At 39.7% G+C, this 144179-nt stretch overlaps 2 protein-coding genes across 6 annotated transcripts in view; both read right to left on the bottom strand.

Moving 5' to 3' along the window:
* Window positions 1-1585: 1585 nt before the first annotated feature.
* On the bottom strand, window positions 1586-53409 carry NR2C2 (nuclear receptor subfamily 2 group C member 2). 2 transcript variants are annotated; one of them, XM_070738321.1, is made up of 15 exons: window positions 52949-53409; window positions 42510-42590; window positions 30033-30143; window positions 28921-29121; window positions 28280-28382; window positions 24717-24896; window positions 22116-22263; window positions 21302-21395; window positions 20109-20242; window positions 16751-16928; window positions 14484-14605; window positions 13110-13249; window positions 9393-9530; window positions 8026-8131; window positions 1586-7670 (listed from the first exon to the last, which is right to left on the bottom strand). In XM_070738321.1, the coding sequence occupies exons 2-15, from the start codon at window positions 42567-42569 to the stop codon at window positions 7496-7498; spliced, it is 1890 nt and encodes a 629-aa protein (XP_070594422.1). In that variant the 5' UTR covers window positions 42570-42590; window positions 52949-53409; the 3' UTR covers window positions 1586-7495. The 2 variants fall into 2 exon arrangements, with proteins under 2 accessions (XP_070594422.1, XP_070594423.1); XM_070738322.1 differs by lacking the exon at window positions 42510-42590 and having other exon boundaries at window positions 52949-53292.
* A 17832-nt stretch (window positions 53410-71241) lies between these two features.
* The window catches only part of FGD5 (FYVE, RhoGEF and PH domain containing 5), a 171998-nt gene continuing 99060 nt past the window's right edge, over window positions 71242-144179 (bottom strand). For 2 of the 4 annotated variants that reach the window (XM_070738319.1, XM_070738317.1), the window contains exons 4-21: window positions 138017-138075; window positions 137483-137513; window positions 122793-122944; window positions 121553-121709; window positions 114312-114399; window positions 107901-107951; window positions 106804-106862; window positions 101551-101622; window positions 101032-101100; window positions 90552-90635; window positions 88793-88872; window positions 86577-86676; window positions 84146-84283; window positions 82112-82214; window positions 79807-79937; window positions 76969-77097; window positions 76091-76239; window positions 71242-75132 (exon numbers count right to left, since the gene is read on the bottom strand). In XM_070738319.1, the coding sequence (XP_070594420.1) occupies window positions 75096-75132; window positions 76091-76239; window positions 76969-77097; window positions 79807-79937; window positions 82112-82214; window positions 84146-84283; window positions 86577-86676; window positions 88793-88872; window positions 90552-90635; window positions 101032-101100; window positions 101551-101622; window positions 106804-106862; window positions 107901-107951; window positions 114312-114399; window positions 121553-121709; window positions 122793-122944; window positions 137483-137513; window positions 138017-138075 (1689 nt within the window). In that variant the 3' untranslated portion in view covers window positions 71242-75095. The remainder of the gene's footprint in view (window positions 75133-76090; window positions 76240-76968; window positions 77098-79806; window positions 79938-82111; window positions 82215-84145; window positions 84284-86576; window positions 86677-88792; window positions 88873-90551; window positions 90636-101031; window positions 101101-101550; window positions 101623-106803; window positions 106863-107900; window positions 107952-114311; window positions 114400-121552; window positions 121710-122792; window positions 122945-137482; window positions 137514-138016; window positions 138076-144179) is intronic. The other 2 variants (XM_070738318.1, XM_070738320.1) reach the window with 2 other exon arrangements.

Here is a 144179-nt window from a genome sequence, read left to right on the forward strand (position 1 = left end):
CTACATGGCATCAGATGAGATTACTTACGTGACCGCCTTCTGCCACATACATCCCAGCAGCCGATTAGGTCCCACAGAGTTAGCCTTCTCCTGGTCCTGTCGACCAGACAATGTTGTCTGGCGGGGCCTAGGGCAAGAGCCTTCTCTGTGGCGACCCGGCCCTCTGGAATCAGCTCCCTCCAGATATTCGAATTGCCCCCAGCTTGCCTCGCCTTTCACAAGATCCTTAAGACCCATCTATGTTGCCAGGCATAGGGCAGCTAGCACATGCCTCCCCCCTTCTGACCATTAAATGTTATGTGTGGATAGGATTGTGAAATATTGTTTTTTAAGATAATGGGATTTTAGTCAGTTTTAATTATTAGATTTGTACATATATTGTTTTGTATTGTATGTGGTGAGCCACCTCAGGAGAGGGGCAGCATACAAGTCTAATAAATAATAATAAAAAATAATAATTTATCTTGGTTTTCTCCCAAGATGTTTCTTAATTTCCAATGCAGAATAGAATTCCTAATATCTTTTATAGGAGTCAGCCCATGCCAAACAGAGCTGGTTCTACTGAGTTTCTAAGCCCAGTTAAAGCCAAATGCCATTTTGTAAGATAGTATTTCTCAACTATGGCAAATTTAAGATATGTGGACTCCAACTCCCAGAATTCCCTAGCTAGCAAGGTATTAAGTATCTTTTTATAAATATAGTATTTTTAAAAACGATCATTTTATTGGCAGTTATTAGTTAAAAAGCAAAATTGAGCATCCCAAGGACTATTCCAGTATCTGCCATGTGCAGGTGTGGCAGAGAATAGATTTAAAATACATGTATGTGTTTTCATTGCTATGCACTTGAATCAATGCCCTGATATTTGCCCAAAATTTAAAGACTTATACCAACAGAGTTGGTTTGACTTTTCAAAGCTGCTGTTCCCTTATTCCCAACTCACGCATTTTCTCAAACAAACTTTTCTACTGCCTCCAGTTTTGGTCACCACACTACAAAGACATTGAAACCCTAGAGAAAGTGCAGAAGAGATCAACCAGGATGATAAAGGATCTGGAAAATAAAACATGAAGAGCAGCTGCAGAAATTGAGTTTGGCCAGTCTGGCGAAGAGGACCAGGGATGACATGATAACAATGTTCCAATGCTTGAGGGGCTGCCATAGAGAGCAGGGGGTCAGGCTGTTTACCAAAGTACCAGAAAGCCAGACAAGAATTAATGGATAGAAACTGACCAAAGGGAGATTCAATCAACCTGGAAATAAGGAGGAACTTTCTGATGGTGAAAACGATCAACCAGTGGAACAGCTTGCCTGCGGAGGTTGAGAGCTCCAACACTTTCAAAGAGAAACTGGACTGTCATTTGTCTGAAATGGTGTAGGGTTTCCTGCTTGAGTGGTATGTGTGTGTGTCTGTATGATGGTGGACTCGATGACCTACAAGGTCCCTTCCAACTCTAATAGATAAATAAACATGCAAGTTTTGTTCAAGGAACTCTGAGGGTTGCAGAACGCTACTTTGGAGAACTTACACTGTCATCATTAACTGCCATGTTAACAAAAAAATATTAAAAAGAGGAAGTCAAAACCTGCATAAGAGTATTTATTATAATGGTATAAATTTCTTGTAGACTGCAACATTAAGCCACAACAATGTAAGGATACATTTAGACAGCATTTAATAAAATGCATAAGCATGCACTGCAATTCTCTATATATACACACACAACAATGCAAATTTTTCTTCCAAACTGAAGACATTGATTGGATCCAAAAGTTAAGATAAAGAAAAAGAAAGAAAAATTAAAATGAAATTTCCAAAGCAAAAGAAACTGAGAGAAAGCAGGTTTAAACCTGAACTAAAAAAGTAGACTTTTTAATAAACAGTACAAAGCACAGAGCTATGAAATATAACTCTGAATATTATCACAATTCTTTTTATGTCAAGTACATTAGTTTTCATACAAGCTTAATGCTTGAGGGAGTTTTCAAATGCTTACAATTGTAAACATAAGTACTACTATTCAACTATAAAACTGTTGAGAACATTGGCTTTACATTATACTTAGTACATAATTATGGAAGCCTTTTTAGAATATAAATTCTGTGGATACAAAAAAAAGGGTACTGTATGCTGTTATCTTTTGAACAATACACAAGTAAAATGTATCTAGTTGTTAGTTTTGTTTTGTAAACCGAATAGAACATGAAATCAGTATCATACTTCTAAGTACCAAGTTACTTTAAGTCTTCTAACAATATTTGACTTTGCTACTAGGTTTGGCAAAAAGTAAAGCTATCATGTCTGAGCAGCAATATCAGGAGGATTCCCTACAATTCTTGGATTCTTTCTGCTTCCAGCAAATGAGAAATTCTGCCTCTTACACATATTTCAAGCAAGCTTTTCAAATAAGCAAAAACTCTTTAATATTTTTCTCAAACCTTCCAGAGAACTAGAAATGGAAAAGTTCTATTCAATTTTAAACGGAATGGCTGATGAATTGTTCTAACTATGAAACAAAGCATTTCAGTTTTAGTCAAATGCTTTAAAAAGAAAAAATGATTAAAAGATTAGAAAACAGAAAAATATAAATTCAAAAATATTAGGAATTCTTCAGAATTGCATCCCATTTCATTTGATATTTTTAAAGTGTTTCAGTTACAACTCAAGTCTTTTAAGTGCCTGATTAGGCAAGTGCTACACTATATCTAACTTTATCAGGAGCATTCATTTTCATAATCTTTCTCTATATAAAAATTGATCCTCAAATGCCCGACATCAGGATTTTAACATTCTTCTTTAACCACACTTGAAAGTAGTTGTCAAGGCATGGAGAAAAAAAGCTGTTTTAAAAGGGAAAAAGAGAGCAAGTTTTCCATCAAGCTCTGCCTTTCCATGCACTGCAAACTACCTGTATTTTCCAGAAAGACAGAAATAATGCAGTTTTTCATATAATACAATTTTCCACTATAGACCTTCTATATGTGTCCTTATATATAGGAGTACTTCTATTTTAGTATAGCACCCCTGAATGTTTTACATGCAACTTCTGGCCCAATGATATGATGATTTCCCCCACCTTCCAAATTTTACAGAAATGAATCAAGGTAATAGAAAGTGAGCCACAAAATTTGGGATGCACTAGTTCCGTTCAGAGCTTACTTGAAACATCCTCCAAGACTTCACTGGTAGCACGAAGTGGTACGAGATGTTACCACAGTGGTCAAATCTCATTTCTTAAATTTCAAAACTTAAATTTAAGATGGTTATTTTGGAAGTTTCTCAGCAAGAAAGAAAACTATTTCTTTTCAAGATATATCTGAATCAGTTAGTGACATTCATGACACAGAATTTTGCCTTATGCTTATTAAATAAGACAGATAACAATATAAAATTAGATTCATCAGTTGTGACAGCCTTGTCCATTTTTATCAGGAATTGGATGTACTGATAACATTAAAATACACAATGATCAAAATGTATATGTCGAAAAAGACGACTACACTAAAGAAAAGCTCAGGAGAAATACCAAAAGCCTGTTTTGCAGGCATTGAGAATATACAGAAAGTTTTATGGTCCACAGTTCACCACCATCACTGCACAATCTCCATAATTTCAGCTGGCCTTCAGCATATTAACAAATAAAATTGGAACTATTAGATAGTTTCGTTCAGTATTTAAGACAAAGTGCAATTACATCCTAGGTTTAAAAACAATAGCTCACCCTACTGAGAAAAAGGAGAGGGAGCCATATGTTCATATCAAGCTTTGAACAAAATATAAAATGTAGGAAGCTCAAGCTTTGCAATGCAATTATAAATCTTTTTTAACATATAGAAATTTGGTATATATGAGTATGACTGTACATAATTTTACATAATACATACACATTTTATATTACACTGTACATGTACTGAACAGTTAGAAACTAACACACAAACATCATATCAACAAATAAATATGGCCAGCACCAAAGCACTATTTTGATTGTGCTTAAGAGCTTGGTTAAATCCTAAGATATTTTTTTTTTAAAAAAACCTCTTTCTGTTATATGGCATATTCGAACTGAACTCTAAATGACACATCTAATTATTTTCTATAATAAAATCCACCTGTGGATACATACTTAAAATTACAATTTTTACTTTTATTTAATTCATTTTACTTATATTTAATTACAATTTACTTTTATTTAATTAAATCTTTAAGGAAACTCTATTATTTAATGGTTTATCAGTTGCCATAGAAGTTCTCCCATAGCAAGGAGATTTTAGTCTTATTGCCATGCATGGCCAAGTCCACTGAAATAAATTAAAATTTGTAAGTTCAATTTATCAACAGACCACCCATTCAGGACATGTTTTAAATGTAGATCCTCAAATGGATATTTAAATTTTAGTAATCTCAGACAACATGCTTTCAAATAAGTGTGCTTTGCAACAGTAATCATCTCAAATGTCCACCTTCAAAGTAATAGATATTACAGTTTCCACTTATTGACAATTTTTAAAAGTGCTATGACTTTTTGATAAAACATCCTTCAATAATTATTTTACGCTCAAATTACAAAGGGTTAGGTTTATATGATACAAACTAGGCAAACCTCCATTGCTTTCACTGATAATAGGCGCATGACCCAAGGATAATTACACACTGAGCATTCATTCTATTCAAAGCAGCTCTGCAAATCGGCAAATGATGTAAATTGCTGTTTTGTTCAACTTAATACAAGAGAACAAAATTAATACGATTAATGGTTTGTGGAGGATTTAACCTGGTACAGAATTCAGCAAGTACTTCTTTTTGCACTGAATTATTTTCAAAACTACTGTTTTTATATTATTCAAATTGCATATATTTTAATTAGATATGCATAATTAAATATTATATATACTCTAATAGTTTTAAAAAATGAGTCAATCAGGGTTGCATGTAAAACAATACCTATTAATATATATTAGTGTTATGTTAGCACAATAAAAATAGTGTACATAATTTGTTCTGCAGATTTTATAAAAATTGAGCTAAAACATAATTTCCATTGTTTAATATTTCCTCATCCAATTTTTAAAAGAATTATAAATTTGGCATGTAATTAGTTTTTAAGTTTTATGATCTGTGATCCAGGACAGACTCAATTCTATTTCCAACTGATCTTGCTATTTTTAAAATATAGTATTTCATATATTATATAACACATACAACTAACTTTCCAGTACTTCCCAATGCATCTATAGTCATACTGAATGTATTTCCTACTGAATGTATTTCCAATGCAAATTATATTAAGCTGTCCAAGCAAAACCAATTTGACTAGGGATTTGTTGAATGAATTATAATTATGCAGTATAAACACATATTGGAAGTAAGCACCACTGAGTTCAGTAGTATTTTCTGGGGAAAGAGACCTGTAAAACTATATTACTTATGTAATGTATTACTCTGTTCAATTATTAAACTGTACTAACCTTTCTTATTCTTCATTGGTACCTGCATCTATTAACATCTATAAAATACTCACTATAAAATGCCTCTACTAAAATGCTCACTGAAACCACCCATATATGTAACAAAGAGTATAAATGACATATTTGTTGAAATATGTTTTCATATAAAAGTCCATTTGAAAAAAGTGATACATGTATGAAATAAAAATTACAACTATGATTTGAAATACAGAAGTATTGTGCAATATAATATGAAATCTAAAAGCAGTACTGGATAGGAGTAGAATTGGCCAGCCTTAATATTTTGACAGATAATTGTACATGGCAGTTTTAGTACCATGACTCCAGGTAAGATTATCAGATTCTGAATAATAACATATTCAATATTGGGAAAACAGATACAACATAATATAAATAAATAGATGGTTATTCTTTTTATACAATGGACATCGTTTCTATAGAAATTATGACATATGTTTCAGAACTTAAGTTGGATTGCAGGTTGAGAAAATGAATGAATCTAGGATACACTTTTATAGTTCCATGGAATCCCACTGCAGGGACTATAAGACGTTTCCCCGCTGTCATATCATTCTCTGATGAGCAGGCTAGGCAGAACCCAGGATCTGTTGTACTCGAACCCTCTGCCACATTGCCAAATACATAGCAAAAACTCAGAAGTTAGTCTGTGTGTATTCTCTTTCACTGAGAATAAGTGTTTGTTGTGATTGATTGTTTTGGCCGATCATTAGGAACATTGAACCACTTTGTTACTGGAGTGTTCCAAACTGATTGTAGGACTGTTTTGCCAGAGAGAAGCAACATCTCAATAATCAATAGATTCCTCACTAATTCAGTGATCTCAGAACTATGCCAAAGCCAGTCTTCCCAGAAGGAATGAGTCATTCTCAGAAGGAATGAGTTTGAAATTTGTTTTTTACGTTGATCTGTCCATAAAAAGCAGGTGATTCTTATTTAAACTTACTTCTTATTAATGATGTGTTCCAGTTTCTTTAAAAAAAAATCTATTGGCAAACAAGCATAAAACATCTTAAAATTCTCAGAAGTGCCTCACTATAAGTAGTGTGCTATTTTTCGATGTAAATAACTTCTGTAAAGTCTATTAAGTTTACAGTTGAGCCATAAACATTATGCTTTTCCCATGCTATAAACATTTCTATTCATTTAGTAGAATTTAATTCAAACATCCTTAAAAGAACCACGTTATTTAATAAATAAACAAAATTAAAATTTTTGTAGCATAATGATTGTCTGCCATGGCTGTAAGTTTTCATAGAAATCATTAGTATACATCTGTAATTAAAATGCTATTCATTTACCCTATTCAAGGAAGCAGGATTATGAATGTATGTCTTACTTTCATAAAACATTCTTTGGAAGTGCTGACCATTCCTATATCTTGCTAATTTTAAGTGAACATGTATGCACACAATATAGACTGGATTCAAAGCACATTTCAGCAAAGCCCTCTTTTTGCTCAAAATAATCTTGTAAACATTTTTTTCTCCAACAAGCTAGTATGCTATGCTTCATGCTGTCCTGGAGTGGCATTTCATTTTGGGAGAGAACAAGGGCTGCAACTGGGGTTAGGGCAGTCCCTTTGCAGAAGACATCTTGGAGCCTTTTGAATTCAAGCTAAAGTTCTCAATATACTTCTTTTTAATGCACATTCTGTCATAAGAGAAGCTATAGTGTACCCATCAATAAAGCTTAAATAAAAAGACATACTGCAGATATATTTATCAATTCACTGTAGCCTTTCAGGAAAAGAAATTTAAATATTTGTTCTGGCAGAAACAGGTCCTAGAAAAAAGTACTGTAGGGTTTTTTTTAACCTAGCTTTTGAATAAAAGATTTTTTAACAAGAAAATGAAAAGTGTTGAAAACATTTTGTACACCTTATTTAGATTTAATTGGATTTGTATGCCGCTCCTCTCCAAGGACTCGGGGCGGTAACTTGGGACTCGGTAACTTATCCCAAGGAATCAGTAAATTAGCATTCAGGTCCACCACAATGAGCTAATTCCTTCTAAGATGATGATCCTGTTATTTGACCATTGTACTCTGCTGTTTCCATCTTCAGGATGTAGGGAATGATGCTGTCAATTGGAACATTTCCAATGAGGCCAGTAAAAAAGAGTTCTTCCGTAATGCTGGAACTCATCAGTCTAAGAGCTGGCAGGCGAACTAGAACTCGAGCTAGCCTGAAATAAGAAAATCAGTGATACATGTAAAAAATGTAACTCTATCACACACACACACACACACACACACACAGAGAGAAATTATTTTCATTGAATTTAACGGAACTCACTTCTGAATAGTAAAGTTTGTCCAATAATTCAATAACATAAAAATGGTGTATAAGGTTAAGCACTTTGACTTGTCATCGTTTTTTGACTGAAAGTAAATTTATCATTTATAACTCAACCCAATGGAAGTCTATTTCAAACATTATCCAGGAACTGAAAACAAAATCACATGAAAGCAAGTAAACGAAACCTGTAGAACTAAACAAAGTAAATAAATAATTAAATAACCAACCACATACTATTATACCTATAAGTATCTTCAGGATATGTTTTTTGAATATAGTCTTGCAACTCCATTTGAGCTTTCTCCTGGAATTTCTCGATTTGGCTGGAACTTGTAAGACCAGGGTGATCTATTAAAAATTAAACAAACATTATTTAATTGTTTGTTTAATTTTACTGAAAAAATATAAAAAATATACTATACATTTTTTTAAAAAAAACCCTTTATTCCAAAATTTCCAAAAACAATATATTGTTATTGTTGTTGTTATTATTATTATTAATAATAATATTTCTATGCTGCCCTTCTCGAGATGACTCATCTACCAACAATTCTGTTTTGTTTTCTAGTGAGAACATATGGACTACGCAAAAAAATACACAAATCAGAAATTACATTTGGTAATTAGCAGGTCATTTCAATACTTCAGGATCCACTCTTGTTGACCATATATTATCATTCCTCAAAAACAATTTTAGTGTAATTAAGTATTAAAGTATTTAGTAGCTCAATTACAATTTATAAAGAAAGCATTTGAATCTATTTAAAAATGTATAGAAATATTTAAATGCTAGTTTGTAGAACATTTGTGTGTGTTTTGAGACATATCTGGTTTAATAAATGTCATGTTGATCAGTTATGGAGGCTAGGGAATGCTATTTACCTTTGGCTTTCTCACTGCTTCTTGGAAAGTAGTTATTCATTTCCCATTTGGGAGTGATTGTTTTATTTAACAAAAGTTAAGAAAATGAATCTTATGGTTATATTGACTATTCTTTGACAAGCAAAACATAAACAGGCAAAAAAAGAATAGTGTCTCTAAATTCCAGATAGGGTGAAATCAATATAACTTCCAGATGTTCTCTAGCACAGGATGATAATCTGAAAATTATATCCATGTCAAGTGCAGAAATCAGGAAACTCGGGCAGTTCAAACGTATACAAGGGTTTATTCAAGAATCTGCACTACTAATGATAGGCAATTGGCAGTTAGGTCTTTGTGGGCGCAAAGGGACTCAAGACTGATGATGCACTTAACCCCTCCCTCAAATTCAGCCTGACTACAATCCTCTTTATTGTGACAGTCTATTTGGGACTGCAGTTGGAAAATATTATTAACAGGTCTTCCATATTTTGCTGTAACCACAGAAGCTACTTGCCAAATCATTTAAAGAAAAATAAAAGGAAACACTTGAGGTAGAACTCTTAAGAAAGTTTTTCACAAACATATCAAATTTAAGTATCACATTTAAGTCTCACTGAAATGAGGAGTTAAAAGGTCATTTTAATCCCAAATTAAAAGTATTAGAAAATGTGATGTGTCAGAGTATTAAAGCATCTGAACAGTATTAAAGACACACACTGAAATAAAATCATTATTAAATGCTTACCAGGACTAAAGAGGACTATAGCTTTAAGATAAGCATATTCATATCCATCAATATCAAGTTTAGCCATACTGTTACAAAACTCCTGAAGTTTCCAAATATGCTCCATCACTTGTTTTATCCGATCTCCAGAAAGTTTATCTAGAAGTAAACATTATATATTCTCTTAAAATAAAGTATGAAAATCCACCAAAAATAAAACCTTCTTCAGGACATAATCATTTCTGCTCCACGGTTTGAATTACATATTCTTATAATTCTCAATTGCAGTGAACAAAGCAGAAGTAGAAACTTACCCTTTTGTTAAGAATGAATGAAGACAAATCAAGCAGAAGGCAAGGGTAAAAGGAAGGAATTGGCATAGAAATAAAACTGAAAGTAAACCAAAAGCTGTAGAGAAATATGCAGTGTCTAATAATGATCAAATAGGAGAAGTTGGAATTGCCATGAGATATCTTTTAGTCAGAGAAAGAATTAACCCCTTTTGTGGAAAGCAGAGTGCTGCTGAAATAATTTCATTGCTCTTGGAAACAGCAGTATGAGTGTAGTACACTTCCAAACATCTGAATTTGACCGATTAAATGGGCACAGCTGATCCTATATACTCTTTATGGGTCGAACCAGTTTTTTCATTTCAGTAAACAAGGGACTGGAGAAGGCAAGAAATTGATGTCTAAAACAACATTCAATATATCTGCTATATTAATTCAAACTAGGCCTTGAAGGGCAAGCTCATCAATATTTAGTAAGGAATAAAGTTGGAACACTTGCCAAGGCACCTTACTCTTAAGTGTTCTCTAAAAACAACATTAGTAAAAGTGTTTCATTCAAATTAGTAAAGATTGTACAAGGAATTTGGAGCATTGTCTATGCTGAACTTATAATGTGTGTTGCATGTGTAAATATAATGTAACAGATACTAACTTTCTTTCTAAAGCACTGCAAATAGGTGGAAGGTGCTTGTGCAGAAAAGATGTGTCATGCCCTCTTCCGAGTGTGAATCTGTGGGGAAAGATGAGCTAGAACAAGAACTGACAGAGATGGAGATGGTGCTCCGTTGGCCTTGGAAGAAACTAGGGAAAAGGAGAGATCAAGGCTTTTCTGAATTAGTAAGGCCTGCAGACAAGGATAGCTCAGAGAAAAGCAAGGATTACCCCCCACTCCTGAGCCAAGAGCAAGGAGGGAAGCGACGGCAGATTGAGCCAGCTACGAGAGAGTAGAGTACCCCACCCTCTTTCATAAGGCATACCTAAGGATTGAGATGTAGGAGGTGCTGGTAGGAGGGCATTTGTTGGTAACAAGCACTGAATCTGAGAAGCCTTATGTGCATTTTTCAAAGCCGGGAGATTGGTGTACTATCTTGTGGGGCTTACCAGTTGTCTGCTTCATTGAACTTCTTGCTCTGGTTACTGGTTACTTAACCTGGCTTATTGGATTGCTGGCCCTGATTGCTGTTTGATTAACCTGGCTTATTGGACTACTTGCAGTCAGAGGCTCCTGAAGGTGCATGTGAGAACTTTGCTCTAGGACTTGTAGTGAATGTGGGAATGTTTGGGGGCACAGTTGGAGCAATAAAGGGGAGTTAGACCTGTTGCTTTTTGCCACAACCTGGGTCATCACAAGATGCGAAGGATGGTACTAAAACCATTGAGACGACTCACAGGAAAATTAGACTTCTACAAAGCAAGAAGCAAGTTTGTTATGTCTCCTATCTAAGAGACAATGAGTCAGAAAAGACCGAACTGACAATAATAATGATAATAAACTATCTGTCCTCTTGAACTAGCATGGAAATTATATTCAGCCAATATTCACAGCACAGGAAAAGTGAACTAGAATTACTCAGAAAGGCCTTAATTCTTCTGATTTTGATCTTTCCATCCATAATACAGACTTATTTTTGTGTGTGTCTGTGTGTGTGTGTGTGTGTGCTTGCTTCACTCCATTATTGAGAAATTGCCCTTTCAATTCTTTTTTAAAATGATTTGAGAAGTAAAACATAACTTCCATAAATTTAAGATCTTTGATATTTCTCTATTATAAGACAGATAATTCTGAAATACTATGAAATGCTTTTCTCTTGTTCTTCTGTTTTGTGATATTTGCATTTCCATATGTCCTATGTGGCCAATCCAGTCTTCAAATGTATTTTAATATTTTCATGGAACCTCTGAAAATCTTATCTATTTCCGCCCAAAACTAGTAGTAAAGTGGAAAATAATCAATAGTTTTATACTTCAAAGCAAAATAGAAACAGACATCTGTAGGAATGTTGCAGGGAAGAAAGATGAAGATAAAGTTTTTTCCTGTCTTCTTTGATTCTGTGATATATGATAGTGCACATCAATAAGGGAGAAAGAACATTTGTGGCAGATGGCCTATCTGGCATACATGTAGCTTTTGGGACTGTAAAAGTTACTCTCTAAACTTATGTTTAAAATATTTTACCTCTGTCTTATTATTCTGCATGTCTTTTCAGCCACCGTATTTTAGAAATTCCTTTTGTTTACAAATTAAGTATTCTGCAAACAGCAAGATGTAAAACATTCATTTCTCTTAATTAGGAAGTAGTAATAACAACATTGCTTATTTTATCAGGCTTTAATTTCTACTAAAGGCAATAGAACTACTATTTTAATTATTGTATCCTACTCCTGCTGCTAAAAAGTATCATTAAAAGAAAACTAACTACACTGCAATTAGATCAAACAGCTTCTCTCTATTTTCAATAAGGATAACAGTTCTACTATTTTTTGTTTCCATATACAAATCTGTTTTGAATACCCTTCAGCTTTGGATGATGGAAAATCTTAAGAGCCCTACATTTAATCAAACGTAGGGCACCTACCTCTCCATGGCATCTGAATATCCTGTCTCTTTCCTTGACCAGAGGAACTACATCAGTAGTGTTGTTTTTGAGGGCCTGGCTGTGGGGGTGGAACCTGTCTATTATAATTAAGTTTGAAAGGATTTAACAAATTAAATAAAATTAACTGCTATTGTATTCTTCTAAACCTAAAACAACAAAGTACATTAGGCAGCAATAGACTCCCCTATATTTTTATAAAAGAAAAAAAAGATACTTTGAAGTTAAATGATAATATAGCATTACAGTTTTAGCATGCAGGATTTTTATTAGTCATGAAAAATTATGTAATATCCTAATTCCAGATATGAGATGAAATGAGAATAAAATAGGGAATACTGAGCAAATTTTTGTTGCTATTGTACCCCAATCCTCTATTTCCAGCGCTTTATCCAGGTCTTGTGTGTGTGTGTGTGTGAGAGAGAGAGAGAGAGAGAGAGACAGAGAGACAGACAGAGACAGAGAGAGAGAGACAGAGAGAGAGAGACAGAGAGAGAGACTTTGATTCATGGTATTTGGCCTGTCACATTTGCCATGCTTTATTGATTTTACTGAAATTTCTTTATTATGAGCTTCCCAGAATCACTGGGAAGCTACAGTTTAGTAAATTATTCTTGTATTATATTCTAATGGAATATGATTGGCCATCCCTCTGCCAAGAATGGGACCAGTCCTTTGAAGACAACTGACTTTAAGATATGTATACTCAAAGAAGGAAATGCAACATTATGAATGGAATTAAAAGTGGACATCACTATTGCCCTATTAACACAGAAAAAATTATGTACGAGTGATACATACAATTATGAATCCTTTAATTTATAACAATTAGAGCCTTTAAAAATAATACATACCTTCCTGTATACTGTTCTGCAAATGGTTGACAATTGCTGCTAAGATGGTTGACAAGCTCATCACCTGTGCACACTGGGCTAAGCCTAGAGTAAAGAGCTCATTCCAACAGGCACGCACAAGGCTTGTATTACAGTCTTGCCTATGAGTTATAAAAACAAATGGTAAGGTTCAGGATAATTTTTTGTGTATATACAAGTTTCAGTGATAAAACTTCAAAAATCTAATACATTTGGAACGTTGTGAGAATTAGGACATATGTTTCCTGATGTTTAGCACTGAAAAGATCACGGTGTGACGCAGTTGCCAACAGACAGAGATCTAAATGTTATTTATAATGAAATTTTAACTAGTCCATTTTTTAAAGTTATAAGAACATTACAAAAAAGCAAAGTATCAAAATGCAAAAGAATTAAGAGATAAGGACTATGCAATATTGAAAACAATTAATAAATAACAACAAACTAAACCAAGACCCCCAACTTTTAAAAAACTCAATATACTGTATACTAAACATCTAGAATATTTGTTAAACATATAATTGTCATTAGTTTACAAAACACACCTCCTAAATCTACATTATCAAATGAAAAAGTATATTACCTAAAACACTACTGCATTACTTTAAAACAATAAGAGTTTTAGAGTACTCTAAATATTTGGGGCTTCAGCTTTAGGTGGCGGCAAAATGCCCCCATAAATGCAAAAGGATAAAGAGTAAAATACCTAATCCTGCTTTCTCAATAAAGCTAACAAAGCTTACTTCTTTCTTCCTACTGTATTTCCTAGACCTAGACTGTTTTCAGTCTGAATGTATTGTAGGTGCCAAAATTACTAATACAGAACTTTAGTTGTTTAATCCAATACAAATCATTCTACCAACTAGCTTTTCATATGTTATATAACTAAAATGTGAAGCTTCAATACAGGTAGTCCTCAATTCACAACCATTTGTTTAGCCGTTGTTCAAAGATACAATGGCACTGAAAACTGATGTATGGCCAGTTCTCACACTTATGATGCTTGTAGCATCCTTACAATTATGTGATCAAAATTCAGGTGCTTAGTAACTGGCATGTTTTTATGATGTCTACATTCTCCAAGGGTTGTAAACTTCCTAGGAAGCTTCTGACAAGCAAAGTAAATAGATGAAGCCAGATTTACCTATTGACTACATGATTTGTTTAACAACTCAGGGAAAAAGATTATAAAATGGGTACAACTCACTTAGCAACTGTTTTTCTAACAGTGGAAATTGTGGTCGCAAATCTGCTTTAATACAGCAAATGAAATATTTTTTATTTTTGAGAATCATTATACATTGTGGATTCCATTCAACGTGTATTTATCAATGGAAAAAGAATGCAGATTCTTACCCTAGCGCTTGAAAAGCAGGAATGGACCTGGCCCAATGCATGGAAAGAAAAAGTAACCGTGATGCAGACTCACAAATGTAATGCACATTCAGGTACTCTGGCATTGGGCTAGGCATGGTTAACTGAAAGAGAACAACATGAAGTTTATTACAAATATATATACAGTGATCCCTCGATTTTCGCAGTCTCGATTTTCGCAAAACGCTATACCACGGTTTTTCACAAAATAATAATTTAAAAATACTCCACGGTTTTTTTGCTATACCACGGTTTTTCCCACCCGATGACGTCATACGTCATCACCAAGAGTCACTTCTCTGTCTCTTTTTCTTTCCTGTCATTCTCTGCTTCAATCATTTTCTCATTTCTCTTTTTTTCTCCCCCTTTTTCTATCATTTCTCTCTCTCTTCCTTCCACTCTTCTCTCTCTCTCTTTCTTCCTCTCTCTCACTCTCTTCCTTCCTTTCTCATCTTTCTTTCTCTCTCTTTCTCTATCTTGCTTCTTCCTCTCTCACACTCTCTTCCTCCCTCTCTCATCTCTTTCTTTCCTTCTCTCTCTTTCTCTATCTCTCCCCCTCTTGCTCTCGAGCGGCGGGTGAGCGGGCGAGCAGGAGGACTCGGCGGTGAAAGGGGCGGTAGCGGCGAGCGGGCGAGCGCTTACGGGGAACGGTGGCCGCCAGCGCTGCTGCAGGAGGACTCGGCGGTGAGAGGGGCGGTACCGGCGAGCGGGCGACCGGCGGGCGGGTGCTTACGGGGAACGGTGGCCGCCAGCGCTGCTGCAGGAGGACTCGCCGGTGAGAGGGGCGGTAGCGGCGAGCGGGCGACCGGCGGGTGCTTACGGGGAATGGTGGCCGCCAGCGCTGCTGCAGGAGGACTCGGCGGTGAGAGGGGCGGTAGCGGTGAGCGGGCGACCGGCGGGCGGGCGCTTACGGGGAACGGTGGCCGCCAGCGCTGCTGCAGGAGGACTCGGCGGTGAGAGGGGCGGTAGCGGCGGGCGGGTGAGCGGCGGGCGGTAGCGGCGAGGGCGCCGGAGGGGCGGGGGCAGCCGACATTCAAAGCAATCTTTGTCGTCTTCCGCACTTTCGTCGCTCCCTGCCCCCAACTTCAAGCCCTTGCGCGGCCTTGCGCATGCGCAGATGGTATTTTACTTCTGCGCCGCTATATCGCGGAAAATCGATTTTCGCGGGAGGTCTTGGAACGTAACCCCCGTGAAAATCGAGGGATCACTGTATATTTAAAAATCACTGCTATATTAATCAATATAATATAAACCAGAAAAAAACACATCCATTTTATACTGAATGAACATTTCTTTAAACATTCACATAGTTTATCAATATTTTTGATAATTTAAAAAATGTTTTTCACTCTAATGGTCGTTGAAAAAACCATGTATTATTGAAAATATTGAATGAATGCAAATGAACGTTTTAAAGTTAGAATTTTTAAGAATCTTTTTAGTATATTAAGTGGATAAACTGTATTGTTATGTTTTTGGTATATGCTGTGAGCTGCCCCGAGTCCACGGAGAGGGGCAGCATACAAGTCCAATTAATAAAATAAATAAATAAATAAATAAATAAATAAGAATTATTTGTATTTTAAATAACAACTGCAGTGCTTCTATGTAATTAGGGATCACAATTTATAATGATAAGGTATAATACAGGTATCCTTCACGTACAACAGTTCATTTAGTGACCGTTTGAAGTTCTAATGGCACTGAAGTTACAGTGGTGAGTTTTGAGCATTTTTCACACTTACAACCATAGCAGTAACCCATGGTCACATGATCAAAATTCAGACACTTGGCAACTGACTCATATTTATGACGGTTGCAGTGTCCCGGGTCATGTGATCACCTTTTGACACTGTCAATGGGGAGACCAGATTCATTTAACAACTGTGTTACTAACTTAACAACTGCAGAGATTCACTTAACTGTGGCAAGAAAGGTTATAAAATGGGCAAAATTCACTTAACAAATGTGTCGCTTAGCAAGAGAACTTTAGGGCTCAATTGTGATTGTAAGTTGAAGACTACCTATAATTAAACGTAATGGTTCAACATTATAAAAAAAATTTACAGAATGGTCACCTCTGGTACAGTAGTGTAATATTTTATCCATTTAATAAGCAAACACTGTTTCAAACAGCATGTTAACAATGTAATGTGATTTGATCTTATACATTATGAGAACTCATTTTTTATAAGGAAGTACAGTAGTTAATGATAAGCTCTGCCAAAACAAATCAAGGAAAGACAGACCTTAAATGTCACATGAGTATCTGTAAGAAGAGGTCCTTCAACTTCAATTATTGGAGTGGACTGATCCCTGCTGATGACATGAATATTTCCACCACCTGCAGGATCCATCCCATCGACTAGATTCTGTGCTGTGGCACCATCTGTAGTATTAAGTGCTTTAGCCAAAGTATCAAATGCCCTGCAAATAAGAGTAATATATCATATATATGTACATCATATATGCTCTTGTATTACATGTCACCTGGTGGGGCCTAGGGGAAGGGCCTTCTCTGTGGCAGCTCCGGTCCTTTGGAATCAACTCCCCCCTGAGATTTGTACTGCCCCCACCCTCCTGGCTTTCCAAAAGGTTTTAAAAACACACCTTTGCCGACAGGCCTGGGGCCGTTGAGCACTGGCAGTCTGCTCCGGCTGCTAGTATGACTGTGATTGGGATGAATTTGGTTGAAATGCTTTTAAATATCTGGGGTTTACAATTTACCGTATTTTTCGCTCTATAAGACGCACCTGCTGATAAGACGCACCTAGATTTTAGAGGAGGAAAATAGAAAAAAATATTTTGAGCCAAAAAGGAGAGAGGAAGAGAGGAAGGAGTGAAAGAAGGGAGTGAGGGAGGAAAGAAGGGAGGAAGGAAAAGGAAAGCAAGAAATGGAGGGAGGAAAGGAAGGAAGGAAAGAAAGAAAGAAAGAAAGAAAGGGGGAAGGAACAGGAACAGAGGAAGGAAGCAAGGAAACTTATGAAAGGGGAGAGTAAGAGAGGAAGGACTGAAGGGAGGGAGGGAGGGAAGAAGGTAGGAAGGAGAAAGAAAAGAAGAAATAGAGGAAGGGAAGGTAAAAGAGAGAAAGAAGAAGAGCAAGAAAGAAAGCAAGAAAGAAAATGAAAGAGAAATAAAAATAGAGAGGGGGAATGAAAGAAATGGAAGGAGGGAAGGAAGGAAGGAGAGGAAGAAAGAGAAAGAAAGAAAGCAAGAGAAAGAAAAAAGAATGAAAGAGCAAGAGAGCAAGAGAAAGAAAGAAAGAAAGAAAGAAAGGCAACTTCAAAGAAAGGCTCACTGAGCATCTCTCACTCTCTCTCTCTTTCTATCCCTCTTTCTTTCTTTCTCTTCCTTTCTCTCTCTCCTCTTCCTTTATCTCCTCTCTCTCCCTCACTCTCTCTTTCTCTCCCCCCTCTCTCCCCCTTTCCCTCTCTTTCTCTCTCTCGCTCTCTTGCTATCTCTCCCCCCTCTCCCTCTCTCTTTCTCTCCCCCCTTTCCCTCTCTCTTTCTCTTGCTATCTCTCCCCCCTGTCCCACTCTTTCTCCCTCTCCCTCTCTTTCTCTCTCTCCCCCTCTCTCTTTCTCTCTCTCCCCCCCTTTCTCTCACTCTCTCTTTCTCACTATCTTGCTGTCTGTTGCTCTCACTCACTCTCGTTCTCTCTCCGTTCTTCTCAGCGGTGACGCGCGCACGCCCTGCCCGCCTCACCTTTGCCGAGAGCACTTTCGTCCCGGGCTCTCAGCAAGGGGGTTGTAGGAGAGGCGGGGCCGGCGGCAAAGGTGATATTCAATGTCGGGGGTGCACGGGCGGTTGCACGCGCTCCCTATCTCCCTGCTAGCCCACTCGGAATATTCAAAATAAGAAAAACCTTCACCGGCAAAGGCTTTTCTTATTTTGAATATTCCGAGTGGGCTAGCAGGGAGATAGGGAGCGCGCGCAACCGCCCATGCGCCCCCGACATTGAATATTGCCTTCGCCGGCCTCCGCTGAGAAAAGCCTTTGCCGGCATTTCCTCTCGGCGTCAAGGAGGCGCAGCGGCGGGCGGAGAGAGGGAAGGGGGGGCAGCGGCGTCCCTCCTGGCCTTGGCGGGCCGCCCGACCCTCCCCACCTCCTGCAAACGCGGCGGGCGGCGGGGGGAGAGCGAGGAGCCGGTTCCGGCGGGCGCGGGGCTTGGCTGGCTGGCTGGCTGGCGGGGGGAGCGCCGCTGGTGGTGCGGAGGGAGACCCTCCTCCGGGAGGGAGGGGGCCAGGCAGCAGCTAGCCAGCCAGCCGGCGGGATGGCGCTTCCGAGTTCGCAGCCTCCCCCCCCCCCCTCCCTGCATCTTCGCTCCATAAGACGGGGCTGATTTTTCATCCTACTTTGGGAGGAAAAAAACTGCGTCTTATGGAGCGAAAAATACGGTAGGTTTTATGCTTGGGTTTCATAAATTTATCCTATAAGCCGCCCTGAATCCTCTGGAGAAAGGGGGCCTAGAAATCCAAATGAATGAATGAATGAAAAATAAAATAAAACCAGTGAAATCTCATCCCTCAATCAATAACATCACAAATAACCCCCAAATAGAAAGTTATTTGCAGCTCTAGGGAAATTATCAGGATTTCCAGGCATACTTTACTGATTATTTGATGGGAATAAATAAATAAATAAATAAACAAATAAACAAACGTAAAATAATGAAATGGATTCAAATGTGAACAGGATTCTTTGACATTGCAATACTATAGGTACACCTGTATGTATCATAAATTTGGATACATTTTGCATAAGAATACCAAAATCAGTTGCCAATTATTTAAAAAGAAGTGAAATTATAATTGCAAATGGCAACTTATTGTATTTTTCAGAGTATAAGATGCCCTTTCTCCCTCCTAAAAGAGGCTGCAAATTTGGGTGCGCCTTATATACCAAATATAGCCCCTGTCCACCCTACCCTTCAGCCTTTGTGCATTCTCTTCCTGGCTGGAAAGACCACCACTGGCAATGGCTTTTACTTTTGGGCTCCTTGCCTTGTGTTTTCAGCCTCCAAACACTCGATGCACGGTGCCCCAAATGGTTACCCGGAACAGCTGCTGCCTTCTTTTATCCCTTCCTCGCATTGCCTGCTTTAGTCACTGGAGCTTCCTCCAAGGATCAGCTGTGCTTTTGAAGCTGTTTTTCAGCCCAAACACAAATTAAACGATCTTCTGTGCTTTGCTTGCTTTTCTTATTGCTGCTCTCCAACAATCAGCTGTGCTTTAGAAGCATAGCACCAATCATCTGCAACCTCAAAATCAGTAAGCGAACTAATGGGCTGAAGCTGACTAGTAGGCTAAGGAGTGGTAGGTAGACAGATGAATACCTGGTAGACAGAATTTATTTTCCTCCCCCAAAACTAAGGTGTATATTTTATAATCTGAAAAATACAGAATTTTTACACAGCATACAGTCAATACTTGTACTGTTTTTGTACTGTTCTTCTTAACTACTTTTCAATATTCAAGTGTGTTAAGAAATATCAGTTCACTTGATTCTTAAGTCTAACAAGAGAATGAAATTCATTTTTTTAAAAATTATCAATATTTTAGTTTCATCAGAGACCAATTAGAAAAATTTCTAATACGAAGCACCCACCTAGTAATCTCACTTGCAGATTGGTCTTCTTGTGAAATTTCTGAAGTATCCCCATTATTAAGAGATTCGGTAAGGCTGGCAAGTGATGTTACCACATTTGCTAGTGTTCCCAAAGCACCTTGGCTTGTCTCAGCCTACAAAATAAATAAATAAATAAAAATAACACTGCATTAAATGGCTGAGATTCTTTAAATATAATCTGTGCCTCTTTCCTAATACAGATACAAAAATAATTAAAATGAAGAGGATAAAATTACAATGAATGGTTTAAGAAATGTAAATAATATCAACCAAATAATATAATACACATCAGGGGGTTGATAAAGCCAGGCCTGTTTTTCATTACTATAGTCTATTCTATAGTCGAGCAAGTAGCACTCAGCTTACAAACGTTGTTCAGAAACCATTCAAACATATGATGGTGGGGAACAAATGATGTTTATGACCAGTCCTCAGAGTTCTTACTATCCCAGTACCCTTGCACCCATATGGTTGCAATCTTGGCAAATAAGTCATACTAATGACTAGTTACACTATTCCATGATCATGTGATCATTGTTGGCAATTTTCCCTGTCGACATACCCAGAAAGTCAGTGGGGAAGTCAACAGGGGAGGCTGCAATTCTCTCGTATAACTCTTCCAGTTCCTCTGCATTTATTTCCTATCAGTCACTTGCACCATCCGTGTACACCCTCTCCAGGCCTGGGGTGCACCTGTGTGCAATCGCCTCACAGCCTTCCAGATGTCTATGCACCCTTCCCAAGTCTCACCATACCTCCCTTTCCCTCTCATAAATCCTCCAAACTATACTCGTTGCCTGCTGCTAAGCTGCTAAATAGCTATCTGGGACTTGAACCTTCCTGCTGGCTTCCTCACTGAGCTGATTGTAGGGAGCCAGAAAGAAGTTGCCTCTCTTAATGGCCATGAGATTTGGTTAACAACAACTAGGATAGCAGAGATTGCCATTGCTAAACAATGTGGTCAAGCTTTATGAACACATTGCTTAGCTATGGAAATTCGGGTCCCAAATAACATCAATCAAAGATCTGAATATTAAATATATTTCTCAGCAGAAAGTATCTATGTATAAATTCTTCATATACAGCAATCAGGAAATTCTTCATATACAGCAAACAGCAATCAGGAAAAGTAGGAAAACATGAGTTGTGCAATTAAATCTAAGGAAGGCTACCTTGGTATCTGTAGCAAGTAGCACTGTACCATCATCCCGTATTAAAGGCTGCTGAATATTTACAAGCATCCCTGAATCAAGAAGATTGGCTGATCTGTTTAAGAGGATGAAAATAACAAAACAACATTATGTTACTAAAGACCACAATATTTATTTGTTACATCATTAACATTAACATCCATATTTTTTGTGATTTCTGAAATTGTTGATCAAAATACTTTCTGTTTTTGCTTTTGCAGAAATTATATTGAAATATCAGAAGGACTAGGGCAGGGGTAGGCAAAGTTGGCTCTTCTATGACTTGTGGACTTCAACTCCCAGAAGGGCCACCTTCTGCCATATGAATCCCAGCAACTGGTTAGGACCCACAGAGTCGGCCTTCTCCAAGTCCCGTCAACTAGACAATGTTGTTTGGCGGGACCTAGGGAAAGAGCCTTCTCTGTGGGGGGCCCGGTCCTCTGGAATCAGATCCCCCCGGAGATTCGTGCTGCCCCCATCCTCCTCGCCTTCTGTAAAAGCTTAAAGACCTATGTGTGCCGCCAGCCTTGGGGCCATTAGACCCTTGATACCTGGCTGACAAATGTAGTATGTTTTGCAATGTGAATGGGAATGGATAATTTTACATGTTAGTAGAGTTTTAAAATTTGTCTAGTAAAATTAATTGGATTTTTAGATTTGTACATTGTATATTGTTTGCTATGTTGTGAGCCACTCCGAGTACTCGGAGAGGGGTGGCCTACAAATCCAATTAATAAATAATAAAAGAAAATAAACTGAACTCTAAAAGGGCTTTAAAGACACATTCATTACTTACCTAGCCCCATCTTTATCTGCAACAAATGTTGGGGTTGCTATCAGGGGACTTCTTAAATCCTTTCTAATATATATTTTTTCTGTTGAAGCAGCACAGTTGGTTGGTTTCTCACGCTGTACATCAAAAGGCTTCCTTTCACTCTGTACAGCTATATCACAACACAACAAATACACAGGTATAAAACTCTATGCAACACATAGATTCTTAAAAGCTATTAGCTCACATTTAAGCTTCATTTAACCATAGGTTGGTCTATATCAGTGATAGCAAACCTTTTTTTCCTTGGATGCCAAAGGAGTGTGCGCGTGTGCTATCACGCATGTGCAAGTGCCCACACCAGTGATGGCAAACCTATGGCACGGGTGCCACGGGTGGCACGTGGAGCCAAATCTACTGGCACACGAGTCATTGTCCTAGCTCAGCTCCAACGTGCATGTGTGTGCCGGCCAGCTGATTTTTGGGTTGCACAGAGGCTCTGTGAGGGCGTTTTTAGCTTCCAGAGAGCCTCCGGTGGGATGAAGGAGGGCATTTTTACTCTCCCCTGGCTCCAGGGAAGCCTTTGAAGACTGGGGAGGGGGAAATGAGTCTAGTGGGCACACCAGAAGTTGGGAAACAGGCCATTTCTGGCCTCCAGAGGGCTTCCAGGGGTTGGGGAAAGCTGTTTTTGCCATCCCCAGGCACTGAATTATGAGTGTGGGCACTTGGGCATACTCGATAGCATGCATGCACGCTCTTTCGGCACCCAAGGAAAAAAAGGTTTGCCATCACTCACCCACACCCATAATTCAATGCCTGGAGAAAGCGAAAACAGCCCCCCCCCCCCCCCGGAGGCCAGAAGCAGCCTATTTCCCAAGTTTTGATGGGCCCAGTAGGCTCATGTTTCGCCCTCCCCAAGCTCCAAAGGCTTGCCTGGAGCAGGGGGAGGGTAAAAATGCCCTCCCCTACCCCCCCCCCCCCCGAGGCTTTCTGGAAGCCAAAAACACCCTCCCATAGCCTCTGTGCAAGCCAAAAATTATCTGGCTGGCACACATATGCACATTGGAACTGAGCTAGGGCAACGGTTCGGATCCTGGCAGATATGGGTCCACGTGCCACCTCTGGCACCTGTGCCATAGGTTCACCATTACTGGTCTATATACTGACTATTTCATCCTGTATCCATGTATCATGTTCTGATACATAGGATAAAGTTGTCTGGAGATGTTTTCTATAATACTAATGGCACTAAGCTATTTAGAACTTTTTTTTATTTTAACAGATATTTAAAAACACAACTAAGAAGAAAAGGAACAATGAAATAAACAGTAATAACAAAAAAGTAGAAATTTACAGATTGTGTCAAATTAATCATCAATTTTCAAATATGCGACACTACATACAAAAATAATTGTAAGTCTTTTTCCACGTTATTTGTGGTCTGAGAAAAATAAAGCACAAATACAACTTTTTAAATACAGGGGGAAAGCCCTATAACAATTAAAATGATACTAATTGTAATCTTGTATCAATTGTAATACCAATATCAGTTAACTAGTGAACCATTGTGAACCAGCTTGAACAGTGTATCACACTAGATAAGACATTTATGAAATATAGCTAAATTCAAAGGACATAGAAACAGCCACTTTTCCAAAGAATCCCAATTTGTAGTAGAGTAAGATGAAACTGACAAAAGTATAAGTAATCCCAGTTATATTTTGTGATGGTTGGAAAATGGTTGGAAAATGGTCATTTACATCACCAGCCCAATTTTTTTTAAAATAGCAGTTGAAAAGTGAATCACTGTGGTTATGAAACTGATCTACAGTTGTTAAACAAACCAATGGTTTGCTATGGCCACGGCTTTGCCAAAAAACCAGAAATGCTGGTTTTCAGCCAAGCTGTTGTAAAATACATTCACATGACCATGGAACACTGCAGACAACTGTAAATGTGGCCCAATTATCAAGTGCCTGAAATGTAGTAATATCACCGTGTGGTAGAGGAAACGCCTGAAACTTCAAATTTGGGGTTATGTCTATGGAGATTCTCAATAATCCAGGTCATGATTTTCTCAAGAGATGCTTTTCCAAAACCAACTGACTTTCTTAGTTAGACATTGCACATCCTGTCTTGGTTCTTGATCTGAACAACCAAGATGTTAGTGATTTATTTAACACCAGAGACTATTTTACCCTGAACTGCAGATACATTCCCCAGTTCTGCTATCAGAATTGATCCCTTCAACTTGCCCTTTAGTTTAAAAAAAAATAAACTATCATATTCAAGATAAACTCTCCCAAAATCAGAATAATCATTTTGGTTTTGAATATCATCACATTTCCATCAATCAATATACCAGTTAAAACATTTTACTCTTTCATTTATAGCACAAACCTCTGAATGTTTGAAGATTTAAATGTAAAGCTCAGCCAAAGATTGATGTCAAACAATTTGACTAGGACTACACAAACAGTGCAATAATAGAAACAATAAGAATAAGAACAGTGCAATAATAGAAACAATAGAAATAATAGAAGCAACTTTTATTCACAGAAATGTCCAAACTCTTATCCATTATTTTTTGTTAGAAACCAAATATGTTATAGACTTTAGACTCACATTCCATTTTCATTCCCATCTCAAGGCATTTTTTGAGCCGACAAAACTGGCAACGATTCCTGTGGTGTTTATTGATGATACAATCCTGGTTGCTACGGCAACTATAGGTCAGATTTTTCCTCACACTTCTTTTAAAAAAACCTTTGCATCCTTCACAACTGACAGCACCATAATGACGACCTTGAAAAAGAGGGGGGAAATCTAAGAAATCTATGATGATTACAAAAAGTACATTTTAAAACTCACTGCAATACTCACTATTCAATGGGTCTGTCAGTTAGCTTTTAAAAATTGAATTTTTATAACTCAAAGGGCTTTTCTAGATTTTTTTGAAGTTCTACTTCATAGTAGTACTGTCTTATATTATTACAGTAATTAAATTAAGATGTATTTGGTGTGAAAGCCAGTTAGACGCCACATAAATATTCTGTACTTCAGTTAGGATGGCAACTGGGGCTGGGATTGCAGTCATTAAATGATAAAGTTGTAAAGAGTGATGTGACAACATGCTATCCCTTAGCAACAGCAATTCAGGTGGTCCCAGATGTTATCATAACTCTAACATAATTCCACCTCTCTTTAAGAAACAGGAAGCAGAAGGAGGGGCGGCAAATGAGTTGGGGATGTGCTATAATGCAGTATATGCGCAGGGAGGTCAGGAAAGAAAGGTGCTGGTGGCTGTATGTCTATGTGTGATCTCAAGGAGGACAGGGAAGGAGGGTGGGAGTGAGCAAGTGAGGGGGAGGGAGAACATGTGTGTGTGTGTTAAGTCAAGAAAAGATGGGGAGGAAGAGCCTTATCCAAGCAGCTTGAGATTTTTCCCCACCGACTTCCCCTTTGACTTCGCAGAGAAGGTTGGCAATTGTAATCATGATTGGGGGATACTGCAACCTGTTTTAAGTACGGGCTGGTTACCAAACAGCCAAATTTTGTTAACGTGCCCCTGGGGACACTGCAATGGGTGGAACTTTGAGGGTTATAAATCCTTTCATTTAATGTCAACGTAACTTTTAACAATGACAATGAATGGTCATAACTTGACGACTAACTATATGACATTTGTTCGTTCATTCATTCATTCAGTCAGTCATATACTTTGTCTGTTGTCATGAAAAGCACTCAGAATGTTGAATAACTCTAAAACCAAGCAAAAAACCCCACCTATAAATATTTTAATAGAGCCAGTAGCCAAAGTTATGTTAATGCTGTCACTTAGAGCAAAACACAGACACTTTCTCTGCCAGTCTAGATTGAAGTGTGGCTTTTTCCTTCATGGTTCCTTAATTAGGATATTGCTTCTTTCTTGACTGCTTATGTGATGCTATTTCCTGCTTTTTGGAAGACTTTTTAATTATATCTTTTAAATGAAACAGTTACAATCATCCTCAATTTAACTTTGTAAGTCAGCTTATGACCACAGACATAAAAGGTGTCAGTATGTGACTGGAACCATTTTTATGCAGAGTTTTCAGCAAAAATGACATTGAGTCACTAATTATGGAACCGGCTCCATCCCATCAGTTTGCCTGTATCACTCAATCAGACAGTGCAGATCCTGTCAGTTAAAGAACTCTGCCCTTTGAAATATTCTTATCCCAGAGGTGAAGCAGGGGCCCTACTCTCCTGGCCTTCTAAAAAGGGGTTAAAACATGGCTCTGGCCCTTGTATGGGAAGCTCAAAGGAGCACAGTCGTGGGATTGATTGATGCTATGACAACTAATTTTTAACAGGATTTAATTATTCACGCTTCCTTAAAAATGTTTATAATGTTTAAATTTTTAATTTCAAAACCTTAACAGTGTAATTTTCATATACCATTTTATATTTTTATGTTTTATTTTATGCCACCCACTGTCCCTCTTTGAAGGACATGGGTGATTCATAAATATGAAATGTACATTAATACATGAATATAAAATGCAGTCATTTGCAGTATTTTGCAAATGGCCATAAATACAGGAAAGTTGCTTAACCTCCAATATATGATCATGTGACAGCAGGGGAGCAGCCATCAGAAATTCGGACCTGGAACTTTTTAGGGGGGGGAGGGAGCTGTTGTAACTTCAAAAAGTCGCTAAGTGACTGCATGTAAGTTGAGGATAACTATGTAAATGGGGTTTATTTCTGCCTGTTGATGGCTGATTTGTCAATGTGTCAAGTTTCCACTAACATCTTTGGATTTGATGATCTCACATATCAAATTTCTCAGTTGAACTTGTGACAGAATTTGTTGAGAAATTAAGCATCTTTCACCATGACACCATGCATTCTACCAATTTTCTACATGTTTGTCCTGCATAGTGGTTGTTAGTTATCAAGTTTGGTAATCAAATACCTGCAGGAAAACAACCACATTCAGAGGGCAATAAGAACCCAACAGTCAACTCTAAACTACACTTATTCTTCAGTGCTGCAACTTAGCTTTCGATGTTAATATTACGAGTCTTGTGAAAACAGAACTACTGTAGAATCTTGTCAAAACTTATTCCTGCCTGGAACATATTCTGATAAGGCTTCAGATTTGGGTGTGCAAGTATAATGGCTTGTACCTGCAAAGTTGATTCTTGCAAAATGTGCTCCCACTTTGCCTTGAAAAATAACGATTGTGCAGACAGGTAGTCCTCAATATACACCCATTAATTTAGTGACTGTTTGAAGTTGCAACAGTACTGAAAAAAAGTGACATGACCATTTTTGCACTTACGACTGCTACAGCAACCCCATGGTCACAGGATCAAATACACTGGCATGTATTTATGATGCCTGCAGTGTCCCAAGGTCACACGATCCCCTATTGTGACCTTCAGAGAAGCAAAGTCAATGTGGAAGCCAGATTCATTTAACTGTGTTACTAACATAACAACTGCAGTGATTCACTTAACAACTGTGGCAATAAAAGTTGTAAAATGGGGCAAAACTCACTTAACAACCATCTTACTTAGCAATGGAAATTTTGGGCTCAATTGTAGTTGTAAGTCAAAGTCTGTAATTACTGCTATGAATCCAAAATAAGTACAATAATAGTGTCTACCTCAAAAATAGTTTTGGTCATATTTCAATAATTATTCAAAAGTAAACAAGCTTAACCTAACCATTACAAAAATAATTTTAAATATAATTGTTTTATTGTTCAGTCCAAAAGAAAAGGATGTATTTAATAATGTTGCATTGTTGCATAAATGTTCCATTTGATATACAGATTAAAATTTAAAATCTAAATCTAAATAAATTTAAGATCTAGTTTTTGTGATGCTGCCCCTCTCTACCGAGAACCGCAGCAAAGTTCCTGGGAGCTCTGGAATATAGTCTCACTGCATATGTGATTAAAGGTATAATGTGCACTTAGTGGCCGACTAATCTATGGAAAATGAACAATATCACTATTACAATAGGGACATTAGTCTTCTAAGTCAGGGTTGTTGTTTTTTTTTAAACTTTCTTGAAGAATCCCCACTGCTGCCAAAAAAGTTTTTTGTTTTTATCTTTACCAAACCTTACTTTCAGTTAAAGATTAGTACTGTGTGAGTGTTTAGGCAAATGTATTCAATAGCTTGGCATCTTACCTGATGCTTTGTCTCCACAGACAACACAGTATTCTACTACCTGTGGCCGCTGCACATCAGTTTTAGCTAATAAACGTTCCACAGAGGCAGAGTCAGTGACAATCTAAAATGAAACATTTAAAAGTTTATAGTATAATTTATATTTGAAACTGTTTTTAAAAGATGCTGCAATTTTTAAACATAAAACATAGCTGTGCCGCAGCTGTGCAGCTGCAAAATAAACATGCAGAAAGGGAAGAAATAATGAAAAATTATATTAAAAGACAACAGTATAGCAAAGCCAGCAAGGGAAAGGTTTAAAAGTTTACATAGTAATTGATGGCATGATAATGTAAAAGAAAGTTATAGTGATTCATACACATGGCATCCATCTACTAATTGCCTCAAGACACTGCCCCTTGCCTTGTTTGCATAATATGACAATGTTGATGTATATAAACTGTACCACATGTTTAGTTTTGTTTCTGTGTTTTGAGATCATCTGATTTTTATTGAGCTGATAGTATTTTAGAATATGATGTGGAGACTAGAAAATAAATTCTACAGACCCATGCTAATTAGTTAAAGTATAAGCCATTTTTCTGCATGCCCTTAAGTCTGAATATCCAATATAAGTATCATTCTTTAACTGTGGTATTTACCTGTATTCTGCCTGGCACAATATTATCTGTGGTAGTAAAAATAAGTTGCTTGGTATTAGAAGTCTCAGGTGCAGCTAGTATTACTTTCCCTGTTCCAGTACCATCTGGACTAGTAAGTATAAATTGTTGCTTTGGGGATACTGATGAATCCAGTGCTGTCACTATTTGAATTTTCTGCCCTGTTTGCTGATCTGTGACAATCTATAACAAAAAGAAAAATAGTATTGTGTGAGAATAAATTTAACACATTAAAAAAATAAATTTAACAAGCTTTTCAGTTCGCTTTTAATAATTATATGCCATTATTTAAGGATGTTATGTTTCCTGTTACAAAATTATGGATTAAAGTTACGCAAAAAAGAAAGAAATGCTATAGTAAAAATGGAAAGATTCTATCAACAGGTATTTCAAATACATACATAATTACTCAAAATGAAACAAGAAACTGTCTTCAAACATATACTGTCCACCAGTGTGTACAAATAGAAAAGGTTCTCTCACAAGATGCTCACAAAAATATAGTTCAGAATGTCCAGGGGGAAAGCATTTTGAAATTCCCTGATATTTCCCTGACATTTCCCTGTAACTTGCAGATCTAGTTAAGGCGCAGTCGTAGATGATGTCATACGAAACGGCTATGGGTATAGAAATATCAGTAGCTGAGGAAGCAAGTTGTTGCCACAGTTATGCTCATTTTTGCTTGACTCTGCCAGGTAGCGCTATCTGGATTTTTTTAAACATGATTTTTCCCTGACTTTTAAACTTTTTAATACAGTTTGGTTCCCCCCCCCTGATTTATTCTGTTTTTTTTCATGAATTCCCTGATAATTCCGATATTTCCCGAATTGTTGATTTCCCTGATAATTCCCTGATTTCCCATATTTGCTGGACACCCTGATAGTTTCAGTAATAAAATAAAACCTCTCAAGTAGTAGATCACTTTCTCATAGTAAATCTGCTCGTTATACACTGATGCTAAACAACTGTAAAATTATATATGTCTGAAATTATTACATAGAAGAAAAAAATGAAATTAAAATGCTCTGTTATTTGATGCTACATATTAAGCAGAAAGAGATAAAACAGGCTACATTTAGAAGACAAGTCTATACCTGAATACGTTGTGGTGATGATACAGTGGAATCTGTGGAGATTATCTGGATGCGCTGGGAAGGGCTGGTCATCACTGGAGTTTCAGATAAGATTGACTGGACAGTTTGGACCTAGAATGATTTATGAAAAAAAACTTTACATATGGCAAAACAATACAATGAATATTATATAACTTAATATTTTATTAAATAATTAAAATATTTTGATTGGGGGACTGTACAGCAGAGTACATGTTCAAGATTCTCCAAGTTATAAGCCATTAATTTATAAGCCCTTACATACTGTAAGGACTTCAGAAGAGAAGCTGGTTAATGTGGTATCTATGTCATTTTATTTTTGTAGACTAGAACCTTCCATCAGGAAAGAAGTTTCAGACACAGTGCATGAATAAACCTGTTTTCATGAATTTATCATTATCTTAATAGGAAATCCAGAAAATGGAATTCTTTGTATGTGAAGATAAGAATAGTTAAAAAATATATATGTGGCATTGATTAAAAATAAACATTATTTAAAGATAATAATGTAAACTATTTGGAAGTTATAGGACCTTCGAGACTAAAATATCAAGCACAGTTTAGTATTACAGCCCAATTACAGCCCAATGCTAACATAAAATAATTAAATAATTATTAAAATTAGAATAGTTTTTAAATTTAGTTTATGGTCAGAAGCAACCACAAGAATAAATAAAGAGCATTAAATCCAAGCCAAAAGGAATAAAAATCATCTTAGAGGAAACAAATTAACAATAACAAGACTGCTATAAAATGGCTCGGATTCGGACGGACCTTGACTCCGATTGGATAGCAGAGTTGGCTGATAATGAGTCAGTTGAGATGACTGGAGCTCGTCGTTGTGCATCTGTTTGGGAGGAGTTTGACCTGGTGACACCTGATGAAGTGGACAAGGCCATTGGATCTGTGAATTCCGCCACCTGTTTACTGGATCCGTGTCCCTCTTGGCTGGTTTCGGCCAGCAGAGAGGTGACACGGAGCTGGGTCCAGGAGATTGTCAACGCTTCTTTGAGGAGGGGGTCCTTTCCAGCTCTCTACAAGGAGACACTTCTAGGGAGCCTTTCCTGGACCCAGCCATTCTCAATAACTATCGTCCAGTCTCCAACCTTCCCTTTATGGGGAAGGTTATCAAGAAGGTGGTGTCGCCTCAGCTCCAATGGTCCTTGGAAGAAGCCGATTATCTAGGCCCTCAACAGTCAGGATTCAGGCCCAGCTACAGCACGAAAGCCACTTTGATCGCACTGATGGATGGTTTCTGGCGGGCCTGGGACAAGGGCTTGTCCTCTGTCCTGGTACTTCTTGACCTCTCAGCGGCTTTCGATACTATCGACCATGGTATCCTTCTACGCCGACTGGAGGGGTTGGGAGTGGGAGGCATTGTTCTTCAGTGGTTCTCCTCCTACCTCTCTGGTCAGTCGCAGGCGGTGTTAGTGGGGGGTGAGAGGTCGACCTTGAGGTCTCTCCCTTGCAGGGTGCCTCAGGGGTCGGTCCTCTCCCCCCTGCTATTCAATATCTACATGAAACCGCTGGGTGAGATAATCCAAGGGAATGGGGTGAGGAATCATCAGTACGCTGATGATACCCAGTTGTACATCTCCTCCCCATGTCCAGTCAGTGAAGCAGTGGAAGTGATGTGCCGATGCCTGCAGGCTGTTGGGGTCTGGATGGGTGTCAACAGGCTCAAACTCAATTCTGACAGGACGGAGTGGCTGTGGGTTTTGCCTCCCAAGGACAATTCCATCTGTTTGTCCATTACCCTGAGGGAGGAGTTATTGACCCCCCTCGGAGAGGGTTCGCAACTTGGGCGTCCTCCTCAATCCACAGCTAACATTAGAGCACCATCTTTCAGCTGTGGCAAGAAGGGAGTTTGCCCAGGTTCACCTGCTGCACCAGTTGCGGCCCTATTTGGACAGGGAGTCACTGCTCAGTCACTCACACCCTCATCACCTCAAAGTTCGACTACAGCAATGCTCTCTACATGGGGCTATCTTTGAAAAGTGTTCAGAAACTTCAGATTGTGCAGAATGCGGCCACGAGAGCTATCGTGGGGTTTCCTAGATCTGCCCACGCTTCGTCAACACTCTGCGGCCTGCACTGGTTGCCGATTAGTTTCCGGTCACAATTCAAAGTGTTGGTAATGACCTATAAAGCCCTTCACGGCATCGGACCAGAATACTTTTGGAACCGCCTTCTGCTGCACAAATCCCAGCGACCAATTAGGTCCCACAGAATTGGCCTTCTCCGGGTCCCGTCGACAAAACAATGCCATCTGGCGGGCCCCAGGGGGAGAGCCTTCTCTGTGGCGGCCCCGGGTGGGGGGAAGGCCCTTTTCTGAACAAAATTAACAAATAAGCATCAATTTTTTCATTTCAATTTTCATTTCATTATGTTCAGAAATGATCAAATTATTAGGCCAATGCCAAAGATGGTCACAAGAAGTCTGATTTTGCAGCCTAATCTAGATAAAAATGAACAAAATTGCACAAAAACAGGTGGCGGAATGCTTTTATGAGCAAAATAAACAAATAAGCATTATTTTTTTCACTTCAATTTTCATTTCATTGTGTTCACAAATGTTCAAATTAGTATACTAGTGATAAAAGTATTCAAAAAGACCATTCCAGTAGCTAGAACCAACTTTTTTAAAGGACCTGGAGGGTAACATTGGTAACTTTTTTTCCCCAGCAAAAAATATACACCCCCCCCCCAAAAAACCCCCCACCATCCTTAGAAAGAACCCCTCAAATGAGACAAATTCATGGAATTTCAAGTTTCAGATATGCAGGGAAAATGTTTTACATTTTCAAGCTTCATTTCGGGTCCTTTGAGACCCGAGGGGAAACAGCAGGGTTAAAGTTGCTGATTTTTTTTCCCAGTAGAGAAGATGGTTGAAAAGCACAACTACTTTTCATTCAGAAAGTTGCATGGCACTTTTGAAATGGACATGAAGTGCAAGAAATGTCAAATGTACCACTCAAGAATTATTTGCAACAAACAATAATATATATCTAGCTTGGTTAAACAATTCACATTTGAAATAAAATATATAAATAAATGGATTTATTTTAAATTTTAATTTCAAACAGGTTTGTATTATTTGTGCATATGCATGCATGAATATGATGAATATAACAAACATTGTTTTTCTTACTAGTTCACCTTTATATATTTTAATCTAAAACAGTCTTTTAGATGACTTTTAATTATTAGATTTGTTATATATTGTACTATTACTGTTGTGAGCCGCTCCGAGTCTACAGAGAGGGGCGGCATACAAATCTAATAATATAAATAAATAAATAAAGTCTTTGGCAACCTGCTTCTATCTAGATGGTTTTAAGAAAAACTCTCATCATTCCCAGCCACCATGGCAAGAGTAGTTTTAGAAAGTATTAATCTTGGAAAGATTGCATTAGAAAATTTTGAAATAGGAAAGCATATAGTTTACTTAGTACTAGACTTATTCTTAAAGAATGCAATAATAATCTGAGTTGAATAATACAAAATCAAATACAGTAATATATTTTATCAGACAATATTAATAATTATTGTGTTTGTTATAAAAATAGTTACAAAGTACAAATTAACATATCTGTTAAGGAACATTGCTTATCATATAATGGATATGAAGCAGTAAAATATACCAATAACTGAGAATTATGATTAAAACTTTAGTTAAAATCAGTGTGAAAATAATGACCTCTTCTAAACACTTAAAATATTCCTGAAAAATCCATTCATTTGGTAAAAATTATTACCAGTTTAAATTATGGTAAAATGTCATTTAATTAAAAATTATTAAGATAATGCATTAACAAATACTACCTATATATTTTATATATTTATCTAAAGAAGAATATTATCTATAGTAATCTTAGAATTATTTGCATCATACGTAAAACTATGCAGACTCCAATACTTACAGTGTCAAATCGTTCTGCAGTTTTATTTACATTTTTCCTCAGCAAAGATCTTTGGGCAAAACAACTGAAGAAAACTGAAGACATCAGTTTTATTCTACTCCCAAAGGTTGTATCTGAACTCCATATATAAAGATTCCAGTGATAAAATGACAGAATTATTTAAAAATGCCCTCCCCATGACCCTTTTCCTCTGAAGGTCAAGTACACTATCACTCCCTGTAACCAAGGAAGCAGAATTGACGTGTTCCTGCTGTTTTGCCAGCTGCTGAAGCAGTTTCTCTAATAATACAATTAATTTCACTGGGAAGGATGTACCCAGGTTACAGAGATTTCTCCTTAGTTTATCCTGGATCCAACTAGGATTATTAACGAACAAATAGTAAACTTAATCAGATAATAATTTTGTTACTCTGTGATACATTGTATAACAATAAAATGAAACAACAGGACAAACTTTTTTATTGTATTTAGTTTATGAATCATCTACCATTTTCACAGCTTATTAATCTTTTAAAACAGTATTTATCAAACTGCATTCCAATCAAAAATATATTAGAATTCATTTATAATTATTTTTAAAGTATTTATTGCAAAACTATATCCCCATTTTAACTCTTGGAAGAGAACTACTGTAATTTGACATATAATAGAAAAATAACATACACTTCAAAAAACTATTTTGATTCAAAACTCAAATAATTGGTATGTTGCCAAGTATTATTTATAAATGAAACAAAGTAGTCTATATATTGGAAATAAATGGAAATGTCCATAAAAGTTGATAAACCAAATACAGTAATATAAATGATTCCATATCAAAGTAGTGAATGCCAATATTGGTCAGACTGGAGGTAATTTTGTTTTATTGCACAAATTCCTTAAATCGTTCATGAGATTGCTAAATAATCTTTTCTCTATAAACATCTGATTCTGACCTGCTAGTTGAGCAATGGTATTTTTATCAGGAAGTCGGCCCATGCTCTCACCTTTCTGGACCATCATTCAGATAAAGTTGAAAAAGATACCCTCTAAAACTGAAAGAAATAAGATAATGGCTTGTAATGGTAAATGATAGCTAGCGCCTTCCCATTTAGTGGCTATTACTCTTATAGATATCCAATAAATATTTTCCTTCTCCAAGTTATCTGCATATTTATTGAGGTGAAAGGTTATTTCACTACATCAAGAGAAAAAGCAACAATCTTTTTCACGATGTTCATGATAATCATGAACTTCAGAATGTGGACACATTTGATTATCAACTCCCTACTTTATTATTGGGCAATAGAAAACTCACTTTCTTTTGCATTTTCAGAATGAACATCCTCTGAATTATCTGTGTAGGAGATACTTTGAAAAAGGAAAAACTATTAGATATTTTTAAATAATAAGTTGCTACAATGAATCAGAAGGTTGACTTTGTAGTCATGGAATTGTGTCAAAATATTAATTTAGAAAACCTACAATATTTTACATGGAACATCTTTCAACTACTAATCCCCTTGAAATAACAGCAAATGAAGTCAATAGTGTGGCCATTTTGGAGCAAAATAGGGTGTGTGGCCACTAAGGCTTTATAAACTTTTTTTGTTCATTAAGCTTATTGCTTCATCTGATTTTTAATGTTTGGAGAAAAAATATTAGTTAGGAAACTGATTTATCACAAAACATTAGCAGTTAATATGATTTTTATTTTAAAAAGGCATCTTGATCACACATAGGATCCAAAGTCAATAAAATGGTGTACAGTACAGTAGTCCCTCACCTATCGCTGGTGTTACGTTCCAGACCCGGTCGCGATAGGTGAAATCCACGATGGGGAATTTATCCACTGATAGTACTTATTTAAGTATTTATATTGTAATTGTTTGGTAAGTTTTCATTGTTTTAAGTGTTTATAAACCCTTCCCACACAGTATTTATTTTAGATACAGTATTTAAATACAGTATTTACAATTTTAGATATTTTTTTTTTGAAAAACCTGCCGATCAAGTTCCGTGGGCTGTTTAAATCTCCCGATCGACTTCCTCAGAAACCCGCGAACCAACAAAGATCCGCGAATGATTTTTCTCATTAATATTTCTTGAAAACCCGCAATGAAGTGAAGCCGCAGTAGGTGAAGCGCGATACAGCGAGGGACTACTGTATAGCTGCAGCCCAAGTTTTTTTCTGGAGGTATGACTCTCAGCTCAGCAAAACAAACAAACAAACAAACAAAAATCTTTCAACTAACAAAAAGCTCTATGTAAAGCAAAAAGTAACCTCAACAATTTGCCTTCTGGTAAATGTCTAATTTAGAAGCCATTTTGTGAAAAGAACAGGCTTTTCTTTGGTCATGTGACCATGGGATGCTACAAATGACTATACAGTAGTCCCTCGCTATATATACCACGGAAGTTCGGCTTTGGCATTCGGCTTCAGGAGACAGCTGGGAAGCGGCGCGGCTGTTTTAAAAGGTGACAGCCGGGCTGGGGGGCTTCCCAGCAACCTCCCGAACCGAACCCGGGGTTCAGAAAAATTTTGCCTCTTCTTACGAACTTTGTTCGAGTTACGAACCGGCGTTCGGGAGGCTTCTGAGAAGCCCCGCCGCCCGGCTGTCACCTTTTAAAACAGCCGCGCGGCTTCCCAGCAGTCTCCGAACGCTGGTTCGTAACTTGAAAAAAGTTCGTAAGAAGAGGCAAAATTTTTCTGAACCCCGGGTTCGTATCACGAGTTGTTCGTAAGACAAGGGGTTCGTATCTTGAGGTACCACTGTATATATATTTATTTATTTATTTATTCGATTTTTATGCCGCCCTTCTCCTTAGACTCAGGGCAGCTTACAACATGTTAGCAGTAGCACTTTTTAACAGAGCCAGCATGTTGCCCCCACAATCCGGGTCTTCATTTTACCCACCTCGGAAGGATGGAAGGCTGAGTCAACCTTGAGCCGGTGATGAGATTTGAACCGCTGACCTTCAGATCTACAGTCAGCTTCAGTGGCCTGCAGTACAGCACTCTACCTGCTGCTCATTTTACACTCATTTTACAGTAGCCCTGACAGATGGCTGCTTCATTTCTGAACATATGCATAGAACAGAAATTCGCTATTTATTGGGTAACTGGTTTCAATGCTAGACTGTTCTTAAGAAGGTTTTTCTTAACAATCAGAACCTGCATTCATAGAATCTGACTCCATATGAGTCTTGCAGTTTGAGACAAAGGAAAATAAAATTTGACCTTTCTTTGAATATTGAAGTTTGGAACTCAGCAGGAAACTTTTTCGGAAGGCGTGCTCCCCTACATAAGCAAAATTCTGAAAGAATAAACTAACTATGTAGTAAAATGTTTCCCATATGTATAAATAAAACAATAGGGTGAGTGGCTTTTGGATATAAAGTATTGGCTTAGCCCACATTACTATGGGGTTAGTTGGCTCCATGAGGGAACCGTCATCTCCTTATCTGTGTTAACAACTGCTAGCCTTCCCATCTTGGAATTCTGCATCTCTTACTGTGTTGTTTTATTTTTTTAAAAAATCTTAAATTCTATTTTTAATGCTTAGTTTTATCGATTAAATTTTACACAGCCCAGAGCCCCTTTCTGAGGGAAATGGGCAGTTAAGAAATGTGTTAAATAAATAAATAGCAAAATGAAACTTCAACACTAATAAGGTGTCCTTTTGGGTACTTGAATTGTGCCAAATCCCTCTCAGTCTTCTCTTTTCAACATTTTTAATCTCTTGTAATACTCTGGGCTGCTTTTCTATAATTGTACTTTTCTGAATGCTGCTTGCACTGTAGAACACGGAACAGGCGACAATTTTTGAGATCTGAACAATGTACAATATAGCCGAACTATTACTTCACAAAATCTGGTAGCTATGTTTCTATTGATGTAGACTAAAATTGTGCCTGCCATTGCTGCAATCATATCCTTCTGCTCATACCCAGATTGCAACCAACTGTTATCCTTTAATCATTTTTACAACAAACCATGCAGTTTATTTCTTTCCTAATACAGTGATACCTTGTCTTACAAACTTAATTGGTTCCGGGACAAGGTTCTTAAGGTGAAAAGTTTGTAAGACGAAACAATGTTTCCCATAGGAATCAATGGAGAAGCGATTAATGCGTGCAAGCCCAAAATTCACCCCTTTTGCCAGCCGAAGCGCCCATTTTTGCGCTGCTTGGAATTCCCCTGAGGCTCCCCTCCATGGGAAACCCCATCTCTGGACTTCTGTGTTTTTGCGATGCTGCGATTTTACTGAGGCTCCCCTCGCTGGGAAACCCCACCTCTGGACTTCCGTTGCCAGTGAAGCGCCCATTTTTGCGCTGCTGGGATTCTCCTGCAGCATCACAAAAACATGGAAGTCCAGAGGTGGGGTTTCTCATGGAGGAGAGCCTCAGGGGAATCCCAGCAGTGCAAAAATGGGTGCTTCACTGGCAATGGAAGTCTGGAGGCGAAGCATCCGAGCGGTGGAGGTGGGTTTGTAAGGTGAAAACAGTTTGTAAGAAGAGGCAAAAAAATCTTAAACCCCGGGTTTGTATCTTGAAAAGTTTGTATGATGAGGCGTTTGTAAGACGAGGTATCACTGTACAATGAATTTTGGATTTCTATTAAATTTAATTCTAGGGGTTTTTTTCCAGCCCATTTCTCTGATACATCATTCAAAGCCATTTAAAATTATATCCATGTCATATGAAATATGAAATATTCATGTTATATTTGCTTCAGTGTTAATGAGCATTCTCTCCTATTTCCATTCCACTACACTCTATGTTCAAAAACTTTTACCTGCAAGATCCCCTTCAATCCTGGCAGTGCCCTGGGATACCTCATTGAATTCCATCCCATTCCCCCTGCATCCTACTGCTATTGCTATTGTTATTCCATCCCATCCTATCCTATACATATCCCTGTTCCATTCTCTCATATTTACATTCCATTGCATTTCATTCCATCCTATTCCCATTCCCAATTCCACTCCATCCTATTCCTATTGTTATTCCAACCATTACGCTCTGCCACCTCCTCCACCCTTCCCTCCACCGCCGCTTGGATGCTCATCCTGCCTCCCTCTCTAGGGGTAGAGACATCCGTCTTCCTTCAGGGGCATCCAGTCTCACCGGCCATTGGTGGGACTGATATCTATCTGTGGTAGCTAAATTCCACAAAGGAAATACAGTGATCCCCCGATCATTGCGAGGGTTCCGTTCCAGGACCCTTAGCAATGATCGGGTTTTCGCGAAGTAGCGCTGCGGAAGTAAAAACACCATCTGCGCATGCGCAGATGGTGTTTTTACTTCCGCAGCGCTAGCGAGGAGCCGAAGATTGGGGTTTCCCCGCCGCCCATGCAAACTCCTCGCTGCTGCCGCGCCCGCCGCTTGTCCACCGCCTGCCTGCCCGCGCGCCCGCCCTTCGCCCGGCCACCCGCCGTTCGCTCGCTGCTCGCCCGGCCACCTGGGTTCGTTTGGCTTCGGGACATGCCGGCGGCGACGTTTTAAAACAGCCGCGCGGCTTCCCAACTGAGTCCCGAAGTCAAAGGCGAACTTCCGCGTTTGGCTTCGGGACTCAGTTGGGAAGCCGCACGGCTGTTTTAAAACGTCGCCGCCGGCATGTCCCGAAGCCAAACGAACCCGGGTGGCCGGGCAAGCAGTGAGCGAAGGGCGGGTGGCCGGGCGAAGGGCGGGCGAGCGGCGAAGGGCGGGCGAGCAGCGAGCGAAGGGCGGGTGGCCGGGCGAAGGGCGGGCGAGCAGCGAGCGAAGGGCGGGTGGCCGGGCGAAGGGCGGGCGAGCAGCGAGCGAAGGGCGGGTGGCCAGGCGAAGGGCGGGCGAGCAGCGAGCGAAGGGCGGGTGGCCGGGCGAAGGGCAGGCGAGCAGCGAGCGAAGGGCCGGGCGAAGGGCGGGCGAGCCGGGTGAACGGCGGGCGAGCGGGTGCTGGGGGGGGGCTTCCCGCCAGCAAGGAGACCCAGGGAAGCCGCCCAGCAGCTGATCTGCCCGGCGCCATCTACGCATGCGTGCCCATAGAAAAAAGGGCGCGCATGCGCAAATGGTGTTTTTACTTCCGGGTTGCAAAATCGCCATATAGCCGTTTCGCAATGATCGGGGTCGCAATACCCGGGGGATCACTGTACAGTAGATTTAAACTATGGAAGATCCGGTCTGTTAAAAACAAAGAACAACAACAAAAAAACACCTGTGGAAGGAGTCACCATGGGCAGCGGGACTGGGTTCACTTCTGGACATCCTAGTGCAAGTAATATCCCCTTCACTGACATCATACATGAGGCAGCTTTGGTCAAAATAGGGACCAAAATAGGGGTGCAGATGACACAAACATATTCTGACTTTTTCTTCATGGATCAAGGGCGGGATCTTTGCTAGTTTGGAAGTCAATTTTCTCTGGCAACAGTAAGGCATGAATGAGAATCAATCAGGAATCATGTGAACCTCATGCCTTTCTGTGGATCTGGCAATGTGAATACCTGCTCCTATTTCCACTTCTCTTCTTGCAGATGTGTAGTTAAATGGGGGCAGGGTGGGTGTTCAAAAAAATCCTGTGTTGCGCTGATCCACAGAAAGGAATGAGGTTCACCTGATTCCTGATTGATTCTCAGATCAGGACTGAAATCTCTCCCAAACTCAAATTGCCTTACAGTTGCCAGAGAAAATGGACCTTCCAAGCTAGCAAAGACCCCCTCCTGTTGGGACTCTTTGCCCCCCCCCCCACAAGTGGAGAGAGGATGGACTGAAGTCCCTGGCAAATCTTTGTGTTCTTTCTATGGCTAGCAAAAGGCGTGGCCCATTTTTGGTCTCCCCCGCTCCTCCTCATCCCAGTAGCATTCTGCCAGCCAAAAGCAGAGCATATGGACATTCCCTGGGCTTTCACCTGCCCTTTTGGCATCTCCTGTCCCCTAGAAGCACTCTGCTACCCTGCAAAAGCACTCTGCCAGCCCTCACAAACCTAAGTTCTGCACTTGGCCAAAGGGTGGGGGCCAGCCAGTGGGTCTGGCGATGTGGTCAGGGCATTCTCTTGGTCCTGCCCAGACCGATTTAATGGCTTTGACAGGCCAGATCTGTCCTGTGGGCCACAGTTGGAGGATACCTGATCTAGACTGCACATAACTGGATACCCATTTGGAAGTTAATCACTTTTAAAAAGATTTTATCTCAACTTGATTATTTTTCATAAATAATCCATGGTGGTGAACATACCTAATACTTCTTCCTCTTCCTATTTTCCTCATAACAACTTTGTGAGGTAGATTGATCTGAGAGAAAATGACTGATTTATTTATTTTATTTATTTATTTATTAGATTTGTATGCCGCCCCTCTCCATAGACTCCGGGCGGCTCATAACAATAATAAAACAGTATATAATAAACAAATCTAATATTTAAAAAGTATATAAAAACCCATTAATTTAAAACCATTCAACGCAAGCATACCATACATAAAACTATATAAGCCAGGGGGAAATGTCTCAATTCCCCCATGCCTGACGGCAGAGGTGAGTTTTAAGAAGTTTGTGAAAGGCAAGGAGGGTGGGGGCAATCCTAATCTCCGGGGGGAGCTGGTTCCAGAGGGTCGGGGCTAAGGTCACCCAGCTGCATTTCATGCTTAGGGCAAAACTAGAACTCCTCATTTATAGGTCAGCATCTTAACCACTAAACCAAGATGACTCTCTTTGTCAAGAATTTGTTGAAATTAAAATATATTTAAAAGTAAGGATATATTTAAAAGTATGTTGTCAATGTGTTCTTGAAATTAGAAAATGATGTCAAAGCCAGACTGGTGGACTTATGGTCAAATAATATATTTTAATTTTGGTGATCCTATCCTCAAACCCAAAGAGGAGTTAGAATGACACATTTTCCATTGGTTTAAATATTTACAATTGAAAGAAAGGTTCAAATTAGATAGAGTTTGACTTTGTGAAAAATGAATTGGAAATATTACTGTTCGGTAATGATGAACATATTATTGCTAAGGTTATTACTGAATTTTACAGAATATGTAAAGCATTGTGGATGAAAAATGTTGGATATAATATAATGCTTGAACAATGGGATAAAATGTGGACGAAAGGTCTAAATTGAAAAGACAATTTTTGTAGATATTTAACACCACATAAGTTGTTAAGAATGTATAAAGGTATTTCAAATGAATGTTTTGATTTAGAAATGTTTTGAAGACTTATTGCCTTCAGACTTTCATGTCTAAAAGTTTCCATGTAAAGCTTTTAGCTAAGGTTGCTACAAGAAAAACGAAAGGCATGGAATATGGTTGAAAACTCAAATGTGGCCTCTGTCATTTACCCAGCAGTCTTTCTGGCAAGCTGGCAAGATTGGGAAGGACACGTTTTCCAAATCTCTTAATGGATATTTTCCCCATATAAATAATGTCTATCGACACAAAAGGAATGCCTTTATATTTTATGAAGTAATAACCATTGTAATATAAATAACTGCTACTTTAGATGTAATTAGTTGGAAACAGTATTTTCTTTTTAGAAATGAACTGAGAGTACTATAATATTATCCATCACTCACCTCAGCCACCTGCTGTGCCTCCACTATTTGCTGAGCCAGCACCTCCATATTGGTTGCCATGGTGAAAGATCATTAGAAAACCTGTTTGGAGGGATGCCAGTAATTTCTATCAGGCACAATACAATTAGAAATTTTGTCATTTTTATTATTGAGAATAATTATATTTATGCATAATTTTAACTGAACAGAAAGATGTTATAAATATTATGTAATGGTTTATGGTTGCACATATTTAAAAATGATTGGGTTCTAAACATTTTATTGTAGTATGTATAATATGCTACACTTGTGATTTTTTAAAATAAAAAAATATTAAATCAGCAAGCTTTATAAGTGTAGTCACCCTATCAGAAATCTCTTGATAATATTTATATGTATTGATATGGAACATGAATGTAATATTAAAAAGGAATAATTCAGGAAAAATCAAGCTTAGGGCTCACTTACTATAGCTGCACAGTAAACTAAGGTTTGTGTAGTATAAATACTATTTGGGGTTCAAATTTCTGTTCATCCCAAAGATGAACAATTTAATTAGCCCTATAATAACCACTCATCTTTCTGCCAATTCACAATATTTTAGAAACTTTTACACCGCTGGCATTCCTAAAATAAATATGTTGTTGTTACAAGTAGTCCTTAATTTATGACCGTAATTGAGACTGGAAATCCAGTTGTAAGTCTGCAGTCATAAATTATTATTATTTATTAGATTTGTATGCCGCCCCTTCCTGAAGACTCGGGGCGGCTCATAGGATACAAGTTGATGCCCTCATGTCACTGTGATTAATTTTCCAGACTTTTCTGTAGTGACCATTAAGTGAATACTTTCATTTGAATGAGCATTTTTTGCCAGAAACTAGTAAAACATCATTTTGATGAATCATGGTCACATGATTGCAAAATACTGCGACTGGTCATAAGGCTGACCTGACATGTGATCACATGACCATGGAGGAGCACAATCATTTACTACAGATGAAGTGCTTTACAGATTGTAAAACATTTGTTCCATGGTTGTTGCAACTTTGAAAGATTGTAAAGTGTAATGATAGTCTCTTAAGTCAGAGACTACCTGCATTTTGCAAATTACATCAAAAATGATCAGCTCCCTTTGGCCCAGGGATGGGCAACTATGGCCCCTTTACAGCAACATTATGACTTTTGGACTTCAACTGCCCACATCCCCAGACCCAGAATTCTGGATTCTGAAGCCCATCAGTAAATGAGCCATAGTTGCCCACTCTTGCTTTAGCTTCTTTATTTCTCCAAAATGCCCCGAGTGCTTGCGAGATGAAGTGCTAGAGACTATGAACAGAGAGAAGCATGCCTTCCATTTTCACGTACAGTACTTTATTAGGATATGGAATCACTAAGTAAAAAAACATGAAGAGAGACTTGGGACCAGTAGAGGTAAATTTTCTTTATTTTTACACTGCAGAATTTAATACTGTCAGACATAGAGGAAGCTATAAATCAAAAACAACAATGAATTTATGTAGGGTTAGGCTATTGTGAGAGCCAGTTATAGTGGTTAAGGTATCAAGCTAGAAACCATGAATTCTAGCCACGCCTTGGATAAGAAGCCAATCACTCTCAGTCCTCCTCCACCTCTGAAAAAACCTTGCCAAGAAAATTGAAGGGACTTGTCTAAAGTTCTAAACTGTCTCAAAGAAGCTATATCAAACCAATTAGTGTTAAGACATCAGTCTGGAAACAGGAAGACCTTAACTTCTAGTCCCACCTCAGCCATAAAAGCCAGCTCTATAACCTTGGGCCTGTCACACTCTCTCAGCCCAAGTCACTGCACAGGACTGTTGTGGCTAAAATAACAGTAAGAAGGTTATATTTGATATGTTTACTGCCTTGTGTTATTTGTATAAATAAAGGTGGGATATAAATAAATAAAATCAAATACAAACATCACAAACACATTCAGATTTGCTTAAACATAATCCCACAATCCTATTTGTGCTTTCATTTCAGTTAACCAGATAAATGATTTTAGTAAACATTTGACAAAATAGTAATAGCAATAGCACTTAGACTTATACACCACTTTACAGCCCTCTCTGTAGCCAACGTAGCCAACATCTGCTTTTGCAATTTTCTTTTGCCTGTTTAATCAGGCTAAAAAAACTCTGTCATCGTGGAATGCTATGATTAGACCCTTATTTCTTTTGCAAGAAAGCAACAGAAAATTACATTAGCCTCTAAAAGGACCAATTATGTATGTATGTCAAGGTTCGACAAACCCAGGCGCCTGGTCGCCAGTGGCGCCTAGAAAATGTTGTCTGGCGCCTAGAGCCGCCTGGGCAGGGCGCTGCGGTGCCTCTGACCTCTCCGCTCCTGCCCGATGCCGGGGTTTCTGGCGCTCTCCTGCTGGGTCCCAAAGAAGGCAGGCAGGAAGGAGAGCTCCATTCTTCGCGCCTTTTTCCCGCCTTCCTTCTTTGGAGCCCAGCAGGAGAGCGCCAGAAACCGCGGCATCGAGCAGGAACCGGGAGGTCGGAGGCACCGGCACGCCCAGCTGAAGGTTCCCTGTCGCCATCGGCAAGTGTCCTTTGGGGCCCGGCGCGAGGGCACTGGCGGTGGGAGCGGGGGGGGGGCCGCGGCTGCAGCGGCACAGGCAGTCGCGGGGAGATGGCGGGGGGAGCGGGGGGGCGGCTAAAGCGGCCCCGGGCACCGTTCCCTGTACGCTTTTCCAGGGGCGCGCAGGGAGCCGCGGCCACCCGCCCGCCTACCGGATTTCCCTCCGCGCGGCTGGGGAGGTGGATTCGCCGCCCCCGCCAGCCCGATCTCCCTCCAGTGGCTGGTGACGTAGTTCTACCGCCCTCGCCAGCCTGATCTCCCTCCGTGGGGGGGGTGGGGGGCGACGAACCGACGACCGGGGGCTGTCCGTCCGTGTTGGGTGGTGCAGGGCAGGCACAGGCAGCCCCAGGGGAGAACAAGGGAGGGAGAGAAAGGAAAGAGAGAGTAAGGGAGGGAGAGAAAATTGAATGAAGGAGGGAGAGAAAGAAAGAGTAAGAAGCAGAAAGGATAGAGAAAAAGGAAGAGAAAGGGAGGGGGAGAAAGGAAAGAGGGAGGAAGGGGGGAGAGAAAATTGAATGAAGGAGGGAGAGAAAGAAAGAGTAAGAAGTAGAAAGGATAGAGAAAAAGGAAGAGAAAGGGAGGGAGAGAAAGGAAAGAGGGAGGAAGGGGGGGAGAGAAAATTGAATGAAGGAGGGAGAGAAAGAAAGAGTAAGAAGTAGAAAGGATAAAGAAAAAGGAAGAGAAAGGGAGGGAGAGAAAGGAAAGAGAGAGAAAGGGAGAGAAAGGGAGGGAGAGAAAATTGAATGAAGGAGGGAGAGAAAGAAAGAGTAAGAAGTAGAAAGGATAGAGAAAAAGGAAGAGAAAGGGAGGGGGAGAAAGGAAAGAGGGAGGAAGGGGGAGAGAAAGAAGATATGAAGGAGGGAGAAAAAGAAAGAGAGATAGGAAGGAAAGAGGGAGAGAAAGGAATGAGAGAGAAAGGGAGGGAGAGAAAGGGAATGAAAGAGGGAGAAGGGGTGAGAGATAGAAAGGATAGACAGAAAGGGAGAGAAAGGAAAGAGAGAAAGGGAGGGAGAGGAAGGAAAGAGATGAGAGAGGAAGGAGGAGACGGGGTGAAAGCGATGTCAGGTGGAGACTCGGCAAAAAACCAAGTTTGCTTAAAAAAAATTCTGGCTCCTAAATTTTTTGGCTGGCTCCTAGATTCTGAACAACTTTGTCGACCCCTGATGTATGTATGTATGTATGTATGTACGTACGTACGTAGGTAGGTATAGATTTATATTTATAATTATTACTATTATTATTTAGATTTGTATGCCGCCCTTCTCCGAAAACTCAGGGTGGCTCACAGAATAAATATAGAAACAAAGCATACAAAACAAATCTAATACAGTGGAACCCCGACATAAGAGCTGCTCTACTTAAGAGCAACTCGAGATAAGAGCTGGGAGGGGAGAGATATTTTTGTTCTACTTACAAGCCCAAATTCGAGATACAAGCGCCAAGGAGCTGTCTCCTGAAGCCAAACGCTAACTTCCGCGTTCGGCTTCAGGAGACAGCTGCGAAGCGGCGCGCGTGTTTTAAAAGGTTGCAGCCGGCCTGGGGGGCTCGGGGGGGTGCTTGCAGCTTTCTTTCTTGCTCTTTTTCTTTCTCTCTTTTACCTTCCCTTCCTCTATTTCTTCTTTTCTTTCTCCTTCCCACCTTCTTCCCTCCCTCCCTTCACTCATTCCTCTCTTACTCTCCCCTTTCATAAGTTTCCTTGCTTCCTTCCTCTGTTCCTGTCCCTTCCCCCTTTCTTTCTTTCTTTCTTTCTTTCTTTCTTGCTCTTTTTCTTTCTCTCTTTTACCTTCCCTTCCTCTATTTCTTCTTTTCTTTCTCCTTCCCACCTTCTTCCCTCCCTCCCTCCCTTCACTCATTCCTCTCTTACTCTCCCCTTTCATAAGTTTCCTTCCTTCCTTCCTCTGTTCCTGTCCCTTCCCTCTTTCCTTCCTTCCTTCCCACCCTCCGTCCATTCATTCACCCATTCCTCTCTTGATCGCTTAAAGCCGGTCCCTGGTGCAAAAAGGGTTGGGGACCTCTGTCCTACAGGATTGGGTGGCAGAGAAGTTGAACATATGTAAATTTAAAAGTTTAAGAAAGTTTACAAGTTAAGTGAAAGAAACTTCATTATTCATTTATATGTACATGTACATTTCTTCATTAAAAACATGTCTTTCTGCATAATTTAGACTAACTTTGTGAGTTTTTTGAGGGCTGGAACCAATTAAAATTATTTACATTAATTCCTATGGGGAAAAGTCGTTCGAGATAAGAGCTGCTCGACTTAAGAGCCCAGGTCCGGAACGAATTAAACTCGTATCTCGAGGTACCACTGTACATTAAAAAAACTACAGCTAAACACCCTATATATTACTCAATCAGACAATCCAATCACACACACACATACACACACATATATTGCTTTTAAAAAAAGGGAACACTCAAAGAATACATCCTAGATCTGAATGAATGAAATTTTCTCATTGAATACTTTGTTCTGTACAAAGTTGAATGTGCACAACAGCATGTGAAATTGATGGTCAATCAGTGTTGCTTCCTAAGTGGACAGTTTGATTTCACAGGAGCTTGATTTACTTGGAGTTATATTGTGTTGTTTAAGTGTTCCCTTTATTTTTTTTGAGCAGTGTATATTGTTGCAATTATAACTTTAAAAAGCAAAGAAATATATGTAATATTCTTTAAGACCAATATAAGCATCCCAAGTACAGTATATTCCAAAGTTTTTCAAATAACTAATAACAAAGTATTAATATACTCATCAACTGTTTATTAAAAATTATTGTGGGTTTGGATTAACTATCATTAATTCTAATAGCATTATTGTGAATACAGTATTGGTAAATTTTGTTATTTAATTATTTAATAGTGTCAGATATTGACTGCCTCCAAACAACTCTGGGCAATTCAACATATCAGAGATCAAAATAAAAAGACAACAGAGATAAACAAAATGGCATCCAGCCACTCAAAGACTTATGTACAGCAAAGGAAGCACATCCACTCTAACCCCAAGTCTGGGAAAATATCTATGTCTTCTTGGCCTTCCAGAATGCTATCAGAGCAGAAGCCACAGTGTTCCTTTTCTAGAAAGCAAGTGCCACAATAGAGATGATGCACTTTTCAGGTCCAAACAGTAATATTTAATTGAAGGGAGCATACCAATTCTGTCAACTTGTTCTGGCCAAGTAGAAACCTGGCTCTATGCCATGTAGGACTTTATAACTGACAACCGATACCTTGAATTGTATGTGTGAGCAGGCTGGCAACTAATGCAACTTGCAAAACATGGGTAGCTCATAGTAAGACTATGCCATGCCTATCAGCTCACACCAGTGCATTCTGGACCAGTTAAAGCTTTTGGGTGTTTTCATGGAAAACCTCATATTAACCAAAATTGCATTGCAATATTTGAAATTTTCCCTTCCCCCTAGGCTTATAGAATTTATACATGGTATGCTTGTTTGTATGATTGGTCTTTTAAATTGGGGTTTTTTAGATTATTTTTTAATATTAGATTTGTTACATTGTCTTCTTTATTGTTGTTAGCCACCCCGAGTCTTCGGAGAGGGGCAGCATAGAAATCTAATAAATAAATAAATAAATAAACAAACAAACTAACAAATTTAGATTAAGGGGATAAAGCATGGCTAAACAATACAGTATGTGTGCAAACACAGACTATTTGGTCCAACTTGTTTTGCAAAGAAACTGAAATTAAAAATTAACTGTTCTTAGAGGAAACTGATTATAAACCTTAAAACCTGTATGTAAAAGAGATTTCCTGCAAAGTGTATTGTTCAAAGCACTGGAAAGTATTGCTTTATTAAAGACCGCCTCATTTGTATATTTACATGTTAGATAACATTTCCACTGGAACCATCAGCAAAGCAGACTGTAATAAGGTCCTTATTCAGGGCCATTTATTTAGAAATAAGCCTTGCTATTATGGTCACATAAGAAAAATTAGGTTCAACAATGGGAAGAAAATGAAGGAATGATTTAAAATAAGCACTGAAGTAGATGGCATTTGATATTTTATTCAATTACATGATTAAAATATTAGCACAAAATGACCAGGAACACATTAATAGATGAGAAACAAGTAATATAAATTAGCATATGTATTTTCATATTTGTCTTATTTTGGTAAGAGCATTGTGCATTATTGCAATAAAACAAGATCTCCTTGCTCAGCTCAAGTTCTGTTGACTTGTTGCTCAAGTTCTGTTAACTTGTTGCTTGTATCCTAAGATTTTTATTAATATTGTTTCTTCATTGCTTATTTGACCCCATGACAATCATTAAGTGTTGTACCTCATGATTCTTGACAAATCTATATTTTCTTTTATGTACACTGAAAGCATATGCACCAAGACAAATTCCTTGTGTGTCCAATCACACTTGGCCAATAAAGAATTCCATTCTATTCTACTCTATTCAAAGATACACAAACTTTTTTTTTGCAATGCAGGAAAGAGCTTTGCCACTGCCTTTTTCAGGAATCTTTTTTTAGTCTCCCAGTTTAGTTTGCAGGGGGGATTTCTGGTGGTTTTCCCTCATTCAATTATTCACTAGGCTTATTTTTTAAGGTATGTATTGGTAAAAAGCATCATTTATTATATTCTGCTACGGGAGCTTAAGGAAACACACATAGCATTCTATCTTTTCCCCCTCATCACATGTTAACACAAAAGAGATTTGCTGGTCCAAAGCATGAACTTCCATGGCTAACTGTAAACTTGAACCTGGTACCTCTAGTCTATACCTTAACTCTTATGCTACACTAGTTTTCATGTTTTCTATCATGTTCACCATATCAATTTTATGATGAAATGTTATTTGCAGTTTTTTTAAACAGCAGGAGCACCGTAAATAACAATGTTATCTGTCTCAATAATGGTTGTACAGCAAGGTTCGACAAACCCAGGCGCCTGGTCGCCAGTGGCGCCTAGAAAATGTTGTCTGGCGCCTAGAAAATGTTGCCTGCTGTACTGTATGTCAGCGTTTCCCAACCGGTGTGCCGCCTGGGCAGGGCGCTGCGGTGCCTCTGACCTCTCCGCTCCTGCCCGATGCCGCGGTTTCTGGCGCTCTCCTGCTGGGTCCCAAAGAAGGCAGGCAGGAAGGAGAGCTCCATTCTTCGCGCCTTTTTCCCGCCTTCCTTCTTTGGAGCCCAGCAGGAGAGCGCCAGAAACCGCGGCATCGAGCAGGAACCGGGAGGTCGGAGGCACCGGCACGGCAGCGCCCCGCCCAGCTGAAGGTTCCCTGTCGTCATCGGCAAGTGTCCTTTGGAGCCCGGCGGGAGGGCACTGGCGGTGGGAGCGGGGGGGGGGGCCGCGGCTGCAGCGGCACAGGCAGTCGCGGGGAGATGGCGGGGGGAGCGGGGGGGCGGCTAAAGCGGCCCCGGGCACCGTTCCCTGTACGCTTTTCCAGGGGCGCGCAGGGAGCCGCGGCCACCCGCCCGCCTACCGGATTTCCCTCCGCGCGGCTGGGGAGGTGGATTCGCCGCCCCCGCCAGCCCGATCTCCCTCTAGTGGCTGGTGACGTAGTTCTACCGCCCTCGCCAGCCTGATCTCCCTCCGTGGGGGGGTGGGGGGCGACGAACCGACGACCGGGGGCTGTCCGTCCGTGTTGGGTGGTGCAGGGCAGGCACAGGCAGCCCCAGGGGAGAACAAGGGAGGGAGAGAAAGGAAAGAGAGAGTAAGGGAGGGAGAGAAAATTGAATGAAGGAGGGAGAGAAAGAAAGAGTAAGAAGCAGAAAGGATAGAGAAAAAGGAAGAGAAAGGGAGGGGGAGAAAGGAAAGAGGGAGGAAGGGGGGGAGAGAAAATTGAATGAAGGAGGGAGAGAAAGAAAGAGTAAGAAGTAGAAAGGATAGAGAAAAAGGAAGAGAAAGGGAGGGGGAGAAAGGAAAGAGGGAGGAAGGGGGGGAGAGAAAATTGAATGAAGGAGGGAGAGAAAGAAAGAGTAAGAAGTAGAAAGGATAGAGAAAAAGGAAGAGAAAGGGAGGGAGAGAAAGGAAAGAGGGAGGAAGGGGGGGAGAGAAAATTGAATGAAGGAGGGAGAGAAAGAAAGAGTAAGAAGTAGAAAGGATAGAGAAAAAGGAAGAGAAAGGGAGGGGGAGAAAGGAAAGAGGGAGGAAGGGGGGGAGAGAAAATTGAATGAAGGAGGGAGAGAAAGAAAGAGTAAGAAGTAGAAAGGATAGAGAAAAAGGAAGAGAAAGGGAGGGGGAGAAAGGAAAGAGGGAGGAAGGGGGGGAGAGAAAATTGAATGAAGGAGGGAGAGAAAGAAAGAGTAAGAAGTAGAAAGGATAGAGAAAAAGGAAGAGAAAGGGAGGGAGAGAAAGGAAAGAGGGAGGAAGGGGGGGAGAGAAAATTGAATGAAGGAGGGAGAGAAAGAAAGAGTAAGAAGTAGAAAGGATAGAGAAAAAGGAAGAGAAAGGGAGGGAGAGAAAGGAAAGAGAGAGAAAGGGAGAGAAAGGGAGGGAGAGAAAATTGAATGAAGGAGGGAGAGAAAGAAAGAGTAAGAAGTAGAAAGGATAGAGAAAAAGGAAGAGAAAGGGAGGGGGAGAAAGGAAAGAGGGAGGAAGGGGGAGAGAAAGAAGATATGAAGGAGGGAGAAAAAGAAAGAGAGATAGGAAGGAAAGAGGGAGAGAAAGGAATGAGAGAGAAAGGGAGGGAGAGAAAGGGAATGAAAGAGGGAGAAGGGGTGAGAGATAGAAAGGATAGACAGAAAGGGAGAGAAAGGAAAGAGAGAAAGGGAGGGAGAGGAAGGAAAGAGATGAGAGAGGAAGGAGACAGGGGGTGAAAGCGATGTCAGGTGGAGACTCGGCAAAAAACCAAGTTTGCTTAAAAAAAATTCTGGCTCCTAAATTTTTTGGCTGGCTCCTAGATTCTGAACAACTTTGTCGACCCCTGTGTACAGCATGAGCTGTCCATATTTTGACTTAATTTCGTTATCTTCAATTCCAAGGAATCAAGCTCCCACGACATACATGGGAAGCATTAGTATCTACACACACAAAAAAAGATGCATCCCACGATTAAACCATGTTCAATTAAATTCAGACTACACACAAACTCTTCCCTTTTCCCACGTTTTCCCTTCAACCAATACATTTTCATTAGGAAACCAGCTGCTTCGGCGCTAATTGGAGAGTACTACCATCAATCAACGTTCGGCCCCAACCTCTAAATACGGAGAGCGTATTGGCCCACATCACCATCGCTCAAAGTTCGGCCCCGCCTACTAATGCAGCGGGGAGGGGGCAATTGTTAGATGAAACGGCTTCCTGGGCTAAGCAAGCCACAAAATGGCGGAGCTGGCAGGAGGCCAATTCCACAAGCTCCGCCATTTGTCACCCTTCCCCTCCCCCTCCTGCCGGCCTTGATGGCCCTTCACTACGACGCCTTCTTTCCTCAAACTCGGCCACGGGGCGCCTTAAACATGCAGGCCGCTGCTCTCTAAGCGACGCGAGTGGGGTGGGGGGGAAACGTCCGCAAAGATGGCGACGGGCTGCCCCGTATGCAAAATACCCGCCGCCCCCTCCCCTCCGCCCTCCCGGTGGCAAAGGTAAAAGGGTCGGGTTCAAGCCACTGCCTCCGCCCGTTCAGACTCCATCTTCCTTCCTCTTCGCTCGCGGTTAGACCGGCCGTGCGGCAGTCCAACGCCGCCCACGGCAAAGAAAAGAGCGGCGCCAAAGCGAGAGGCTCTTCTTTACCCACCCGAGACACGCGCGGCCCGTCAGACGCCCTGCCATGCGGCACTGCTACCCGCCCGCTCGCCGGCCTCAGCCGCAGGGCCGGAATGAAAACCTCGGCGCTTGCAGGCATAAGGCGGTTGTGCATTTTTTTTTTACCTCAGGATTTGGCGCCAAGCTAGCTTCCTCCTAACTGTTCGCTGGGCCTGGTTCGTTAGCCGCCCCCCCTCGCGGCCGCCACCGCCTTCCGCCACGGAGGGGGGGGAGCGGAAGGCGGAGATAGCGGCACCGAAGGGGTTAGCGTAGGAACGGGGGGGGGGGGACAGGAGGAATGTTGGGGGGAGAAAGGGAAAGCGGGGGCCTTTTGGCGAAAGGTCAGAGTTCGTGACCCCTGCAGGCACGGTTCTCTCCGCTGTTGCCGCCTGGGAGCGTTCGCCTGCTTCCTCTTCCCAGCATTACGCCTGTCGCGGCCCCCTCCATATCTCTTCCTCCCCCCCCCCAGCCCCACTCCGCCTAATAAGGCGGGGCTGGGTCGGGGGAGAGGAGGGGCTACCTGAGGTGGAGATGGCTTGGAGCTCTCGTGCGGCGGTTTAATGCGTCCCCTCCCAACGGTCTCCCCCAAAGGTGGAGCGGTTTGAGGCGGGAAAGCAGCGGGGCATCCTCGCCAGCCAGGGCTAGGAGACCTACGCGGAAGCCGAACTTTATAAAGAAAAAGCATCGGTTGTGGGCGAAGGAGTCGTGGTTCGCTTTTAATGGAAGTGTCAGGGTTTAAATTTGGAAGACTGAGGGGAATCGACGGCGTATCGACTTTTCATCCCTTGCCTTTTCGGTAGAAGTCCTCGACTTACGATCACGATTGAGCCCAAAATTTCTATTAAGTAGGACAATTAAAGTGAGTTTTGCCCCATTTTACGACTTTTCTTGCCTCGATTGTTAAATAACTGTGGCTTCCCCCATTGAGTTTGCTTGTCAAAAGGTCGCAAAAACATGACCTTGGGATACAGCAACCGTCTGTTAAGTATGAACCAGATGCCAATTTTGATCACGTGATTATGGAGATGCTTCAAAGGTCATAAGTGAAAAATTGTCATGTCACCTTTTAGCATTAGCATTTAGATTTACATACTGCTTCACAGTGCTTTACAGCCCTCTCTAAGCGGTTTACAGAGAGTCAGCCTATTGCCTCCAACAATCTGGGTCCTCATTTTACCGACCTTGGAAGGATGGAAGGCTGAGTCAACTTTGAGCCTACTGAGATTCGATCTGCCAAACTGGCTGACAGCCCGTGATCAGCAAAAGTAGTTTGCAGTACTGCACTGTAACCACTGAGGCTCTCTCAGTGGAGTTGTAGCTTAGTCACTAAATGAATTGTTGTAAATTGAGAACTACTTGGCCTTTGCACCATGAGAAAAGAGAGGAGTTGCAGGAGCACTTTATTTTAACTTCCACATGGATGGCATATTGTCCTTTCCACTAGGAGTGAGGATTTGCAGCCCATTAAGTTTTAGGAGGCAATCTTGAGTCCAGTCTTGTTCCCTTGAGGTAAGAAACACTTACCTCAAGGTACCGCTTACCGCTTCAACACAGTTTTGTGGGGAGGCAATGCAAAGGAAATGTCATATGAGCTGGGATTGTGCCTCTGTGGACAAGGAACCATTGAAATTAGCTCAGGTCCTGCTGTACTGCATCTTCACCGATTCAATTTATAACACTTTGCCTAATAAAATATCCAGAAAATGCTAGTCTTTTTAATGGTCAGCTACTGTTATCTGATCAGTATTAGTACTATGACCAAATTCTGCTATGCTGTATGTAAAATTAGTTAAAATTTAACTGGCTGCTCTTAATCCACTATCAATTACAATGTACTTCTGTTTTTTACTGTTATCTTTTACTGCTTTTTTAATGCTTTTATTTGCTGCCCACTATTAATCTACTACCAATCACAATACACTATTTTGCCTGTTTTTATTTTTAGTGTATGACCATAATAGTTGATGTAAGAGGCATAGGCAAGATCAGGTCTCTTCTACTTACTGGCCAATTTGCAGCGCATAATTTTCTCACTATTCTTAAACCTTTCCTCTGAAGAAACAGACAGGGCGGGATCTGCACCCTCTCCTTTTGAGAAAAAATTATGCCACTATTCTAAGTGATGAACATAGATTTTGATGAAATTATGATTACATTCTGTTCTGTTACAGTTCACAAGCAGCTATTTCACTCTGGGTGATTGCAGTAAATTCTTCTTGAAAGAGCTAAGTAGCTTTTCTTTCAGGAGCTGTTTGGTCACTTCTTTGCTTGGTTGTGCTTTCTCCTTCAGTTCATGTGATAGAAAATGAATTACAATAATAGATGGAATTGGAATTATTGGAGCCACAGGGGGCACTGGAATTGCCTTGTCTGTCGGAGGCTGCTCGGAAGCCGGTCCGAGTCCTCGGAGAGGGGCAGCATACAAGTCTAATAAATTATTATTATTGTTGTTGTTGTTGTTGTTGTTAGTGTAGAATGCCAGTCCTGATTTGATCATCTATTCTTACTGTTGAATTATTTAATGAATTAAATGCCAAAATGTCAAGGTTCCAGGTAACATCCGAACTAAATTAGAGTCCGAGTCAAAGTACTCCTCAAAGTTCAAATTTATTTCTGAAGCCATCCTGACACCTACACAGGGAAACCTGGATCTGAGTTTCCCACTCAGTTGAAAGTTTACATCCCTTGTCCCCCACCCACAAACTTGTCATGTTGGCCACTCAGATTGTGCCAACGTGGCCAGTCCTTTCTTCACTTCTGCCCTGGTGGGTGAGCAAAAGAATGCTTTGTGGCTATCTTTTCTCCTCCCAAGTTCCCATAAACATCATGTATTCTATAGATAGTGTGGCAAGCGTTAATTTATCACCAACTTCTGCACCGGCTTGACATCAAAGGCATTTAGGTACAAGTTTTTGATCAGAGCATGGCCAGAGTAAATGAAATAGAAGTGGGCTGCTATGAATACTGTCCAAGCCATTATTTAACTAATTGATATATGGTGCTTTTTCTTAGCAGAAATCCAGGGCGATGTGTGTGTGTGTGTGTGAGAGAGAGAATATGTTATGCTTTATAACTATTGTGCAGTGACAGAAATTCCAGTCCAAATTGCCGTTGTAACCTAAGAACCACTTGCAAACTAGTTTAATAAACAAGTATCCAAAGTAATAGCAGTCAAATCTCTATGTAATTCTATAACATCCAAGGTCTGTAAATTTTGAACTTGGGACTGACCACTTTAACTGTTCAGTGCCATGATGAATTTCCCCAGAACTATTTATAATTGAATTTCTAAGTAATGATAGCTAAGCGCATAGTCACATGATCACATTTGGAGCAACTGATTCTTAATAATTTTGCAGTGTTATTTAGTCTGTACAAAATAATACCAAATTATTTTCTTAAAATACTATAAAAGTGACTACAAATTCATATTGTTGAATAACAGTATTGTCTCTGGGGCTGCAATATGACTTTTTGCTTCTCACAAGGGTTTCATGCACAACTCCATGCACTGTAGCAAATGGGCTCCATAAAACTCAACAGCACTGATGTGATCAATTCATATAGTCAATTGTACTTTGTTACCATAATGTGTGTTTGTTTATTTTTTCTGCATGTTAACTTTTACATTACATTTTATGTGCTGCTGGTTTTACATCCATGGGTTTAATAAAGGAATATATTTATTTTCATAAATAATTGTAATGGCTTTGAGTGATTTCTTTAACACGTACCCCTAGCTTTCATCAGTAAATATAACATGAAGAAAAATTAATAGGAACACAGAGTTTTTAGTGCAGAATGGACAAATGTTTTTCTCAACAGAAAAAAAATGTATATCTTGTGTGTCATGAACCATAGAAACATAGAAACATAGAAGTCTGACGGCAGAAAAAGACCCCATGGTCCATCTAGTCTGCCCTTATACTATTTTCTGTATTTTATCTTAGGATGGATATATGTTTATCCCAGGCATGTTTAAATTCAGTTACTGTGGATTTATCTACCACATCTGCTGGAAGTTTGTTCCAAGGATCTACTACTCTTTCAGTAAAATAATATTTTCTCATGTTGCTTTTGATCTTTCCCCCAACTAACCTCAGATTGTGTCCCCTTGTTCTTGTGTTCACTTTCCTATTAAAAACACTTCCCTCCTGGACCTTATTTAACCCTTTAATATATTTAAATGTTTCGATCATGTCCCCCCTTTTCCTTCTGTCCTCCAGACTATACAGATTGAGTTCATTAAGTCTTTCCTGATACGTTTTATACTTAAGACCTTCCACCATTCTTGTAGCCCGTCTTTGGACCCGTTCAATTTTGTCAATATCTTTTTGTAGGTGAGGTCTCCAGAACTGAACACAGTATTCCAAATGTGGTCTCACCAGCATTCTATATAGCGGGATCATAATCTCCCTCTTCCTGCTTGTTATACCTCTAGCTATGCAGCCAAGCATCCTAGTTGCTTTCCCTACTGCCTGACTGCACTGTTCACCCATTTTGAGACTGTCAGAAATCACTACGCCTAAATCCTTTTCTTTTGAAGTATTTGCTAACACAGAACTGCCAATACAATAGTCAGATTGAGGATTCCTTTTCCCCAAGTGCATTATTTTACATTTGGAAACATTAAACTGCAGTTTCCATTGCTTTGACCATTTATCTAGTAAAGCTAAATCATTTACCATATTGCCGACGCCTCCAGGAATATCAACCCTATTGCACACTTTAGAGTCATCGGCAAATAGGCAAACCTTCCCTACCAGACCTTCCCCTATGTCACTCACAAACATATTAAAAAGAATAGGACCCAGAACAGACCCTTGTGGCACACCGCTTGTAACCTGACTCTGCTCAGAATACTCGCCATTCACAACAACCCTCTGGTGTCTATGCTTCAGCCAGCTGCAAATCCATTGAACTATCCAGGGATTAAGTCCAATCTTCACTAATTTATCTATCAGCTCTTTATGTGGAACCGTATCAAAGGCTTTGCTGAAGTCCAGGTAGGCAATATCCACGGCACCACCTTCATCCAACACCTTTGTGACATAGTCAAAGAAATCAATGAGATTAGTCTGACATGATTTGCCTTCAGTAAAGCCATGCTGATTTGGGTCCAATAAGTTATTGTTTTTTAGGTGCTGATTTATCCTCTTTTTCAGTAGAGTCTCCATCATTTTAACGACAACTGATGTCAAGCTAACTGGCCTGTAGTTACCAGCTTCTTCTCTACTGCCCTTCTTGTGGATAGGCACAACACTTGCCATTCTCCAATCCTCAGGAACATCTCCTGTTAACAAGGATTGGTTAAACAAATCAGTCAGGGGGGTAGCAATGACAGATCTGAGTTCTTTAAGAACTCTGGGGTGGATGCCATCTGGACCCATTGCCTTATTTATCTTTAATCGTTCAAGTTCTTCTAAGACATCGGCTTCTAAGATCACTGGAGCTGAATCCGTACAGTTGGAAGCAATGCTATATCCCTCTATAGTATTATTTTGTAAGGTGTCTTTTGAGAAAACTGAACAGAAGTAGCTATTGAAATGGTCAGCGATCTCCTTATTCCCATTAATGCATGTATTTTTCCCGGTACTAAGCTTCGTGATGCCGCAGTTTTTCTTCTTCTTATCACTAATATATCTGAAGAAGGTTTTATCTCCCTTCTTTAGAGATTTGGCAATTTCTTCCTCTTTTGAGGCTTTAGCAGCATATATTATCTGTTTCGCCTCCTTCTGTCTCATTTTATACACCTCCCTATCAGCTATACTTCCAGACTCTTTATACCTCCTATAGGCAGCCTTTTTTTCATTGACTATAGTCCTTACATCATTGCTAAACCATAGCGGTTTCTTCTTCCTTTTACCTTTAGTTATTTGTCTTACATACAGTCCAGTGGCTTTTAAGATGGCCTTTTTAAATACAGTCCACTGGGTGCTCGCTCCTGCCATTTTATCCCTCCCCTTTAATTCATTATCTAAATATTCCCCCATTGCATTAAAATTTGTTTTTCTGAAATCCAATACTTTGGTTGCATTATAGGATTGCTCACAATGAGTTTTTACATCAAACCACAAACATAGATGGTCACTGCAACCTAAATTTTCTCCCACCTTGACATCTGAAACCCAATTCCCATTTGTAAAAACTAAATCTAGAATATTCTCCCCTCTAGTTGGTGTCTTAACCAGCTGTGCCAGAGCTGCTCCTGTAAAGGCCTCTACTATATTCTTACTTTTGCATGTAAGGGCACTGGGGATATTCCAGTCAACATCAGGCATGTTGAAATCACCCATAACCACAATATCTCCCTTTACTGCCATTTGGGTAATTTCATCCACCATCCTGTTGTCATATTCCTCAGATTGCCCTGGAGGCCTATAGATCACCCCAATTCTAATGACAGAACCGTCTTTATTTTGCATGCAAATCCAGAGGGTCTCTAGATCTTGACATGTATTTTGAATTAGTGTTGTTTTTAGAGTTTCTTTAACATAAATGGCTACTCCACCTCCCCTTCTCTCTATTCTATCCTTCCTATACAGTGTATATCCTGGTATGGATACCAATAAGGGAAATTGTCAAAAAAATGTTTTCTACAAGGCAATTTTTAAACATTTATGCAGATTGCTTTGTCCAGGTTATGCCCAGAAGAGAAGAAAATAATTGATAATGGCTAATCCCAAAGGATGTTAAAAAACAGAACAAAGCTGCCCCCCCCCAAACTTACTGATCATTGTGAATTTTTTTATTTTAAACACATTAGCTGCTATTGAAAACACTGACAATTATTCATTTTTATAAGAGGAATCGATACAAAGTTTAAAATTACTGAAGAGCTTGTTCGAATGTGCTCCATAGCTAGGTGCATTACTAGAAAAGTAATTTGTGATGAAGAAATAAAGAAATGTTGAAATGTGATCTGAAGAATTTGACAACAGAACTTGGCTACCTGCCATAGTGGTCCAGTGGTTAAGAGTGGAGTACTGCAGTCAAGTTATCATTGTTTGTTTCACCACTTCTTCCATTTTTACCTGTAGCAAATAATTATATAGTCTTTTAACCCTGGTGCTCTGTTTGATAACACTACACACTTGTACCGTTCCCGGGTCTATTTGACCTGGACCGAAAATTGTTCATTATAGGTACTTGTATTTGGTCTTTTTGAAAACTTTTCACTTGGAAACTAGTTTGAACTAGTGTGAGAATATTGTTATAACTATTGAAAATTGAAATGAAATAATTAATGCTTATATTTTTATTTTGCTCATAAAAGCCCCCCCCCTTTTTGTGAATAGTGGTTTGTACATAGTTTTGCCTGCAAAATGCGTTCAATTTTACTAAAGTTGGTGTGGGATTGGTAGGTTGAACCTTTCTGAACATAATGATATGAAAATTGAACTGAAAAAAATTGATGCTTATTGGTTTATTTTGCTCATAAAGGCCCCCCCCCGGTTTTTCAAGCATGTCACTTTATAAATTTTTCTAGGCCCCTAATTCCAAATATTTTCAATAACTTTGGCATTGAATTACTAGTTTGAACATTTCTAAACATAATGAAAAGAAAATTGAACTGAAAACATTGATGCTTATTTGTTTATTTTGCACATAAATGTCCCTCCCGCTGTGTTCAATTATTTCAATTTATATACAAATTATGCTGTTAATTTCAAAATTACATACTTGTTTTTAGTAAAATGGATTTATTTCATAAAATTAGGTGTCTATGTATCATGTATTCACTTTGCAAAAGGATATTCCAAATATTTTTAGCCAAATCTGTATAAAAAGTGCAGAAAATTGCTCAAGGCCATGTGGGGGAGGGGGCGGCTGCGCCCCTTTTCTGATCAAAATAAACAAGCATCGTTTTTTCCAGTTCATTTATATTTTTATGATCAAGAATGTTCAATTTTGTATATCAAACCTTTTGGGGAAGATTCCTTGGAGATTTGTAGCCTGAAAAAAACACACACGAGATGCTCAAAAAATGGGGGGGGGGGGGGTTGATCAAAATAAACCAATAAGCATCATTTTTTTCAGTTCAATTTTCATATCATGTTCAGAAATGTTCAAACTAAATTCAATGCAAAAAGTTTTCAAAAAAGTTGCAACTGGCAGGCTAAAAAAATGTAAATTGAAAATGATTGCACATGGCTGGGGTGGGGGATTTAAAAAATAATAAACCAATAAGCATCATTTTTTTCAGTTCAATTTTAATATGTTCAGGAATGTTCAAACTACTAATTCGATGCAAAAAAATTCAAAAAGGTTACAACTGGCAGGCTAAAAAAAAAGAAAATTGAAAATGATTGCACACGGCCTGGGGGGAGGGTCTTATTTCTGATTTTAAAAACCAATAAGCATCATTTTTTTCAGTTCATTTATATTTTTCTTATGTTCAGAAATGTTCAAACTACCAATCCCACACCAACTGTAGTAAAGTTGAATGCATTTTGCAGGCTAAACTATCTATAAATTGAAAATAAGGTCACAAAAAAGGGGGGCGCCTTTTATGAGCAAAATAAACCAATAAGAATTATTTTTTTCAGTTCAATTTTCATTTCATTGTGTGCAGAAATGTTCAGTCTACTTTCCAAGTGAAAAAAAGTTTTCAAATTGACCAAAGATAAGCACCTAAAATGAAGAATTTTCGGTCCGGGTCAGGGTGATCCGGGAACAGAGGTTTTGGGACTTTTTTTCCAGCAAGAACTAAGCCCCCCACCACCCTCAAAAAATTTCTCCTAGAGAGAAACCCTGAAATGATCCAAAGACATGAAATATCAAGTTTCAGATATTCAGGGAATTTTTTTTACAGGGTCTCAAAGTGGCTGGCACCAAAGATCCCAAGATCCTGGAAAACAATATACTTGGACTTCTCCTTGGTCATTGAACTTTTCTCCCCAGAACTCACTCTTTAGAACTGGTGCTGTATTGCTGACCTGATGGAATATCATCTTAATTATTTCCTATATTTTTTGCACTCTATAACTTTAGCACTTTATAACTTTAATGATTTTTTAATAATTATATGTTATTCTATTAAGATCTTGAGAATAACTTAGTGTTAATTGGTATCCTATTTTAGTGTAAGTGATCTTTATATTGTTTTTTTAATTGAATCTATATGGAATTTTTAATAATATTTTAGCTAATTTATTAGAAGGGTTTTTTAAAACTAATGAATTATTGGGGTGGGTATGATGATATGTATGAAATGAATGATTGTTATGGGTGGGCTGGATGGAACTTTGGTATGGATGAAATAAATGGAAATGGTATGAATGATTTGATTAGCCTACCTGACACTGGAGAGGCAGGAGGGGAGGGGGCACCAATATCTGAGGTGGTAGAGGGTCGGAATACAGTATTCCGGTCCTGCTGGGGAGAGGTAGATGTGGCGGGGGCCACAGAGCTAGCCGTTCCAGGGGAACGAGAGATCGTTGCTTAATAACGATCCCTTGTTCCGGCTCTGTGAACCCAATCCTGGGTGCTGGTGATGAGTGTAATTCTGGCCCTGGGCTCAAGCTGCTGCTACTCAATGCCAGGTCAGTGGTAAATAAAGCTCTCCTGATCCTGGATGAGGAGGCCGACCTGGCATGTGTTACTGAAACCTGGCTGGGCCCAGAGGGAGGAGTTCCTCTCTCTGAAATTTGCCCAGCCGGGTTTCAGATATGGCATCAGCCTTGACCCCAGGGAAGGGGGGGAGGAGTGGCTATTATAGCCAGGGAGAGCCTTGGCTTGCGTAGACTCGTTGCTCCAGAGATTGCGGGCTGCGAGTCCCTCCTGGTGAAGTTGGACTTAGGGGTCCAGGTGGGCTTGTTTCTCACGTACCCGCCTCCCAGCTGCGTGTCACAAGCCCTGCCTGTGCTACTCGAGGAGGTAGCCGGGTTGGCGGTGGGGTTCCCCAGACTTATTGTCTTGGGGGACTTTAACCTGCCGTCGCTCAGTGAAACCTCTGGACTGGCACAGGAGTTCATGGCCACCATGACAGCCATGGACCTGACCCAAGTAGTACAGGGTCCGACTCATGAGGGGGGGCATGCACCTGACATGGTATTCCTCTCTGAGCAACTGAGTAATGGTCTGAGACTAAGGGGCTTAGAAATGTTGCCTTTGTCATGGTCAGACCATTTTCTACTGCGGCTTGACTTCCTGGCTCCAATCCTTCCCCGCAGGGAGGTGGAACCGATTAAGCTGTTCGGCCCCAGACGCCTGATGGATCCAGAGGGCTTTCAGAAGGCGCTTGGGGTTATTCTTCGGAGAGGGGCGGCATACAAATCTAAGTAATAAATAAATAAGTAATAAATATTCCAGATACACTCGTACACAGTTCGGCAGAGTCTCTGGCTGAGGCCTGAAACAAGGCTGCAGCGGAGGCTCTTGACCGAATTGCGCCATTGCGACCTCTCCGCAGCACTAGACCCCGTAGAGCTCCATGGTTCAACGAGGAGCTCCGGGAGTTGAAACGCCAGAAGAGACGTCTAGAGAAGCGATGGAGGAAGAGTAAGTCCGAATCCGATCGAACACTTGTAAGAGCACATGTTAAGACTTACAAAGTGGCGCTCAAGGCGGCAAGATGCGCGTATCATTCCGCCTTGATTGCATCAGCGGAATCCCGCCCGGCCGCTCTGTTTAGGGTGACCCGCTCCCTTCTTAATCGGGGGAGTTGAGGAGCCCTTGCAGAGTAGTGCCGAGGATTTTAACACGTTTTTTGCTGATAAAATCGCTCGGATTCGAGCGGACCTCGACTCTAATTGGAATACAGAGTCGACTGACAACGAGTCAGTCGAGGTGACTGGGGCTAAACGTCTTTGTCCATCTGTCTGGGAGGAGTTTGACTTGGTGACACCTGATGAAGTGGACAAGGCCATTGGAGCTGTGAGTTCCGCCACCTGTTTACTGGATCCGTGTCCCTCCAGGCTGGTTTCGGCCAGCAGGGAGGTGACACGGAGCTGGGTCCAGGAGATTGTCAACGCTTCTTTGGGGAGGATCCTTCCCGGATCCCTACAAGGAGGCACTTGTGCGCCCCCTCATCAAGAAGCCTTCCCTGGACCCAGCCATTCTCAATAACTATCGACCAGTCTCCAACCTTCCCTTTATGGGGAAGGTTGTTGAGAAGGTGGTGGCGCTCCAGCTCCAGCGGTCCTTGGAAGAAGCCGATTATCTAGGTCCTCAGCAGTCAGGATTCAGGCTCGGCTACAGCACGGAAACTGCTTTGGTCGCGCTGATGGATGATCTCTGGCGGGCCCGGGACAGGGGTTTATCCTCTGTCCTGGTGCTTCTTGACCTCTCAGCGGCTTTTGATACCATCGACCATGGTATCCTTCTGCGCCGGCTGGAGGGGTTGGGAGTGGGAGGCACTGTCCTTCAGTGGTTCTCTTCCTACCTCTGGTCGGTCGCAGTCGGTGTTAGTGGGGGGTCAGAGGTCAACCTCTAGGTTACTCCCTTGTGGGGTGCCTCAGGGGTCGGTCCTCTCCCCCCTACTATTTAATATCTACATGAAACTGCTGGGTGAGATCATCCAAGGGCATGGGGTGAGGTATCATCAGTATGCAGATGATACCCAGCTTTACATCTCCACCCCTTGTCCAGTCGGCGAAGCAGTGGAAGTGATGTGCCTGTGCCTGGAGGCTGTTGGGGTCTGGATGGGTGTCAACAGACTCAAGCTCAACCCGGATAAGACGGAGTGGCTGTGGGTTTTGCCTCCCAAGGACAATTCCATCTGTCCGTCCATCACCCTGGGGGGGGGGAATCACTAACCCCCTCAGAGAGGGTTCGCAACTTGGGCATCCTCCTCGATCCACAGCTCACATTAGAGAAACATCTTTCAGCTGTGGCGAGGGGGGCGTTTGCCCAGGTTCGCCTGGTGCACCAGTTGCGGCCTTATTTGGACCGGGAGTCACTGCTCACAGTCACTCATGCCCTCATCACCTCGAGGCTGGACTACTGTAATGCTCTCTACATGGGGCTACCTTTGAAAAGTGTTCGGAAACTTCAGATCGTGCAAAATGCAGCTGCGAGAGCTATCATGGGCTTTCCTAAATATGCCCATGTCACACCAACACTCCGCAGTCTGCATTGGTTGCCGATCAGTTTCCGGTCACAATTCAAAGTGTTGGTTATGACCTATAAAGCCCTTCATGGCACTGGACCAGAATATCTCCGGGACCGCCTTCTGCCGCATGAATCCCAGCGACCAGTGGCCTTCTCCGGGTCCCGTCAACTAAACAATGTTGTTTGGCGGGACCCAGGGGAAGAGCCTTCTCTGTGGCGGCCCCGACCCTTTGGAACCAACTTCCCCCCAGATATCAGAGTTGCCCCCACCCTCCTAGCCTTTCGTAAGCTCCTTAAGACCCACCTCTGTCGTCAGGCATGGGGGAATTGACATGTGCCCTCTCCCTAGGCTTATAGAATTTATGCATGGTACGCTAGTGTGTATGATTGGTTTTAATTTGTGGTGTTTTTAAAATTAATTTAAATATTGGATTTGTCTTACATTGTATTGCTATTGCTGTGAGCCGCCCCGAGTCTGCGGAGAGGGGCGGCATACAAATCTGATTAAACTGAAACTGAAACTAAACTGAAATGGGTCTCTCAGACCCGAAAAAGAACACCAGGGTTAATCACTCTTTCATCTGATCCTATCTCATCCAGTTCTGATTTTCCAAAATTAAAACTATATTCTTTAAGATCCATTTTTGTCTTGATTGTATCTGATCCTATCTCATCCAGTTCTGATTTTCCAAAATTAAAACTATATTCTTTAAGATCCTTTTTTTGTCTAGATTGTATTTGCAAATATGTATACTAATCTAACTCAATTCCTTGCTTTTCTAAATCTTGCTTTTTTCAATTTTCCCTTTTCTGTTAGAATGTCCTGATATCTAATAATATTTTGTATATTTATCAGTGTTGGATATGTCATATTGTAAAAAGTAAAAGTATTTTTCTTTTTCTCCCACATCGTTAATAAGCTATTTCTTACATAATATGAGAATGCAGTGCTACCTCTATCTAAGAACGCCTCTATTTAAGAACTTTTCTAGATAAGAACCAGGTGTTCAAGGGTTTTTTGCCTCCTAAGAACCATTTTCTACTTAATAACCCGAGCCCAGAAAAAATTCCCAGGAAATTTGAGAGCAGCGCGAAGGCCTGGCCAGTTTCCTGCCATTCCCCCTTTAATCCCGGCCATCTTGGGCTTTTCTGGGCTGCCAGAGGAGCCTTTCGGTGATGCTTAAGGAGGCTTTGGCAGTCCAGAGTGAATGAAGCATTTTCCTTTCTCTGGGTGCTTGGAAAGGGAAGAAACCACTTTGCTGTGGTGACTCCCTCGCGCTGCCTCCTAGAGCATCTGGGCGTGGAAAGGCAAAAGGGGGTGCTTCGCCCTGGCCAGATCAACTCAGCTTCAGCAAAACTGAGTAGTCACCACAGTGAAGGAAAGGCGCCGGCTACTAAGCAAGCAAGCAAGAGAAGAGGGGAGCCCTTCAGCATGGGAAGGAAGAGGAAGCAGGTAGCAGCAGCAGCCTTTCAGTCAAAGGAGTGGGAGGTTCCCCCATCTCGCCCGCCTGGGTTTCTATCTCTGGCGCAGTGTATGGGAGGCAGCCTCATGCTGGGTGTATGGGAGGCACGTGATTCTTGCTGCGTCAGAGTCCCTTTTGGATTTTTTTGATTCACCTCACCTTCCTTCGGCAGCGACTGTCCTCTTCTTCTTCCTCCTCCTCCTCCCACCCAAATTCCGAGCTTTTATTTCTTTTCTAATGGGTTTGCATGCATTATTTGCTTTTACGTTGTTTCCTATGGGACAAATTGCTTCTACTTATAAACTTTTCTACTTAAGAACCTGATCACGGAACGAATTAAATTCTTAAGTAGAGGTACCACTATTCTATTTTTCCCAAACCATAAAAATGCATGCCATCCTAATTGTAAATCATGTGCTTCCAAAGTTAACAATCTTACATTTCCCAATAAAACCCATTCCTTCAACCATGTTAGCACTGCTGCTTGACAATAAATCTCCCAGTGCGGTAGACCAAATCCTCTTCTACGCCTTGCATCCTGCAACATTTTAACATTTTCTCTTGCCATATTGCTTTATTCAATCCTTCAAAGTATTTTTTTCTCCAATTTTATTGGTATTGTCTGGAATAAGTATAAGATTCTTGGCAAAATATTCGTTTTAATTAATTGCAATTGAATTAGAAAAATGGCAATAGCTATGGGAAAGAAATTACAAATTCACAATGGCAACAGCATATAAAGAAAATTTGTTCAAAATGTTTTATAGATGGCACATGTCACTGGAGAAAATAGCAAAAATGTTTAAAGATAAGTCAGCAAGTTGTTGGTAGTGTCATCAGATTCCAAGATCTTATCATCAGCAGCATTGGCGGACATGCACAGACGCAAGAAGTTTTTGGACTAAAATACAAAAGTGGTTAGAAGAAATGTTAAAATGTAAGATAGAATTAAGACCAGCAACATTTCTATATTAAATAAGGTACATATTTGATCGTGCATATGTAACAGTAGTGAGAATAGTACAGTATTTGCACAAAACTGGAAATATCAAACAACTGAAAAAGGACAGATAATTTTAAAAATTCTAGATTGCGAAGAGGTAGACATTTAACAGTAAAAGACAAAGGAATTGTATTACAGTGATCCCTCGATTAGCACGGTCTCGATTAGCGCGAAACGCCGCAACGCGGTTTTTCAAAAAATATTAATTAAAAAAATAAAATATTAAAAAATAAAAAATAAGTCCACGCTAGTTCTCTCTCTCTTTCTCTCCCTGTTGCCGGCGTGGTATATGAGAGAGAAAGAGAGAGGCAGAGGTCGGGCGCATTACCGGGAGGTGGAGGCGGCGTGGGGACGCTGGGTGCCGGGGACACCGAGGAGGGGGTGGACGTCTGTTCCCTGAATGGAGACCGCCGGCCGCTCAATCGGGCCGGCAGGGAACAGAATGGAGCCTTCCGCGGCGGGGCTGGTAAGGGGGGGAGCCGAGGGGGGAGCCGAGCCCCGTGGCATTCGCTTTCCTCCCGCCCGCAGCCGACTGATCGTGGGCTCCTTCGCAACCTCGGAGAGCTTCCTGGTTTTCGTGAGCTTTCATGCCCTGGAAGCTCTCCGAGGTTGCGAAGGAGCCCACGATCAGTCTCGGCTGCGGGTGGGAGGAAGGCGAATCCCCCGTGGGCTCCGTTACATCTTCCGCTGCCAGCCAGGCCATGCTGGCGGCAGCGGAACAATCGCTGGCTGTCAACTTTTCTTTTTAAAACTGGGCAGGAGCTGACTTGCCTCCCCAGTGCTAAAAAGAAAAGTTGACAGCCAGCGCTGCGACTGACGGAATGCTGAGCCTCCCGTTTTCTCTCCCCCCCCCCTCGCCCCTTCGCCTCCCTGTGTTCCTAGGAGAAGTGCTGGGGATTGAGGCAAGACAGACCTTCTGCTCCTCACCAGCACTTCTCCTAGGAACAAAGGGGGGCGAAGGGGCGAGGGGGCGGAGAGAGAACGGGAAGCTCAGCATTCCGTCAGCCGCAGCGCTGGCTGTCAACTTTTCTTTTTAAAACTGGGCAGGAGCTGACTTGCCTCCCCAGTGCTAAAAAGAAAAGTTGACAGCCAGCGCTGCGACTGACGGAATGCTGAGCCTCCCGTTCTCCCCCCCCCACCTCGCCCCTTCCGGTTTCGGCGTTCGGCAACGGAGTCCGGCGCTGGGGCCATGCGGGGCCGCTCATCCAGGGGGGTGTGGACTGGCAAGCGGCAAGCGGCAAGTGATCTTGGGGTTTCCCCTTTGCCTGGGCGGCGGGAAGACCAAGGGAAGGTTCCTTCAGCCGCCCAACACCTGATCCGCTCCGCAGCGCGGCAACGGGGAAACCCCATCTTCGGCTCCTCGCTGCTTCCGCGCTGCGGAGCAGATCAGCTGTTGGGCGGCTGAAGGAACCTTCCCTTGGTCTTCCCCGCCGCCCACACGCAAACTCCACCATCTGCGCATGTGCGGCCATGAAAAAAATGGCGCACATGCGCAGATGGTGTTTTTACTTCCGCATCCAGTATAACGCGGAAATCGGTTAGCGCGGGAGGTCTAGGAACGTAACCCCCGCGCTAACCGAGGGATCACTGTACAAGACATGGGGAATGTTTTATGACTGATTGGAAAAATACAGTATGAATGAATGGAGGAAAAATAAAAATGAAAGAGAAACCCAGATGACACACTTGAAATGGAAGAGGGGCAGGAGAAAGGAAATATAGGAAAGTTAAATCAGACAAATATACATTGAAAATTGAGTATATTAATATGTGAAAAATGTGAAGAAGAAACAGAAAATAGCCATTAAACAAGTAATAGATTGAGACCGCTGGAAGGCCATCCTGAGATTTATTGGAATAAAAGAACACAACAATAGGAGAGAAAGAGGAGGAAAGAAGAGAGGGAGATGAGAGGAGACTAAGGGGAAAAGAGGATAGGAGGAAAGGGGGAATAGAGCAATAGGAGAGAGGAACGGTATGTAGAGGACAGAAGGGAGGGAAAGTAAGGTAAGGGTAGAGGGAGGAGAATAGGGAAAAGGGTTGTGGGAAATAAGAGTAAAGGATGTCAAAAAGCAGTCTCGGTATAAAAATTCATAATTGTCTTAATGAAATAGAAAATATGTATATGAGTATTGTATTAAATGTCCTTAGGGAGTTTGGCAGCATACAAATGGAACTAAATAAATAAATAAATTACTATTGAGAAAATGAATAGGTGTATTTGTGATGCAAAGATGTGAAATAATTTTTTAAAAAATGTAAACAAAAAAAAGTGCAGTATTGCAGGCTACTTCTGCTGATTGCTGTCTGTCTGCAATTTGGCAGTTCAAATCTCACCAGGCTCAAAGTTGATTCAGCCTTCTATTCTTCCAAGGTGGGTAAAATGAGGACCCAGATTGTTGGGGGCAATAGGCTCTCTCTGTAAACCGCTTAGGACTGTAAAAGCAGTGTGAAGCGGTATATAAGTCTAAATGCTATTGCTAAATGCTAATATCTAACGTCCCTTTATGGGGAAGGTAATTGAGACAAGTGATTGACTGGATGAGCTTCCAGACAGTAGAACACACTGCTATGTAAAGCAATGGGTTCTGTGTTGGAGATCTTCAAACAAGAGGCCAGTTATTTGTTGAGTGGATGGTAAGGGATGCTCATATCATTACACAACATGGTGTAAAGGTTCAGTATTTCTCAAACAGTTGCTGACCGACTTGAGTCTTTAGCAATAGCAATAGCACTTATACTTATATACAGCTTCACAGTGCTTTACAGTCCTCTCTAAATGGTTTACAGAATCAGCATGTTGCCCCCAACAATCTGGGTCCTCATTTTACCCACCTCGGAAGGATGGAGGGCTGAGTCAACCTTGAGCCTGGTGAGATTTGAACTAGTGAACTATAGCCAGCAGTTAGCAGAAGCAGCTTTCAGTACTGCACTCCAACCACTGCACCACCAAGGCTCACAACTCGAGTCTTTGAGCTTACATCACAGCCAGCAATCTACGTCTCTATTTAGTTTTGAATCATTTAGCAAAAGGTTCTTGAATTTTGGGAGACTATTAGGCTGAGGTGCTTATCAGGGGAGGTGGGTTAAAGTGAAGTATTAATACCACTTTATAAGGCCTTGGTAAGGCCACACTTGGAATAGTGCATTCAGTTTTGGTCACAATGATGCAAAAAGACTCTAGAAAAAGTACAGAGAAGAGTGTCAAAGATGATAAGGGGATCGGAGGTTAAAACATGAAGGAATGGTTGCAGGAACCAGGGGAGATATGATAGCAGTGTTCCAATATCTCAGGGGTTGCCACAAAGAAGAGAGAGTCAGGCTATTCTCCAAAGCACTTGAGGGTAGAACAAGAAGCAATGGGTGGAAACTAAACAAGGGGAGAAGTAACTTAGAACTAAGAAGAAGTTTCCTGGCAGTCAGAACAATTAATCCATGGAACAACCTGCTTCCAGAAATTGTGAATGCTCCAACACTGGAAGTTTTTAAGCATATGTTGGATAACCATTTGAAGTAGTGTAGCCTTTCCTGCCTAAGCTGGGGGTTGCACTAGAACACCTCCAAGGTCCCTTCCAACTCCGTTGTTGTTGTTGTTAAAATATAAGAACAGCGAAACTCTTTATGTCTCAGTCGCAGACTTGAGAGTTCAATTAAGTCTATTTGAAAACAGCTGTAGGTTTCCTGCCTGATTAAGCTTAGCCTCTTCCTGTTGACAGGCTGTGGGAAGAACCTCAAAAGCAGGAAAGGCTGTTGTTGGTCTAAACATGATTCCCCCATCATTTTGAGAAAAAAAACCAAATTGAAATGTTTTCCCCCAAAAATAACCCTAGTCACTTCTACATACTGTGAACATAATTAACCTGTGAACCATTGACACAAAATACTAATAAACTTCTACAGACTTGGTCTCTTATTTTATTTTCCATGTTTCTTAAAACAAAAAATTAATATATTTTTACAACAATTTTGAGTAGTAGTTTTTTCTTCTGTAGACTTAATACAATAGGTAATGCCAGCACCAAAATATCATAAGAATTGTTCTGTACTGCATGTTTGGTTTTCAGACTTGCTTAGAGTGCTATCTGAAAACACTTGAGTACAATAGATTGCAGCTTTCATTACAGATTGGGTTACATTTGGTATTTAAACATTGCCTCCGCCAGTGCATTTTTATTTATTTATTTATTATTGCAATCTTCCATTCCTTCTACATATTGTAAGTATTGTAAGTACTGTAAGTAAGGTAACAAGGTCAAATTTGTAGCCTGTCACCCAAGCAAATCCTAAAATTTTATTTTCATATTTCTATACTGCAGTCATGAACTGAAAAATAAACCCCTGATGCTGAAATAATGAAATGGTAAAATCTCCCCCCCCCCCCAAAAAAAAACCCCCAGGCCATTTACAGTCTTGAATTGAAACAAATGAATAATTCATTTGAAAAACAAAGTGTAAACCTTTATACAAAGAAGAGACAAACTATTCCAGTTCAAAATTTAATTAGCAGATCAGGTCATGATCCTGAATATAAATACTAGAGATATTTAACAAATGTATCTTACTGTACATCTGAAATCTTCAAAGACTAAAAAATAAATGTAAATCTGTTTAGTTGAAAGGTATTAAATCTTGTATTTTGAAAGTGGTGTTTTCAAGATCCCTATCATTATCATCATCAGAAACAAAAATCTCATAAGCTTCACCATAGTGAACAGAATTTTTGCAATAATGGTTGTGCTGTTTGATCAGCACAGAATTTTTGCAATAATGGTTGTGCTGTTTGATCAGCACAGTATTGAAATCTCCATCCCAAGGCTGCAATGCTCTTGGTTCGCTCGTGCCTGTCAGTCATTGGAGAGTCAGTTGCAAAAGAATGCGAGGCTCCACCCACTCACCCAGATGCCGCCATTTGGGTTCTTTTACCCTCGGCGCATTCACAAAACCCTTTGCGCATGTGCAGAGGGTAAAAGAACCCAATTGGCTGCTGGTGGGCAGGGTCTCACGCTCCCTTCGCAACTGGCTCTCTGATGACTGACCGGCATGAGTGAAACAGGAGCATTTCACCTCTGCTCCATCCTAAACATTTTATGGGTAGCAGAATGTTTCTGCAACGAATCACTTTAGTGTTGCTCTATTAGGGTCAGGGGCATCAACATGATTTGGGTATTAAACATTTTGAGACAAGGTGGTCTATGCCCCTTTGACAGATTATATTCTGCTTCATTGTTGTGTCAAGTATTGGTGGCTTGGGGCAGTTTGGGACGTGTGCAGAGGTGGACTGCTAAGGTGGAAGGTTGACGTGTGCTCACCCCCGTGGCTTTGAGTGCTAGCAGAGACAGTAATGGGCACCCAAATTTTTTACTGCCGCACTGTGGGTGTGGCTTATTTTGTGGGTGTGGCTTAATGATCATGTGACTGGGTAGGAGTGGTTTGCCGGCCATGTGACCAGGTGGGAGTGGCTTGAATGATCATCATCATTCAAGTGAACTGTTAAGTCCTCGACTTACAATCTTACCAGTGTCACTCACTGGGGTGACAATTTGCTTCGCGTTTCCCATGTTCCCTTTCCTGGGTCCCCCCCCCCACCTCAGGCTGGGTAGCTACGCGAACAGGTGCTGCCAGAAACATAAATGCTGCCAGCGCTGCTTCCACCCACACCTTCTGCTTGCACCTCAGGTGGGAGGTCGCCACATGAGGCTGGAGGGGAGCCGGGCAGGAGAGAGGGAAGCTCGTCTGAGGCCAGGAAGGAGGAAAGAGGAAAAAAGCAAGGAGTGCAGACACAGCAGCAGCAGCAGGGGAAAAAAGGAGAGCCGAGCCAAGACCAGTAATCCAGGAAGTGACAGCTGCTGATCAGCTGGAGCTGTGCACGCATCTTCATTTCTGCTGGTGGAACTGCGTTCCACCCCGTCCTGCCTGCTAGCCACCCCAGCGCAATTACGCTACTGCACCTGGGCAGGAAGCAACATCGTGCAGGGACATGCAGGGGCGCCGTAACGTAATTGCGCTGGACACGCAGTAGCTTAATTGCGCTGGACCCCACTAGCACTCACAGCCACAGGGGCGAGCACACGTCACTGTTCCACCTCAGCAGCCCACCTCTGGATGCGTGTTGATATAAATGAAGTCATCTGCCATGGGTTCAAGCTGGAAGGCTCACATGAGTGTTTTAGATTATCCGGCCACGTATGGTGCACATATCGCCCATTGGTTTTGTTTGCAGTCTCAAGTGAGTCTCAGCTTGAAGGTTTTTTTGTGGATGCATGTCCAGCTGAAAGCAGCCTTGGAAGCAACTCTACAATTTTTTTAAAAAGACACAGCTGCTTTGCTTTGCAGTAATGTTTCAAGGAGGAGTGTTTTGCTTACGTTTATCACACTTTGCAAGTCATCTTTTTGAAATGCTTTGCACAACCCCGTTCTATTTAAAACCTGGCCTTTAGGCAATGCACATAATCCAAACTTTAATGAGAGCAAAATTTTAAAGACCTTGATTACTTGTACTCCCTGGAGCATAATGTGTCTGCTGTCATAGAACATCATGACTTGGTTAACAAATTAACTGATTAACTCATATTCAGAACTGTGAGATACACTGGACTATATACTAACTTATCTGAGTTAGTTTAGCTAATTCAGCATTTTGTACAAATGCACCTGTTGAGACTTTAATTGACTTGGTTAAGCATGTTGTATGAACGCAGTCATGAGGTGCTATGCTACTGCCAAACACCATCCATGTACTTTATTAGAAGCAGTAGTTATAGCAACATCTACAGTATGCTTGCATTTGATCAGCTGGCTAAATGCAATGGAATGTGAACTATCATTTTGGAGCTGATTAACAATATTGGTTGTTCCAATATTGGAGACTGACATCCTATATAACAGTTGATGATAAGTTTTAGGCAAGGCTTTCTGGAGCATTTCTAGTTTACTGAATAAATACAGTTAAATGCTCTTCCTTTCTGAAGCTGATGCCTGTTTTGGGTTTAGAATTATACTTTAAAAATAAGATTTATAAATAAGATCTACCCTTTTCCGCTATTTAAAATAATATAATTTAGATACCGTAAATCAATTTTAAATAAACTGCAAAGGCTTATAATAAATTAATGTTTTAATATTTTTTGGAGTAGAAACTGGTACAATCTTAATAAGAACTGGATTGGAATTTGGAGTGGATTAAGAGTCCTAATACGCAAAGCTAAGCTGTTACCCCTGTTTATGAGAAATACTATACAATTACCATAGAAGATCTATAACCACTAAAATGCCAGCTTGGAATGGATTTTCACATACTTTCTAGGGTAGAAATGATGTATATCCCTTCATTCTAGCATTCTTAACTGCACGCCAGTGTAAACCTTTTTTTAAGAAAGAAGAAAGGCAACAAAATTTTAATATAAAAAAACCCTCCGTTTTATGACTGGACAAATTGTTATCTTAAAGAAAACAAAACAGAGTTATGAGTAAACATCTTTTAGAAGAAATGCATATGTTTGTTTGATTTCCTGAAAACATGATGCAACTGTTAGATGAGAGCACATTTTAGTGATGAACCTGCAAAGATAATAAGGGTCCATAAATATTCCCTTTGTTTTGTTTCCATCAGCAAGGAGATAGGTTTAAGAATGGAAAATTATAGGCTTCTACATTTTCTTTTTCATATGTTTAGCCAGATTTTGATTATATATATTGTTCTTTCCAATATATGGGTGGGTAATCTTGCATTAAATCAGAATCCATTTGGATGATGCTATAATATAGATGCTTCCTCCATGGCTTCAATCCATCTGGAGAGGGGGGGAAAAGAATCAAAAATTTATTTTTAAGTAAGCCAGTATGAAAATACATTCTCTTTGTTTTAACACATGCTGATTTTGAGAATTTTTGAACTCTATTTTTTATATGTAGTGGGAAAGCCAACTGTTTTCCTTGTTTGTTAACCAGAATTATAAAAAGATAATAAAAAGAGATCTATGCTGCAGTAAGCATATGGGGATATGCAAACGTAAATTTAATACTACACTTCTTAAAACATGTTTATCATCTAAGGGATTGCATTGACCTCTCCCCCATTGATACGTGCATTCAGGATTCTTGTTTGCATGTCCAATGTATTCATTTAGTTATTATAAATTATACTATAAATGTGAAAAAAATTAAGAGTATTGAGTATTTGCGAATACTTTTTTTTTGCTTATTTACACAATTCCTGTGCCTATTCCTATATGAACACAAGCAAATATTCTTGTCTGTTGCTTTCAGGCCAAATAACGGCTACCTCAAATTCCATACTGGAAGTGGGAAAGACCTATTAAATTCATTTGCTAATTAAGATCCTTTGGATTGAGTTGTATGCACTGAAGGAACTGACATATGAGTTAATATCTATCACATTATTGTATGGTGTTCATAAATCTGTTCAAGCAGGGCATTATTGTGAATATTTCTAAGGTTGTAAAATGTAATGAGCATTGACCACAAATGAAAGAAATGTATTTATGTACACAAAGCTACCATGTCTACATTTAGTTAACTGAAACCATCCCCAGCATTTTGCCACAGCCAAGTTGTTAATGCTTAATGACTCTTTGCGTTAAAGCTGGCATTGCCAAAAGTTTACACAAAAGCAGTAATTTCAGTTTAGCAGCATTGAAAAAGCTTGTAAGAGAAGTGAGAAGCACTGCAGGCGTTTTTTTTTTCTCCCACTGGTTAGTATGTTATTCCAGGCAGATCAACACCTAGTACCTCTGTGCTGAATTATTATCCTCTGCTCGGAAGCTATAAAACAGAGTTTGCTTGTGGTAAAGATGGAAAACTGCATCCATATTTCGATCTTCCTTTTCTGGGACAATTGTGAAACCCAGCAAAGGCATACTCTCAGTGGCGACTTTGTCCTGAAATCAGTGCAAAAGGGGAAATGGGCTTTAGAGGAAGAGAGGACTTACACAGAGAGAGGAATGCTCTCGGAAAATAGAGAAACTCTCCTTTGTCTTTCTGGATTTGCTCGTGAAATGTAAATAAAGCCATTTTTAAATAATAAACACGGGGATTTTTCCATCCGATAGCTCTAGACAAATCAGTGGCACACTTTAGTATTTGGCAGATTTGGAAAAATATAATGGCTGAGCTTGATTTCTAGCAAATGGAATCAATGCGTACATTTTAGCTTCTACCTACGTGATTTGCCATTGCTTTTGCTCAGAATTTTGTTCTGAATTCTCAAACTCAATTTCATAAACATGGGATTTATTTATTTCTTTTTGTAGTCTTGCACCCAAGAACTAAACCGATCCAATTCTGACTAGCTTTTTGAAAGGCCAACTAAGGTTGGTAACTGCTAGAATCTGCTGCAACAAGTAAAGACTCCTTTGAGTTAAAGCTGACTCCATATGATGGACACATTCGTGCAGTTTTCTTGGGAGCTATACAGAAACGATTTCTTCCAGTAAGTTTTTGTGACTTTTCTGCTTTGCCCACCTTCTAAGGTTTTCAAGCACTAAGCAGCTCTGCCTAGTCTGGCTTTTTCAAAACTAACCAACCTGGCTGGGATTAAAATCATGTCAATCCTGTATAAATTCTGAGTACTTTGGAAATACTCCCCATCACCACACATCAAAACTTACTTCATTTGCTGTGTATGTGTAGAGCACTTTTCCTTTGATAACAAACCACAACTTTTTCCAGTGCCTTTTCCCTCTTTTGCATCTGCTGAGATACCCATTGATAGAAGAACCCTCTCCCGAAGCTGCCACCTATAGAATGAATGAAGGGGGAAGCAAAGCTCTTGTAAGATCAGGTACTTAGGAATTGAAGAGATCTAAATTATCAAGAATCTTCCCCACTTTCTTATACTGCATGCATTCATACTGGTTGCAATGACGAAGAATAAACACTTAAAAAAATTCTTGGAGCTTTCTAGATATGAGGTTACTAGGCACTTTATTAAAATGACAAAACAACAATTGTCTTATAGTATTAATTATGCTTTTATGTTTATTTAAATTGGGACTTTTATTTCCACAAAGCAAACCAGGGTGATAAGTTTGGAAGCCACTATAATAGAACAACACATACAATGATTGCCATAAGTGTGTGTGTGTGTTTTCATAGATTTTCACAGGTATAGGTATGTAGGTCTTGGCGTATTCAGGTCTTTTGCCATGTAAGATTGATAGAATATTGGTGATGTTTTGATGAGGTCCCACTCGTCATCCAAAAGCACCATAATGATGATGATGATGATAATAATAATAATAATAATAATAATAAATATTATTATTATTATATTTATTATGTATAATAATATTTATAATAATAATGATGATGATAATAATAATAATAATAATAATAATTATTATTATTATTATTATTTATTAGATTTGTATGCCGCCCCTCTCTGAGGACTCGGAGCGGCTCACAACAGCAAAAGCAATACAATAAAATACAAATCCAATGGTAAGAAGCTACATTAAAACCCATAACTACTAAAAAACAGACAGGTCAGCACAATCACACCATTCACAAATGCTTGAATCAGAAGGTAGGAGGGAGGGAGTTAAACCCCCCATGCTTGGCGGCATAAATGAGTCTTAAGCATCTTGTGGAAGGCAAGGAGGGTGGGGGAAATTTGGATCTCTGGGGGGGAGTTGATTCCAGAGGGCCGGGGCCACCACAGAGAAGGCTCTTCCCCAAGGTCCCGTGATATGATGTTGCTTAGTCGACAGGACCCGGAGAAGGCCAACTCTATGGGACCTAATCAGCTGCTGGGATTTGTGCGGCAGAAGGCGGTCGTGCAGGTATTCTTCTCTGATGCCATGTAGGGCTTTATAGGTCATTACCAACACTTTGAATTGTGACCGGAAACTGATCGGCAGCCAATGCAAGCTGCGGAGTGTTGACGAGACATGGGTGTACCTAGGGGGGCCCATGATAGCCGCATTCTGCACGATCTGAAGTTTCCGAACACTTTTCAGAAGTAACCCCATATAGAGAGAGTTGATGAGTTGGACCTCATCGAAATGGCACCAAGATTCTATTAATCTTACACAGGAAAAGACCCGAATATGCCAAGACCTACATGACATTGTTTAGTCGACGGGACCCTCTGGAACCAGCTCCCCCCTGAGATTAGGATTGCCCCCACACTCTCTGCCTTTCGTAAACTCCTTAAGACCCACCTCTGCCGTCAGGCATGGGGGAACTAAAACATCTCCCCCTTGCCCATGTTGTTTTTGCCATTTGACTGATTGACTGTGTGCCTGTTTTTTATATTTATTGGGACTGTTTTTATGAATTTATTAATTTTAAATTGTAATTAGATTGGTGGGCATTGGATTTGTTATTATGTACTGTTTTTTATTATTGTTGTGAGCCGCCCCGAGTTTGCGGAGAGAGGCGGCATATAAATCCAATAAATCTAATCTAATCTCTATCTCTTTCTCTATATCCCTATCTCTATCTCTGTCTCCCTCCCTCCCTCCCTGCCTATCTATCTATGAATTTGCTAGCCAGTTTGGTGTAGTAGTTATAGGCATCAGCGTAGAAAGTGGGATACCATGAATTCTAGTTCTTAAGGCATAAAGTCAACTGGGTGATTTGATACCAATTACTCTCAATCTTGGAAGAAGGTATGGCAAATCCTGTCTGAAAAACATTGCCAAGGAAACTGGTCCAAGTCATCCAGGTTTCTTTGTATTTACAGGTTTTTTACACTTGGGACTTCTGATTGAAAAAATGATTAGTAACAGCGTATGCTATAATTTTGATGTGTATTTTAAAAACCATCTTTGATTAAAAAAACAGCATTTTGAATAATCTATTGAGTTTGAAAACTTGAGGCTGATATTTATTTGGATAATTACATAGCGCCCTCTTGTGGTGTAAGAGAAGGATTTATACAGATCAGAGTCACCACTGGTAAGAAAGTACGGGTAAGTCATTAAGTAAATGATTAAATGAATCGTTATTGCAAGTAATTATAACATATTTAACATTATATAAAGAAAGCTTTTATTATTATTTAAAGTGATATTTTTCAAAGGGAAGTATGATTTTCTTTGAAAATGTTTCGCTTCTCATCTATGAAGCTTCTTCAGCTCTGAGTTGAAGAAGCTTTTAGAATGAGAAGCGAAACATCTTCAAATTAAAAAAAACCCAGAAAATCCAGTTGCTTTTTGAAAAAAAGTGACTTTGGAGAATAAGTTGACCCCCACTTCTTTGTTACAGCCCTTCAGATATTAGAACACTGCTATCATGTCTCCCCTGGTCCTTCTTTTCTACTAGACTAGACATACCCAATTCCAAAATTGCATATCCAAAATACTTTCTTTTGTGGAAGAATTTCCCCCATACCTTCCCCTCCCCAAAAGAGATAATGGTGCACCAAGTTGTCCAGATAAGCATTGTAATTAGATCACATAGCAAAAATGTTGTTGTATTTATTGCAAGCCTCGTTATCTTACCTCCAAAAGAGCTGAAGGGATTTTCTTTTGCCTTTTGAAGGATGTGTAGTGGATATTGTGAAACACAGAAGAGAAGGCACTGCCTGAAAACCTGGATGAACTTGCAGGGAAGCTTATGCTTATCGGCCGCTCTGCAATAGTAGGAACGGAAAGGTTTATTTGATGTATCATTTCAGGCATTATTATATCCAACTGTAAGCACCCTATTGTGGGCAATGTGTCATCCCAACGCTGCTTTGAGATCTTTAATTTTCATCCATGAAAGACCATTGATTCTGATCAAGTTAAAACCAAGCCACAATAAAAGAAACTTCCTTCTAACCAAAGCTATTTTTATACAGTTTGCTTTCAAGATAAATTCTGAATGGTGTGGATTTCATTAGAATAGAATAGAATTCTTTATCGACCAAGTGTGATTGGACACACAAGGAATTTGTCTTTAACTTCACATTTAACATGGTTTATATAGATATAACCAGTAGTGGGTTGCTACCAGTACGGTAAAGGATGGCGCACCTGTAGCGATTGCTGTGCTGCAAGCGCAGCTTCAGTTATCTTGCATGTGTGCATGTCTCAGCATATTTTTGTGAAGATTGGACTTAATCCCTGGATAGTTCAGTGGATTTGCAGCTCGCTGAAGCGTAGACATCAGAGAGCTGTTGTTAATGGCGAGTATTCTGAGCAGAGACAGGTTACAAGCGGTGTGCCACAAGGGTCTGTTCTGGGTCCTAATCTTTTTAGTATGTTTGTGAGTGACATAGGGGAAGGTTTGGTAGGGAAGGTTTGCCTATTTGCCAATAGGGTTGATATTCCTGGAGGCGTCTGTAATATGGTAAATGATTTAGCTTTACTAGATAAATGGTCAAAGCAATGGAAACTGCAGTTTAATGTTTCCAAATGTAAAATAATGCACTTGGGGAAAAGGAATCCTCAATCTGAGTATGGTATTGGCAGTTCTGTGTTAGCAAAAACTTCAGAAGAGAAGGATTTAGGGGTAGTGATTTCTAACAGTCTCAAAATGGGTGAGCAGTGTGGTCGGGTGGTAGGAAAAGCAAGTAGGATGCTTGGCTGCATAGCTAGAGGTATAAAAAGCAGGAAGAGGGAGATTGTGATCCCACTATATAGAGCACTGATGAGACCACATTTGGAATACTGTGTTAAGTTCTGGAGACCTCACCTACAAAAAGTTATTGACAAAATTGAACGGGTCCAAAGACGGGCTACAAGAATGGTGGAAGGTCTTAAGCATAAAACGTATCAGGAAAGACTTAATGAACTCAATCTGTATAGTCTGGAGGACCGAAGCGAAAGGCGGGACATGATCAAAACATTTAAATATGTCAAAGGGTTAAATAAGGTTCAGGAGGGAAGTGTTTTTAATAGGAAAGTGAACACAAGAACAAGGGGACACAATCTGAGGTTAGTTGGGGGAAAGATCAAAAGCAACATGAGAAAATATTATTTTATTGAAAGAGTAGTAGATCCTTGGAACAAACTTCCAGCAGACGTGGTAGTTAAATCCACAGTAATTGAATTTAAACATGCCTGGGATAAACATATATCCATTCTAAGATAAAATACAGGAAATAGTATAAGGGCAGACTAGATGGACCGTAAGGTCTTTTTCTGCCGTCAATCTTCTATATTTCCATGTTTTTGCTTCTGCGCATATGCTGGAAGCAAAATCTCATGAGGGGATGTGCACTCATGTGGGATTTTGGTGATTTGTTTTCCTTCAGCGCATGCGCAGAAGCAAAAAAAATCACTGAAATCTCTCATGCACACATCCACTCACAAGATTTTGCTTCCTGTGCATGCGCAGAAGCAAAAACTTGCTGGGACACGCACACAGGCAAGATAACCGAAGCTGCGCGCACAGCACACTGATAGCAGTGCTAATAGGAATCTGCCCCTGGATATAACCCTCAGAAAGTTGGGCTATCTCTAATTGTGTCCCACCATTGTTGACTAAAAGGTATTTCTTCCCTTCTAAACAGATTGCAAATATGAAGGAGCTCCACAGGATTCCTGTTGAAAATATTGGTTCCTAATAAGAACATTACTTTCTGTTTGAAGGGAGGAAAAACTCTGAACATAAACAGACTAACAGAATCGGAACGGACCTTGAAGATTTTCCAGTCCAACACCCTGTTCAAGCAGGAGGCTGTATACCTATTGAGACAAATGGCTGTCCAATATCTTCTTAAAAGCCACCAAGTGTTGGAACACCCAACCTGCAAAAGTTATCTTTGCCTCTGTCCGCCAATAGAGACCCCAATGTTTCCAATGGGGAAAAAGAGTTCACCTCTGCTTTTCAGTTCTGTGTAGCAGCCATCACAAACTTTTGCTAGTCGGTCTTTGAGGTACTTTAGAGGATATTTGTTTCTTGAACAATTTCGGCATATAATCTACATAAACACAAGAAACAGTACACATCGTTTAGGCTAAGTCTGAAAAGTATGAATCAAAGTTGGAAGTGACTTGATCATTCAGCTCTAATGCCATACAACCAACCATTCTCTGTCTCTCTTTCCCTCCTCCCCCCACAGCAGTTTGGCAGTTCAAATCTCACCAGGCTCAAGGTTGACTCAGCCCTCCATCCTTCCGAGATGGGTAAAATGAGGACCCAGATTGTTGGGGGCAATATACTCTCTGTAAATCACTTAGAGAGGGCTGTAAAGCACCGTGAAGCAGTATATAAGCCTTAGTGCTTACTATTGCTATTAATTATTCTATGAAATTTGCCCTTCAACTAACATCACTCCACTCAGTAAGAGCATAGGATGATCCAATTTACCTTAATATTTAATTCATTTTAATATATCTTTAACATTATAAATTTGATCATCTTACAGTAAAATGCAGTTGTCACTTTTATTGCTCTTTATAATGAAGCTGCTTTGTATTAATCTTCTAAAATGGATGATTGTACAACATTTATAACATTGTACCAGTGTTAGAGCAAGGATCAGCCATTACAGGCCTCTTTCAAGTGTTGAAGAATGATTGATAAATGAACACGTTATATATCGCACATAAAAATGAAGTAAGGAGCTGTAATTCCAAACAAGAAATAACAGTCACATCTGTCACAGAATAGACAGAGACAAAATTACAATAATTTTATTTTATGAAGTGACTAAGACAGGATCAAATTCTGGATGACATTCTTAATCCCACTATTTATACATAATTTATTATTTAAATTTGTAAGGCTGCCCAACTCAACACTGACTCTGGGTGATGTTCAAATTAAAAATGGACACAATACCTAAAAAGAAAAAGAAAAGTAACTATAATGTGGGGAACAAATATATCCCAATTGAAGGAGATATTGCATGCCAAACGGACATCCTATCAGTCAAATTAAATCAGTTTATTATAGTCCCAAAGCCAGATACAATAAGATACTGAATAGTAAAATTGCTATCTTATAAAATAGAAAAACAATAAGTATGATAGGGATCAAAAATAATTGAGAAGGTTCAAAATAAAACAGAATAAAATGGCGCTATAAGAAGTTAATGTTAATGGTCTATTGTACAAATAGTAGCACAATCCTGGGTAGCTCAGGAAGATATTTTTGACACCTTTTCCAAAATAAATAACATTAAGTATAAATTCCACTCCCTATTGGAAATTTCTTCAAGATCTGATAAATAAAGGTTGGCCTAGAGCAGTATTTCCCAACCTTGGCAACTTGAAGATATCTGGACTTCAACTCCCAGAAGACCCCAGCCAGCATTCGCTGGCTGGGGAATTCTGGGAGTTGAAGTCCAAATATCTTCAAGTTTCCAAGGTTGGGAAACACTGGCCTAGTAGCACATGGCTTAGCGTTTCTAGTAAGTCATCACCATAAAGGACTGCTGAAGACAATGCATCCAGCAGGACTTATGAAATTTCAGAATTTTAATGGATGGTAAATATTAAGTTAGAGTGAATCCTTTTAGCAGAATATAGTAAATATCTGAGTGCAATGCCTTGTTTAAATTGTTTGGAGATTTATATCCCAAATTTATTAACAGAGATCAGTTCTAACATCCTTAATACCCAATGAACACAAACTTTCCAGAAAAGTTCACTCAATGAATTTATCTAGGGCTTTTTTAAAACTATGACAATTTAAACTTACACCTAATTACCAATTAACCAAACAGGATTTCTGTAGAGTAGCTACTTACAGAAGACAAACCTTTTACTACAGTCTATTTTAAAAATGAAGTTCCCTTCCTGGTAATGAATTGATGTGAATTGTATGTACTGTAATAAAGAGATAATTGACCAGATGTTTCTTTGCTGCCAAGGATCAGAAAGCATCCAGTTCGAGTGAGATATTTACCTTCCCGCATGCATGGCAATGACGACGCCTCAGTGTGAGTTTAAAGTCACAACCGCAGCTCATACACATCATGACGTGAGATACGGGTACCAAAGTTGGTGGCCTCTCACCCAAAGACATTCCCAGCCTTTCTCTAAGCTGAAAAATAAAATACAGTGGCTTATTTTTAGCCTTATAACAATGTAGAAGACATACCTTGTCTGAATCACTTCAATAAATAATTGTAAGGGCTTTAATGCTGGCTACCATGTTCAACTGAAATATCACAATCAGGAAGATAACTTCCTTTCTGCATAATACAATATGATCAGTGATGGCCTGCTACCAGAACAGTAAGATGCTATGTTTTGGTAGCGATTTTTGGGATGCGCACACAGTTGTGCATCCCCGACGCATGCCTGCACACACCCGCGTAAGATTTGGCTTCTGCAGGAAGCAAAATCTTGTGTGAAGATGCTTGCACGAGTGAGATTTTGGTGATTTTCACTGATTTTTTTCTTCCGTGCAAGGGCAGAAGCAAAAATATTGGCAAAAATCACCAAAATCTTGCTTGTACATGCCACAATTGGGGATGAACACCTTTGAATGGTGTGGGAGTAAGAATGGATTTCCAGAGGGGAAAAAAATTGCAGACTACAGGAACCAGGAGCGTATGAAGGATATAATGGAACTGGAAAAGGTGCAAAAAAGGGCAACAAGTATGATCAAGGAAATGGAGCAGCTCCCTTATGAAACCAGGTTGCAAAGCCTTAGTCGCTTCAGCCTTGAAAGACGGTGTTTAAGGGGTGACTTGATTGACATGTATAAAATCATGCATGGGATAGAAAAGGTGGATAGAGAAAAATTCTTTTCTCTATCACAAAATACTAGGATGAGGGGGCACTCCCTAAAGCTCATAGGTAAGAAAGCGAGGACAAATAAAGGGAAATATTTCTTCACACAGAGGGTCATTGGTTTATGGAATTCACTTCCAGAAGAGGTCATGACAGCTGTCAGCCTGGATAGCTTCAAGGCAGAGTTAGACAGATTTATGGATGTCAAGTGTATATGTGGTTATTGAAACAGATGTCCATGTGCCGCTTCTATTTTGGTTGAGGCAGGCAGGATTCCTTTGAGTACCATTTGTTGGGGGTCAGGGAAAAGGGAGGGTTTTGCCTTCTCTTTCTGCTCAAGATACCCATGTACAATTGGTGGGGCACTGTATGGCACAGAATGCTGGACTCGATAGGCTTTGGCCTGATTCAGCATGGCTCTTCTTATGTTCTTATGAACACTACTCAGGTGATCCTGAGGACACAGAGAAACCTTCAAGTGCTTCAATGACCCTCTAAACCAGTGGTTCTCAACCTGGGGGTTGGGACGCCTTTGGGAGTCGAACGACTGTTTCACAGTGGTCACCTAAGACCATGGGAGAAGACAATTTTCCCATGGTGTTCGGAACTAAAGCTTCTATTCTGGTGACTTGGAACATATTTATACAGTGCAACCAATCAGGTGTTTACAGTGAGTGTGTCCCTCTGACCTTCATGTCAATCAGATTAAAGCTCTGTTGGGAGGATTGGTTGGGGGTCACCACAACCTGAGGAACTCTATTAAGGGGTCGCGGCCAGTGTTCCCTCTAATTTTTTTTTGGGGTGGGCGGAAAAGTATAGTGTCTGAGCGGCACAGAAATATTAAATAAATAAACAAACAAACAAACAAACAAACAAACAACCCACCCTGTTTTGCCTCAGAGAATTTCAAAATAAAATACTGTACTGTGTGACTATAACAGTGAGCTCATAATAGGGCAACTCTATCAATATCAAAATGCCACTTAAATAGTTGAGCTAGTTTCAAACTAGATTTTGATTTTCTTTCTCTCTTCCTTACTCCCATTCTTTTTCTTTTTCTTTTCCTTCCTCTCTTTTTTCTATCTGTTTCTCTTCCTCTCTTCCTCTCTCTCTCCTTCCCTCTCCCTCTTTCCCTCTTGGCTTCTGGGCAGGTTTGGAAAACTCTGAGTTGATGATGATTTTTAAGTGAGCGATTGCTCACTGCTCAGCTTAGAGGGAACTATGGTCGCGGCATTAGAAAGGTTGAGAACCACTGCTCTAAACTGATGCAAATGACCAGCTGTCTGCAAAGTATATACATCTTTCCATTCTGTCCTGTCAGAACTGAAGAAGTTTCTTACTCAAGAAGCAAAACGTCTTCAAAAGAAAAAAAAAGCAATAAAGTCCACTTGGCTACCGAAAAAAAGCACCAGCAGTAACCTCAATCAGCTGAAAAAGGAACACATACATATATAGTATTGCAGTCGCTTTTGGCCTTCAGCCTTGCTAAAAAAATTTAAAAAAGGAAAATAATATAAATGCAGGACTTCTTTTCCTAAACCTCCTCATATAGGTCACAAAACTGGGGGTGGTGGCAGGAGGGCGGGTTGCACTCTTACTTCAACACTGTTGTGAAAGCCGCCTCCGCTGTGAGCCCCTTGGTCTTCTGGGATGCTTCTGCTGATGCAGCTGTACCACTCATCCCTTTCAGAGCACGAGCTGCCGAGAGAAAAGAAGGAGTCAGCTCGATCCAAGTTACAACCTGCTATTATTTAATGGCTGCCTTTTTTTACAGGCATGCCAGCCTTGCCTCTGTTTCTAAAGCAACAGAGAACTCTGAAATGTTCATTTCCCCAAAAGCTGACTAATAGACAATGAGCGCCCATCACAGTCGGTTAACATGCTTTTCAATAATACAAAAGGATTGGAAAAGTGGAAAATATAAGACACATATTTTTGCAAACTGGTCATTAGAGGTCACTGTTTACTATGAAAACCAGCCCCAGCTAGCTGATTTTATCTTTTGTTTGTGGAAATGTCAACTCAATTAATTCTTGTTGTCTAAGGGGCACCATCTGAATACTTGTTATCACCCTAGCCACATCCATGCCAATCGTCAAGAGACCGAGCAGTAGGTTGAGTTAAGTTTAATTCATTTTAAAAGCAGTGTGGGGAAAAAGGCAGATTCGTGAACAATCTGAAGATTCCCTAAAGCAGTGATGGCGAACCTATGACACGCGTGTGGCACCCGGAGTCATATCTGCCAACATGTGAGCCACTCAGGGGTCTCAAATATGTGGCCCGCAGGCCAACTGCGGCCCCCGGGACAATAATTTGCGGCCCCCACCTCAATATCAAAGTTTAATGTTAGTGTGGCCCGAGTTTGATACGAATGGCACTTTTCAGTGTTGTGTGTGGAGCAGAATGAACCAACCAATCACGATGGGGTATATTGCTCTCGGAGGCGGGACATCAGCCAGGCTTATTGTGAACTTGCGCCATTACCCCTGGCTCAGAAGCAAAGGCGGCTGCGGAAATTGCTACTCAGCCAGACAGAAAAAAGCAGAAAAGACGTATTGGCTAAAGTTTAGCCGCTAGCTCAATTCCAGAGCACATATGCCTGCCAACCAGCTGATTTTCAGCTCGCATCGTGGCTTTTGGTGGGTGTTTTCGGCCTCCAGAGGGCCTCGGGTGGGGGGGAGAAGTTTCTGGAGCTTGTGGAGGGTGAAAAATGGGCCTACCAGGTCCACTGGAAATTGGGAAATGGGCTGTTTCTGGCTTTTAGAGAGCCTCTACAGGGATGAGGGAGGATATTTTTGCCCTCCGCCTGTATTAAATTATGAGTGTGGGCACTCTCACATGGGTGATAGCGTGCGCACACACACTTTCGGCACCTGAGGGGAAAAAAGATTCGCCATCAATGCCTTAACGCATGCGGGAGGCCTTGTGGCAGATCTCAATCCAAGTTTCTCCCTTAAGAACCTGAGATCCAATGCTTTTCAATGCCCAAAGAATGAAAAGTGACTTATGACCACTTTTGCTACTTAACAAATGTCTCACTTAGCAATAGAAATTTTGGGTTCAATTATGCTCATAAATCGAGGATTACCTGCAAGGATTCAACGGGGATTGTTTTGTTTCCTGCTTCTATAATTGACATTACTGTCTAGATTATTTAAGTAAAATAAAGCAAGTGGTTAGAAAATAAAAGCATAGGCACCCAATCTTCCTTCAGGTCGAAGTGGAAGAATAACACAGCAAGATTTTCTTTGTCCTCAACAGCATGTTCTTTCTGATTTTTAATAATGGTTAATTCATTAAGATGGCTCCTTTTAAACAGGGACCCCATTAAGTTGTCAGCAAAGTTTTTAATCTTCCTTCTGTCATTTAAGTGCCATAAAAATGCATTTAAATCCACCGAGTAGAATTGGCTAATTATTTCATTTCATTAGCCCCTCCAATCACCTCAGGGACACAATGTGACAAGTAAACTTATAAGGAGAAAAGTGAGCAAAGCGTGACAGGAAAAAAAAAGTTACAAAAGATGAAGAAGCAGGCCATATGCCTATTAGAAATAGATTTTCTACTCTTCTCTTTATGTCTAAGTACTTGTGAAGTGCTTTTGGCACCTGAGGAGCATAGAAATTGCTGTATCTGAAATTGCTCTTCAGTTAAAATGGACGCTTACTTTATGATCAAACATTGAGTGTTATCCAATAGAACACCATGGGCATTATTGGGGTTTAAATATAGCAAGACATTAATGAGATCTTGGGGAACCGATGTGTTGACCCACAAATTCAATAAAAACAATTACTAGTGCAGCATAGCCTACCTTGCAGATAGAGTTAGGCAATTTTCAGCATATTCAATCTTCAGTACATTCTGAGCCTTTTTTGTGGCTGGACGGCTGACCTAAAAAAGAAATGGCATTTGTCTGAAGGAAGGAGGCATCTTTCTTTCTTTCTTTCTTTCTTTCTTTCTTTCTTTCTTTCTTTCTTTCTTTCTCTCTCTCTTTCTTTCTCTCTCTCTCTCTCTCTCTTTCTCTCTTTCTCTCTCCCTCCCTCCCTTCCTTTATGCCATGCAACTCCTGAAGGACTATAGGCAGAAGTGAATGTTTATTTCATGCCCTATGAGCAAAGGTGGGCTGCTAAGAAGGAACGGTGACATGTGCTCGCCTCCGTGGCTCTGAGTCCTAGCGAAGACCAGTGCAATTATGCTACTGCACTTGTGCAGGTAGCAAAATTGTGTGCAGAGATGCGGGTGCGCCTGTGTTTTGGCGTGGTTTTTTGCTTCCACGCATGCCGGAGGGTGCATTTGCTGGTTCTCCAAAGAACACAAAATTTCCGCTAATGGTTCTCCAGAACCTCTCAGAACCTGCTGGATTTCACTCCTGAGTCAGACACATTTAGTCTGATTGTGAAAAAGCTATCTCTCTCTATCTCTATCTCTCTATCTCTCTATCTCTCTATCTCTCTATCTCTCTATCTCTCTATCTCTCTATGTCTGTCTGTCTGTCTGTCTGTCTGTCTGTCTGTCTGTCTGTCTGTGTCTCTCTCTCTCTCTCTGTAATGAATTACACTGAAATGGTACTATGCATTGCTTGGTCGTGTTTTCTATTTCTGTGCTGCCACATCTGATCAAATTTTTTAAAATGTGAAAAAGATAGTGAATCACATGGAGATAAATAGTAAAGTAGAAGATTAATCATCACAATGTTCCTGAAAATTCTTAATTAATTGTTTTTTTGTGTTCTGCATTTTGTGTTCTGAAATTCAACAGAACTCTTCACTACACAGTGATTGACTGTGAAGTTTCTTTCTCCTATAGCAGTGATGGCGAATCTATGGCACGGGTACCGCAGCTGGCACGTGGAGCCATATCTGTTGGCACATGAACTGATGCTCTAGCTCAGCTCCAACGTGCATGTGTGTGCCGGCCGGCTAATTTTTGGTTTGCACAGAGGCTCTGGGAGGGTGTTTTTGGCTTCCAGAGAGCCTCTGGGGGGATGGAGGAGGAAGCCTTTGGAGCCTGGGGAGGGCGAAACCCGAGCCTACTGGGCTCACCAGAAGTTGGGAAACAGGCCATTTCCAGCCTCCAGAGGGCCTCCGGGGGATGGAAGAAACTGTTTTTTCCCTACCCAGGCATTGAATTATGGGTGTGGGCACTCACGCATGCATGATAACATGTGCCCACACTCTTTCGGCACCTGAGAAAAAAAAGGTTCGCCACCACTGTCCTGTAGTATTAGCAAATCCTAGTAGTTATGGATAAAGGAAGAAAGAAATCCTGATTGGACAGTATATGCATTCCATTTTACTTTAGTTTTATTCAAAACAAAGAAGTTTTAGATGAACAAAATATAAAAGCACATTTTTAAAAAGGGTGAATACCTTCAGAGGGTTCCTTGGTGCTCTCTGAGCTTGCTTGTTTTCTTGCAGACATTTCATTATCCAAACTAGGAAACTTCATCATTGCAATTATGAAGTTACCTTGTTTAGGTATCTGCAAGAAAACAACCAAAGCTCGGAGAGTACCAAGAACCTCTCATTTCAACCCTGAGCTACACATATTCTCCTTTATTGGTACATTACCTTCATGCCCGACACAGCCAACGTGTTTTTAAGGCGATATTTGCCATCCTTCTGGGGATATGTATACAGCAGGACATCATTCATCTGTATGAAGAAAAAAATAAAATCAATTATATTTCATCATGAAACAAGTCCATGCTGATGCAGGCCTTAGTGAAACTCTTGTCTCAGACTGTTTCTTAGAAATGGCAACATGGCAATAATGGCAAAGCTCAAACCAATACATGCCTATTTAATAAAATGGACTGAGACATAGAATTGTATAGAATGTAGTGACTAACAAATTTGATTTGGGATAGATGATAGATACCCTGTTTCCCCGAAAATAAGACAGTGTCTTATATTAATTTTTGCTCCCAAAGATGTGCTAGGACTTATTTTCAGGGGCTGTCTTATTTTTTTTTCAGTGAAGAAGAATTCACATTTATTGCTGAACAAAAAAAATGAACATTTATTATATACTGTACAGTAGTTCTCATCACAAACCAGCAAAACCAGACAAACTATGAATCCTATCAAGAATTTCTTACTACCACCGTACCATTATGTACTACTACCATATTGGATGTGTTTTAAATCTGATTGATGCAGCATTTTGGGATGCAATTTATGGACAGCAGTGTTATATATGTTCTGTTCTGGAATGCTGTGAAACGAAACGTCTCCTACGTCTTACTTTCGGGGGATGTCTTATATTAGGCAATTCTACAAAACCTCTCCTATGTCTTACTTTCAGGGGTGACTTATTTTCGGGGAAACAGGGTAGATGGAAAGGTGGGTAGGTAGGTAGGTAGATAAATGGATGGATGGATGGATGGATGATAGATGGATAGATGGATGATAGATAAATAAATAGATGGATGGATGGATGGATGGATGGATGGATGGATGGATGGACGGACGGACGGACAGACAGTCAGACAAATAGAGCCATTATTATTCTAGTTATGTCTTAGAAGCATAGAAATATTAAGATGTGATTATTTTGTTTTGGATTGATTATAAATTGGATTAACATAAAATCCCTTGTTTGTTTATCTTATTTAGCCCATATATAGCCCTCCTTTTGCCAAAGCATTTCAAAGAAGTATACAATAAAAGTAACAATAAAATATATATAACTTAGATCCTTAAAACAATATAAAGCAACATTGATTTGTAAGAGATGAGAGGAAGAAAATGAATTATTCTCTCAGCATTCCAAATTGTGGATAAGTACCATGAAGAGGGTCAGCTTATGAGAATCAACCCTCCTCACTAGACGAAGCAGAGAATCTCAATGACTGGCTAAATATTTTTGAATTGTAAGCCACCCAAAATCATTGATTGAGATAAACAGTCTATTGCAATTATTAGTAGGCTGTTGAACTGGATGAGGGCTCTTCCTATCATAAAGCCACATGGAGCTTCATCTTATACTTGACAGGTATATATGAACACTGTCTCTATTAGTAGTACTACTAGATGTGGTCTGAATTTTTGTCTGTATTTACTTTATTTAGCTCCATTGTCTCTTACTTACTATTCTTTACTTATTATTGTCCCAGAAAATTTTTTTTTCTAGGTCAGCAGATTTTCTATATTAAAAAATTACCAAAAGCTTCTCAAGGAAGTTTATGTCACATTTATGTATTCCTTTGTAAATTACCCCTCCTACCAATATTAATTTAATAATCACAGTATCTGACCCTGCCTTGTGGCTTTATATTGATTCCAGTACTGCAAGTACCAAGCACACCTCTACAAAGATAACTCTAGAATAGTTTCTCGTAAATTGGGAATTGGCAAGGTCAAGGGAGGGGGAAAAAAACCCCTGACTCTTAGCAATTAAAGAATAGATCACGAAAATGAATTTCCCTTGGTTGTTATAACAAAAAAGATTAAATGTGGCTTTCTAGGAGGAAACGTCACAGGAAGATTATCAAGAGAAGTTAATTTTGTTACAAAGCCACAAAAATGTCTTGATTTATGCAGTTATTAATTCAGCCTTTAAAACGAGATGATTTCACAGTAGAAAACAGAGATAAAAATTAGAGATTGTAGCCTTCTTTGAATATGCAGTGTTTACTTAATTACTGGGAAGGCTATGCCCTTTTCTTTGCCTATTAATGCAGCCACCTAGTATGAGGTCAATTCAGGTCACGTGAGAGATAGCTAATGAAGGGCACCCTGCCATCCCATAAAATTAGTTTGCATGAAGGATTGTCAGGCTTTCCCCAGCATGCACTGCATTATGCCCTGGCTATACATTCTGCTTGTTGTTTGCAAAGAAAAAAAAACATTAAAAAGTTCTACAAAACACAAGATATTTTGCATTAGTGATGACAATGGGAGCTACCCTATTGCACTGTTGCTATGGCAGCCATGATTATTATCCTTTGGATTTATTAAACATTAATGACGGTTGTGTTTGTTAATTGCCTGTTAGAGTGATTTCCCATCTGTTTTGTCTTCACATTCAGGGAAATGTACCTAATGTCTCAAGTCCTACCACTGTTCATGACTAGCCACCAGGAAATTCAAATTAATGCAGTTGAGCTAGCCAGGAAGAGAATGAGCTTGCTAAATTGGCATCTCAGCATTGAGCATCTATATAAAACATTTGTATGGAAGAGATTGTGTTCGTCTTTGTGCACCATTCCCATGTTATTTCAAGAGCATTAAACACATTTCTGTACATTCCTAACAAATTGACCAAGATGTCTTTGCTGCAACTTGGTTTTATTCTGTTGGTGTTGCTTTATTTTTGTTGAATTTTTGCAGCTGGAAAAGTTCAGCTCAGTCCTTGGGTCTCTTTTTAATTGATGGTGATGCTGAAAGTCAACCCTGAAGTTTTCAGAAAATAAATAGCTTATTTTGTACAATGCTTAAAACTAAATTAAATTGCTTCATACCCAGTTAGACTATGAACTTATTTAGATCCATGCTGTAACTGCTAACCAGCAGTACCCTATATATGGGATATCAAGAATACACCTGTTGTGCGTGAACCACAAGATATATACACGAGGAGTTCTATTAGTTACTTTCACAGAAATCTTCCCAGGCTGCATTCAAGGGGAATTGCTCCTTGCTCTCTTCTGTCTCCATAAATATTCTACCTTAATCCATGCTTGATACCTCCCCTGGCTCAGGCAGTCTCTCTCCACAGCATTTTATTTTATTTTATTTTGTCAAGAAGTATTAGATAACATATATAGGTATAAACATGATTTGAATACATGAAATGAATATGAATAAAAGGGAACATTAGTACAGGGTTGTTAGGCACGTTGGAATGAGGAATGAGGCTCTACAGTAGGCAATCTAAAGTTAAAGTTTTGGGGAAGAAACCACAGAGTTGGGTAGAGCATTCCAGGCATAGACCACTCTGTTGTAGAAGTCGTATTTTTTTCAATCAAGTTTGGAACGGTTCACTTTAAGTTTGTATCCATTGTGTGTTCCTGTGTTGTTGTGGTTAAAGCCGAAGTAGTCATGGACAGATATCCGGCAATCTTTCTTTTCAATATCAACCTGAAATCCTATCTAAACAGAAAATGTAAGAGTTATCCTGGGTGTGGGGTGTGTGTGTGTTTATCTAAAGGTACTTGTTTGTTTGTTAAATACTGTCAACATTAATATACTATTTGAATGCAGAATTTATTTTGATTGAGAGGTCCTTGGTGCTCTCTGAGCTTGCTTGTTTTCTTGTATGTTTCATTACACTAACTACCTTAGGTAACATCATCAGTGTTAGTAAGAAGTGCTGTTTGATGTCAGTTTATATTCTGGTGTCTTGCCTGTCTGTGTGGCTGGGGATGGGTGGTGTCTTAGAAATTCTTTGGTCAGGATGTTTATTGATGGTTCTTTGGCAGTTTCTTGATTGGGGCATTGCTTACTTGATTGTTAGTCTGAGTTAACTTTGGAGTTAATCTATGTTGACCTGAGTACTGATTTCTGGTGGAGAGGTGCTTGAGTCTTTTTCTCTTTGGGGCTGGTTGATCATCTCTTACATACTCTAGTGATGTTAAAATGTTTATCTGACTATTGATGGCTGATTTGTCAGAGTGCCAGGGTTCTAGAAATTCCCTGGCATTTTGGTCTTGGCCTGGTCCAGAATTGTCAATTTTTTCCAATTGTTCCCTCTAATTTATCAACAAATAAAAAACAATGTGCAGAAATCTACAGTTGCTGAATAGATAATAAATAAATAGACAATTATATTTGTTTTTAGAGGTTTGCATTGCAGTTTGCAAGTTCAATAGGGCTTACTTCAGAGTAAGTATACATAAGGCCAGAAGGGGAATATACGCCCTTTTGATTATTTAAATGTTGCTCAGGACAAATTCCTATGATGGATGTCAGTGATGGCTAACATTTTCAGCCCGAGTGCCGAAAGTACACTTATGTGTGCACACCAGTAAGGGGTTTCTACAGGCATGGTCAAGTATGTAGAACTGGTAGAAAAATTTTGAATTTTTTTCTTTTCCCCCCCTTCTGGGCCTAGTTCCTATCTCAGTAAATGAGCTTAGATGTGTATAATTTTAGAAGAAGTGTGTGTGTACATACACATACAGCTTATATAGTAGATTATGTATATTTTTGTGTGCCTGTGTGTAATATGTATGTACACATATGGCATGTATATATATGTATATATATATGTACATATATATACATAGAATTAACTAGTATATTTTGGATGTTCGGTAATAGTAAATAGATAGGGAAATTGTATCTCTTTGAGGCGAGGAGAGGCCAGGCACCCTAACCCTGACCCAAACCCTTGATGTGAGTGATGTCACCTTTAAGCCAGTCACATGACCTTTAAGCTATCTCCCGGTTACATGATCGTCAAGCCAATCCCACCTGGTCACATGGCCGGCAAGCCACACTCACAAAATTAACCACGCTCACAGTGTGGTAGTGAAATTTTTTGCAACCCTTCACTGGTGCACACCCATAATACAATGCGTATGTGACTCCTGTGTGCATGCGATCTGCCTACATGTGCCCCCCACATATGTGCATGACCCCTACCTGCACCCTATCACCATGCATGTGTGCGCATCTTATGCATGCCCCCTGCCCCATGCATGCATGGCAGAAATCCCAAAACTAGTGGGAGGCCCATGTGCTTGCATAGCAGAGGTGAGCTAGGGCAACAGCTCATGTGCCCGCAGAGAGTGCACTGTGTACCACCTGTGGCACATATGCCATAGGTTCACCATCATGGATCTATCTCAGTTAAAACTTAAATTAGACTCTTTGTGACTTCTCTTTCAGGAGAGAAGTGTTTTTAATAGGAAAGTGAACACAAGAACAAGGGGACACAATCTGAGGTTAGTTGGGGGAAAGATCAGAAGTAACGTGAGAAATTATTATTTTACAGAAAGAGTAGTAGATGCTTGGAGCAAACTTCCAGCAGATGTGGTTGGTTGGTAAATCCACAGTAACTGAATTTAAACATGCCTGGGATAAACATCTATCCATCCTAAGATAAAATACAGGAAATAGTACAAGGGCAGACTAGATGGACTGTGAGATCTTTTTCTGCCGTCAATCTTCTATGGTTCTATGTTTCTAAATTAGACACTGTGGCTGTTATCATATTGAATACAGGTAAAATCTATTGCTGAAGATTTCACTTTTCAAACTATTTTTATTTACTTTTAAACTATTTTAAGAAATATGTGATTACCCCAACCCATATCACTTCTATATAAACATCCCTATTAAAAAAAAAGTTTCCAAAATACATTCTGTGATGTATGTTACATGAAGGTCTAACTTTCCAAAATATGCACTGATTTTTATCATGATTCCTACAAACTCAACAACAGTCTCAATACAAACACAACACTCCATTGGGAATGGGCAGCATAGAAGCTGAATTAATAAATAATGGCTATTCTTTCCAGGGAAGCCCATTTATGCATTCTATTTTAGTACCATACCAAATGTACTGCTATTTATTCTGCAGCTGTGCAACATGGGCATTTATATTTTATGCAAATTGTTTTAATTATTAGATATGGTAGGAACTAATATCCACATTACATAATCCTATCATGGCACCTTTTACAATTGTCTTCTGGATCAACCAACTATGTTTTTCAGGAGTTTTGTTACCTGAAACTTGTAAACACAGTCCTAAGTATGAGACCACACAGGCTGTTTAATTTCTGATGATCCAAATCATTAGCTTTCATTGTTACTCCAAATTTTACTTCATAGCAGTAGAGATGCCTGACTGTATTACAGTATTCATTTTTGGCAGAAGAAATGAAAAACAGGAAAGGGTGTCACTGGTATATATTTATTCATGTGCCATTAAAATCCCGTAAGAACTTGCTTTTGCAATATTTCCAATTGCCAAGAGATAATTATTTCCCCCCCTGCAGTGAACAGCCAGTCTAATTTTGACTGCAGCACAATCTAAATTCATGTTTCATTCAGAAATGGCTTTCCCTTTATTTTAACGCACACAGCTTATAGCAACGACTTTGTCTCTGCAATTTGAACAACAAAAAACTAGGAAAGCATAATTGAAACTGAAACTACATTACTGTATATCTGTAGGTGCTATTTCAATGCTTCAGGAAACCCACTACTTTGCTATTGCAGTTGGTATCTGAAGCCATTTACTAACTGAAAAAAGGAATGCTTTGAGACCTCCTGTCATTAATATAATTGGACCTGCTTTGGAATGAAGTGCATAGAAAAAAATAAATTTGCATCCAAATTTAGTTAAATTCCTTGAAAGAGGAAATACTAAAGTATTTGAACCATAATAACATTGAAAACAAGGTAATGATTTTTACAATTCAGCATGTATTGGTTAAGAACTAATCTTATCTCAGTTTTCCATTGGATAACTTACTTAGTAGACTATGGGAATGATGTAGACATAAATGCACAGCTGGCGGCTTAAACCACCGGCTGAAATTGCCGCCGGCTGAAATTGCCCCCGGACAGGGCGACGCTACAGCCGGCTCCGTTGAGCCCCGAAATTCCGGTTTCTGGCGAAATCGGAAGCTCGGCTTTTGGCAGCACACCAAGCAGGCGCGCTGCTTGCTCGGCCAGGGGGAGGTTCTAGATCGCCCTATTTAAGGGAGATCCGAGCAGGACCTCCTCCTTGCTCTGGAAATTCCTGAAGCGAACACCCGCCCCCCTTCCGCTATCAACAGTGTGTCTAAAAGAGGTTGCTTATGGGCCGAATAGGAATTTTTTGCGGCCTCCACTTTAGCAGCAGCCGTTTTTTCGCCTATTCCACACTGACGGTAAGGATGGAATGGTTAGGGGGTGTGGTGCACATAGTTTTTAGATTTAGGCCTCCCTTTGGTCACTGGGGTTGGCAGGTTAGGGGTGGAAATGGGCAGTAGAAGCGACTGCGCATGCTCCTTTGGGCATCTTTTAAAAAGGTGATGGACTGCCTCTCTCCAGGAACTAGAGGTTAGAACAACGTTGGGGATTGGAGAGAGGATGCCCACGGGACTCACCAGATCCAATTTCCCTTGGGGGATTGGAGGGTGAGCTCCTCCCATGCGCCAAGGGGCGTGGTTCTGATCCAGGTGAAGGTGGCTACCTTCACCTGGTTCAGCAAGGAGTTATGCCCAATGTTGCCAAGGAAGGTTCTGGCAGGAATTTCCGCCCCGTTAGTTTTTGGCCTCTGCAGGTCCTTTGTTATGGTTGAATATAAATATTTCAATTTACGTATTTAAAGTTACATTATTTAAATTTATGTTAATTTAGTAAAATGACCCTATATTTAATCCATACAATGTCTCAGCGTCTTTACTCGGCTTCCGAGGCAATATATCTTCACATTTTAATTGATAATTAAGTCTGAACTGAATGGTACATCTATTGAATAGATATGTAGCTAGTTTGAAAACCATGCTCAAAAAGATAGTCATCTATTGATCCTCATCAAATTGAGGGAGGTATCAAGCGGACTTGCTTTTAATCTTTTAAATGAAGGTATCAAATTTTCAGGCAACACAAAATTAAATAGGTAGCTAACAATCTACTTAAGAACTAGCATTCAAAAATAACATTCAAAACTATCTTGATAGACTAAAAATAGGCTTCAAATAAGACAGTAAATGTAATACAGGTAGACCTCAGTTAATGGCCATATGTTCAGTAGCTGTTCAAACTTGCAACACCGTTAACTGTACTTAAGAACACTCCTTGGAGTTCCAAGTGTTGCAGTGTGTCATGGTGAGGTGATCATGATTTTTCCATCCTTCCCTGGCTAGCTTGTCATGAGCAAATGGGGAAGCCCGCAGGAAAATGGACATCACGGTCACCTGAAGTCACATGACCCATGTGATCCTTGCTTAATGACAATAACTGGGAACTTCTGGAACTACTATTGCTAAGCAGTGCAATCACATCATGCTTTACAACTGCGTTTCTCAATGTTCTAGCCCAGACTTTTCAGATCGAAACAAATGGCTAAAACCCTTGATTTAAGCTTTGAATTATACTATGTATTTGAAAAAGCAACATTAACAGCAGAATTCAGTCTTTGAAAGTTCATGGAATAGAGTAATCTTCTGCGAAGCTAGCAGATAAGCTTTCAAGAAAGACACCAGCTTCAGAGCTAATTGTCATTCCAGCAAAATAAAACAGGCAATGAGTCACAGGGTAAATAATTCAGCTCACCACAGTCAAGTAGGCAGGCAGAAATTTACAGAGCAAAAATCAGGTATGTTCTGGAAGCATTTTCTGGAACCCCAGATATAACACATCGTACGTGAAATCAACATTGAAACTCCACCCAAAACTTCCCATAATCCTTTCCTTTTATACCTGCTAGGAGGGGTCAGCAATTCCCTAGAGTTAAACCTACACATTACTTCCTTTTACCATACAAGTGCTGTTGTCTGCTTTGTAACCTCCTGAACCTACCCTCTAAGAGTGGCTCTTCCACTCTAATGTCCTCTTCAGCCTCTGCCTCGGACCAATCCCCCATTGACATATCTGCCACCCCTGGTGCTTCCTTGGGCTCATCCAGGTCTATTTCCCCATCACTTTCACTCTCTGCATCAGCTGGCAACCCCACTGGCCCAGGATATCTAGAGGGGCCTGGCTCACCCTCCTCAGAATCTATCATTGCCAGAGGCACTCACACTTAATGGTGGAAATTCTGGTCCCAATTACCATTGTTAAACTAGGACTACCTGTAAACACAAATACAATTTCCCCCCATTTTGGAGAAGTAAATCAATATATTGGATATAGGATAGGGAACACATGACTTATAACAACACATATGGAATTGTAACTGATCAGTTACTAGGTGAATATGAGTCAGCAATATGATTTAAGTCAGCAAGGTAAATACAATTTTAGACTGAAAAACTGTACTGTATAGTTTAAATCTTCTTTGGTCATATATGTAGAAATATCATATCTCTGGACTATTTCTTCCCCTCCGCCCCTCAGAAATTAGACTTTCTTTAAGTCTGCTGGCCTTTTACAAGACATGGCTTTGCTATTGAATCTGAGGACCTGATAGCATGGGAGAACATGTTTCATGGTTAATTTGAGTGTTTTATGAGAGCTCTTGGGTGTTATTTTTGTTTTTGTTGCTTTTGCAAAAGAAATCTCAATATTTATTATTATTATTATTATTATTATTATTATTATTATTACTATTATTATTATTTATTAGATTTGTATGCTGCCCCTCTCCGCAGACTCAGGGCGGCTCACAACAGTGATAAAAAAACAATATGTATTGGCAAATCTAATCATTTAAAATCTAAAATAGCAATTGTATATTTAAAAAATCTAAAAACAAGGAACCCCAATATAAAAAACATACATACAGTCATATCATGCACTAAAACTACATAAATCCTCTTTTGATTGTTCTTCGCTCAGTCATATACTGTATATGTGATTGGTAGAATGTAAAATGTAGAGGAATCCCTGCAGATTTTATTCCGCTAGTTGTTGCCAATTGTAGGGGGCAGGACTCATCTCTATTTCAAGGCCTTTGAGCCAGCGCTGTCTGAAGATATACATTCCCATGGTCATGTGGCCAGCATGGCATAGTGGAGTATCCTTAACTTCCCATAGAAGTGATACCTATTTTTTCTACTCGCATTTGCATGCTTTTGTACTGACAGGGTCAAGGAACAAAAGCTGTCCCCATTACAACGTGCTCAGGACTCAAACCTAGGCTGCCTGTTTTCCAGCCTATAAACCCAGCCTTTTAACAACTGAGCCACTGCTCCACCCCTGTACATAAAATAAGCAGCCTATTAACTCATTAAGTAAGTAAATAAATATGTATTAAAGTTTTGGGGAATAATGTCCAAACTAGCATTTATATTGCTGCAACATTAAGTTAGAATTCTGTTTATTTATAAGAAAGTCCCACTGTGTCCAGTGTCATTTATTCCCCAGGAAATACATTGCTGACTGCCAGCCTTATTTGCAAAGATTCATTCACAAACATCTGAGAGTAAAAATAAAATCTTACCAAGAATAAATGTCGAGGATGCCTATTTTTCCCTGACACTTTCATTAATGTCCCTTCTTTCAGAAATATCTGAGAAAGAAAACAGAAGCACAAATATATACTGTATATATATTTTCCTTTAAATTCAGTAGTTCAACATTTGAATTGGAATACAGACAGGGGTGGGTTGCTGCCCAGACGGGGGGAATGCAGTGGGGTAGCGAAAATGGAGCTTCACCCCAGAGCTCCCAATTTGCACTGAAAGATGTTGAAAGAAAATGCAGGGTGTCCTGCATAAGCCATGCCCACAGTGTAGTAGTAAAAAAATTTGGTAGCCCTTCCTGAATACAGGTGCAACTCTTGGCACTCATTAATTGCCTTTTAAATTAAAGAAAAATGGCTTAATGAAACCCTAAAATTTGAAGGGTTGCGAATGTTGGCAAATAATCAAGGATATCAGATCTACTGAACTCAACATTTACTGGACTGAACTTCAAATATTTATACTGTATAATACTGTTAATCAAAAAGAGAACTTACTCTTCCTGGTTGTAGAAGGTTGCTCTGTCCCTTGACACTGTGCTCTATATGTACCAATTTCTGCAAATTTTCCTGTGGACAAAAAAGAAGCAAATAATGTGGTTCACTAGAAATTTACTACATTTAATACACAAAATATGCTTCCGTTTGAATGAAGGAAAGCAGCTGAAATATAGCATCATCAGTTTCTGTGTAACATGATTAATAAACAAAGAAAATTCTAGAGAAATAGATTAGTGTAAGAATCCAATATGTACATTATACATATACAATTGCATCCACAAATGACAAACATGTGAATTTCTATCTGAGATTGAGAAGCAGTAGGAAGACATCATTAGTTATTGGTACTGAAAGAGTTGTTGACTACTATCACATACACTGCACTGCTGGTTCGGATCAGTTTGCCTGTATTGGTGGTGGAAATTTGTCCCTGTTTGCTGAACCACAGTGATGGATAGCTGGCCATGCCCCCAAACTGGTCCTTCAGTCACTGGTCCTTGAAAGTGGCTTGCAGAGAGTCATTTGCATGACATGATGTGGCCACTTCTGACGCGATGCGAACTGATAGGGAAGATAAGTAGAACGCACCCCGATACACTGTTTAACGAAGTGATATGCTATATGCAGCACTGAAATTATAGTTATCCAACTGAGATGAGAAGCAAGAGAATTCTAACATAAATTATAACTCATAGCTAATTGTGAGAATTCAAAACCACAAAACAGTACTAGTTTCATTAATATAACTTCTCCACCTCTCAAAACTTTCATACTCAGTGACAAGAATTCAGGTATACACTCTGTTGATGATGCCCAATCTTCCACAACAGAATTGCTAACTGTTTCACTGTCCCTTGCTAATGTACCTCTAAAGCAGCTTGATCTGCCTCTAGCAGCTGTTTCCTTCCTTTCACACTATGAAAAGGGTTACACTGCTGTGTTGGAGGTTTTTTTACAACTAGGCTACTTGAGTATCCACAAGAACAGTATAAGAAACATAGAAACATAGAAGATTGACGGCAGAAAAAGATAGTGACCCTAATGAAAGGGCAAAACAGGGCAGTGTAGAATAGGATAGGATTCTTTATTGGCCAATAAAGGGTGATAGACATGTCACGCTGCATTTCTTCTTTTTCAGACTGAGGCTTCAGATTGGTCAGATATTGGACCTACTAAATGAGTTGACACTCAGGAAATTAGCAGGCAAAGATAGTTAATCATAGTTAAAATATATTCAGGCCCAAAGGCTTAAACTCTGGGATCCTGATTAGTGATGGGCGAACCCAACGGTGTTCGGGTTCGGCAAGTTCGGCCGAATTTTACGCAAAATTCAGCCGAATCTGAACCGAACCCGAACTCGAACCCGAACGGGGAATCCCTCCCATGAAGTGATTCCGGGGGTGGAGCTTTGACATCACCGGCAGGTTGCTAAGGATGCCAAGGTGATCACTTCCTGGATTCCACATGTTTATTTTTGCATGAAAGGACCGCCCTTTGCTTGCAGCGCCGCTGTAGCATCCTTTCACGTAAAAATAACAATGTTTATTTTTACGTGAAGACCTCCCTTTGAAGGAGCTGGGGAATCCCTCCCACGAAGAGATTCCAGGGGCGGAGCTTTGATGTCACCAGCAGGTTGCTAAGGACGCCAAGGTGATCACCTCCTGGATTCCATGGAATCCAGGAAGTGATCACCTTGGCGTCCTTAGAAACCTGCCGATGACGTCAAAGCTCTGAACGCTGAACAGAACCCCGAACTTTGCCCAAAGTTTGGAAAAATTTCGTGTTCGGCATACCGAACACTGCAAAATTCAGTACGGACCCAAATTGTGCTGGTTCAGTTCGCCCATCACTAATCCTGATCCAGATTGGATTACCCTTATTTTTTAAAAAAACAATGTATTCATGCAAATGTGAATTCCCTGGATGTCTTTCTCTTGCTTTGGCCCTATAATTGGGATGTGGGGAAGACTCTGCATATGGTCAAGATGTTCAATAGATTATACTGTTATAAATAGAATTTTAAGTGGAGGGTTTTATATGTTATGTCTACATTCACTTCATTTTTCATATAGTGGATGTTTTTGGTTGCTTGAAACAGAAATAACTTCCAGTTGTGTTGGATTTCTGGTATTCACATTCATGTGATTTTCTTGGCAACGGTAAGCAGTTGCTTCCCTCTACATGTTTTATTTTATTTAAATTCCTCTTTTGCCTATCGTCCTGGGAGTTACACAGAATTAACCAGGGTTTGAATTTGCTTTAGTTTCCAAAGCTGTTCAGGTACTGCCATCTGCTGAGGCGGAAGCACTCTACCTTGGCTTGAACTTAACTTTTAATTTTCTAGAAATTTTTGTGATGGTTTTGTTTATCTTCCCAGTCTACATTTCACTTTAGGATTCCTTGTTGGTGCCCCACCCATGTCTGCTCTTAAACCTTCAAGTCAAGCCAAGATGGGTAAACTGTTAGCTTAACTGTATCCTTAATAGGATCAGCTGTATTTTTTGTCCATTAGTAACAGTTGTTTAGCTGCAGTCCTAACACATTAAATACACCATAAAATTTGGCCTGCTTTTCAGAGATCAAAATGCTCATTTACTAGACTCTTACTCTATTAACTATGTACCAGTGTTGAAAAGTTTTGGACACAATGAATGAGCACAGACGAGCTGTAAAACCTTGCTATCTAAAATGAAACTAACGAGACCTCTGTTGCTACTAAAGAGATAGGATTGGGCAGCGCGTGCATACAAAAAGGATGAGATTTTAATGAATTACACTCATTATATTCCCAGCTTCCGTTCACTCTCGTAACCTCTCAATCCTCAGGTCTCTGTTGTTTGCAATTCCTTTGGAACATTTTAATCACCCAGATGGTTTGCAGGGGCAGTGGGTCTATGTGCACGTTCAGAAAGCTCCTGCTAGCATTGCTAATCAAAAGGCAGTATGCAGTGATCCCCTCCATGCCTTTGTTATGGGTCATTTGTGGAAAGAAGAAAGAGGGAGAGAGAGACTGAGAGACAGAAAGACAGAGATAGAGACGCACACAGAGAGATACAGAGACAGAGAGAGGCACAGAGAGACACAGAGAGACAGAGACAGAGAGAAAGAAACAGACAGACAGAAAGACAGAGATAGATACAGACACACACACACACACACACACAGAGACAGACAGACAGACAGAAAGACAGATAGAGGTACAGAGATACAGAGAGAGACAGACAGACAGAGATACACAGAGAGAAACAGAGAGACAGACAGAAACAGAGAGAAAAGGACAGAGAGGAGAGAGAGATACACACACAGAGAGACAGAGAGACAGACAAAGAGACAGACAGACAGAAAGAAAGACAGACACACAGAGAGACATACATACAGACAGAGACAGAGAGAGACAGACACACAGAGAGACAGGCAGACAGACAGACAGAAAGACAGACACACAGAGAGACATACATACAGACAAACAGAGACAGAGACAGACACACACACACACAGAGTGAGTGAGTGAGAGAGAGAGAGAGAGAGAGAGAGAGAGAGAGAGAGAGAGAAGGACTCCTTTTATTCTTAGATTGTAAGAATTATTCCACTTCCTATCTTATACAAACAAAAACTGGTATATTCCAGATCCATAGAGAATGATTGAAGCAAAATGAAGAACCAGATTGTTGGGGGCAATATGCTGACCCTATAAACTGCAATGTTGTCTGTTCTGTCTGGGTTTTCCCAGACCTCAACACCAACTGAAAAAACAGCCAGACACTCTGGTAAAAGCCAAAAGTATTTTATAGCTGGAAAAAATAAGCACAAAGGAAAACCTGTCTTCACAACAGACAGGCTATAATACGTTACAGCAGGGTCCTGATGTCCAGTCAATACCACAAGCTTCTTGCTGGCACCCCCCCCCCAAGGTTTCAATAGTCCAAGGCACAAACCAGGATTGTAAGCCACCAAAGTTCACAGACAGGTCTCACGAATCTCCAAGATAAAACTCCACAAGCCAGGAAGGGTGGGTCCGCCTTTTATCCTTTCCCAAGAGCACCACACCCAAACCCAGCTGTGACCTCTAATGCTGGAAATACTTAGCCAATTGAGTCCGTCTCTGATTAGCTCTCCTTTGTCGCATATCTATGATGTCTTGAGCATTTTCCCCTAAGGAATCCAGGCTGCTTGCTGGGGAGAGCTCCCCCTGGTGGGACTCTGGCTGTCCTTCTTCTTCAGCCTGGGATTCCTCTTCCTCGTCAGTCTGCACCTCCTGTTCCTCAGCCTCTCCCTCTGAGCTGGAAACCGACAGAAGGTCAGCCATTCCCGGAGGGGTCCCAGACTGAACCACAACAGTTGTCAAGCACTATGAGACAGTATAAGTCTTAGTGCTATTGCTATCGCTGTTGTCCAATAATCTTTATTGAGATTGCTCTAGATTTAGCAGTTGCTCTACAGCAGTCATTGTTAGGGTTCTGGATGAAGGCATTGTGCTTGTCCTGGTTCTATTAAGCGTCTCAATAGCTTTTGATATCTTCCCTAGTAGTTATCTGGATTGCCTTTGGGGATTTAGAGGCATTATTTTGCAGTGGTTTTACTTCTCCCTCAGTGGATAGTTCAACCCAAGGGTGATATGAGATGAGACACTGGGATGCTATGGAGATTTGTCCTCGTTTTTCCTGTTTAACATTTATATGAGACAATTGGGAGAGGCCATGCATTGGTTCTGGGTTCAATGACATCAGTATGCCAACAATACTCAGCTTTGCATCTCTTCCATGATTAGTATGGATGAAACTGTTGAGCTGTCCTGAGATCAGGAATCCTTGATGAGGAAAAACATGCTAAAATTGAAACCTACCAAGGCAGAGTTATTATTAGCCATTGGGCTTTTTGAATAATTCACATGTTGCATTTACACTGCAACTTTAAGCTGTTTCAATACTGCAGTCTCCCATTGGACAATTCCCCTGCTGTTGTGCCCTCCCATTATTTTTTTCTAAAAATCAATAACCAATCATTTTCATCTCTATGGCCAGACCTCGCTGGACATAAATACTTTAATATGTGAATATAACAAATTAAACCACAAAAATGCAAATATATGGTCAAGCTTGAATATACTGTAAGGTTGCAGTGTAAACGCGACATGTGAATTATTCGAAAAGCCCAATTATTTTAAGCCTCTTATGAGTTATTTCATTTTTAACAAAAAATAATCAAGATAGCATTGATATATAATTTCTGAAGTCAGGACTTAACACTCACCCCTTGTTGTATGCTGTCATTGGCTCTATCTGTAAGTTCTGATATGATGACCAAGGCCGCTGGAATGCAATGGAATAACATATGAATTTATGAAGCTTATAAAGTAAAATTATTACTATTATTACTATTATTATTATTACTATTATTAATGTTGTTGTTGTTGTTGTTGTTATTATTATTATTATTATTATTATTATTATTATTATTATTATTATGTAGCCTTTTATGTAAAGGGCATTCAGAATTCTTTTAGAACAATATCTTTCCTCAGGAGAACAAAGGTTTATTTAGCATAAATATATTGTTTATATTATGTAGAAACTATAATAGTTTAAACATGAGTTGATTTTTAAAATAATTTATTATCTTATTCTACAACCTAAAGTAATTAATTCTGCCTATGCTGTTACAAAATAAAAAGAATTATTAGAAAGGGCTGACATTAGGAATAACAGAAGGCTCTTTCCACATTCATTTCACATATTATATTATTTTTTAAAAAACTGCCTGTAATTAAGGTACTAAAAGTTTCTAATGTAGCCCCTCCCTTTCTATATGGTAAAAATAATATGAGATAAAATAGAAGTTTCATTCTAATTCTACAATCTCATAAATCATAAAATGAAAGTTTCTCTTTTAACTCTGAAATTTAAGTATTTTGCTATGTATGCTTAAAAGTCTAATTCAGGCTAAGCTTCTCTTTTTTGTCAATATAGTTGATAAAGTTAGGTTTGAATCAGAATAAACATTAAGAGCCCTTTCAATGGGATACTGGAGCATGTGTGGAGTTTTCAAACTTCTCATCAAACTCCATAAGTCCTTATCATACATCCAAGAAATTTTATTGTCCTAAGTTCCTAATCATGAAGATAAAACCTAAAAATTCAATAAAGACATATCCTCAGTTATCAGAAAAGTAGGACTCGATAGAATTTTTATTAAATAACAATTAGACATACTGTACTGTTCATTCCAGATAGCCATTCTAGAATGAAGAATGAATTCTGATTTCATTAACACTTCAAAATGGAGTCAACTCCAAGCAACATGAGTTTTATCATTCCCAACGCTGGTAAAATGAGGCTGTGTAAAATTACCTTGTGTATCTTCATATTCAGCAGAATCAGGGCAGAGGTTATTCAAGTAATCTGGGGGTGGGGGGAGATGAAATAGGATTAAAAATTGTTTTTGATCTGCTAATTAATCTATCTTTCTTGCACAATTATCTAAATAGCAGAGTGAAGATCAATGTCTCAGGATTCATGGCCTGGGGTCATAGGATGCTGCAGACTACTTCCTCCATGAAATGAGATCCATCTCCAGAAAAGTCAAACTCATTCTACTTCCTTCCTATTTCCTAACTGTTCCCCAATACAAGAGGGAATATACAGTATACCTTCTGGAACTTTTTCTCCGCCCCCCCACTTCCATTAATTCTTTTACTATCATTGTTCTGCTTGGCCTGGCCCACGGATTCCTCACTAACTATCCCATAAAATGTCTGCCAACTTTGTCTCAAAAACCAGCCAAAGGAATACACAAATGATCTGAAAGGATGGACAATTTTATAACAGCAACAATAACACAGTTCCACATAACTTTCCTTCATAGTTTTCCTGCATGGTGTTCATTGTTTGATTTTAATAAGTGTAACAAAGTTTTATTGTGCATTTCCACAGAAACTAAGACACTGGAATGCTTTTTCACACTGTTTTCAGCTTTAATTATATTGCTGTTCAGCCAAACTCAAAGTTGAAACTGCTATTGTAAAGCTTCACATCAGGACCTGGCAATAAATCAGAGCTGCCCAGACATTTAAGTTTTTATTCAACACTTGGATTTTGTTGGCAGGAGGCTCTTGGATGTGCAAGATAGACATGGTATGGCAAACAGGAATGAAGCTTTGAACACAAGGGCTGGCTGACCACTGCAATGCAAGCAAATCACAGATGCTGTACTGTATCTCTGATACTCTGTCTGTCCGCTGTCTCTCCATCTGTCTGCCTACCCACCCGTCCATCCACCCATCCATCCATCCATCCATCCATCCATCCATCCATCCATCCATCCGAGTCTACGGAGAGGGGCGGCATACAAATGTAATAAATAATAATAATAATAATAATAATAATAATAATAATAATAATAGTCGTCGTCATCATCCATCCGCCCACCCACCCACCCACCCACCCACCTATCATCTATCTATCTATCTATCTATCTATCTATCTATCTATCTATCTATCTATCTATCTATCTATCTATCTATCTATCATCTATCTATTTCAGAGTGGAGGGCTCTTCTTGTAAAGTATTTAGAAAAGTATCTAAAGTATTGTGATTAACCATAGATAGCTAAATATAAACTGATTCTCAACAGCATTCTGTTTAATTAGGAAGATCATACTTAGTGTTGAAACCATGTATAGAAGTAACTGGTATGAGCTGCAACTTACATAGTCAATATAAAAGTGATGAGGCATTCTATTTTCCTGTGGAGCTCTTTGGACTAGTTACTAACTCACTCAGGGAAGAGCTGCGGCAATAAGCAATTTGCAATATCTGTGTAAGTTATACACAAGGCTGTCTCTTGTGATTTGAGGCATTGCTTACCCCAGCTGATGAATCATTGTGGTTTACAATAATTTCTCCCAAATGTGCATAGGAAGTTAGAAATCTTGCAGCTGTAGTGCTTTGGCTATGCTGCAGTAGATTTTATTATTCTAATTTAGCAAATACAAATGAAAGCAGCAGCATGTGGAATGATACAATGCTGGCATGTGATCTCATTAAAAGATGAGAGAAAGGGAATGTCTGTTGTCTATATTAGGGGAAAAGAAGAGTTAAACCAAGAAAATAAGGTAAAAGATCCAGATGTAATTTAAGAATCTTGTCTGAAATGAGCAAGACCAAATAACTTCAAATTTCACTACTCTATGTATTTACAGGGGCTACTATAACAGAATAACTGAGTTCTAAGGGATTTTAGAGATGTTCTAATCCAATCCCCTATCCAGACAGAAAACCCTATATAATTTCAGACAAATATTTAGACACTATATTCCACAACAATAGTGGGCTAGTTATTGAACACTAAAGGCTCTATGCACTTCTGTTTCTTACTCTTTGACTCATCGGAGACAAATAAAAGTGCATTGGGATTAGCCATTCAGAATCAACGCAGACTAAATTGAAATCAATGGGTAGTTTCCCCCAAAACAAGGGGAATCATCTTTTGCAATAATTTTGATTCCTAGGAAGCTCACAAACAACACCTAAGAGTCACAGTTACTCCTGCTAATGTTCCCCAGCATCCATTTATCAAAAATTATGTATTTTCTAGTCCCTCTTCATACATAAGATATGAAGCAAAAACTATGATTGCAAGTTTCCATAGATATGAAGAGGTAACATTTTCATCTCTGAAAATTTTCTTTAGTGAAAATTTTCACTAAATAAACCCATTTCTTTTCATATGTTTTCTTTTTAACATTGGGAACTTAAAACAATTTGGTTTAAACACTTTATATGAACAGGAAAGATGAACAATAGAAATAAACTCTTTCCTAAAATGTAGGAATAATGGTATAGGGCAGCGGTAGGCAAAATTGGTTCTTCTATGGCTTGTGGACTTCAACTCCCAGAATTCCTGAGCCAATCATACTAGCTCAAGAATTCTGGGAGTTGAAGTCCACATGTCATAGAAGAACCAACTTTGCCTACCCCTGGTATAGGGCAGTGATGGCAAACCTGTGGCATGTGGAGCCATATCTGAGGGCACGTGAGGTGTTGCCCTATGTCAGCTCCACCATGCATGTGCACCCTGGCCAGCTGATTTTCAGCCTTCTTTTCAGCCATTTTCGCTCTCTGCAATCTCCCCAAGCCTCAGGAAAGCCTCCTAAACCCTGGGGACAGCGAAAATGGCCAAAAGGGGAAACTGAAAGTTCGGAAAAGGCTTTCCTGAACCTTGTGGATGGCGAAAAATGGCTCAAGGGGCCTACCAGTTCAATGACGACTGTGCGCATACATGGGTGTGTAGCACCTGGGGTTGTGCGCATGTGGGGAGGAGGGCACTGCATTATGGGTGTGGACTCACATGAACCCGCATCTTTTTGGCACCTGAGTCTGTTGTTTTTTTTAAAATTAAAGTAATTAATTGGATTAAGATGTTTTATATTGTTTTATTGTATGTTGTGAGCTGCCCCGAGTCCTCAAAGAGGGGTGGCATAAATGTCCAATCAATCAATCAATCAATCAATCAATCAATCAATCAATCAATCAATCAGCAATCAATAAAATAAACTATGGCTCCCCTGCAGGGGTGAAATTCAGCAGGTTCTGACAGGTCATGGAGAACTGGTAGTGGAAATTTTGAGTAGTTTGGAGAACCGGCAAATACCACCCCTGGCTGGGCCTAGAGTGGGGTGGGAATGGAGATTTTGCAGTATCCTTCCCCTGCCACACCCACCAAGCCACGCCCACAGATCCAATAGGGAAAAATTTTGAATTTCACCCCTGCTTCTATGGGACTTTCAGGATTCCACCCCCCCACCACACACCAGCTATTATCTGGTGGTAACCATTTGATTGGAGGGGGTTCCGCACTGTCCCAACAATTTGTCATTCAATCAGGTGCAAAACTTTAAACACTGGCACTTAGTTTTTCTGGTTTTCCTTTCCCCTCATATTTTTCCTCTTGAATTATGTCCCAATGCCTTCCCCAAACTGTAAAGCTCTGTAAAGAACCATTTGCTTTTCTCTAGTTAAAAGCTGTATAAAGCTGTACAATGTCCTTGACAGAAATATTTCCTAGCACCATCAGTATATTTTTTTAAAGTGCAGAAAGCAGTTAAAATGGAACTTGGGCTCCTCTGCACTCAGACAAAATGCTGTGCCACTGGGCTATGGTTATTTTTCACAAGAACTGTTTCCATGCAGAAAAAACCAAGATGTTTTAGGGAATTTTAAATGAAAAGTTCAAATGTTTATCCCACCTGCCAAGTATACAAACTCTCACAGTAGGAGGTTCTTACTGCAGCTCATTTAATTTTAGTCTCTTCAGATTTGCGAGTGTTGCTATGATGATTGTTTTAATAAACCTGAAATCTAGTTCTCAGCTCCCGGGAAGGGCTATTCCTGATAATGTTGATGATCGGGCGAGGGTTGCCACTCCCGCCACCACTGGTGTGCTGGGCGCGCAACTTCAGGTCTCCGATGTGCATGCGTCCCAGCGAGATTTTACTTCTGTGCATGCACAGGAGGCAAAATCTTGCGAGGACACGCACGTATACGCAAGATTTTGTTGATTTTTTTTTTGCTTCTGTGCATGCGCAGAAGCAAAAAAATGCCAAAATCACACACCTGCATACAGGCACCCCTTCAAGGAATTTTGCTTCCTGAGCATACGCAGAAGTAAAATCTACTTTTCTTTTAAAATATTTTTATTAATTTTCCACTGTTTAAAAAAGAGAACTCAATAGTACTGAAGAAAATCAAAGAAAATTAAATTAATAATAGTACATACAGTTATTAGCATTATATTAGCATTAAAGTAATTATATTTATATTATATTAATTATACACCAGGCTATAATTTGTCTCAAGTATATAAATTAGTACATGCTTTTTTCCATTAACAAAATAATTTCAATGATTTATCATGCAGGCTATTTTGCCTTCCCCCCCAAATTGTAAAGTCTAAATTTTATTTATTACATGCTTCAAAGTATTTTAAAAAGTAAAAATAATAAACAAATTAATATTATTAAAGCAACTACAAAGCCAAACTAAACTACCTATACCTTTCTTTATCTTAACAGATATTTTATCATTGTATATATTTTCCAAAGTAATCCTTTATGATTATGCGTTACTGCTTTTCTTCAATATGAACATCTGTCATCTAAGTAAATAAGTGAAATCTTATTGGGATGCATGCACGCACACACCAGCAACCCAAAGCTTCACACACAGTTCCAGTTTTACTACCAGTGTGGCATCCTCATCCGTACTGGTAGGATCACGATACATATTGCATATTGATGAAATCAATGGATTCATAAGAAGTGATAACTTGGCATTAAATGATGCATGTTGATGAAATCAATGGATTCATAAGAAGTGCTAACTTGGCATTAAATCCATTCAGCCAATTTTAACCGGCTTTTCAATTATTTTGGATACCTCATGGTATTAGAAACAAAAATGAGAAACAAAAAAAGCCAACACGATCCCAAACTGCATCAACAGGGGGATACACTCCAAGACTAGAGAGGTAATAATACCACTCTACCACGCCCTGGTCAGACCACACCTGGAGTACTGCATCTATTTCTGGTCACCACACTTCAAAAGAGACATTGGAACTCTGGAGAAGGTGCAGAAAAGAGCAACCAAAATGATTAGGGGACTTGAAACCAAGACTTACGAAGAGAGATTGCGTGAACTGGGCATGGATGACCTAGAGCAGTGTTTCCCAACCTTGGTAACTTGATGATATCTGGACTTCAATTCCTAGAACTCCCCAGCCAGCAAATGCTGGCTGGGGAATTCTGGGAGTTGAAGTCCAAAGAGCTTCAAGTTGCTGGGGTTGGGAAACATTGGCCTAGAGAAAAGGTGGGCCAGAGGGGACATGATAGCAGTATACAGGTATATGAGGGGTGGCCACAGAGAGGAGGGGGTCACTCTATTCTCCAGGGCACCAGAGGGCCGGATGAGGAACAACGGCTGGAAGCTGACCATGGAAAGATTCAACCAGGAAATAAGGAAGAACTTTCTGACAGTCAGAGCGATCAACCAGTGGAACGGCTTGCCAGCGGAGGTTGTGAACGCCCCAACTCTGGACGTTTTCAAGAGGAGATTGGACTGCCATCTGGCTGGGGAGGTGTAGGGTTTCCTGCTTGAGCAGGGAGTTGGACTTGATGACCTGCAAGGTCCCTTTCAACCCTAATAAATATATAAATAAATGATATCTTGGTGGATAGCCATTAATGGTGGATTTCCACCTAAATATATGACATACAGTTCCATCAAGAATAACAAATGACTGAATGATCTCTACAGAGTTTCAGCACCTAATATTTACCATGTTTAATATATGACTCAGCTCAGAAAATAGTAAGCTCACAGATTACTGTACAGCAGTGTGCCACATCTCTGTATTTTGCTTTTATTAAATTCAAGATAAAATGCAATAAAGGAGATATGTATCAAACCCAGTTGATTGATAAGAATCTTATCCTGCCTCGTCTAATGCTGCAAGTGGGACATTGGCTAACAGTCTTCACAATTTTAATTCTGCAACCCTAAACAATAAAATAGAACTCATTTGAGCTCTTTTCTTTCTGCTCTCCTTCCTTTCCTTGATTTTTAAAGAAAAGGGGAGAATCTTCTAAAAACAAAAGTGAATTGAGGACAAATTGCATTGCCTAAATTTGCAGTCGACACCGCCTAAGCAGGGAAAAGAAGACTCGTTAATTATAAAGATGAAATGCTTTTGTTTTGTTCACCTGTGAGTAGCACGTGGTACTGGAATACGCGCTGAACCACTTTCAGCAACTGGTGTTTCACATTCAAGGGACTGCCATCACGAACCTGCTGTCCTCAAAAGAAGGGAAGAAAAAGTATAAAGGTCAGAGCTCCAACAATCCGAAAATAATCTCCGAACCTGCCCTTGTTTTACATGAAGATAGTAGTCACCAGTAATGGGTTCTAAAATCCGTTGCTACCAGTTTGCACGTGATGATTCTTTTGAGCATGCGCAAAAGCGTCCCGGGTTGGTGGGTGGGTGGGTCGAATCTCACGTCACTGCCACTACCAGTTCACAGAACTGGGCCAAACTGGGAGCAACCCACCATTCACAAAGTTTCACATGCTTATAATGGCATATTCAAGCATTCTCTAACAATCAGGAAGTAACATATTTTACAATAGAAGTGTGTTAATAATCCTGAAATTAAAGGTCAAAAGTCTTAATTATATTGTGGTTGAAGTGAGATATTATGGTCCAAGTGGAATTCTGAACCTTGTCTAAACCACGTAGTGTTTTTATATTACTGCTTATCTTTTTATTATATTTATATTACTGCTTTACTTACCAATACATCTAATTAATAAATTTACTGGTGCTATATGGACAGATCCTGACCTAAGCAGGATTGGCATTGACATCTCAGACTTAATATAAATTAATAGAAAGACATTTCCACTAGAACTGATACCACCGTTGCACTCAGTCTACTAGGTAAGAATTCCTCAACTTAAACTCATGACCTTTGAGTGAACTATGGAATTTTTGACGCATGCTCACTAGTTTTTCAGAGAGCTATTGGAGGAATGGATGTGACTTCATTGCTATTTGGGAAGGCGTGACCCAATGATCTCAACTCTACTGTTGTCTATTTTGACCAGAACGCAAATAATATTTAAAAAACCTAGACGTTTCTGCTTCTTTATAAATGCAGCAAGGATCAGAGAGGTAAAGACTGAACAGGAAGCAGACTGTTCTTTTCCTTTTAATATATCATTTTTGGCAGTAATTTAAGACCTATTAGCAAAAGAAAACTGTTTCATCTTCCAAAACAGAAGCTCTGAATTGAAATAGCAACATGGAAAAATACACAGGGACTTAGCTGAAAAAACAATGAGGGTCACCATCTTTTGATTCACACAATTCCGAACAGTTTATCACAAAATAGAGTCAGGGGTGAGGGGTGTAGCATAAGTTATCCCTATCAGGGAAGCGCTAGTGACGTCAAGCCCCAGTTTTGGATTGTTGTATTTCTAGCTAGTTTCTCTGGTCTCTTCAAGACAATCAGACTTTCCATTTTCTTACCCTTCTCAATCCAATTAAATATCCACCTGGGATTGATCTTGGAAATATTGACTATTTGCATATCTGTTCAGACATCAAAAAATCAAGACCATTGTCAAATAAAACCACATTAAGGCATTTGCAAGTCTGGAGAACTGTCAATCAGTCAGTGCTTGCAATTTTTGGCTCAGTCACCTAATGCCCCTGGGTATGACCTCTGCTTTCACCATGCCTGTACCTAAAAGAAACTCCAGTTCCATTTAGCAAAAATAAATCACTAGTATCTCTCTCTTTTGCCTTCCTTGTATTTTTATGTGTTTATAATGCTGAAGCAGGAAGTGCGCAAGGGATTTCCCATGTAAGAGAAATTAGATGGTTAATGAATAGGCAACAATGGATTAAAAGTCCTCAGAACCTGATGATGTTGCTTAGTTGGGTGATGAAAAGTCTGCAAGAAAACAACTAAGTTCCAAGCACCCCAAAAAGTAAGCTGAGTCAACTCTTTCCCCTTCTTTCCCCTTCATCTCTTGCTTCTCCTAAGTCTAATTTTACACTATAATGTTCCCAGGGATAGGAAACCTTGTCATCAATGCAATGATGCTAAGACTGCAAGGGCCATCTAAAGAGATGGCTCTGAATAGAATAGAATAGAATTCTTTATTGGCCAAGCGTGATTGGACACACAAGGAATTTGTCTTTGGTACATATGCTCTCATTGTACATAAAAGAGGTACAACACTTAATAATTGTCATAGGGCACAAATAAGCAATCAGGAAACAATCAATATTAATATAAATCTTAAGGATACAAGCAACAAGTTACAGTCATACAGTCATAAGTGGAGGAAATGGGTGATAGGAACGATGAGAAGACCAATAGTAATAGTAATTCAGCCTAAGTGAATAGTTTGACAGTGGTGAGGGAATTATTTGTTTAGCAGAGTAATGGCGTTCAGGGGGGAAACTGTTCTTGTGTCTAGTTGTCTGGGTGTGCAGTGTTCTACAGCGTCATTTTGAGGATAGAAGTTGAAACAATTTGTGTCTAGGATGCAAGGGATCAGTAAATATTTTCACAGCCCTCTTTTTGACTCGTGCAGTATAGATATACAACTACCTTGGTTTCTAGGATGAAAACTGCTGTCTGTATATCTTGTTTATCAGAAAGACAATCCATAAAGCTTGATCAGAAAATACAGTATATTGCTCCCTCATATGACTCATTGTCAGTTTTGATCAGTTTTAGAAGTGATTTCCTTCCTTCTCTCTTGTTCATTTGCTATCATCCCTTGAATTTACTCGGGATACCATTCTGCCTGAGAAGTTCATGAGAAATCTTTTCCCCCCATCTCTATACGATGTCTCTCTCTCACGCACACATATATATGAGCCTTCTGAGCTCAAATTTATGGCTCAAATAAAAATTCCATTAACTCCAAGCGAAGGGCAGCATATAAGGCTAAGACAAAAACATTAGTGTCGCAACCCTTGTCCCTTATTTAATAGGGACCGCAATGTTCCCATGAAATATATCTTTATCCTGCTTCTTGGGTCCTTGCAGAGGAGAGGACGAAGAGCACAGAATAAAAACCACTGATATTTACACAGAAAAACATCTTCAGAAGTGCTGCCTAATATCAATAAAGTCAGTCAAGCATGTGCATCCTTCCTCAAGAAGCTAAGCTTTAAAAAGACCAGAACTCTTTTGGAGAACAGATCAGACACCAACTTCTGAGATATTTTTCAGGTACGCAAACAGTGAGAATTGGACAAGCAAGAATTTTAGGAGTACTTCTCAAAACTATGGCAATCGAGGGATGTGGTACAATCGCAGACTGGTGCAATCTGTGTGTGAGGAACAAGATTGAACATGGGGGAAATGCACTGGATACATAAATTCAGTAATGGGGAAATCTCACCCCAGTGCTTTGGAGTGCACAGCTGGGGAGGAGAGAAGGATGATGTCAAAGTACCATTACACCAGCAAAGGACTGCCGTCTTTTGTGCTATCGGTGTGCCCTCCAAGGCTGTCGGTGTGAGATTTGGCTTCTGCGCATGCACAAGTGAAATCTTGGGTGAGGATGCGCACGTGAGTGAGACTTTGGCAATTTCTGCCGATATTTTTGCTTCCGCACATGCGCAGAAGCAAAAAAAAGCGAAAATCAGCAAATCTCACTTGCACAAGCATCTTCACACAAGATTTCGCTTGCTGAACATGCGCAGAAGTCAAATCTTATGCGAGGGCATGCATGCGTGCATCGGGGATGCGCATCCCCAAAATTGCTACTGAAGCATAGCACCTGACTGTTTCGATAGCGGCCCATCACTGTGTTATACCTAGCTATAAGAAAATAGAAATTTTAAATTGGTAGTAGGAAAAAAAGAGGAGCTTCCACCAGTGGGAGTGCACCCATTCTACAGATTCAAAGGAATTTGAGGAAATGCTGCTGAGACAGTATGTCTGGATCAGCAAGGAAACGTCCATGAACTGCAAACACCTATGGTGCTGTGGAGCCACAAGGCCACAACACTGCTCTGCCTATTACTATGTGAGCATCAGAAGTGCCTTAGGATATGTGTTTCAAGAATTCAAGGAACTCCTTTATATAAAGGAGTCATGACCTTTAAAGCCCTACATGGCATTGGACCAGATTACCTCCGGAACCGCCTGCTACCACAAGAATCCCAACGACCGATAAGGTCCCACAGAGTTGGCCTTCTCCGGGTCCCGTCAACTAAACAATGTCGTTTGGCGGGCCCCAGGGGAAGAGCCTTCTCTCTGGCAACCCCGGCCCTCTGGAAGCATCTCCCCCCGGAGATTAGAACTGCCCCCACCCTCCCTGTCTTTCGTAAACTACTCAAGACTCACTTATGCCGCCAGGCATGGGGGAGTTAAGATATTCCTTCCCCCTAGGCCATTACAAGTTATGCATGGTATGTTTGTGTGTATGTTTGGTTTTATAATAAGGGTTTTTAGTTGTTTTATTAATTGGATTGTTACATGCTGTTTTTATCATTGTTGTTAACCGCCCCGAGTCTATGGGGAGGGGCAGCATACAAATCCAATAAATCCAATAAATAATAATAATAAACAATACAGGGTTGATAAACCTAGGTCCAGTGTTTGCTAAATCCATCAGTCGTATACCCTGATTGAGAGTAGGGTCCTGATGTACATGCAGAAACTATTTTCTTGCCAAGAGGCATTATGGAAGAGTTACAATTTTCTCTTGTAGTAAGGGAGCAAGGTAAAGGTTTGTCTGTCTAGTCATGTCTGATTCTAGGGTGTGGTGCTCATCTATGTTTCTTGACCAAGGGAGCCAGTATTGTCTGTATGCATTTTCTGTGGTCATGTGGCCAGCAGGATTATACACCAAAGGCATACAGGATGTTGTTACCTTCCCACTGAAGTGATACCTATTAAATTTACTTGCATTTTGCTTGCTTTTGAACTGCCAGGTGGGCAGAAGCCTGGGGCAGGAATGGGAGTGCACCCAGTTGTGCAGTACTCGGGTACCACTTTCCATCTGACAATCTCAGTATCATTAACCACTGAGCCATTGCGCTCCTAATTAAGGAATTAATTAAGGAAGTAATCTACATGCATATATGTTCTTCTGATCACTATTTTAAGAATCGAATAACAGATTTGGAAGGGACCTTGGAGGTCTTCTAGTCCAACCCCCTGCATAGGCAGGAAACTCTACACCACTAAATATTCACATTTAGTTGAATTGAATATACACGCACACAGAGTTGTCCACTGTGACTCACAAAATACAGTGGTATCTCAACTTAAGAACTTAATTCGTTTCGTGACCAGGTTTTTAAGTAGAAAAGTTTGTAAGCAGAAGCAATTTTTCCCATAGGAATCAACAAATAAAAGCAAATAATGCGTGCAAACTCATTAGGAAAGAAATAAAAGCTCAGAATTTGGGTGGGAGGAGGAAGAAGAGGAGGACAACAGTCGCTGCCAAAGGAAGAAAGTGAGGTGAAGGGAATAAAAAAAATCCAAAACTTTAAGGCTTAAAAAAAAAAAGAGGGACTCTGAGGCGGCAAGGAGGAACATGCATCTCCCATATATGCGGCGTGAGGCTGCCTCCCATACACTGCACCAGAGAGAAAAACCCAGGGGGAATGTCAGGAAACTGGCCAGGCCTTCGTGCCGCTCTCAAATTTCCTGGGAAATTTTTCCAGGCTGTGGTTCTTAAGTAGAAAATGGTTCTTGAGAAGAGGCAAAACAATCTTGAACACCCGGTTCTTATCAAGAAAAGTTCTTAAGTAGAGACATTCTTAAGCAGAGGTACCACTGTATATGCTTTCAGGATTTTCTTGGGTGTGGTCATGACTTGAGTAGTATACCAGCTGAAGTCTATGGTATATGAATGCTAAAACATCAGAGGCACATATGCTTTAACGAACATTTGCTTATAACTTTTATTTTTCTTAGGCACTTTCTGGCATTAAGAAAGTGCAATCTACAAGGCAATATAGTTCTAGATCATTTAAAAAAAACAATTATTCCAAATCAGATATCTGCATTTTCATCAAGGATTCCATAGAGTTTTCAGACAGATGAATATATATTCAACCAATGTTGATAAATGGTTGTTTTAATAAATTGTCATTATTAGTATTTCACATATGCTGCAGAGGGAGACATATTCCATATTTCAAGCTGCTTGGACAGCCAAAGCAACATTGAAAGTAACCAATTTATTCTCACAACCTTTTTTGTCTGTTAAGTAAACACTGCCACTTCTCCTCTTTACAAATAAATATGAATATGAATATGAAAATTCATTCATATATATAGAAAGACCAGGGGAGACATGATAGCAGTGTTCCAATATTTCAGGGGTTGCCACAAAGAAGAAGGAGTCAACCTATTCTCCAAAGCACCTGAGGCTAGAACCAGAAGCAATGGGTGGAAACTAAACAAGGAGAGAAGCATCTTAGAACTAAGGAGAAATTTCCTGGCAGTCAGAACAATTGAATGGCTTGCCTCCAGAAATTGTGAATGCTCCAACACTGGAAGTTTTTAAGAAGATGTTGATAACCATTTGTCTGAAGTGCTCTAGGGTTTCCTGCCTAGACAGGGAGTTGGATTAGATGACCTCCAAGGCCCCTTTCCCAGGAAAACCTCATCCCCACCACAGCTGCTGCTACTGCTGCCGAGTGCGTCTGCACAGTAGAACTTCCAGGGAAGGGCTCCATCTATGTGACACGTGTGTGTGCGTGTGTGAGAGAGAGAGAGAGAGAGAGAGAGAGAGAGAGAAGAGGAAAGAGTCAAGAAAGAAAGAAAGAAAAAAAGAAAGAAGGAAGGAAGGAAGGAAAGAAAGAAAGAAAGAAGGAGGGAAGGACAGAAGGAAGGAAGAAAGGAAAGGAAAGTGGGAAGGGAAGGGAGTGGAGTGGAAGGAAGGAAAGGAAGGAAGGAAGGAAGAAAGAAGGAGGGAAGGACAGAAGGAAGAAAGGAAAGTGGGAAGGGAGTGGAAGGAAAGGAAGGAAGGAAGGAAGGAAGGAAGGAAGGAAGGAAGAACTTATGACCACAATTAAACCCAATAATTTGGTTGATAAGCAGAAGCATTGTTAAGTGAGTTTCACCACATTTTACAAGTTGGCCATGCCCACCCGGTCACATGACTCTCAAGCCATGTCCATCTGAAGCCACACCCACCAATCATCAAGCCATGCCCACAAAATAAGCCATGCCCGCAGAATCGGCAGGGGAAATTTTCACATTTCACCCCTGCTTAGTATGTATTTGTACTCTTCCTACTTTACTTTCTTCTTAAAGCCATTCTTGAATTGAATTATCGCTAATATCAACTTCCAAATTCTTATCTATTTTAGACAAGGAAGAAGAGAAAGAATGAGGGAGATAATATTAGAAACTACAATAATAAATCAACATACAATACAAAAATGAAGAGACTCTACCTCAAACACTTTAATGACAGTATCCAGCTCAGAAGATTTAAGGCGAACATCATCCAGCAAAGCCAAATTCCTATCAAACTGCATTATGTAAGTTGTGTGGTGATTAAATCCTGATTCTCTGGAGAGGAAAATGTCAGCTACTTTCTGATGTTCTTCCCTAAAACCATTGAGAATAAAGGGGGGGGGGGGAAAGGAATAGAAAATTCTCCATACTTAATTTAGATTTTCACAGACAATCTTTTTTTTCATCATAACTTTTAAATGACATTAATCAGAAATTGAACACATAAATACATAACATTTTTGTTCCAGTAGTAAGTCCATATATCTTGTAATCAGGGATGGGCTGCTGCCCGGATGGGAAGGTACCCAATGGGGTAGTGAAAATGGAGCTCCATCCCAGGGCACCCGATTTGCACTGAAAGATGTTGAAAGAAAATGCAGGGCGCCCTGCATAAGCCACGCCCACAGTATGGTAGTAAAATTTTTGATAGCCCTTCACTGCTTGTAATGCTGGAGTTTGATAAAGTCCCAGCTGGTTCTGATGCCTGCTAAACAATAAAGCAAGGGATGGTCAAATAGTTGGAAAGCCATAAGTTATGACTAGGTAGTATGCGTTTCTTTATAAAGCAAAAAAGTTAACCAATAATTAAAAAGCTTGTACAGTATATGCACCTTATTTTTTCTGATTTAGTGTGATTCTTGCTCATGGGCATAGAAGGACTTATATATTTCTTAAATTGGAACTTTCCAACAAAATGAAACAGCAGCTGAATGGAAATGTGGTAATGGGCCTGTTTCTGGCCTCCGGAGCCCAGGAGAGGCCAATTTCTCCCTCCCAGAGGCTCAAGGAGAGCCTCCAGAGTCTGAGAAGAATGAAAATGCACACACACCCTGCCATGATGCAGGAAGGCCCACCCAGCAACCGGGAAGTGAGCTGGTTGCTAATATTTTTCAAATCCCACCTGTTGTGTTCGTTTAAAGAAATAAAAGAAAATCGCTGATTGGTTAATATGCAGCTAGTTCTAGGTTGCCGCCAAAAATAAACGGTTGTCAGTAGAAATTCTCGCGTGTAAGAAAAGGTATAAATAGGACAACGGATTAGCCATTGCCCTTGTTGGGAGTTACTGTTGAGAGGATCAGTTGGTTGTTATGTCTTTCGAAATAAACATGCTTTGAACAGCAAGAGTCTCCAGTGCAGTGATTTAACACCACCCCTGGCCCATCTAATTATATTTACCAGTTAAGGACTTTTTCTTCCAGCTCCCCCAGTATTTCTTGGTGTAGATTATAGATTTCTGGGATTTCCTTCAGTCCTTCCTTGAGCTTTGTTTCTTCAGGATCATTATCACACTCATCTCCCAGCACTTTTAAGACAGCTTCATGGAAATCCTGTAAATATACAATTTACAGTATTATCTGCTTTAAGAGTTTAACAACATTTGTCCATATCTTGGTCATATGGTGCGTTTTAGTTAACATCATTTCCATCTCTCTTATTAGCTCACTTTTACTTAGCAAGTCAAGGACAATTTGAATAACAAACTTTTGATGTGTAACAATTTTCTCACATAACCTCACATTACTGCTAATAGTTTTTGAATTTGAGAGAGCAAATGCATTTTTCATAACATAAGTACATTCATGAAAATGTTTCTTACATGAAATTTGGGAATTTAGATAAATGGAACAGGTCAGACAATTATCTATCTATCTATCTATCTATCTATCTATCTATCTATCTATCTATCTATCTATCTATCATCTATCTATCTATCTATCTATCTATCTATCTATCTATCTATCTATCTATCTATCTATCTATCTATCTATCTATCTAGTTAGTTAGTTAGTCCAATACACAATGAGGGTTTTAGTGGCTTGGCTTCAATCAGTTCTCATTGTATCATAATTAAAGACAATAATTTTTGCTAAAATCTCTTTTTTCCCCATTTATAATTGCACCAACATTATTGATTGCTGAAGCACGAACTACATAAACAGGAGATTTACAAGTATCATGAAATTAGGTTAATTTTTCAATATGTTATTAATTAGTTTCAGACTAGCAAACTACCAATTGTCTTAAAATCCAAGTAATATATCATTAACAAATCAATAGTCAAGCCATTATAAATCATAAAGTGAGATTATGAATTACAGTCATTTCTGTTCAAGCAATATAGATTTTATGCTAATAGATAACATAAAATCGGATGTAGTATAAGCCAATTTATTTATTAATCAAATTTATATAGCTTCCCTTCTCATGAGTTCAAAATCCAAAACAGATGCCCAAAAGGAGAACGCGCAGTTGCTCCTACTTCCCATTTCCGCCCCTAACCTGCCAAACCCCAGTGACCAGAGGGAAGCCAAATTAATCCAATGTATCTCTACATTGCGCCATACCCCCTAACCAGTCCATCCTTAACGTCAGTGTGGAATAGGCGAAAAAACGGCCGCATCCATAGGAGAGACCGCAAAAAATTCCTATTTGGCTCCGAGGCGACCCTGTCCAGGCACACTGTATGATAGAGGAGGGTGGGCGGGTGTTCGCTTTAGGATAGCCGAGGGCAGCTTAGGATCTCCTCCCAGGCCCAAGAGGCAGCGCGCCGGCCTGGCGCACTGCCAGAAGCCAAATTTCCATTTTTTCCCTGGAAGCTGGAAATGGTACCGGCAGCGTCTCTCGGCTCCTGGGGCAATTTTGGCCGGCTCTTAAAGATGCCGGCTGTGCATTTCCATTCAACATACATACATTCATAGGCAGGGGTTGATGACTAATGTCACCAGGCCTATCGACACAAGTGCGTCTTCAGATACTTATGGAAGGTGAGGAGGGTGGGGGCGTTACGGATCTCTGAGGGGAGCTGATTCCAGAGGACCGGGCCCCCCACAGAGAAGGCTCTTTTCTAGTTGAGGGGACCTGGAGGAGGCTGATTCTGTGGAACCTAACTGGTCGCTGGGGCTCATGTGGTAGAAGGGGGTCCTGTAAGTAATCTGGTCCGATGCCATGGAGGGCTTTGATCTTTTGTTCTAGCTACCATAGCCTCTGTGCCCCATCAAACCAGTAGAAGTACATAATACAATACAATCAATCATACTAACAAAATAAGCCCACTGTATATACATGGTTTATTTTTTTTTCCATTCATGTTATCTATTTCTTTAACTCAGTGTATATGTTTATATTAGAGAGAGGCTAAAAGAGCAAAGAGAACGGTGCTGTCTGTAGAAAGAAATAACTGTACAATCCAGAAAACATTACCTCTTTTCGGTCCATACCAAAAGTAGATTAGAGCAAGCAAGCAAGAGGAGGGGGGACAATGCAAGCTAAGTGCTTTTAATGATAAAATCTGAGTCAATTCAGCAGTTCTACATAGTTCTCTAATTTATATCAAACCCCCCCCCCCCCCAAGATTTCTATAACCCCTTATCAAAATCAAGAGTCATGGAGTATGTGCAGGGTAGAAAGTAGCTGTGTATTTCCATAGTGCTGGATAAGTAGCCTGCGGAAGAATCCATGGGTTCATGAAATTCCTCTCATTTCCCTGGAGCAGAACAGCTTGGAATAGAGTTGAATGAAGCAGCTGGGTGTTCTTTTGTTCTGGCCCATGTTATGGCTCTTGGCGGGAAAATTTCTTGCTTGCTGCCAGTTTAAGCTTTGTGGGAAGATGGCTAGAAGTTACTTTGTCTATGAGAATAACTATACACTGAGGGGGAACTGGAAACATATTTTTAAGCTCCCTCATGCTCTGGAGTGCCATGTGGAATCGCTTAAAAAACATTTAGCATTTTCCCAACTCTTCCTTTGCGTCCTAGTAAAGTATGGAAATGTCTGGAGTTTTTATTGCACAAGAGAGAGGAAAAAGAAAAAGCATGCCCTTGTTCCGAGGAAGAGTGGGAGCCGCTAATTGAAAAGCTGGCTCAAAAGGGAGGCTTTGTGAATAGATGGAACTTGAAAAACCTCAGTGGTTCCTCAGTTATGGCAGCTGCAGCAGATGTGGAGATTACAAAAGTTCTTGGTTTCATTCAAAGAAAAAACATAACAAGAAAACAGCTATCGACCCTGATTTGACCTTCCTTTCCAGTCCGTGCTGCAGGGAGACACATTATTAACTCTTGCAATGGCTAAATCTGTTCATGTCACATATTAGTTATTAATAGGAACAGAACTGAGAACTGACACATAAGCAGAAGGGGGGGAAATCATTTATCCTGAGGGATTCCTCCAAGTTTTGTTTTGTTTTGAACAGAGGGATTCCTCCAAGTTTTGTTTTGACCAGAGGTGGGTCCCAACTGGTTCTATAGACCAGTTTGACCAGAGGTGGGTCCCAACTGGTTCTATAGACTACCGATTATGCAAGCAGGTGAAAATTCCTACTAACTGGTTCTATAGAACCAGTAGTAGGATTTGGATTTAGATTTGGATTTATTGGATTTGTATGCCGCCCCTCTCCGCAGACTCAGGGCGGCTAACAACAATGATAAAAACAACATGTAACAATCCAATGTAATAAAACAACTAAAAACCCTTATTATAAAAACCAAACATACACACAAACATACCATGCATAACTTGTAATGGCCTAGGGGAAGGAATATCTTAACTCCCCCCTGCCTGGCGACAAAGGTGGATCTTGAGTAGTTTGCGAAAGACAAGGAGGGTGGGGGCCATTCTAATCTCTGGGGGGAGTTGATTCCAGAGGGCCGGGGCCGCCACAGAGAAGTCTCTTCCCCTGGGGCCCGCCAAATGACATTGTTTGGTCGACAGGACCTGGAGAAGGCCAACTCTGTGGGACTTTTCGCCTGCTTGCATAACCAGTAGTGTTGGTCATCTGGACATGCCCCTGAACTGAGTCTCTTGACAGCACCTAAAGCACTGCCATCTTGTTTTTTGCTGCTGTGCATGGGCAGAAACTGGGTTTTTAGCACTGCGCATGCATGCTTGCACGCCAACAAAGCATGGATTTGCAGCGTGGGAGGAAGCGAACTAAGACAGAACCCACCCTGGTTTTGACATGATTTTTTAAAATCCTCACTTTTCACTATTTTCAAGCAACCCACGATGTTTATTTATTTATTATTTGTATTTATATGCCGCTCACTTTAAAAATGACTCAGAGCGGCTATGTTGACCTATTTGCTTGCATAAGTGGTTGTTTATGTGAAGAGTATCTAGTTTGAAGTTGCTATTTGTTTTTTCCTTACATTGTGTATGAAATCTACAATTGTTGGTAGGTCACTTAATTTCCCTGTTTCCTATCTTGTCCCTTCACAGTATGTTCAGATCTGATATGTAATAATTGTAAATACAAGTTCTAAATGAAGCTATAGAGCCTCTATAGATTTGGGATATCTTTGTGAAGCTAGTCTGCAAGGAAGGCTTAAGAAGGGCCTACGTTTAGAGTCTTTGCACTTCAGTAAGTAGCACAGGTCAAACTCTCCGAGAATCAATGAGGTTTTATCTTGCTGTTCCCAAAGGAATGCACCAAACACTGTATTTTCCCTCGTGAACACCTAATTCTCTCACTGTCATCCAGTGGTGAAATCCTACCAGTACACCCTGGTTCAGGCATACTGGTAGCGGTAGCTGCAGGTGGTTCAAAGAACTGGTAGCGACGGCAGCATCAGGCTCCACCCACCTGCCCAGATTTCACAATTTTCTTGTTTTTAACCCTAAGCTTTGAATGCACAAAGCTTTCTGAGCATGTGCAGAGGCTGAAAAAGCGAGTGTAAAGTGTGGGCTTCCAAACCAGTCGGGAAGGTAAGTATACTGCTAAAAACAATAAAGGGAACACTCAAGTAACAGATCCTAGATCTGAATGAATGAAATATTCTCATTGAATACTTTGTTCTGTACAAAGTTGAATGTGCACAACAGCTGATTGTCAATCAGTGTTGCTTCCTAAGTGGACAGTTTGATTTCACATAAGTTTGATTTACTTGGAGTTATATTATGTTGTTTAAGTGTTCCCTTTATTTTTTTTGAGCAGTGTGGATTTCACTGCTGCTGCAATCTAATGTCTATGTACAACAACCTATGTGTTGTTGCTGTAGTATTACTATTTATCCTTATTATCCTCTGTTGCTTTGCATGTATACTGAATGTATACACTTGGCCAAATAAAGTATTCAATTCAATTCAGTCAATCTGGTGAGATTCTTGTAATATAGTTTGAGTAGCAATAAACTACCATTGACACTTTTCATGAGTGGTTCTGGTTGCTTTCGCTTGATAATTTTCTTAGTAGCACAAGAAGTTTGCTAAGAATACAAAATGGGTTTTCTTTTTAATATTTCCAATCAGAATGGAAACACTGGATGAGAATTATTGGGAACACATGCAGATAGTATGAGGAAAGCATGCCCTGACGTAACTCAGCCAGTGAAGCCTCCCTTTGCATCTAAAGAGCTTAAGACCAGGGTCTCTGAAAACCATCAGAGGATACTGTTGTCTTGCCTCCTGATTGAGCACTTTAATTTTCAACTTTAGAAGGTAGGAAGATAATCCTAGGAATAGACTAAGACTATTGAACACAGCTTGCAATTACTAAAACTGGCCTTAAGTTCTTTTGCATCCAGATGGAAAACTATTTGATTGTTCATTGTGGTTTTATTTATTTTTTGCCAATAGTATTTTTGAGTGCATTTTAAATTCAAATATTTTGACAATTTGGTTTTATTCTATTTTTTCTGGCACTGTTGGAATATTCAATGAGTAGAGGAACAAGAAGGAAGGGGAAAAAAGTCATATGAGAATCCAGGATCATCTCTAGTGACAAATTATGAGAGGAAATAATACATATACAGAAACTGCACAGCTGTATTTTAACTAAATTGTTGTGGTTGCTTTTCCAGAAATGTTGGTGGTTTCCATTTGGAATTGATTTAGGTAGTTGAGATTTCAGTTGGAATACTTGACTTTATGTATGTATTTTTGCAGACAATGCTAAAGATGATTTAATTTCTGTTGTCAAATTAAAAGCACATTAATCTGATGGGAAAAGTCCTAGATGAAGGTAATCCACACAATTTCAATGCTGTTTTCAAACCATTTGCTCCTCTGGTCACTGACCTTAGACTCATTTAAGCAACAGGGTTGTTTTGACCTTTTTAAAACTGAACTGTGATTTTGTTTATTAGTAGTTGTCATATAATAAATCATATACCATGACTCATTGTCCAGCACAAAAAATGTAAGCTGTATTGGACCTGTAAAGGAGAACATTTGTTGCTCAGGGTTGAAATTAGGGCTCCTTGATGCTCTCTGAGCTTTGGTTGTTTTCTTGTAAATGTTTCATTACCTAAACTAGGTAATACCATAAGTGCTAGCGGACTAGTAATGATGAAGTTACCTACTTTGGTTAAGGAAACATCTGCAGCAAAATAACCAGGCTCAAAGAGCATTGAGGACTTCTCAATATTGGATATGGCTATTGCTTGTTTGCTTGCTTGCTTGCTTGCTTACATGTTTATTGATTGATCTATTGTTTCAATGATTTGTATCCCATCTAATTCCAGAGTTCAGGAAATACAAAGATTATTGGCAAAATCCTAGCAAAAAGTAGTGCCAAATATACTGTTACTAAATAAAGAACTTGCAGTTATCTGTTTTAACTTGGAACTGAGTTTGACTTGACTTGAACGATGTATCATACCATGAAGCCAATCAGTAGAATTATTATGGCCAATGTAAGTAAATTGAAATATGATTAGATAACGCCGAGATATATTGGAAACTTATCATGATAGTTTGAAACTTTTTTCTATTATTCGTATTTTACCTTCTTAGTATTCTTGCCCTATGTTTTTACTTTTTTGTCTACATTCTTTTATCTTCTTTAAAATGCTCAATACACTCTCCCCATCCCACCCCATCTCTTTACAGGTACTCTCTGCATCTAAGCAGTCAAGTCAGCCTCAGTATTGGAGCATGGCTAAGAAATGGAGCAAAAACTCTATTTTGTATTCTGTATGGGGCTACTCTAGAATAATACCAGGGGTAAAATGTTCCCAGTTCGTGCATGCCTATTGGTCGTTGGAGAGCCAATCAGGAAGGGAGCATGGGACTCCTCCACCCACCTGCCCGGATGCCACCATTTGGGTTCTTTTACCCTCTGCACATGCACAGAAGGATTTGTGCATGCACAGAGGGTAAAAGAACCCGCATGGCGGTGTCCAGGCAAGTATGGGGAGCCTCATAATCCCTTCACGACCGGCTCTCTAATGACTGATAGGCAGGAGCGAACCAGGAGCAGTTCACCTCTGAATAATACCCAGAAACCTCAACTGATACAAAACGCAGCTGCATGGGCAATTTTGGAGGCCCAATGATGCCTGATATAACCCTTCTGCATCGGGTGTCGTTTGTGCTTCTGGGTCCAATCCAAGGCATCAGTTATGACATTTAAAGCCCTACATGGCATGAGGTAGGTCAGTGATGGCGAACTTATGGCACGGGTGGCACGGGAGCCATTGCCCTAGCTCAGTTCCTTGTTCCTGGCCAATAAAATTATATTCTATTCTGTTCTATTCTATTCTATGATAAAACAGTAGAAATCCAAGATTAAAACTAAGCCAGTTTAAAAAGTAAATCCATTAAATATGCTAAAATCAGTTAACAAATCTAAAAACTCCTATTCACTAAAATCATTCAATCACATGCATCCCTATCTCTATCATAATGTAGGCTGGGGCAGAGTTTTATTTATTTATCAATTTATATGATAAACTGATAAATAAATAAAATATAAGCTGAGTCTGTAAGCCTTGGTGTCATATGCATTCCTTATGTGTTTAAACTTTATATTATATACTTTTTTGGACTTTAGAATCCAAGTGTGTTTATCTTGTATCAATGTCACTTCAATTTCAACTCTATCAATTTTTAAAGTTTTTAATCCATCTGTTTGAAAACCTTTTTTTTGCCTGTCCCAAAGTGTTGTTTTTTGGGTTTTTTTACTGCTTGTAACATTACCGGCAATCGATAAACCAGTACTCCATGCCTGTAAAATCACTTTGGAGAACTATGTAGAATTGCTGGTAGCAAGAAAGCCCAGCTTTGCTTTCTCATAAAACTTCAGCAAATTTATTTAATCATTAATTGTCTTAATTGCTACATCCTTATACATTTCCAAATAAGTGATGTAATTTTGACAGCCAGAATAGCCATCTTTGCCATGATTAATTTTCTATATCTGAAGCCTGTAGTAATTGCTAGGAACATCCGTTGAAAATAAAAGAAAAAAAAATCTTGTGGCTCAAAGTACTGAAGCCCTAGGAAACTATTAATCAAAAGTAAATTATTTCTGCAGCCTCAGTAATTGATCAATCACAGTACAAAAAAGGCTTCCAAATCTATTATATGAAAAACACAGTAAAACAAAATATTTTGTAATCCATATAATTTCCTGTTAGATATAAAATACTAAGAGGAAAGAACTGAAATCATTATATTATTTTGAACAGTTCATGCAATTAATCCTATAAAGAACACCAATATTTCTGCCTTAAAACATGTAACCATTATTTCATATTTCCAGAATCCAACCATTTACAAGACATAGTACAGATAAATGTCTGTGTAAATAGATAAATAGTATATCTATTTATGACTCTTTACTTTGCTCTCACACCATGGAAGATCCAGTTAAAATAAAATTGTGGGAAGATTCTTTGCAGAGAAAAAGAAGAAGGTGGGTGACACTTATATAGAGAATTTGCATGGTTGTTTCCTTCCTTATCTACTCCCAGGAGGCATAAGAAATTTATTTGTTTTCAATAAGAGCAATTGCATTTTTATTCACAATTGTTACCCTGAAAAGTTGTGTGTGTGTGTGTGTGTGTGCACCTTAAAAATAAAATCTAAAAAAATCTAAATGAACGCAGAGACTCAATAACTGCAATTTAATAAGTGATACGGATTATACCTGCTTAACTACTTCTGTTAATGAATGCCAGTGTGCTGTACTGATAAAGTTTTTGGATTTGGAATGAAGAGACCAGGCTTTTAATTTGAGCTTCATCACAGAACCTTATTCGGTGATTTTTGGTCTGTTATTTGGGTGAAGAATGGAAGGCTGAAACATGGTGTACACAAAATTTTGTTTCTGAATGAAAGATGGGTAAAAATTTAATAAAAAATAATGGGCACCATTCTATGAGCAACAACAGCTAAAGCCAAACTTAACGATTCAAAAACCATCCCAGCTCTAAAAGGGCAAAATGGTGAAGATTGTAATGGTGATGTCATTAAGGCTAATCTCTTCAACACTTTTTTCAGTTCAGACTTTGTCAACAGCAATGGCGTCTCACCCTCATTTCCTAGTCGTACCTCAACCAATTGCAATGATAGAATCCACATTACTGAAGATACCATCAAAAGAACACTACACAAACTAAAGCCATCTCTACCTACTGGTCCTGATGGAATATGTGTCTATTTTCTAAAATAGCTCTCCTCTGCCATAGCGGAATCTCTAAGCATCATCTATGAAGTATCTTTTAGAATGAGCTCCTTGAATGCCCTATGGTCATTACCTATCTTTGAAAAAAAAGTGAGCCCAGTCTTGTTGAGAATTATAGACAAATCTCCCTTTGCTGCATCACCTGTAAAGTCATTGAACCATCACAAACCAATCCATCACCCTCCATTTAGTAACAAATAAACTTCTCTCTAATAAGCAATTTGGTTTCAGAAAAAAAGTCATGTAGTCTGCACCTCATACATCGCAAAAACATTTGGACCTCTCAAATTGACCAGGGCAAAGCAATAGATGCAATCTACATAGAATTCTGCAAAGGCTTTGATTCTGTGGTACATGATGAACTTCTGTTAAAACTAAATTCTTATGGCATTTCTGAATCCTTACACAAGTGAATTAGCTGCATTCCTATAAAACAACCAACAAGTAATTAAAATTGGAAACGTTATTCAAATGTTTTTGGCTGGCCCCAGATGGGGTGGGAATGGAAATTTTGCAGTAGCCTTTCTCTGCCATGCCCCCCAAACCAGACCTACAGAAACAGTTAGGGGGGAAATTAATTTTACCCCTGAATGGGTTCAGTCTTAATCTTATTACTTATGTCAGAGGATTGATGGTGCTATCAGAGAATGCTATTGTCAAATAATCCTTCCTTCCTTCCTTCCTTCCTTCCTTCCTTCCTTCCTTCCTTCCTTCCTTCCTTCCTTCCTTCCTTCCTTCCTTCCTCTCCTGAATGTTTGGAAAAGTTGATTTAAAATACAAGATAGGTAAACCCAAAACTGAAAACGGGGATCTTAGATTGGTTAACTCTGAAGTACAGATTAATGGAATGCAGTGTTATATCTAATTACAGTAGATACAATTGAAAGAATTAGATTAAGTGTTTCCAAACTATAAGACTAGAAAATCTGATTCAACAAAGCAGGATATGCAACACCAGAGATTAACAGCCCACTCTTATGGAACACATTGCTCACTCTCAAGCACAAGAAACCAGATGGAATGTACTGCTATGATTTAAGCACTAGGAAAATTTAGGCACTCTGCAACAGAAGTATATCCTCAAGGGACGTCATTTGGTTTGCCTGCAGCAGACACCTATAACTATATTCCACCTTCCTAAAATCAAGTAAGCTACAAGTAATTATGGTGCCCTCTTTATAAAGGAAATATTATTGGAAGTGTTATTAATTGCATCTCCATTAAGAGCTGTGAGCATGCAAAACTGCACAGTTGTAAACAAATACATAGTTGGCGTGAAGCAATCAGGAACAATTTATTTTCTTGGACATCAAATCAAGCTAGTACTATGGATACATTCCAGAGGACAGCAAAACAATAGTGTAGTTTCCTTCATCTGACAAAGAAATTCCAAGATCTCCACTAGATATGTTTCTCAGCCATCCATTTTAGAAACAGGAAATGTACACTTAAACATGTTGTTTCTCCCTCCTCTGTCTAATCAAACCACCAACTCCGGGGAAAATGAATTGCCGTGAACATGTGTAAAAATGATGCGTAAATTAATTTGCAATGGAATGAGAATTTGTTTTGGTAAGAATTGTGCCTTGATGCATATCAATCTCCATATACATAGAAGAAAAAAACTCACTGGATTGTGAACGTACAGTTGTATGTACAGTTGTAATGGTGTTTGATGTGTAGGATTGTTAAGATAGCCTCAGATTTTCATTTGGCCTATTTAATCACTGATGCAATCTGGCAGTTTAATATGTCAACTGACTTAATAGTAAAGTCTTGTATTAGTTCAGGGATGTCAAACTTGTGACAATGCATTTTCATCTTATAACATGCTGCAACTTTTTCCCTCTTTGCTAAAGTGAGGGTGGGCATGGCCAGCTCAAGGCTCATCCAGCCCGTTGGCTATGAATTTGACACCCCTGTATTAGTTGCTTTCCAGTAATGGTGTGAATTCTCTCTGCAGTACTTGCAGTGATGTTACACATGAGAAAGCTGTCCTTCACTTTGCAATCATTCCCTAATGAGCATGATACCTAGACATTGTTCTAAATATGCTCTTTTTGGAAATTAAGAGGCCAGGCGATTTCGCCCGGCCGATAGTTGCGCCGGCGGGGAGGGGCGAGAACACCGCCTCCCAGCTGGGCGTGCCTGCGCAGAGCGCAGGCGCGCCCACGCGCTGCTTTCGGTGGCAAAACAGCTTGTCCGTCCGGCCGGGGGAAGAATCGCCCCGGCTGGAAGTCCGTCACAGCTGGGAGGGGCAGGACGCCGCCTCCCAGCTGATTGGCGGGGCGCCAAGCGCCTGAGCCACCACGAGCTGTGGTTGGCTCGCAGGGGCCGCCGGGAGCGAGGGGAGGGGTATTTCAGGCTCTGCACCCCTCGCCTTCGCCCCTTTGCTCCCTGCTCGCCCTCCAGATCGGTCACCCACCCACCCTCCGCTCTATCCAGGGTGTCTGGCAGAGGTCGCCCTTTGGGGCCGAGAAGGAATTTTTGGCAGTCTGGAAGCTTTATTTCAGATTGTTTTTTCGCCTTCTCCATCCTGGTCAGGTGTGAGGTTTTTATTGGGTTAGGGGGTGTATCATTGTAAATAGGTTGATTGAATTTTCTTTATTTGGTCACTATTGGCAAAAACGGGGTGGAAAGGGTGTCAGTTGCAACCGTGTGTTCTCCCTTGGGCATCTGTTAAAAGGTGATGGGCTCCTCCGTCTCACAACTCATGCCTCCTCCACGGACGGAGTGGTGGGAGGGAGGAGCACTTGGGGCTCATCTACGTCACTTCCGGTTCCGGGTCATGGAGGTGAGCCCTCCCACACGCTGGGCGTGGCTTTCAATTTGGGTGAAGGCGGGGCTCGCTTCACCCTTACCAAGCTAGGAGTTCGCCCATTGGTTGCCCAAGTATGTTTTGTTCAGGATTTTTCACCCCATTTAGCACCCTATACAGGTCTATTACTGTAATCAATAAAGTGACCCATTTTTCATCCAGCTCTTGTGTTCGAGTTTCATTCCCTGTCCGGCGCAACTAGGTTTGCCTATTGCCAAACACACAACTGTTTGCTAGTGTTCTTGTTGAGAGCTAGTAATTGGAAATAAGTAAACAGCACCTAAATTTCTAGATTAACATCAAACTCTTTAGTTTTGAGCCATGCCAGCTGATATAAAGTTTAAGCTCATACAATGTTTCCAGTCTTCCAGTTCAATAGCAGAGTGGGTGTATTTAAATGTCATCATTTTGGCAATCAATCAAACTATTAAGGTCTGCTTAAAAGGCCAGACTTTTTTCTGTTATGTTGAATGGGGTGGTGATCTATTCTAGAGTCTCTCTCTAGAATGTTGTGTGTGTGTGTAGGGGATAGGGGTAATGGACAGAAAAAGGTGTCCCTTAGAGTTTAAGAAAATAAAAATTTTCTTTCAAATCAAGGTGTGGTGCACTTTTGTTCTCTTTATTGCAATGTAACAGAAGACGCAAAACTTTTTAAAACTGTATTTTTCTTTCCAGAATGTGATGTTGGCAGGGAAGAATGACAATGAAAGGGAAATAAGTTTGTCCCCTTCCCACCCCCAAGACACAGATTTATTTTGCAGTTGCAAGGTCACAAAAGCAGACTATTGTGTCTGATCTTGACACTAACTACCCATTCTAAAAGTAGCTGACAAGAAAGGATGAAAAATGCCTTGAGGATCCTTAAAAAGGCTTGTCAATGTCATACTTTAAAGTGGCAACCTGGCACAAAACACTCAACAAAATATTGGCATAAAAGATGGAAATGTTAGAAACATTATTATACTTTTTTGTTTAATATCTGTGATTTTGCAGACATGTGAGAAACAAAACTTTAAAGTAGCTGAAAGATTTAATGGTTTTCAGTAATGCAAAACTGAGTTTGAAACAGAATTATGTACAGATGAACATATTATTGCCAAAATGCACAATTTTTGTTGAACAAGTAAATATTGTATAATATGGGCTAAAATTTTGGTTATAACATATTTTACAAATAGAACAATGCAAAAATATTTAGTTGATGGGACTGAAATTTACATTATAAATAAATATAATTTTTATAAAATGATGTACTGTTGGTATATGTCACCAAATAAATTGTCTACATGTATAAAGAAATTTTATATTTATGCTAGAAATGTGAACAACATGAAGGGACATTTATCATGTTTGACAGATGTGTAACGAAGTCAGAGCATTTTGGATACACTTACATTTGATAATTTTAAGGAGTAGCATGAAATTGAAACCAGAAGGTAGTTTTTTGGGACTAATGAACAGACATATGTGTCTGTCTATCTGTCTGTTTGTCTGTCTGTCTTTCTGTCTAGAAAAGACTTGGCATTGGAGGACTAGTTAATGAAGAAGATGGAATTTGCAGAGATGGCTAAACTGACTTTCCCTACTAAACAAATATAATAACTCCATTTATTGTTGAATGGAGACCTCTTATAGATTTTTCACATGAAACCAAAAAAAATGAACTCATGGTTTGTAGATAATGAAAAACGAGCTTTTGTAACCATAGAGTTAATTGTATTTCCTGCAAAGAACACTGAAAGCTTCTTCTTTTTTTCCTATTTCCTTCTATCTTTTTATTTTGCACTTTTGTCTTTTCTCACTTTCTTTTTCTTTCTTCTTTTTTCTTTACTTAATATTAGTTCTGTTACTTTTTTTATGTTTAGGGCCTACTAAAGCTACAAATATTCTCTTCCATCAATATTTAGTTTCCTTGTACAGTATTTATTTAACAAAACTGACTGCTATATCAATTATCATCAGCAAAAGATGCTGTAAGAATTCTGTTCTATGGGTTTTCATTGCAATTCTAAGTGTATATTTTTTTTCAGAAATAAATCTTACTGAAATCAATGAAGCATATTTCCTAGTGAATATTGGTTCCTGGATAAATAGCAAGACTCCTGCATCTAAGTGGAAATTGGTAGCCTAAAATGACAGTTGAATGGTTTTCTCAAGTACACAACATATATTTGAGTTATAGAGGTGATTAATAGAGACCATCCAATGCCTAAGCAAACAGTTCTATCAACATATTCTCTCTTCTCATCCAAAACGTAGAACAATTTTTTACAATTGATTGCCCTATTTCATGGCTCTTTTCAACATTATTTTTCTGAATCAATGGTAATTACCACTTCAGTTTTTCCTCCTTCCTCTATAAAGCATTTCAAGAAAATTATTCTGTTAGACAAATTCTTGGCAAGTTGTCTGGCCAACGATTGTTACAGATGCAAAATTCCAGATTTCTGGCACACACAGAGAATCATCCTTTTTTTTTCTTTCCCATCCTGAGACAGATTTCATTGCAACGCCTCAGTAAGCTCTTTTCATGACAACCTGCCCCTCACCGAATTCACCTCAGTCTCCTCGGTGCTTCTTCTGTCTCCTAAATTATTACTAAGTAAGACGGCAATTAGCTTTCAACAATTAAAATGATTTACTTACTGTTTTTAACAGCCGGAGCATCTCCACATACCTGTGAAAAAGAGATGCAATTTTACTAAATGGCCAACTGGCTAGAACTGAATGAATAATTGTGAAATGCACAGTATTCCCTCGATTTCCACGGGGGATGTGTTCCGAGACTGCCCGCGAAAGTCGAATTTCCGCAAAGTAGAGATGCGGAAGTAAATACACTATTTTTGGCTATGAACAGTATCCCAAGCCTTCACTTAACACTTTAAACCCCTAAATTACAATTTCCCATTCCCTTAGCAACCATTTAGATTATTACTCACCATGTTTATTTATTAAAGTTTAATTTAAAAAAATGTTTTTTAAAGGCAGACGAAAGTTTGGCAATGACATATGACATCATCAGGCGGGAAAAACCACGGTATAGGGGGAAAAACGCGAAGCATTTTTTAATTAATATTTTTGAAAAACCGTCGTATAGACGTTCCGCAAAGTTCGAACCCGCGAAAATCGAGGGAACACTGTATATAGTTCGCAGGAATTTTTTAAAGCTGATGAACTCACACTTTTTCTGATGACACGAGTTCCTGGGCAACAAGTTGAGCTCTGGATTGCCCTTCTTTCTGTGAAAAGCAAAACAAAGGAGGGTAAAGGTCTGCAAACAATTTGGATTCTTCGATTGTTATTCATATTAGTTGTCTCATACAATAAACATTGTAGGGGTTATACAACAGGGGTGGGTTATAACTTACCTCGCTGCCGGTTTGCTTCCACTCATTCACGTGGGCGCGCTGTACATGTGAATGCACAGTGCTAAAAAACCCGCTTCTGCGCATGCACAGAAGCAAAAATAGCTTCTGCACATGTGCTAAAGCAAAAAACAAGATGGTGGCACCTATGGTGCCACTGAGAGAGCCAGTTTGGCGGGGGTGTCCAACCGGGCATTGCTGCCGATTCAGCAAGTGGGGGGAAATTTCTGCTACTGGTCCTATAGAACCGATCTGAACCATCAGGAACCCACTACACAAGTATAAAACTCAAAATACCACACAGTGTAGGTTTACTGCCCTGAATTATAACATGTATTCTGGAGATCTTTTCCAGGGCCACTCATCAAATACTACAGGTAGTCTTCAACCTATGACCACAATTGAAATCAAAATGTATGCTGTTAAGTGAGTTTTGTCCCATTTTGCGACTTTTTTTGCCACGTTTGTTAAGTGAATCACTACAGCTGTTAAATTAGTAACATGGTTGTTAAGTGAATCATTGTCCTGGCTTATCCTATGTTTTTAATAGGAAAGTGAACACAAGAACAAGGGGACACAATCTGAAGTTAGTTCGGAAAAAGATCAAAAGTAACATGAGAAAATATTATTTCACTGTAAGAGTAGTAGATCCTTGGAACAATGTTCCAGCAGACGTGGTTGGTAAATCCACAGTAACTGAATTTAAACATGCCTGGGATAAACATATATCCATTGTAAGATAAAATACAGGAAATAGTATAAGGGCAGACTAGATGGACCATGAGGTCTTTTTCTGCCATCAGTCCTCTATGTTTCTATCAGAAGGTCACAAAAGGCCTTTGTGCCACATATGACTCTGGGATACTGCAACCATTATAAATGTGAGTCAGTTGTCCAGTATCCGAATGTAAATCACATGATCATGGGGATGATACAGCGGTTATAAGTGTGAAAAATGGTCATAAATCACTTTTTTCAGTGATGTAACTTCGAACGGTCACTAAATGTAAGTCGAGGTCTACTTGTAAAGCAAAGTTGACAGTGGCCTAAGAAAAGCATTTTTTGGGGGGAAGCATGACATTTATGCAATGACTTCTTCAGAGGGGGTCTCCTACCACCTTTGGTGTCAGACAGCTCCTGAGAGAATCTGGCAACTGTTCCCCATGGTCATGACATAAAGGAAACAGAGATCCATTTTTTAATTCTAGTACCTGCATTGTAACCCCTTACCTGATAAGGTTTTAGAAAATTATTCAAAACAAAACAAGCTTGTCAGATGCTATACCTTTTCTATCCTGCTCTACAGAGTGGAGAGTTGGTTTCTGACAGAAATAGAATAGAATAGAATAGAATAGAATAGAATAGAATTTTATTGGCCAAGTGTGATTGGACACACAAGGAATTTGTCTTGGTGCATATGCTCTCAACGTACATAAAATAAAATATACATTTGTCAAGAATCATGTGGTACGACACTTAATGATTGTCATAGGGGTCAAATAAGCAATGAAGAAGCAATATTAATAAAAATCTTAGGATATAAGCAACAAGTTACAGTCATACAGTCAACATGGGAGGAAATGGGTGATAGGAATGATGAGAAAAACTAGTAGAATAGAAGTGCAGATTTAGTAGAAAGTCTGACAGTGTTTAGGGAATTATTTGTTTAGTAGAGTGATGGCGTTCGGAAAAAACTGTTCTTGTGTCTAGTTGTCTTGGTGTGCAGTGCTCTGTAGCGACATTTTGAGGGAAGGAGTTGAAACAGTTTGTGTCCAGGATGAGAGGGGTCAGTAAATCCACTTGAAGTGACTAGAACCTTTTTTTGGCCATGCCCCACCTAAGCATCTCTAAAACCCTTAGTCTTTCCCCATTACATATACAGCAATTCTTATTATTCAAAAAGTGAACTACTCATGTGGAGGAAGCCTAAAAGGCCATTAACTAGGTTTAAACAAAGTTCCAATTGCCCCCCCCCCATTAAAAATGAAATTGCCCCACTGTGGGGCGTGGGCCACCTGTTGGGAACCAGGGGACTAGAAGCATTGGAAATGTGGGTTTAAAGGTGGCTGTTATGTATAAATTGAGTTGACAAAATCGAAAATGAGGATAAGCTGCCTAGAAAAGCCAAGGGAAATCATAAAAACCATAACCATAAAAAAAGCGAAAGTTAGAATATTTGGACATGTGATGTGACACCCAGAAAAATACGGCATATTTCACTCCAGGGAAAGATTGAAGGCAAGTGAAGTTCAGTTAGAAGAAAATCATGGCTTCACAATTTAAGGGACTGGTTTGGACAAAACTCAACAGCACTTTTTTGTGCGGCTGTTAATAAAAATAGAATTGCCAATATTATCACCACTGTTCAATGACAGATATGGCAAAACAACAACAAGAAGATTTCAAACCAAAATTATTTAAGAGAGACTTTGATTATTAATTGATCTTAATTCTTTTTGTTTTAGGGGTTTTTTAGTTGCTGCTAGGATTTTTATTTTATGTTTTTAAATCATATATTTTTAAAATTGCTTAATCATGGAAGTTTTAATAGCATTATAATCTGCTAAACTTCATGGAATGGGGATTAAAAAGTCAATGGGAAAGCCATATTCACTTAATAACTGTTCTGGTTTCTGGTAGAAATTTAGCAATTACAAATAACTCTTATTAAATGCATTATTTCATGAATAAAGAAACTCCATTTATTTCTCTGCTCTTCTGGAATTCAAACACATTTCATACAGGCACTTTATCTGTTGGTCCGTTATCTCCCTTAATGGCATTTCTCACATTCCTTCTCCTTCTCCACTTAACAAGATTTATTTTCCTAACAGCATGATTTCTAAAACAGCAGCCCTGACTGTTAATCAACACAGAATACTTTTGCTTGTTTGTTTGTTTGTTTGTTTATTCATTCATTCATTCATTCATTCATTCATTCATTCATTTATTTATTTATTGGATTTGTATGCCGCCCCTCTCCGAAGACTCTTACTTGGGAGCGGCAAGAAAAACCTCCATTTTTCTCTTCGGCAACGTTGAAACTCCACCCTTCTTCCCCACTGACCCATTCTTCTCCTTAATATCTTCTTCCAGACACCTGTTCTCTACATTTTTGGGTCCTTCTGAATTTAGGGTTAACCCAGCGAGCATCTGATTCTCCCTTGCTAGATCCTGAACTCATAGCCCCATCCTGTGGCTGGCCTCCCACCTGTTCTACTACCTGTAACCCCGGGCCCCCCACTAATTAATAAACACTATCTGAATCCGAGTCCTCAATATCTTCATCATCCTCCAACTGACCAGGAGTATATATGACAATAACCATGTTATTAACTTAGCAACTGCCATGATTCACTTAACGGCTGTCTCAAGAAAGGTTGTAAAATGGAGCAACATTCACTTACCAATAGTCTCATTTGGGCTCAATTGTGGTCATAAAGTTGGAACTACCTTTATTCCTATGTAATGTATTGAGTATACAATATGAAACTAAGCTGCCATTTATTTTAACTCATTAAAGGTTTATACTGTGCTTGGGTTATCCTTTGTTTTGCCCTGTCCTCTACTTTTGTAGAAAAGCAATAGCAACAGCACTTATATACTGCTTCATTGTGCTTTTACAGCCCTCTTTAAGCAGTTTACAGAGTCAGAATATTGCCCTCAACAATCTGGGTTCTCATTTTACCCACCTTGGAAGGATGGAAAGCTGAGTCAACCTTGAGCCGGTGAGATTTGAGCTACCGAACTGCAGCTAGCAGTTAGCTGAAGTCGTCTGCAATATTGCACTCTAAGCACTGCACCACCTTGGATGAACTTTCCCATCATCTGTCAAAAAACCTTTAAGTACTGATGCTTAACCTTGATAATTTCACCCTCTTTGCCCTTGAAAAACTCCAGTGAGATGAGGCCAGTGAAAAGCAGGTATACTTAATTATGATTCAGAGCTTAAAGAAGCAAGTCAAAACCCACAGGAGGAAACTTTAATGCAGACTAACTAAGAAAGTTCTGCATACTGTAATTTGCTGGCTTTGAAAGGATCTGTTTGCCCTCATCTCTTTGGGGTTCCCTGACTGACAGGGGAACATGAGATCTTTTTTGATATTACTGTATTCTTGAATATTCTTTGATTGCAAACACATATTATGTTATTTTCTTATACTGCCTTGGAAAAGGGTTTGTACAAGTGAGATCATTGCTTCCAAAACAGAGCTATCCCAGTTTTCATAGATAAAAGAACCAACCAACCAAACAAACAAACAGTAAAATATAGACGCTTTTGTTCTCCTTGATACTGGAAAAAAATGGGACTTTAGAATTTCACATTCTTTTATTGCCACTTTTATTATTGTGCATTTTTACTCACGTTTCATTGTACATCCTTATTGTGTGAGAAAAAATGTTTTAACTGCTTCTTTAGTTTCTTTATAACATCTTTTAAACCAATTCATATATTTCCCAAGAAACTTAAAATACTATGCAATAGAAAGAATATTAAACACAGAAGAAGAGCAAACCATCTTATAATGAGAAATGGAAATACTGCTGATTTTAAAAAACTGGGAGTGAAAAAGAAATATATTTTTATTTGATGCTAAAATAATGAGGATGTGGGCACTGAGCAATCCTATTTTGAATGAGAGGATGGGCATTGAAAACATGAGGAAAATTACTTTTCTTTTTCATGGTTACCCATTATATATCAATTGGAGGGAAAACTAAAAGTTTAAAGTCATCTTTGATGAGATGGGTTGCCTGTATAAGTTGGATTATTAAAATAAATAGATGGATGGATGGATGGATGGATGGATGGATGGATGGATGGATAGATAGTTAGAGATAAATTATCCTTTTGCAGTAAGAAGAAATATATAGAAAATTATGGAAAGATACATGCTTGGTATTAAGACAAAATAGAAAAACCCATACATGGATTAGACAAAAAACAAAAGTGTACAATATCATCAAGAGAGTAAAGAATTTAAATAGTCACATAGCAAGGGCTGGTCATAAAGCAAGAAGAGCTGATGGCAGGTGGACCAAGGTAGTAATAGAATGGATCTCATTCTCTTTGATAAAAAGTGTCCATGAAAGAGATCTAAAACAAGGTGGATCGACAACATCAGCAAATATTGCGTGCCCAAGTACACATTCAACTTTGTACAGAACAAAGTATTCAATGAGAATATTCAGTCTAGGATGTGTTATTTGAGTGTTCCCTTGATTTTTTTTTGAGCAGTATATTTTACTATGACATTTAATTATTAAGCAATGAGAAAGAATTGTGAGAGGTTAATGATATATACGTGTCAAAAGAAATATATATATATTTATATACTGTACTTATATGTATAAGTATAAACTGTATTATATATTTAAGTATATACTGTATACTTAGATATCAGTATATTATATATAGCAGTAAGTATATACATATGCATCTAAGAAGTCAAAAATCCGAGTCTTCGGACAGGGGCGGCATACACGTCTAATAAATAATAATAATAATAATAATAATAATAATAATAATAATAATAATATATGTATGTATGTCTCTTTTGACTTTGAAATCTGAAGAATCATGATTAATTGTCAGCATCCATTGAGTTTTTGACAATATGTATTAGTAGAAGTTTTCATGAAGAAAGTGGGGTTCAATTAGTCACAATATTTTTGCTTTTTGTAACCTCTTGTGGTATTTAATTTAATTTAATTTTCCCATGAACCTGAACAAGAAAAAGTTGTCAGTGCCTACCACAGGAAGCATGCATTAAATAGAAAATAGAGTCTCTCCAACATTTCAATAGGGACTAACCTATTATTATGGTTTAAATCTTTCCAATCAGAATGTATACACACAGAGATAACATATAAATATACATGGGTGCAGAGGAAGTTCATTAGCCGTGATACCCAAACACCACGAAATGCAAGAGGTAGCAACACTGGCCACTCTGCACGTCCTCTACTGATGGGCT

Source organism: Erythrolamprus reginae, chromosome 2 (assembly GCF_031021105.1).
Source record: "Erythrolamprus reginae isolate rEryReg1 chromosome 2, rEryReg1.hap1, whole genome shotgun sequence".
Classification (NCBI taxonomy): Eukaryota; Metazoa; Chordata; class Lepidosauria; order Squamata; family Dipsadidae; genus Erythrolamprus; species Erythrolamprus reginae.

What these genes read in the sequence shown, in the direction of transcription:
- NR2C2 (XM_070738321.1), bottom strand. Translation starts at nt 42,569, where the DNA reads ATGGCAACCAATATGGAGGTGCTGGCTCAGCAAATAGTGGAGGCACAG. An exon ending in CATCACCACAACGTATTCAG is followed by an intron (nt 29,122 to 30,032) that starts GTATAGACTTGT and finishes TTTTTGTTATAG; the next exon opens with ATTGTCACAGATCAGCAAAC. An exon ending in GCAGATAAAGATGGGGCTAG is followed by an intron (nt 21,396 to 22,115) that starts GTAAGTAATGAA and finishes CCTCTTAAACAG; the next exon opens with ATCAGCCAATCTTCTTGATT.